This window comes from Alligator mississippiensis, chromosome 2 (genome assembly GCF_030867095.1).
Source record: "Alligator mississippiensis isolate rAllMis1 chromosome 2, rAllMis1, whole genome shotgun sequence".
Taxonomy (NCBI): Eukaryota; Metazoa; Chordata; order Crocodylia; family Alligatoridae; genus Alligator; species Alligator mississippiensis.
The window spans coordinates 290151582-290273586 of NC_081825.1; the positions used below are offsets into that span (position 1 = coordinate 290151582).

General features: G+C 43.3%; 1 protein-coding gene across 2 annotated transcripts; it reads right to left on the reverse strand.

The window, feature by feature from the left end:
* Positions 1-18674: 18674 nt before the first annotated feature.
* NUDT14 (nudix hydrolase 14) lies at positions 18675-106021 on the reverse strand. 2 transcript variants are annotated; one of them, XM_019480012.2, is made up of 6 exons: positions 105913-105934; positions 68851-68894; positions 68128-68188; positions 42990-43054; positions 38596-38833; positions 18675-19625 (listed from the first exon to the last, which is right to left on the reverse strand). In XM_019480012.2, the coding sequence occupies exons 2-6, from the start codon at positions 68855-68857 to the stop codon at positions 19385-19387; spliced, it is 612 nt and encodes a 203-aa protein (XP_019335557.1). In that variant the 5' UTR covers positions 68858-68894; positions 105913-105934; the 3' UTR covers positions 18675-19384. The 2 variants fall into 2 exon arrangements, with proteins under 2 accessions (XP_019335557.1, XP_014454246.1); XM_014598760.3 differs by lacking the exon at positions 68128-68188 and having other exon boundaries at positions 105913-106021.
* Between the last annotated feature and the right edge of the window lie 15984 nt (positions 106022-122005).

Sequence of the window (122005 nt, forward strand, 5' to 3'; positions counted from 1 at the left end):
AATATTAATGCAGGCTCCTTGCATAGATAAATTGCTTGATATTTTCATGACCTCTGCATTTCTTCAAATGTGATTTTTAAATGATTATGAACTCAGATCATTTGAGCTCTGACTATGTGAATCTCCTGATAAATTCAAAATAAAGGAGACATGCTGTCTAATTCTGCAAGCAAGATGCAAGTCAGAATGAAACACAAAACCCACTGTGGAATACAATTCCTGGTTCAAAGAAAGGGATCAAAAAGCTTCCTGCCTTCTATCTGTCCTAGAGTTTCCCATGCCCTGGTGCTTCAAGGCCAGTTTTAAATGCTAATTTTATCTATATGTAATAATTAAAAATGACAGGAAACTTACAAGAACTAATCTTTGTAACCTGCACACAGATGGCTGCCTGATTTGATAAATCCTGTATAGTTTATGATATTGAATACCTTTTTGCTGTGCCATATCAGATGCTGCTGCCATGGCTCTTAATACCTCCATGTTGCATAAGAGGGCTGTTATACTTTTGTGACCTAGAATAATACAGTTGGTTCAAAACCAGTGGTAAAGGGGACGAAATATTTTGTGTTTACCCTGCCCAGATGGCTTCCATCCATTCTACTACATAATTCCTGTAATTCAGGGTCACGTTACAGGACAAAAGCCATGCCTCTCTACTAATAAAACGAGAGAAGTTGTGAAGTGCACAGAACGTGTTGAGTTCTGCTGCATTCTTGTAAAGAAACATTTTGCACATGTCTGCAGCGTGCCCTGCTCCAAATGTTGGTGGGTGGAAAACGAAGTAGCCGCTAAACCTATTACAAGAGACATGAGAGAGCATGACACATGAAGCTTAATGGGCTTGGATTTTAGAAGCACTGAGCTCCCCGCACAGCTCGCTCTGACTTAGCTAGTGCTATAAGTGCTGAGTACTTCTGAGCGTGCAATACAACCCTGCTGGTTAGACTCTCCATTTCCAACCTCACAGTTTCTTGCTACAGCTTGCAGCTTCTACACTGGTTTCTTTTTTAAAAATGTATTTTCAAAAATCCTTATTTTGCATAAATGATCTAAATATGCAATTGGAAGCAAAACTGAATGCATGAAGATCTTATAGATCAGTGGAGCTCAAACTTTTTGCCTCATGAGCAGATTGAGTGGGGCTCAGTCCATCTGTGGGCCAGATCCAGCCAGGCATGGCGGGACCTGCTTCTGCCATGGAGCGGGATGGGGAGGAAGCCCAGCCCCAATCCAGCCATGCAGGGGAAAAGTGCATGGCTCAGCCCTGATCCAGTGGTGTGCAGGGAATGGGGTATGGCCTGACCCTCAATCTGGCCACGCAGGAGGAGGGAGTGTGGCTTGGCCCCAACCTGACCATGTGGGGCTTGGGAATTTGGTGGAGGGTTGCAGTGTTAATTATCACTGCTTCCCTGCCACCACATTTCCCAAGGCAAAGTGAGCCCTGCAGACCGGATGCCACGGTTCCACAGGCCGGATTTGGCCCATGGGCTGGGGTTGAGCACCTCTGTTGTAGATCAAGGTGAGGACTGACAAACATGACAAAGCTAAGCACAGCTGTATACCTTTGCAGGGGTGACATCTTCAAGTACAATATATTTTACAACAGATAATGTCAACAAATAAAAGTCAGCCTTGTGTCATACAATGTTAAAACTGACAGATGAGTTTGGCCTTTTTCTCTCCTGTTTATGGACCAGAAAAATGTGGTCCAATCTATGTAACCAGGCATGTAATCAGGCAGTGCATTTAATCTCATTCATACATTACAGCCTCTGTAATAGGATACTGAAAAAAATGGAGGAAAAATGGTTTTTCTCCAGTTTTATTCTTGGCTTAACATAACAGAGAGGGCATGAGTGGGATGCCCAGCCTGCTGGCTTCTCCTGGGGGGCTCCTCAGCCAGTCCTCCCAAATAACCCACAGTCTTTTAAACCAAAACAAGCGGCATAAAATCCTGCTGTCCAGTCCTGGACATGGAGGGGAGCCCCTTTGGCTCAGGACCCAGCACAGCAGCCTGGCCCATCCATGCAGCAAGCAATTCAGCCCACAGCTTGCTTCCTCTCCTGCTCTCTCCCCTGGGGTTTTAAGCACCCAGTGGGATACTCCCTCATTCTCCAAATGACCTGCAGCTGGGCTTCCTCAACAGGGTGGACTGTCTTCTCGTCAAGTGACCGAGTGCCCTGTTACAGAGGAAAGATGATCAACTCCTCACAAATACAGACCTGGGGGATATTAGGGGAGGGGAAGAGCCCTTTAGGATGAAGAGCAGCACTGACACTAGATTAAATGGCTGCAAGCTAGCTACTGATAGATTTAAATTGGAAATTATAGAGGAGAAGATGTTTAACTATTGGAGGGGAAGGGGAGTGGGGACAGGGAAGTAATCTTTCAAGCAAAGTGTTTGGGGAAAGGAATCGGCCTCTCTTTTTGAGCTGGAAAAGTGGAAGGGATGTGTGAGATGTGGAATCATGTCACTGCAATTTCCAGGTTAGGGTGTAAAGGCAGCTCTGTAGTGGAGACATCTGGTAATCCTAGGCCTCAGGACTTTGGTGGTCACCAGTTGGGTTCAGGGTTCAAAGTGGACATGGCAGGGCTTCCTTTGGTTAACGATTGTGAACGTAGGGGACTCCATGGCCCAGAAGGCCCCTTTGGGCTTGTGTTCTTTTTCTCCTAAGAGGTCCCTAGCCAGAAAATAACTTTCAAGGGGAGAAAGCACAAAGGAACCGAACTGTTGGGTACAAAGTATTGTGCCTCCATTTTTAGAGAACAAGGGTGAAACCAAAATCCTTTGAAAAGGAGATCAGTATTTAGTCTCTCAGGCTACGGAAATTATTCTTGAGCAACACGGGTACCTGAAACCAGCCTAGCTGACACAGAGGCGCTGGGCTCACTCGCAACTGTTTGACACGGCTATAGATCAGGTTACCTCAATGGAATTACTCCTGATTTACACCAGAATCAGATCAGGAACAGGGCACTTGTGAATACCCCTAAAATGAGAAAGATGAAAACAGGAAGGGATTATCTATAACATCACGTATGTACGTGCCGTTGCTGCAGCAAGGAGATGGATGGTACAACAACGATGCTGGTTTCATTGTTATGATCATGGGCTTGCAATACGTTGTGTGGCGTCGTGATGAAAACTACTGACTTCTGGGCCTTCATTTTTTTGCCCCAAATTATCACTGTGTTCCAGAACCAGATTGCACAGTTTGCTTCCACCATTCTCCACCTGACATATTGTTTCACATCAAAGCAATGTCTATAGTGATTGGTCTGCACCTTTGCTCTGCAGTCCATAGTGCAGCAGCAACCCATGACCCACAGAGTACTCTTCAAGGACTACTAGAGGGTCCCAAAAGGTAACAAGAAAGAGTTGAGAGGTCTCAGTTTCTTTATCCTCCGTAAGCAGGTTTGCACTAGAAGATGATATCTTACTCCAAAATAGTCTGGCCAAGTAGAAATCAGCACTGGCCAAGTCAGCTGTGATCAACCTAGCAATTTGAATTAAAAAGCAACATTAATCAGACTTGATTGACAGACAAAGGCCTAGGTGCTAGGATCAGTGACACATCACTAGAAGGCAAGACTTTTAGCATAAACTGCTCTCTGTACGCTTATTTAGCTACACACAGGTTTGCATCAGTAACTGCGGCATATTTCTTGCCAGAGGAAAATGACTGTTCCCCACATAGTGTCTGTTCTGTTAAATCATCACTCTGCTCCAATCAATATCTCAACCAATGATTTGTTCAGCAGAAGATGCTGCCTATTATTCTGATGCATTGTTATAATTTTCATCGTACTCACCTGGGAAACAAGGGGTGCCTTGTACAGGAAATGAATTGCCTAATAAAAGGAAATGGAGAGAAAGAGAATTAAGCGAGGAAGGGAAAAGCACAAGATGGATCACTTTGCCAGCTCTGACCAAGGACAACCCAGAGCAAGCCAAAGGATTGGGAAGAAAAGATAAGTATTGTGCTCTTCTGCCACTACGTTCTGGGCCAGCTGTGCATCGTTTTAGTCTCCAAACGTAGGCTACACATCAATGGCTGCTAATAGCCTTGAGGAACGGAAACTACCAGAGATTAAAAGTGTTCAGGGCAGTCAGCTCTGTACCCACCCAGTGCCAGGGTGGTTTTCCTGTGGGTTACGTCAGTCTTGTGTTGAGAGTCTGCTCTCAGAGCAATTTGTTGCATGCTCTGAGCCAAGGCATGTAATAGCACCTAGAGTTGTGAAGTGCCTGATTTGCAATGTGAGCTCAGCAAGGTCCTCATGGAGGCACAGGTTTGCATGCACACATATGTACTGTCACCAGTGGGGGAAACTGGTTCCCTCAGTCATTTCCTAAAACACTGAGGTGGTTGCGGGTAAAAGGCTATAAAAAGGCATGCAAGAAGCATAGGAGAAAGAAGCAGTGACAGATGGATTCCTAGAAGAGAACAGGAAATTAGAAAAGAGCCCTTCTAGGAATCACACCCGCGACTTTTCTCTCTTTCTGTGTCTGTGCAGGCTGTAGACGGGAAGGACGGGGGAAGGGAGACTGGTGGCAGACTTCCTCTGCTTATAACTGGCAGCGTTGGGGAGAGTTGCCGCCCTGGCAGCGGCGGGGAGAGGACGAAGGGGAAGATCTCCTTCAGGTCTTCATGTGCTGGAGGTGGGTTGTGCTGTTGCTGTGGGGGTTGAACTAAGGGGTTTGAAATGTAAATGGTCCCTGGGCTTGGCCTAAATAGCAATGTAGACATACCATGAGAGCCACCAACCCTCAAATGTCATATATTCACAGGGTTGGATGGGACCTCAAGGGTCATCTTGTCCAGCTGCCTGCCTGAGTGCAGGCATGCTCATCTGAAACCAGCCCCGTCAACGCGTCCAGCCTTTTCTTGAAAACCTCCAATGAAGGAAAATCTATTGTTTCCCTGGGCAGTGCAGTCAATCAATAGACCATACCAACAACGGCACTTCCTATGGTAGGTAGTTAATTGGGGAATCCCTTGTATGACAGAAATTGTGGATGGAGTAGACCAAGGCTACCTGGTTCTTGGCTAACGTCAGTGTGCTTGCCTACGTACAACATCCACCCTGAAAAACGCCGATTAATTCAAGCTTTAAAGCACCACTTAAGGGAGAGATTTTTTGTTTGCGTGGATGGGAGTCAGGTTAGATACAAAACACAAGTTACACCTCAAGCTGACACTCTAGCAAAGCCCTTAAGGGCTTCTGAAAAAGTCACTTTTATATTGTACATGGAAGCAATGTCCTGTGCTTCCTGTTATATTGTGCACGTCCTGTTATATTGTACATGGAAGCAATATCCATTTAACCCATTCAATGGCCCTCGTGAATAAAATGGGGAAAGCCAAGAAGAATGTCCTAAATCCCTGGATACTGAACTTCAGTGAAGCAGCCCATGACAAATGTCTGAGGATGTTATTAAAGCAGCAAACCTTCCCGTTATCAGCACGTGAGTGCATTCTTCTGGGGTCAGGTGGGAAGGGGAAGCGAGGGCCCCTTTCAGAAGTCCCACCGAGATGTTTGCGCAGTGACGACTATTCATCAGAAGAACATTTCTTAAATTGTTTCCAGCACGTCCAAGGTCCTGATTGTGACTTGTCTTTTTTTTTTTTTTTAAATTAATGCACATGCAATAGTGTTAATTAAATACCACATCCATCCCCTCCCCCCCAGTTCTAACAAAGGAACCAGAACGATCTCTGTGGTGGGGGTAGGGATCTGTAGTATGTTTTATTCAATGCCACGTCTGCTTGCCAAGTTCATCAGAAATTCTATTAGTAATTTTAGCCCTTGAAACTTTTCCCTCTGCTCACACAAGCAGGTGGAACAGCTGCATATTTGGATGCAGATGGCCAGTTGGAGCTCATCTTTTCCCATGGAGAATCAGCACAGCAGCTACTCTGTGCTCAAAGCAACCAAGGGAGGTAAAAACAACTGGTTTCAAACAGCAGCCAAGCGCAAGGCTTGTGCACCTGCCGGAGGTCCAGGGGGAAGTTTGGAAGATGGCAGATGGTCCATCCCACCTGCAAGTCATCGACAGTGACTCAGGCGCCCTCTGCCAGATGGAGCCAGTTGCTCCTTTTGGAACGGGCTCAGAATTGCCTGAAACGACTGGAAACAACTTGGGTGGATGGAGCAAAGCTATATGAGATTAGTCCCAGGAGGCTGCACTAACAGTAAGCTCCCATTTGTATTTATTTCCTTCATATCGTCCCTTCCAGTCCTTGGATCCCAACGTTAGTCATAAGTACTGAGTTCCACTTCAAAATTATATAAGGGGGGGGGGGGGGGGCAAAAACCAACGGGGGCAACTGTCAATCAAACAAGACTTAACAAGACATTTGCATGTGAGGCGGCTACAAGGAACAGGTGATCAGAAAAACAGCGCTGTGCCAAGCAATCCTAAAGCAACAGAAAACCACACAACTCACCTTGTTCAGTGTTCAATACAAACCTGCCATTGAGACTGTGCTTGTGAAAAGGTCTGCTCAAGTTCTGGTATTTCTTGCTGAGTAGATCTGGACCAAGAGGGGAGGGTGGGGAAATCACATGAAATCTGGCTCTTCTATCCAAGTGTCTCTTACAAGAACAGAAGAACTGCCATTTACTGGGTCAGACCGTAAGTCCATCTTGCCCAGTCTCCTGTGTCACACAGGGACAGAAAGCAGATGGGAGAGTGAACTGGGCCTGACCAGGGTTTTTTCCACTGTTCCTCTCTTACTTGCAGGCTCCAGCATTTAAGGCCTCCTTAAAAAGTAGAGGTGCAAATAATGGGAATTAGTCACCCTTAAAAGGGTTATTTGGTATCATGTTCCCAACCCATTTTCACAAGAACCTTTGCACAACCAAGTGCCTGATTTATGCAATGAAGTGCCTGAAAACGGTTTCTTAGAACACTCTTGGTTACCCATCAAAGCCAGCACAGGAGACTGAGTATTTGTACAACGCCAAAACACCACTTCAGAAAAATGCCCTAGAAACATTTAGGAGGTAGATAAGGGAGCTCAGTACCTGAAAGCACCGAGACACTGGTCCAGCGGGTAAGTTCCTGATTTCTTCTTTGTCCTTTATTCTTCACCTGGAGAGTTTCAAGAGCCATGTGCTTCTGATTAAAGGATGCAACCACAAAAAAGATTCAACAAATCAAGACCTGACCTGCCGGGCAGCGCAGGGATTTTGTGCAAGTATCATTGCAAACTTACGTGTTGTTGCTTACATCAAAACCCCCAACATGGACACACACTGGTGGAAATGAAAACTACTGATTATGGATCTGATCTCAGGCCCATTGAATCTAAACCTTTCATCAGACTCCAGTTGGCTTTGGATCAGGTCTGAAGTAGCTGTCTTCCTTTTTTTAGCTAGTTTTAGAAATACACTGTTCTCCTGAGTTTGCCTTTCTTTCATCAATTGTTTTAAAAACATTATTGGCTAAACTCCCCTGAGACAAGCAAAATAGCTGGATTGAAAATGAAGTAATAATGGAGTTAGGTCATGGATCCACTTTGTCGCTGTTCCTGCAGTCCTGAGCCTACAGAAGACTCTTTGTACCCAGTCCTGCTGGGCACAATAGCCAATGGCCCTTTGTCAAGCTTGATCTACTCCTATTGCCCCACTCCACTGGGGAGGAGATGCACGCCGGGCTGGTGCGTGGGATACCTTTTAATTCCACTGAAGTCTTTAGGAATTTTGCAGTGACATGAATTGAGCTCAGGGTGCATGGTGCCTCCCAAGGTCTGCCCCTCTTAGCATCACGCAGCTGCATCAGTAGTTCCAGTGAAGACCTAGAGGAAAAGGCATGATCAGTGTTACCTATTAAACTCGGCAATATTCACCTGAAACTCATTTGTCAGTCACTGCAGAGAAAGGGCACAGCACAGAGAGCAGTAAAGGCCGAAGTGCGACAGTTATGGCTGCATCGAGTTACACGTGTCAACTTCTGAGACGACTTGCAGCCTGCACTAGGTGTGACATGCACACTGAGTTTACAGCTGGTTGTGCCTTCTGCGTCTGCATACAGCCCCAGCAGTAGGCTCTCCTGTGAAAAGCAACTGTCTTTTTAAAGTAGAAATACTATTTATAGAGGAATTCAAGGTGGACTGCTTTGTCTTAATGGCTCGCATGGTTTAGTAGCAGTCTTGGAATGGGATCCCAATCTTGGCCCACTGGGCAAGAACCCACACAAGGCAAGGGGGTCCATCTGCCTGGGTCAGTTCAGGTATGTTTCTACAGACAATAGTGCACAAGGGACAGATGTGACTAAGCAATAGGTTCAACTGCCTTGAACTCCATGGTTGTGCGCGACTCTGTAGCCCCCAGGGTCACCTCAGACCCCTGAAACTATAGCAAGAAGCATTCTCTTCTATTCCGCTCTGTTCCAGCCCTGCTCGAGACCAGGTTAATTTTGCCATTAGGAGGACAAAAATTATACAAGAGGGTTTTATTACAAGCCTGGGCAGGGCACGGGGCTTAGACTATCAGGGAAATATATTAATTCTATAGAAAGGAGCTGCCTGGACATTGGGGGTCTAGTGGATATGATGTAAATACAGGATTCAGAACACTTTGGTTCAAATCTCACTGCTACTGTTACCACTGCTGGTTACTTCACCTCTCCATCTCACTTTCATCTCCCCTAGTCTATCCTCTGTATTTAAAGAGGAAGACTTTTAGGACAGGGGTATTTCAATGTCTAGTGCCAAGGGCAGTGGAGATCAGGAGGGGCCTCTTGGGGCTAGCTAAATACAAATAATAAATAATGATAATGGTAAAATCGTGAACAATGGCAGCCAGATATATGCAAGGTCCTGATGACGTCTTGCAACAGAACTGCAGGCTAGTCTTGTTGTCCTAATGTTGAGAATTTTGCAATTGTGTATATTTTTAAATAATAGAACTACTGTACTATGTATTTCAAGACCACACCATAAACCACATCATACTTCTATTAAATATATTTAATGCAACTCTGCTGCAAGGATTCCTTTCCTAATCATAATGTAATGGATTTAACTGTTCAAAAGTGATGGCTGATCCCATTCTAAGCAGTGGATTAGATCAGATTTGAATTTGTTGTGTAATCTGGGTTCAATAACTGCTTGGAAATTGCTGAGGACTTTATGTTTTGTTTTTAAGCTTTTACTCTCTAAGGACCAAGGCTGCATGTATGACAACGGACAAAGGGATGTATTTGAAATGCAGATGTGAATCAAGAGGTTGCATTAGCAGCATTTGCTCCCTGCTCTTGGTACTCTGCCCACAAGTTGGCAGATGTAAATCTAATTTGCCCTAATTATGCTTTGCTAAAAGACTGCTGATTAGAGAAGCAGTGCACTTCAGTCTCTCAAGTTGTATTTTTGTAAATATGAATCATCTACCCATTTCAAACCACTAAAACTTTTTTCCCCATGTGTTTTCAAATCTTCCCACTTATTTTATAAAAACACCACGGGAAGTAACAAAGAACAATATTTTAACTTTTCCTCAAATCTTAAATCTTAAATGAGCAAGGGCAAAATACAGACATTGAGCACAATACAAGGGATTACAAAAGATGAATACAAATGTTTATTATATACAGACTACGTTTTTATTGTATCTTATCTACCCTTCACCATTACTGATGGGTTGATTGGATTTGAGTGTCTTGTCCAGGTATAAAATGGGCTCAGAAAGCACAAAACACAGAAATATTCCCCATGGAATGAAACGAACTCTCAGAAACTTTGCAGCTGAATGCATGATGGACAAGAAATGAATGGCCAAATCTTCAATCAGTATAAATTGATCTCATTCTCTGCAAGTCAGCAGAGCTACTCTGATTTCCACCAGCCAAGGATTGGGTTTGAGCAGGGATCAGACCTCCAACTAACAAAATATCTCAAGGAAATTTTAAAAAGCATCATTTTGGCCTCTCTTCCCAAAATAATGATCATATATTTCCTTACAAAATATGTAACCTGCTATTTAGAGGAGAAGACAATGTGCAAGTAAAAAAAACCCTAAGCCTCTTAGGTAGCTTTTTTCCTCTTCTCTTGAGGGTACATTTTTTCACACAATCTTTTCTCCTGGGAGAGGCTGGGAAAGCTGACTGTTCCTAACAAACAATGGAGCAAAATTCAGAGGTCCATCTTGCTCTCACATGAAAAACAAAAGAATTCAAACTGGAAACGAAGGCATCGGTGCTTAACAGAGGAGGTTGTCAACCACTGGAAGTACTTGATGAGGAATACATTAAAAATAGCTGGTCAGAAGCACGAATTTCTATTACAGAGAAAATTCCAAAATTCTCAAAAAAACCCTTAAATTCCATTTCAGAACAAAACCCCATACTTTCAAATTTCCTGCAGAATGAGGGAGAGAAAATTTGTCTGGAGAAAGAATAATTTGTAGAAAATATATAATTTGTTGCCAGAATTGTGCCAGAAATGAGATTTGGGCCAGAAATCAAGCAGAAGGTAGAGGCTGGAGGTATATCAGAGGCCTGATTTAAAGTCCACTGGAAGATTCTGACATGCTTTCATGTGGGTGGTAGGTTCTCGTTGATTTAGAACCGTGGTTTTCAACCTGTGGTCTATGGATCCCAGGGGTCTGCAGACTATATCCAAGGGGTCTGCAAATGATGACTAGGATCAATCAAGAGTATGAGTACCCACACTTATAATTCAAAGGGGTCCACACTTCCATTTTAAATTTATTTTTGGGTCTGCAAAACAAAAAAGGTTAAAAACCATTGATCTAGAATATAACACCTGGCTTTGAGCCACAATAAATGTGGATTTCTCTCTGTTGACTGGGGATTTAGGGTGACAAAGAGCTTTGAAATTTCCTACCTACCAAGGTGATCTGCCTTGAATTAGCTGGTCATTGAGCTTTGGCAGGACCATACCTTGTCTTCTTGTTCCATTAAACAGTACCACCACTGCCAAGGCACTTGATGGATACTTCTGATGCTGTGGAAATACCTACAAGCAAGACCTTCTGCTAGAAGTGAGATGCTCCTATTAGGAGTCTAGGGTACTTCTGATGTGTCAGATGAATGGATAATGTTAAAATGTACATCTCAATTAGACAGCTGTGAACAAGATTTGGAAATTTCATGAGCAGATGTTGAAGCTAAAGTCAGCATCTTGAACCTGAAATGACGGATGAATTTGATGAAGATATCAAAGGTCCAGTGGCTCCTTGTTTTATGAGATATTAAAACTGGAAAGGAAAGCTTCTGTCCCCAAAATTTAAACCTACCTGCTCTACTGCTTTAGACTTGGTACCCCCTATCCACTTTCTCTGATGTGGCCAGAAAGGACCCTGGCATGTACTACTGGCCTCTCTCAGGTTCTAAGACTTCCTGATCTATTTGTGGGGTGTGTCCAACAGGCACAGTAAGGGGCAGTCTAGGTGATTTGGTTTCTTCTACACCACCCCATACAGTGGTGGTGAAAGCCTACAGGTAGAGGTATACAGGCTGTGGAAGCAGGGGTAGCTACCAAGGAGGAGTATACCTACTCGGCTCGTAATTGCAGGGAGTCAGTTAGAAAGGCCAAAGCTGCAGTGGAATTTAGGCTGGCAATGAAAATTAAAGACAACAGAAAGTCCTTCTACAGGTAGACAGGAGCAACAAGAAGGCACAGGGTAACATAGGTCTGCCCTGCAGGGCAGACTAGGGCAATTGGTGACAGATAGGAGGGACAAAGCTGAGGTTTTCCATGAGTTTCTTGCTTCCGTATTCCTGAACACATATCAGGACAAATCTCCCAATTGGATTATAGATGAGCACAGGAGGGAAACCAGCCCGCCAACTGTTAGTGCTGACTTAGTGAAGGGACACTTGGAGGGGCTGGATGTGTTTAACTCAGCAGGCCTGGATGATCTTCTTCCACGAGTGCTGAAGGAATTGGCCAGTATCATAGCAGAGCCACTGGCATGGCTGTTTGAGCACTCATGGTGCTCAGGATGTGTCCCAGAGGATTGAAAAAGGGCCAATGTAGTCCCTATTTTCAAGAAGGGGAGGAAGGAGATGGTAGATGGGTCGGTCTTTCGTGGTAGATGGGTCGGTCTCGACCTGGAAGGGTGTGGGCAGTGGGGTCCCGCAGGGTTCGGTCCTTGGACCGATACTCTTTAATGTCTTCATCAGCGACTTGGACGTGGGAGTGAAATGTACTCTGTCCAAGTTTGCAGATGACACAAAGCTATGGGGAGAAGTGGACACGCCGGAGGGCAGGGAACAGCTGCAGGCAGACCTGGATAGGCTGGACAAGTGGGCAGAAAACAACAGGATGCAGTTCAACAAGGAGAAATGCAAAGTGCTGCACCTAGGGAGGAAAAATGTCCAGCACACCTACAGCCTAGGGAATGACCTGCTGGGTGGCACAGAGGTGGAAAGGGATCTTGGAGTCCTAGTGGACTCCAAGTTGAACATGAGCCGGCAGTGTGACGAAGCCATCAGAAAAGCCAATGGCACTTTATCGTGCATCAGCAGATGCATGACAAATAGGTCCAGGGAGGTGATACTTCCCCTCTATAGGGCGTTGGTCAGACCGCAGTTGGAGTACTGCGTGCAATTCTGGGCGCCGCACTTCAAGAAGGATGCGGATAACCTGGAGAGGGTACAGCGAAGGGCAACTCGCTGGTCAAGGGCCTGCAGACCAAGCCCTACGAGGAGAGACTAGAGAAACTGGACCTTTTCAGCCTCCGCAAGAGAAGGTTGAGAGGTGACCTTGTGGCTGCCTATAAGTTCATCACGGGGGCACAGAAGGGAATTGGTGAGGATTTATTCACCAAGGCGCCCCCGGGGGTTACAAGAAACAATGGCCACAAGCTAGCAGAGAGCAGATTTAGACTGGACATTAGGAAGAACTTCTTCACAGTTCGAGTGGCCAAGGTCTGGAACGGGCTCCCAAGGGAGGTGGTGCTCTCCCCTACCCTGGGGGTCTTCAAGAGGAGGTTGGACGGGTATCTGGCTGGGGTCATTTAGACCCAGCACTCTTTCCTGCTTATGCGGGGGGTCGGACTTGATGATCTATTGAGGTCCCTTCCGACCCTAACATCTATGAATCTATGAATCTATAAGGAAGGTCTGGGTAACCATAGGCCAGTTAGCTTCACCTCTATCCTTGGGAAAACCTTTCAAAAAATTATTAAGGATCACTTTTGTGGGAGTCCAGCAAGAAAAAATAATGCTGAAGGGCAACAAGCTCAGGTTCATAGCAAGTAGATCCTGCCTGACTAACCATGTTTCTTTTTTATGACCAGGTCACAAAATGCTTATATACAGGTGACGAGGTAGATGTCATCTACCTGGATTTTAAGAAGGCCTTTGAAACGGTATTTCATCCTATACTCGTAAATAAACTGAGCGGCTGTGACGTGGATGATTGGATGGTCAGGTGGGTGACAAATTGGCTTAGGAGTCACACCCAGAGAGTGGTGGTGGATGGGTCGGCATCAGCCTGGAAAGATGTAGGCAGTGGAGTTCCCCAAGGTTTGGTCCTTGGACCTGTGCTGTTCAATGTCTTCATTAGTGACTTGGATGAGGGCATGGAGAGCACTCTGTCCAAATTCACAGATGACACCGAATTATAGGGTAAAGTAAACACACTAGTGGGCAGGGAATGAATCCAGGTGGATCTGGACAGGTTGGGGAAGTAGGCAGAACAGAATAGGATGCAATTCAACAAGGACAAATGCAAAGTGCTGCACCTAGGGAGAAGGAATCACCAGCACACTCAGAGGTGGGGGGAAGACCCTCTCAGCAGCACTGTAGCAGAAAGGGATCTCAGTTGACTCTAAGATCAACATGGGTCATCAATGTGATGAAGTGATCAGTAAAGCTAACTGCACTTTATCATGCATTAGCAGGTGCATCACAAACAGGTCCCAGAGGCGATACTTCCCCTCTATGTGGCACTGGTGAGCCTGCAGCTGGAGCCCTGCATCCAGTTTTGTGCGCCGTACTTCAAGATGGATATGAATAACTTTGAGAGGGTCCAGAGGAGGGCCACTGGTATTGCTGGGGGCCTGCAGGTAAGATCCTATAAGGAGAGATCGAGGGACCTGAATCTCTTCAGCCTCTGCAAGAGAAGGCTGAGGGGTGATCTTGTGGCTGCCTACAAACTCATCAGGGGGACAGCAAGGGATAGGAGATGCTCCGTTCACCAGGGCACCCCTTGGAGTAACTAGAAATACTGGCCACAAACTGACAGAGAGCAGATTCAGGTTAGACATCAGGAAGAACTTCTTTACAGTAAGGGTTGACAAAATCTGGAATGGGCTTCCAAGGGAGGTGGTCCCCTACCTTGGGGGTCTTTAAGAGGAGACTGGACAAGCACCTGGCTGGGGTCATCTGACTCCAGTGCTCTTTCCTGCCCAGGGCAGGGGGTCAGACTCTATGATCTGCTGAGGTCACTTCTGACCCTATTATCTATGAATAAAAAACCCCAAAAGATACATCAGCAGTTTTTGCCATGCTTTTGATGAAGTCTTGAATCACCTTGAAGTCAGTGACTGAGGGAAGCATTGGAGGATTTACTCCTTCGTGGGGAAGTGATGAGATGTCAGTAGAGGCAAGTCATTCTTTAAAGATATTGTTTATCACTTATCTTTGTGCTACCCTGATGGTAGCCTCGACCCTATAGACACCACGAAGTGGCTCATCTTCACTCACAACTGGAGCAGCACTGCTCCCTATCCTCATCACAGGTCACTGAAGGTGCAATGGAGGCAGGTGACTGGGGCTTCTTGGTTGATGTGCATGGGAATTTAGGGCAGAATCCCAGCTTACTAGGTCATGGACCTCTAAACCTAACTGGAGGACTGAGGTTTAGTTGTTTGAGCCTGATTAGACAAAAAGCAATGCACCATGCATCAATCAGGAACATCTCTCTCTTCTAAAATAAAAAAGGCATCTAATCCACCTATCAGCTGGCTCTGAGGCTACACATGAGCAATATTAAACACCCAAGACTTTGTTCCTGCCATTTTGTTGGGATGGAATTCCCAAACTAGACCCTGACTCAAATACAAATGTGTGTGTTCCCAATAAGCAACACAGACAACTAATGCTAAACTATAGCACAGTGGGCAGAGAAGCAGGTATTATTATTATTATTATTATTTAGTGTATCCTTTCCTACTCAGAAAGGCTCAGGGAGGTTTACATTAAATGACAAACAACTTACAGATAAGATTCAACAGTAACTCTCCAACTGATACTCCAAAACTTTAAGACTCCACCCCACCCATTTCTTCTTCCCTGCATATTATCCAGGACAGCCAACACTGGCCTTCCCAACCATGCTTGCTAACCTTCTCCACCCCCATTCACATGCAGATATAGGAAAATCCCTCCCACCTTGCCCACTCACACCTATTCCCTTGCCTCCCACTCTGGGGACATCCAACCTATCTCCCTCATCGTCCCTCCCAATCCCACACTCCCATATCCTAAACAGGGTCTGTAGCTCTCACCCAAAATACATACATCCTACCCGTCCCTTTTAACAAATGTAACAGTAAATTCAAAAGAACCATAATGGGAAAGTAATGGGAAGACATCTCTGCTGAAGGGCACTCAAGGCATCCTGGAGTGCTGCTCTTTGGCAGCACCTCAAAGCTGTGGCTGCCCGGTTGCCTGCCAAGGGAGGCCTGCTGGCTCTGCAGGGTTTGCAGGCTGGCTGGGTCCCTCTCCCTCAGTTTGGGCAGCCTAGCTGGTAGTCACCAAAGAGGAATTGAGGAAGGGTTGGGTCTACTCACCCCAAGTGGTAGATAATGGGGCATCTATGATGAAGGTACCAAAGGGCCAACGTCCAAAAGAATATGATTTCACTTGTTTGGGGCACACGTGTTCCAAAAGAGAAAACTATGTGAACAACCACGTCAAGAGGAGGGAGGGTATGGTGGGGACCAGGGCACACAGTTGACAGCCCAGGGGTTGCAAGTTCAAAGCCATAACAGAAGCGCACATGGCACATCTGCTAATTTTGCTAAATATCTTGTCACGCCAAGGACATGTGAAGGAAGGACCACTCAGGAATAATTAAGACCTTTGTATCTATACTTACACTGGGGACATGCACATTTGATGGAAAAATATTTAGAATTTATATTAAAATCAGAGGTGAAACTTTTAGCTACAAACAGCAACATTCTCAACAATTTAATACTGACGTATATCTTGTGACAAATGAATTACAAATGTACGTCTGAGATCTAATACCTGCCCTGCAACCATTGCCACGGCGACTGAGTTATCTGATCAAACTTACTTGTTGCTAACAGCTGAACTAAAAGGCTCATTTCACTTATATTAGAGCTGGGGGAAAAAAACCCCACAGTAATTATGTTCTTCATAGGGCTGTTTGCTAAGATTCTTGTTTACATTAGCCGTACATCTTTGCAGAACCTATTAACTTGCACAGAACTGTGGATTCTTTTAGTCTTTGCTTTTTTTACTTTTCTTTTTCCATTTCACATTACCAGCTCCTTACAGAAGCACAATTTATGCAAATTTAGTTCCCTTAGCCATCTCAGAAACCAATACTGAATTTGAGGGTACAATTCAAGAAGCTCAATTTACCTTGCACAGCCTGAGCTCACAGGGTAAAGTGAATAATGATTCAAATATTGCACATTCTCACTTTTTATTGTTGTTTTGGTAGCTGTCCCAGAATTCATAAATCTCTTTGATCCAGCAGAGTGAGCGAATAATGGAATAAAGAAAGGGAGTCAATCTCAGTAGAAAAAACCCCACTTGCTCGTCCATGGGATCAAAGTAAGCTCAGCATAAAACTGAAGCCCAGCCATGCAGACTGACATTTGACTGGGAGGTCAAAGCCCAAGCACTGATTATCAACTGGGTGAGGAGCAGAAGTTATATTATAGTGGTGACACTGAGCAGAATTAGAACTAAGGGTGTTGTAGTGTTGGATTTGGTCATAAAATATGTTTTTCAAGGGGTTATAATTTGGTCACAGATTTACTCTTCATTGCTGCTTGACAAACAGGCTCTCAACCAGAACTAAAAAAGGGGTGGGGGTGGGGGAATTTTGATAAAAGATTATATGGAAAATATTTGTCAATTTGTAAATTCTAGCGTGCACGAAGTTAAGAAAGAAAAGTCAAGTTGGAAATATTTAAGCTCTTATATTCCTGTGTATAGGAACACAGGAACCTGAAGAAGACTTCAGGGCCTACAAGTCCTATTCTTGATACCTTGTATTTTAAATTTTTCCTGACCATTGTATATGTGCTGAAGCCCATAGCCCTTTCTGGGATTTTGTATATGCATTTTACAATATCTTTCTAGATGTATGTGTATTTATTAGCATTACAGTAGCTCCAAGCTGCCCAGATCAGGCTATTTTATAACTTTCAGAGTCATGTATACACTCTGATGACATATCAGTCAGTGACAGAAGACACCAGGCTTTATATTGGGTACAATAATTATTGGTATTACAGTATGACCTAAAGATGTCACTTGAAACCAGGGTCTTATTGTGCTACAACAGCAATTATCAACCAGGATGCCATGGGTTGTCCCCCAATATAGACATTGTTGTGTGCTGTAAACTCCTACTCGTGATTCCCAAGACAAACCCAGAGATTTCAAATAGAAATCTGTCGTGTCAAAAACACTCTGACCTGTTGTGGGCTTTTTGAATTCTTTGCAACAGAAGAATTGCCCTATAATTTTTCTGTAATCAATAAAGGAGTGAAAGGTAAGAGATGGCATTTTCCAAAGGGTGCCTTCAGTCTAAAAAGGTTGAGAATTACTGTGCTAGACACTACTGAAAAACAGTAACAAAATCTCAACCCTAAGTATCTGACCTTAGAGAAAATGCACCTGCTGCTCATGACAGCTCTTGAAACATAAGTCCTCTGTTTATCTGCAGGAGATATACAAGAAAGACAAATGTGCTTTGCTCCGAAAAGGAGCAACCTTTTTAGGGAGCTTGTTTCATAAATTTTATAGATGTTAGGGCTGGAAGGGACCTCATGAGATCATCAGGTCCAGTCCCCTGCCCACTTACTCCATCCTTGTTTGTATTGCCTTTGAGTCTGTTGTCTCCATGTGAAGTATTGCATGTGACTTCCTACTATCACTTTCCTGGGAATCCAATTCTCTAGTAATCCTCATAGTACAAATAATATAGCCATAGTGATAAACGTTAACAGATTCATTAACGTGGCCAGATTCGATCAATTCTCTTTCTTTCAGGCATTTAGCTATTTCATATGTCAAATGGTCTGTTTCAGAAGATGACAGAATAGAGGCTCTATAATCATACTCATGTATTGTACTCAGGGATACACGAAGGTAGCTCCCATTGGCTTTAATGTGAATTGCATATGTAACAACAAAGGTACTTATAACTTATATACTCGTATCTAGTGCTTTTCATCAGTAGCTCTCCTTTACCAACGTGGGTCAGTATTAATAACTCCATTCCACAGGTATAGACCTGAGACATGTTTAAGTGAAGTTACTCACACAAAGTCACCCTGGAGACCAATGAAAGAATAAGAACCGTCTCCTGGGTCCCCATCCAGTGTAACATCCACTAGGTCACGTTACCAAAGAGGACAACATTTGACCCGAAGGAATCAATTATCATTCAAGCAAACAAGGAGGCATTTGTTCCAGTGTCAGCGCACATGTTTTAAGACCTTTAATTCATACCTGTTATCATCACTGGTGCACAGCATTACAGAATATATTACAATGAATCTTTTAGTTGGTACATTCTCAGAAAGCACATCATGAGGGTTGTCTGCAAATGTCTTGGCACAAGCCCACGGGATGAAATTGCTGCATGCTAAGAAATATGTGCCTTATTGGACCTATGTACCATGCAGCAGCTCTCTGTGAGGATGAGTACAGAAGGTTAGGAATGAGGCAAGTATGTCTCTGACTTCACAAGTCTACTGGCCAGAAACCCTTTAGAGGGACAGCAGCAAATATTACAGTAAAGCAGCTCTCAGTACTCCAGGCTCCCCTGGTGAGTGAGGGCTGCAGCTACACTAATGCACTCTGGGAGATCAGGATTGGTACAGGATTGTCACTAAACTAGATGTCCTTTGTTCAAACATTTACTCAAGATTTATACAGGGAACCAAAACCTGTCACCTAAAGTGAAATCCTGACCCTGCTGAAGTCAATGGGAGTTTTGCCATTGATTTCAGTGGAGCAGGATTTCACTCTGCTTGTTTCATTTACAATTCCAGACAGATTCTCTCTGCGAGCGCTCGTGTTTGTCAACAGTTCCTGCTCCAACAACAACATTTCTACTACGCATAGCTCATATTAATCCACAGAACATCTGGGAAGGCATTTGTCAAGGTAATAAATCATAGGACTTGCTTTTCATTTTTCTAGCTGCTCTTGGGCTCTGTGGTTTTGGAACCACATGAAGCTGAAGATCACACCCATTGTCTTAGGGAAATTTTCATCGAAAGCAAATTTCATGGAGTCCTGTAATGGTATTTCTATCACTTCAATCAGCTCTCCTTCTTCAGCCTGGCCACCCCCTTCTCCAGTTTTCATCTGATCCGTTACCTCGGCATAGAACATGGTCTGCTTAGAACCTGTCACACCGACTCCAGACCTGGAAAAAAAAAAACAAGCCTAATTTTTTTTGGGAAAAAGTCATTAAATGAGTAAAAATGGAATCCTGATCCTCCTTAGATGTCTCTAAGCAAACCTGTAAGACAAATACTTATTTTTATCAATGAATTTTAAGGGTCCCCAGGTGCAAGGTGATAGGATAGAGGGGAGCAAAGGATGTAATACACTGAAGCTTTAGTTAAGCTTCTGACATGGTCTCCCACAACGATTTCCTGAGTATGAAAGTATGTGAATAATGGGTTGCACAATTAAGAGAAGTCATGCTGGCTCAGTCTCAAGTGGGGAGAAATTATCAAGTGGGGTTTTCTAGGGACTAGTCCTGGGTCTGGTGCTGCTCAGTATCTTCATTAATGTCCCATAGGTTGAAATTAAGTCTACACTTTTTAAATTAGTGGGTGCTGCCAATCTGGGTGAGGTAGCAGACATTTTAGAGGACAGGATTAAGATTCAAAAGGACCTTGATAAAATGGAAAAATTATCTGAAATATAAAGAGGTTAACATTTATACAGGATGAGTACAAAGTACTACACTTAGCACCTGGACAGACACCTTTACATCTGTAAAATTTACACTGATTGTGTATACAGCTTCTGCAGTTTGGAAGCAGACAAAGGACACCTTCACCAGTATAGCTTTAATTCTGAGTTTTTGCTCCCCAGGATAATACACTGGATTCAGGTATATTACACTGGTACAAGGGCTTATGTCATCTTTCTACTTGTGTTGTCCACTGAAGCCCTTTGGCTAGAATAAGCAATTGCACAAATACAAAATGGATAACAACTGGTTTGTTTGCAGTATTGCAGAAGGGATCGGGGGGTTATGGTGGATCACAAGCTGAATATGAATCAATAGTGTAAGTCTTACAGAAAAGACTAAGAGGGGAGAACAGGGATGCTGTATTGCAAGTTATGGGAATGGACCCTCAGTACTGTGGGCACCACACTTTACAAAAAAAGGACAAACTGGAGAGTCTCCAAAGGAAAGGAAAGAACGTGATTAGAAGTCGTGAAAATATGGCAAAGTTTGTAAAAGTCTAAATTGTTTATCCTAGAGAAGACAGAGGGGATTTGATATCAGTCATCAAATACCAAAAGGGGCATGGTTTCTTTTTTGTGTGCATGTGTCCACAGAGGACAGAAGCCTAGTCATGGTTGAAACAGTGGCAAGGGAGATTTAGGTTTGATTTAAGGATTAAGTTACTATGAGAGTGGTTAAGTACTGGAACAGATTTACCTAGACGCCACTGAATCTCCAGCATTAGACAAACATGTATGTGGGATGATTCAAACAGCGAAGATCCTGCCTGAGACAGAGGGTCAGACTTGATATCTTTGAAGTTCTGTCAGCCGTAATCATATATATTATTCTATGATAATGTGAAACCCATTTTATTATCTATATGTGGAAATACTAGCCCCTTTTAAAGTGGGTTCCTCTTTAGAACTGGGGCCCAGTCCTAGTCCCACTAACATGAATGAATGATTTTTCAGTTGCCAGCAAGCCTTGAATCAGGCTCCATTCCAGAGAAATCCACAAACAAAGCTCCCTGGGTATTTGTATGCCACGCTTTAGTACTTTAAGAAGATTAGGTCCATGCGCTATCGGCATCCTTTATTTATGCACTGGATTGGTATGAGAATGGAATGGTTGGATGGGACACTACTCTGTTCAGCCTGACCCTTTAGCCTTGAACCCTAGGCCTGTATATATCTGAAGTAATTGAACCTCCCAGCTACATTTATTATAGTGGATCTAGCTGAGGATATTTTAGATTATATAGTCTTCAGATAGACTACTTGCCGTGTCATAGACTTCTTATTTGTTAATCCTCTACTACTTCAGTTACTTCATTTAGACATTTTTAAAATAAAAGATAAGTCCATAATCCACTCACAGGGCTCTTCCAAGAAAATATTCATATTGCAACTGCAACTTGCATTTCATGTAATTACAAGCGACTTCTCAAACGCATTAGAGCCTGACCCAAGGCTCACTGAAGCTCTGGATCAAGCCCTGAATACTGAAGAATTATTAGCCTCAATATAATCTTAGTGAGTATAACCCTGCTTATCCAATCTCTAGTTAAATAAATCTTCCAGTTAATCCAAGGTAAATCATGTCCCATAGCAGGAATAAAGCCATGCATAATTATTTCTTCAATCTCCTAAAACACTTCTAATTCTTTTGGTTGGAAAATGAATATTAATTGTTCCGTTTAGCTAGTTGTTAAAGTCAAGAGAACAATCTTCTTTCTTTATGAAAGCAGAACTGGGAGTTGGCAAGCTGGGTTCTTTTTCTTGCTCTGCCACTGTCTTGTTGTACGACAGTAGTACTCAACCAACTCTTCCCTGTAGCGTGGGGCCAGTCCATGGGCTGGAACCAGTGCATGAGATCAGTCTGTGGCTGGATCTGGTAGTGGGGCTGGTCCATAGGTCCCATCCTGTGTGCAGGGCTGGCCCTGTGCACTGGATCAAGTTGTGGACCGACCCTAAGGACGGAACTTGTGCACTGGATCCAGATCCGGATCGATCCCATGTATCTACCTGAACTGGCATACCATGTAATATGGCCCAAAGAGCTTCCAGCTGGTCTGAAAATCCAGTAGCGGGGGAACAGTAGCAGGATTAACTGCCTGTCTCCCATAACCACAGGAATTAGCTGCCACCACATCCGCACAGCCAAAGTTCTGGACTGGAGGGGAGCTCCACAGACCGGATAACACAGGCTGGATCCAGCCCGTGGGCCCGCAGGGTGAGCACCACTGCTGTATGAAGATGGGCAAGTCACCTCTCTGTACCTCAGTTTCTGCATCTGTAAAAGACAGGTAATGACACCTATTTACCTTCGTCAAGTACCTTTTCCAGGAGCCTGGGATGAAGGCTGCTACATAAGGACTCTATCACTTTCATACTCATCACTGTACTTTCTCTGTGCCTTTATAATTCTTTTTATATACTCCTCGGCCAAAGGAAAAGTGACCAACAGGGAAGTAGCAAGAAAATGGACTAATGGGCTTCTCCTCTTTCACTCCCTCGGCTGCTGAAGAACTTGACCTCCTTTCTCAGTTGCACTGAGTTAGAATCTACTGTCTCTAATGACCTTGTTTGTGCGGACATTACCCTTAGCATTTGTATCTTATCATGGTGGCCATTAGTGCCAGGTTTATAGATTCATAGGTGGTAGGGGCTGGAAGGGACCTTACAAAATCATCGGGTCCAGCCTGCCTGCACTTTGTCAATAAAGGAGCCATCCAGTCCTGATAATGATCCACAAACTTGACACGCCACTGCCACAAGATTAAATGCCATCTTCAGAGTCCTCCCACTCCTTGTTCTCTTCTTCCTCCTCTATTGGGAAGCTGCTCAGAGGAATACGCTCCCTCGTCAGGCACACTGCCACTCATCTCAATTGCAATGAAAGATCCAACCGGCAGACGATACAATGGAAATATGGCTTTTGAAAGCAGCGGGATTTACACACTGGGCCCACCAGGCTGGCTTAATCGTTCTAATCTCATTATAAAAGTAAAGGAGACCCAGTTTTCATCAAGCTACTCCCAGCAACCAGTTCTCAAAAGTCGGAATGGTATTTTTTATGCTAATGTGATATCAATGTTCTTTCTGCTGTGATGATGACACACTTTACTATATTTTTTGGCATTAAAAAGCAATATATTTTCTTAGTACTAACACGCAATAACACATGGTGCTAAAAGCAACTCTGCAGATGAATCACTGATCAAAAACAAAGAGGGTTCTTTCAGATGCCATCACGGGTAGCCATTTAAGTCCTAAGAGAAGTGCAAGTTATTTTGCAAACATGCTGACCACAGTTACTCAGCTTGTTTTCTATCACTGGCCTCTACCCAAAGTGCTGTTAACCTTTCTCAATCCTTCCCCAGCAAGTTGAACAAAATTGTAACTTAAGGGATTTATTCACTATGGAATAACACCTTGGTTTTAATTCACCCTTACTTTAATCCTTGCATTTCATTTTTCCAACTCTATTTTCTGTATATCCTATGTTTAACAGGGTGAAGGGGCATTTGGTTTTTGTAATCAAAGAAGTGGAGATATTCTATCTTCTTACCTTTTTCTTAAAATAGAGTGAGACTTTTTCTTCACTTATTTATTTTTGGAGGAATTCTTTTTTTTAATAACTATAAAGATGCGCACAATCTGGGATTTCTTGATTATTGTTAACAGAAACTTAAAGAAATTTAAATAAATGGAGACATGGTAATTTAGCCTCTAAAATCTTCAGGGCAGAAAATATGAGTTGTTAATATCCAGACACCATAAAAAAGTTAGAATATTATAGAAATGTATAACAATATTATTATTGCTGGTAGCTCTGTTCTCTGTCTCATCATCTGTTCCCCATTTCCTAACCTGTTTTACACAACTTGATTTTAGTACCAATTCTAACAGATGTGTTTCATCCAAAACACAAGTGGGAAAAACAGAGAACCAGCTGAGTATTAGAGTACACTGCCTACTCTTTTAATCTGTTTCTGAAGTATATTATTTCTTTTGAGTAACACAACTGGTGTAGATCTGTATTTAGACGGTGACAGCATTAGTCATTATCTAGTCAATTTGACCCTTATTAACATTTTCTGACTTATTTACAGAGTAGTCTCTTCCTCTTTAACACTTGACATAGCTGCAGCTGTGGAAATCACTGGAGTTCTCCTACCATGCATCTTTTCTTTAAAGTAGAAAATTTCTGAGGTACAACGACGGGAAAAATGAGAGATTCAGTTTCTTGCCACTGTAATTGAAATGGCTTATTGAAATCAATCTGTGCTTGCATTGCAAATTATTATTTACTTGCATTCCACTTCTACTTAATCAATATGCATTTTCTTCAGAGCTCAATAAACCAAGCCAGTCCATTATTCTCAAACTTAAAAATACTTCTAAATGTCATTTGCACTGGATCTGCTAATCTTGTTCCTTTTTTTGTGAGGGGACCAACGTTTTTGGCAGATGTACCACAAATTAAGTACCACTCTGACCCCCTTCCCCTGTCTGATCCACCACTCTGCTCTCTACTTCCAGCCCTTTGCTCCCTGTCTAATCTGCTGCTCTGCTTTCTATTCCATGTGCTGCCTGTCCCCTCCCTGATCTGAAATGTGCCACACACAGAGGCTGCCCATGCTATTGGTGGCATGTATGCTGCAGGTTTACTGCCCCTGCTTTATACCCAAGAGTTGCATTGACTTGGGGTCATCACCTGCTATTCGTATGTTTGCAAAACTTGCCACTGAAGTCAATGGGGCAATGCAAATTTTGGCAGGACACAGCTGCACGTTCATTTTGTTTATTATTTCTTTGCTATCTCCATTTTAATGTGTGTCTTGAAATAAACCCTGTTTAAGAACAGAAGACTCGAAATGATTTTCACAGCAGTTTATTTTACTCTTTTCTCCCACTGGCACATTTAAAACCTATTAATTTTCTAACTCAGCTGTCTTCCCCCCACCCAAAATTGAACTAGCTGATTTTGGAGGCTTTGCATTACATTACATTATCTTCTATATAATATTAAATTGACTAGATAATGTCATACGCTTTCAGTTGTCCAACTATGCATTTGTCTCACTGGTGTCTGAAAAAGGTCATTTGGTTCATTGAGCGAGAGAGAGAAGGATATTTTGCTTCACAATATAATCTATTCCCTATTTTTTCCTGCTTCCTATTTTTGATCTAATCATTTATCTCTAACCCACAGTTAGTGGGCTATATGTTGCCCACAAAACCCTCCAATGCTGCTCACAGATACAGGAAATTACAAAGTTAAAACTGAGGTTAACAGGGAACAAAGTAATGTGTTGGTGTGGGTGTATATGGGGTGGGACGGGTGTAGGTTGTAGCCGTGTTGGTCTAAGGACATAGGCAGACAAGGTTCCTTGGGTGAATTTGATATCTTTTATTAGACCAACCCAAATAGTTGGAGAATAGTTATTAAGCAAGCTTTTGAGTTCAAAAACCCTTCGTCAGGCTAAGGAAGTTTCAGCAGTTGGTGTGTGCTCTTCCTGGATGGAATGAAAAGTCATTTGGGGTGGGAAAGCATGTGGGTATGTGTGTGGATGTATAGAGTCTGGGGGGTATGGGTGTGTGGAGGGAAAGGGTGGCTGGGGTGTGTGGAGGGGAAGGGTGGCTGGGGTGTGTGTGGGTGTGGGGTGTACGTGGGGTTGTGGGTGTGCTTGTGGGGTGTGCATGTGTATGGTGGTGAGGGGGGTGGGGTATGTGATGGGCCCCCACCCTACAAACACCCTCCCCCCATTGCACACAGCTCCTGCCACCAGCACCAACAGCAGGCAGCGAGCCGTTGGGGCCCCCCAGTGGTGCATGGTCCTGGTGAGCACCAGGACTGCATGTGGCTGGGCTGCCGGCTCCATTTCATGGGGGTCACATGCCTGGGCCACTGGAGGGAGCCCCGCACAATGAAGCTGGCGGTGCAGGTCATGGGGCTTGGCTGGGCTGGAAGGAAGAGGGGTGGAGCCAACCCAGCTCCATAGTGCAGAGCTCCCCACCATTCCCCATGACCTGTAAGTGGCAGTGAATGGGGCTGGGCTGCCTGCTCCAGCATGCAGGGCTCCCTCCGGAGGCATGCAGCTCAGGTGGAGCACTCAGGAACTACATACGAGCCCTGTGGAACCCAGCGCAATGGAGCCAGGCAGTCCCTGCAGCCCCGCTACCCCAGGATATGCACTCTTGCTGCCCTGCCCTGGTTCCCCACTGGCCCTGGCTCCTGGGCATTGGTGCAGGCCCTGCACTCCTGCCCAGCTGCTGCTTCATGCACTCCCACCTGCCCACTGCCACTACTACCCCCACCTGCCTGCTGCCGCCCCACCTTCTGTCTGCCTGTCGCCTCTGCCACCACTTACCCTGCCCCTACCTGCTGCCGCCATTTCCCTACCTTCCTGCCTGCTGCCGTGCACTACCGCTTCCCGCCCACTGGCTGCCGTTGCTCCCTTGCCCACCACTGCTGCTTCCCTACCTGCAGGGTCAAGGCCATCCCGCAGGTGAGGGTGATAGCTCAGCATGCGCTGCTCCCGTGGAAATCAGCAGGGCTCAACCTCATTGAGCGCAGCAGGGGCAGGGACCAGGCTGGATACAGTGAATTGGTAGGCACCCACCCATGGGCCAGATGAAATCACCTGGCAGGCTGTATTTTGCCCACCCATGCCTTACTCCCCGTGACAGGGCTGTCCAACTTCTATGTGGCTGAGGGCCACATACCCCAGAGGTAACAACAGTGGGAGCTCTATCCTGCACAGGTGGCACCACTGCATGCTGTGTAGGCACCCCTCTGCAGCACCATACATGTGGGCATCTACCTCTACTTCGCTGCACTGGGTGAGTGGGAGCCCCAGCCTCACCCTCAGTGCTGCCCTGGCACCACATGCTGCACTGTGCTTCCTGCTCCACCTCCTAGGAGGGGCAGGGAGTGGAAACTGGGAGGGGGGGGGGAGCCAGGAGACCTTGACTGCTGCAGCTGGAGCAATGCGGTGAGCAGTGGCCATGTGGGAGCCTGGAGGCTGCAAATGAATCCCTTGGGGACCACATATGGCTCACGTGCTACCAGCTGGACAGACCTGCCCTATGAACTTTTTCTTTCTTTCCTATTTTATTTGCTGTTCATATAAGTCTGTGGTATTGTGTATATTTTCATCTCTGTTTTTTTCCTTTCTATATTGTTCCAGATTTCAAATGAAATTGCTTTCTCTGTGATGGCGAAACAAGCCTCCCAAGAACAGAGATAAGGCCTATATTTATTACTAACTACTGCATGGCATATCTCTGAACCTCCCAGCCCCCAATGTGCTTTGCCACATGAGGCAGAGCTAAAATAAAAAGAGAAAAATTTATCCTGTGGGAATCTAAAATGCTTGGAAATTTATTCTTTTGGTGCAAACTAATTTCTGATCTTCATCTCATAACTACTTCAATGCAAACACACACACACGATGAGAGGACACCAAATCTGAGTGGAACACAGGTATCTTGGGGATGAAAATAAAGGTAGTTCCTTGAAATGAATGACAAGTGCACAGATAAAGTACTTCTTCCTAGGAATCGGGATGAAAACCTACATATACTGTATATAACGAGACTAGGTGCACAGGTTGTGTACATCAGTAAATCAGAGTGAAGCCTGAGAAAGCCACATTGCCATTTGTGGGCTCTTCCTTCACAGCCTAAAGAAGTGAATAGCTCTAGAGACAAAAAATGATAAAAACAAGGAAGCAGATTTTCAACTATTTTCATTTACTTATTTCTGTTTAAAAGTTGATTACAGGTAAGTCACTTTCTACTTGTCTTATTTCTAGCTTGTAGAGAGAGACACTTTCTGGGTTACTGGTTATTAACCCTTTCACTGCTCTTAGAAACAGCTTGGAGATCTTACCCATAATGTTTTTAGAATTTATAGCTCAAGAGAAGAACCAGCAATCAGCAGATACTGGAGACAAGTCATCCCAGCATGTCTTCAAAATAACTTCTGACCACCTTTCATCCACACCATTTAATCTTGTCAATGCCTCTTATTAAAGTTCTATCATTTAGGTCAAGAGTCCAGATAGGTCAACTGGGTACCTATTTGGGACATAGGCAGAAATGACTCTGACACGCCATCCATAAAGCTGCTCAGGCACCTGAGTTAGGACTGCAAAGTTCTCTAAGTGGCCAAGTGCAGGCTTGTGCTCATGTGCAGATAGGTGCCTCACTCCTCAAGCTCTGCTGTGATCCAGAATGAAGGTGGAGTGGTGCCTATGCTTCGCCTAAATCCTTGGATTGACCTAGGCAAGAAAGAGCAAGCAAGAGGAAGCCTGATGCTAGCTTGGTGGTCCTGCGGGGCAGGGAAATCCTGGATGCCTGTTCTTACTCTCAGTATTATCTCTATCAAATGCTCAAACAATCCAGAAGCAGGAAGTGGAATGCATGACTCCGCCCTCCCACCTGAGTGCCCTAACTACTAAGCCACTGGGTTGTACTACCTTTTGTTTGCTCTCCTGTTACCCATGACTTGCGTTGTTGCCTGCAAAATAGCCCACCTTCAACAGAGAGGCTGGAGGATGTCCCAACCCAGACTAGTCCATGGTCTGGTGATTAGAACACTATCTTATAACCAGGAGATATGGGTTTGAATCTCTTCAGACTGGGAAAAGACTCAGGCCTCTCACTTGCTAGCTAAGAGTGCTAACCAGTAAGTTATGATGTAAAAGATGGTTGCCATCTCTCTGCTCTATTAGAAGCCTGCCCTCAGAAGAGGACTCACCACTGAATCTTGAGTGGATGAAGATGTGCAGCCCAGGATTAGGCACCTGGTCTCCAGCAAGGAGATGATGTTCAGACATGTCCTTGTTGAGCATTTCTAATCTGCTAGCACAGCTGGCTCCTCTCTCAGCCACTGGAATCTGTCTTGCCCTTTGCAAGGGCCTGATTTCTCTCCACTGACTGCAGAGTATGCCTAGGTGTCTAACTCAATTTTCTTTGAACCACCCCTGGCTAGGTGCCTATTTTCATAAATTACAATATCTAAATTGGAGGGTCTTAAGAGATCAATCTAGATTTTGCCCTTAGTAGCTCAGACTGTGATTTTCAAAGGTGTTGAAGGGAATTAGGCACAGTCACCACTTCAGTGGGATTTGAGTGCCTGATTCCTTTAGGGTATATAAGAAATCCTCCTCTTCACTATAGAACAAAGTCAGCCAAGGAGTGAGATACTGCACCTGCTGACTTCAATGGAAACTGCATTCTCCTACCAGGGGATCAATATCTTCCTGTGGAGTTCACAACTGCTTCAATTTAAAATGATAGCACTTACAAAATCAGCTGGTCCAGGCACAGTACTTGAATAGCTCACAAGCCAACTACTTTCCAGACAAAGAACCTGTTGGATCTTTCGTACTACTAGCACTGACTTTTTTCTTGTTTTGTTTCAGAGAAAATCAGAAAGAGAAATCTCTGTCACTTTTAGTAACATAAAACAAACTTAAAAGCATTAAAATCAGGGTATGAAAAAATAATGGTTTCCATATTAGAGTTAATTCAACCGCATCACATGAATGCTGTAGTTTCCATTGCTGTGTTTCACTAGAAATAAAGATGATAGCTTACTAGGGCCAAGTCATGGCCCAGCTTTTGCAGTCAAGAGAGTACGCAGGCACTCCCCTATACCAGATCAGCATAGACCAGGTCCTAGCATAGTTGGTGATGTGGCCTGTGCACAGCCATTATGTTCCTCTTGCTCTCCCCCACACAACAGAATTGGACATGAGCTCACAGGGTGGGACATATAATTCCATCTCAGAACAGGGGGGAAAACACGATTGTTTAGACGGGTACTCCAGTCTGTTCTTGGAACAGTGCAATTAATGTGCTGCTTCTTGCTTGTGGGTAAGCCACAATTTAAGCCTTAATACCTGTTAAATGTACCATGAAATATACAGGACGTGCAACAGTGCTGCAGAACATTCCTCTGAGAACTGGCACTCTTCATTACAAGACTTGCTGAGCTTAAGTTCATAACCATAACTTGCTTCACAAGTGTTATATTTATCATACTTCAGAATGTATGCAACAGTATGTGATCATTTAAAACATATATACATACGTATACACACACATATATATTTTCTGATTCTTTGGCCATATATGTACACCCCCCATTTATATATGGGTGGGGGGGGTGTGTGCATAAGGCCAAAGAATCAGAATCCAGAATCTGTGTTCCAGGTTAGCTTTCCTGTTTCCTAACCTTTGTCTATTTAGTTATGCAAACTTAGTACGGCAATCCCATACATTTTTTTAAAATTAAAATCATACAAGTATCTAACAATTATAACATGATCATAATATAACAAATTGTTCCCTGCTGAGCCATTTAAGTAATGCACCATAAACATGAATTGACCATTTTCCAAGATGAGGTTTTCCATAGAAATCTATATACCAATATTTAAAAGCTGAACTTCTGACTTTTTTTCCTTAAACATTAAATCTTTTTAATGTTATAAGTATTCAAAGTTTTACTTGCCTGCTTTTGTACTTTAATTATATGTAGTTAAAGATGAAGTTCTTTAAATGGAACATACTCGTGTATAAAATATAACATATTTAGATGCAAAATCTGGTACATGAGAATGTATAATGCCTTGTTTACAAGTAAAAACAGTGTCTCTATGGTTTCTTTACTGCATTCCAAATCTATTCAGACATGCGACGGGTAAGCTGATGAACAATTACATGCAGTTCCCACTGTAATTTCTTAAGACCTTTATACAGTTCTAATGTTAAGCAGCAGGTGCAGAAAAAACCCCAGAATAGAAGCAATTAACACAAAATTATATTACATTATACTGTCCACAAACAGGTGTACTAGCAGGTGATCTTTCTAATTATAATACACTTGATTGTACTACAGCTATTAAACACAGTGCAGCGAGGTAAAAATGGATTGTATTCAAAGGTTAATGTGTAGAAGGAATAATGGTTTTGAAAATATTACAGTGCACAATCTTGGCTCTATAGGATAAGGACTGTGTTCTTTCTTTTATAGCTTCTGCTTGTTGTAAAGCACCCAGGCCAAAATATTCAAACTTGTAAAAAATTAAAACAAGGCCCCTAAATAACCTGCCTTAATTTTTAATTTTGCATACCTTCTACTGTAGCCACTATATACAATTTATTACATTCTCTGACAGAATACAAAAGGGAGGAAAGGGAAAAGGGGCTGAACTGGCAACTCAGAGTATTTTTTATCTTGGTCTTTGGCTGCATTATTTGAAGCTAAAGCATTCTATAAATATTTTTGATGAATACTGAAAATGTTAGAATGCGTGGAAGTGCTATGAGCTTAGAGAAACCTTGCAATCAGCAAGAAATAAAAAATCTATTATTTTTCTTCTGTGGTGTAATAAAACATGTCAGCAACAAAGCACCAGGAGTATTTCTACCCCAAAAGCTAGCTAGCTTACAGCTATCTTGACTTCAAATGAGAACTGTCTTCTCCTTGTGACAGGGAGGGAATCTGTCAACAGCTGTTAAAGGGGAAACCCAAGACACCTGATCACTAACAGAACAATGAACAACCTGTGACCGTTGCTGTGTTAGTGGTTCTCTCTCAGGTATGCCATTTCCATTCAATAAAAATGATATTTTTGCTTGCTTAACTTTTGAGTCTAATAGCTCCTACTGCTTGTAAAAGTTCTTGGAGCTTCTGATCGTGCTCTTGTACTGCTTTCCACCAGATTAAAATGTAGAATCATACAAAAATAGGACTGGAGGGAATCACAAGGGGCACAGACATAAGTCATATTTGTTGTGTGATCGGCCCCCTGAAAGCACTCTACAGCTGTGCCGTGACTCATGTGCATGGCTGCACAGTGCTTTTACAGTGGCAGATTGTGCGACAAATTAACCCTTGTCAAATGAGGGATCAGAGGAAGATCGCTTCACTTTAGAGCGTCTTAGGGAATTTGGGGTCCCTAGGATTCATTTTTTGGTGTGATCAGCCCAGCCCCACCCCAGGGCTGTCTCCAGGAAGGGAGTGGGGAGGGAAGAAGGGGAGCAGGTTGCGGGCTGGGGTTTGTCTGGATTGAGCTGGGGGGGGGGGGGGGGCAGGTGGATTGGAGCACCCCACCCCCCTCCGTGCTGCAACCCTCCACCAGCCCACCCTCCAGCTCATGCCGGGCAAACCCCAGCCTGCAGCTCACTCCCCCTGCCCTCTCCCTTCCTGCAGACAGACCCAGATCTGGGGGGCAGTGGGGCAGGCAAGGCTGGAAAAGAGGCTGCAGGCAGGCTCTTCAGGCTCCTGAAGATAGGCTCGATCCCCCACCCCTGACCTAACAGGCAAATGTCTGTTGGGTTGGGGAGGAAGGTTGCTCTAACTCATGGCGCTTTATGTAAAACACTGTGAGTTACACTGGGGGCCTGTGTATCTGTCAGTGCCCAAGACATCTTCTAGTTCAACCCCCTGCTCAAGGAAGGAACATCATGTTATATGTGTCCAAGGGCATCCTGAAATAAAATGACTCCAGCCAGCAGTGTGGAAAAGTGCTGCCAGGCAGATAAGGAAGGAGTACATAGAGAACATATAGTAAAGCCATGCATTCATTGTCATTAACAGATTCCACAAAAACTATCTTTAGATTATGTGTACATTCATGTGTCTCACATATCCCGTCTAAACCACACCATACAAATGTTTGTCTTACCTTAAAAACTTGCAGTAATGGAGATTCTACAGTCTCTCTAAGTAATCTGGTCCTTGTCCAATTTGCTTTTTCCCCATATGTCTAGTTCATGATAAGGTTACCACTCTGGCCATGTCTAGCCTGCAAATATAACATGCCCACCACAGCTGTCCTCAGACGTGCTATACAGGTCCATGAATGCCAGCTCCTGAGCTGGAAGCAGAGCAGCTGCATGGCATGAAGGACATGTTAGAATTACTGAGGAGCATGGCTGATTAGCACAGCCTTGGTGCCATGCAGATGCAGCTACACTGCTTCTGGTCTGAGAGGCAGCAGGCATGGAGCTGTGGGCAATGCTTTTTGTTTAAGGAACTGCTTCTAAGGACAGGGAATAGGGACCAGTGTCCAGGGGACCCTCCATTCCAAGGGTAGTGTTCATCTGGCTGAGCCACAGCCAGGCTATCTCTGGCTTGCTCTTTTTCCAGGCCAGCTTCACAAGAAAGGGTGAAGGCTACTCTCAGACCTGCTTATCTGATCACCTGGTGGTTAATGCTCTTTACTGGAAACTGGGAAGTCCATTCAGTCCATCTCGTAGTGAGAGTGGCCTAGAACCCAGCTCTCCCAGTTCCTGGACAAGTGCTCTACCCCCAAGGTTAATGGGCTGAAGGGTGGGAGTGCCCTTATCTTCTGGCTACTCAAGGTATTTCTATTCTTACGGGACTGACATGGAGTTACCTGCCTCTGCAGGGAGAACAACATCACAAGAGAGCCTAAGTGGCCACAGCAGATTCCTTCTGAGCATGGTCAGAAGGCCAAGACACGTTGCATAATGGGGAGAACTATCTAAAACACACATCAGTGATCTTAAATGTCACTTATGTATCTACATTTAAATGCCTAAAATGCAGAAGTAACACTTAGTGACCTAAAGAGGAATGGGGCATTTGGTCAAGGTGTCTGATAGAGGTCTGCTTCATTTAGAGGTCACAGTTGTGATAGATCTGTGTTAGATTACATGAACTTCTGCACAGTATAGTAACTGGTTCCAATTGGCTCATGCTGGATACCCTGTATCCATCATGCTACTCATTTGTGTCCATTGGCTTCCACTCTTCTTCCCTGGACTCTTCATTTGATTTCTTCTAGACTCTTTTTCCAGACTTCCCAAATTCTCTCCATGTAACTCATATCCTTGTCAGATAAATCACTCCTCCTTGCCCACCCCGTGGTTCCCAACCTCTACTCCCAATCTCTTTGTCTAGTGAGTCTCAGTTTCCTCCTCTAGCTCCTCATCTGATCACAGTCTATATGCAATCCTAGGAGCACCCAGTGTCCCCATGATACCTCTGCTGGTCTTCCTGGCTCCAAGTGACAGCCAGTCCCCAGCTCTATTAGGGTGAGTCTACTTCTCCCTGTCCAAGCCAACTTCTCATTAGATCCATCTCCCATCCCCTCTCAGATGCACTTGTTGGTCCCTTTGCATTCAAAATCAGGTAGCATCCTCCCTACTGCCTTGGTGCTAGCAGCCATTGAGAACACAAGAAAGACTGTTTTAGTATCCAGGCCCAGTAGGGCATGCTACAACCCACACTTGCAGTTGTTGTGAAAGATGTATTCAGCTTCAGGTGGGGAGAACTGGGGAGAATTGCATTTGGGGAGAATTGTCCGAGTTCTCAGCTGTAAAGCTTTACCCAGTCTGCATGGGATAAAGGAGCTATGGTTTTTACAGGTTTTCAATCTGTCTGAATCTGTTCAGAGCACCATGGTACATCCCTGACACAAAGGTTACTTCAAATGCATACCAAATTTGTGACCTGGCTCCAGAACTTGGGGTCAATGGAGCTTCTCAAAGAGAGAAAAATGGCACCAGAATGTTTTCACCATGGGCAAAACAGGATTTTTTCACTAGCTTCTCAGTCTTAGAAACAACTGAATTGTTTTTTGCCTGAAATGTCCATTCTTCTTCTTCCTTTCCCCACCATCCAAAAATTAAAACTAAACAATCTCTCCCCCACACAGCATAGAACATTTCTGGCCCAATAATTTGTGTGTGGAAAAGCTATGGGCAACTGAAAACAGGCCTTTATGATGAAAATAACAATAATGCCCCTCCTATAATAGTATTAAGGTACAGGTATCGACTAGTGGTCAGCTGGAATGACCTAGCTCAAGTCTGAAGTGAGCAAATGCTAGGACTTGGCTGTTGCCACTGCTTCTCCTTGCCACCTGGCCATGGCTAGGGGGAAGCTCTGCATAGGCTAGGCATGGCACTGCATGGGCAAAGCCCCCACTACCCTGCTGTGGCATGGTGTAGGTAAAGCTCCTTTCCACCCCTGCCACTGACACCCCCTGGGTTTGTGGGCCAGATCCAGCCTGCTGCCCCAAGCATAGGTTGATTTATTACTAACTGCCCAGAGTACCCTTGCTCCTAGACTGCTGGAACAGCTATTTACTTTCTCTTCTGTGCCACATAAACTGCACTGGTCAGCTTGTGAGAAGGGAAAGGGCAAAGTTACAGCTCTGCCCACTCTCCAACCCTTCCCTCTCATTCCCTTTCTTCCTGCAGGGAGGTACAGGGAACCTCAGCAGGGGAGTAAGAAGAACCCCGCACCATGCTGCTGCCCTACCAGCACTATCAGGTGAGCCACAGCCACAACCACAATAGTTGTCATATTATCTATCAGGAGGTGTCACTGTTACACAGTCACTCTCTGGTCATTAATAAACTATGAGGTCCCAATGTTGATACCATAAGAATTTCTTGGCTTTGCTCACAAAACCAAATGCAAACAATATTCGCTGTTTTCATTATGTACTTGATTCAAACCACCCAAGAGAAGAAAATTTAGATTGATCTTGTTTCCTCTATGTCCAGGTCCTTCTCCCTTGGTTCAAACTAATTCTACAGGCGCATGCCGTGCTTATGTACCATGATACATCCAAAGAACACTGAAGAAAGGACTGGCCGTACAACGTGTAGAATAGGAAACACCTACCTCACCTATTGGATTGTTAATGGAGCCACTATGATGTGACTCGTGGAGTTGATGGATCGTAATAACAAATCTGGATAACATAGTTTATGTTAATCCAAAAATTACTGATGTGACTCACAGGAGCCATTGTAATGTCTTACGTCAGTGCTTTGTATTAGTGTTAACATGGACACACTTCAGACAGTGTTTATAGATTCATGGATGTTAGGGGCTGGAAGGGACCTTATAAGATCATCGGGTCCAGCCCCACTGCACGTGGGCAGGAAAGAATTCTGGGGTCAGATGATCCCAGCAAGGTGGGAGTCAAGATGTTTTTTGAAGACCACCAGGGTAGGTGACTGTGCCACCTCAGGGGGGGGAAGTTTGTTCCAATTCCTCAGCACTCGAACTGTGAAAAAGTTTTTCCTTATGTCCTATCTGAAGCAATCTTCAATCAGTTTGTGTCCATTGTTTCTTGTCTTCCTCTGGGGTGCCATGGTGAACAGATGCTCCCCCAGGCCCTGATATACGTCCCTAGTATATTTATAGGCTGTGACCAAGTCCCCTCTAAGTCTTCACAAGCATCTGAACAAACTTTCTGTTCTTTAGGCACTCCTAGCTTGGTAATGTCCTTTCGCTCTTGAGCAGACTTTGATAACCCCAACAGAAGCTAGAGCCCTCCTCTATTTTCTGCCTTGATAGCACGTGCAGCTGCATGGCCCTGCTGGGTCCTCATCCTTTGGCATGAAGGAGAACAAACAGGACAGTCACGAGTGATGCAACTACCCTTCTCCCAAAGAGGAGCTGAAGATGCTCCTAGCAAGGGAGCAAGATCACAGGATTTGGAATCAAATCCTTCTTTTCCACACAGATGCCACAGTATAAAGAATCCAGGGACAGGCCACATAAATAAGCTGGTATTTCCTTTAAAACAACAAACTAGCAATGGCCAATCCAAAATAAAAGAAATTTACAGCAAAATCTCACTGTTAAGGCCTTGAATCTACACTTGATCTATGGAGAGGAGTCACTTCACTTGTCTGGATACTGACTGACCTCAAGGAAGTTCTGCACAGGCAGAAAACTGTGCCTGCATGCATTAAACTGCAGGATCAGGACTTAAAGATCAATCACATTCTGTAAAGTCACATCACAAAAGCTGAATTTGACATCTTTTATTTAGAAGTCAGGAGCGCAGTGACCAAATGACTTCAGAGGAGTGAGTTCAAGCCCTGCTTTGAATTCATGCCAAAGGCTCCTCCCAGGTGACCCAAATTTATATAAATCCATGATCACTCGGGCTGGGGAGTCAAAGGTAACCAGACGTGATACTAGCCATGTCACTCCCTTGTGTGCCATTGGCTACAGAAGCTGGGGTGCCTTAATTGATGGGCTTAGTTCAATGTGGCCATTAGGCATGGGTTAACCCTTGATCTTGATTTGGGAGTCACGCTGCAAGGAAAAACTAGGCAACTCAATGAATAAATAGTCTCTACTATTAAAATAAGTCTGCCATCAGAGAACGTATGTTTCAAACAGGTATGAATCATGAATGTCAAGCCAGTTGGGAGTTTATACCAGAAATAACATAACCATTTTTATATCTGTGGGGCTGCAGCCTCTCAGCATCACACAAACACTAAATGCTCTGAACAACTTTTGTTCAGAAGTCTAGAAAGGGCTTTTTCTTTTTCTTCTGAAGAGAAAACCCCTAATCCATCTTCAAGGAACTGCAAGAGACAACTCCTGTGATTTACCACCCCCCACCTCAACAGAAGCACTGCTTGTTAATCCAGCAGGAAATAGCATTTGCCAGGATTGACAGCTGTGGATTTGTATTCAATTCCCAAATTAAAAACCAATGACAGGGCTGAGTTCAATAGAGTTGTCAAACAAAAATGAAGAAAAAAAAAAAAAACCAACAACCCCCACCTAAACTCTGCAGCCTTCTTGGTAAATGTGTACATATATTTTGGATAATGGTAACAGATGCCTTTAATGGTGCTACAGCCTGTGTGGGAGATATAATGGCATTAAATCCAGAAGCACATTTCCATATGAAATTATTTAATTTGTGAGGTTTTTCATTCCAATAAGCATAAGTGTATTCTCCTCTTATTGCTATATTGTTTTTTTAAGTGGTGCTAAAGATTGAATGTAAAACTCTTTGTTACTGAGATAGCAAGAATTCCCAACATGGATTTAATAAAAACTTCAATGAAGGCCCTGATCCTGCAAAAACAGTGGTACAAACCTTCTTGCTACAAAATTAGAACCCAGACTGTTCAACTCCTATTATGAATTAGAATAATAGAAATTAAATATGGAAAAGGCCAAATCCAGGAGTTCAGTCTGTTTTTCCTCCTTAACATCAATCAACACAATTATTTCTTATGATTCCCACCACTTTATCATCTCTCATGTTAAACACCCCCAACAATGTTGTTTCCACCAATTCCATTGGGGCTATTAGATTAGCGAATAGATCTCACTAGTCTGATAGCTCCAAGTCCAAATTCTACCCCATTAATACCAGTTTACAATATCTGGTCTAATTAATGATTTGGAAAATAATCTACTTAAGGGATTTCAAAAGTTGTCCTATAAAAATGAAAAAAACAAAAGATATTCACAAGGGTCTGAAGGGTATAAATGCCAATGAAAGAGATTGTCATTAATTAGACCAGGAAAGAGATTGTAAACTGTATTAATCAAATGAATTAAAAATGACAAACTACAAAACATCATCTTGGCTGCTATTTACCTGTATGAAGTGATTCTCTTCAGGTGTGAAATGGGAACATCATAGCCACACTCCTCCAGGACTTCTTTACAAGCTATTTCTTCCAAAGACAGTTCTGGGTGGTCTACTATGCCAGCACAAAGCTCATAGGTTACCCCTGAAGCAGCAGGTATGGGATTTGCTACAGGGTACCAGCACTCCTGGTCTTTATGTTGAAAGTCTTGAGGTTGGTGTCTTTCCATTTCACACATGTAAACAGCTAAAGAATGTAGAAGAAAAAGAAGTATAAATGGATTTGGAAAAGCCTTCTTTTTTCTCTTCAAATGGCAAAAAAACATTAGTGGTACCTTTCAAAAATAATTTGGCCATGCAAAATGGAACAAGGGCAGCAAATAGCATCATAACTCAGAGATGAACACATTTAAAAAGGTGCTTCCACTGATGTTCACACACAAATCACATTGACAGAATTTTTGCATACTATAACTTGCACTCACAAATGATGCTTTTGAATGCATTCATTTTCTTACTGGAACAAAAAAGTGATAGGCCATAGTAACTAACCCCACAAGCAACTGCTGCATGTGACTTTTAACACTTTTTGGAAAACGTGTGCTCATGAAGGTACACACATACTAGATAATGTTTAGATCTGAAACTGCATTTAGGTAGTAGCAATGGAGAGGCAGTAATGGGAAAAACAATTATACTATTTGGCAAAACTGAAATAGCCTTGAATTTTTAATTTAATAACTTCAAAATGGCTTTCTGAACATTGTTTCTACATACATTGATTTGCAAACCATATACATATTGCTAAAAGTAAGCATAGCTGGGTCAACCCAGAGATCTACTGCTCAAAACAACTCCATTTGTTGTCCAATATCCGGATTTATTTTCCACTACGCATTTATCTTTGCTGGGAAGTTGGGTTGTACATTATGTACCAAGTGTACAATGATGAGTCTTTCAGCCTGTCAACTCAGCTGTTATTTGGAGAGGGTTATGAAAAGCATGTATGTTTGTTTGAAAAATCCTCTTTTGAACATATAGTTCCTTGCACAGATCCTTGAGTGGAATTTGCAAAGGACCTTTTGCATTAATCTAGAAACAGCTGTCAGTGTAATACACTCCTAAAGGAAATGCTAAGGGCCAGATTCTACAGTCTTTATGTCAAAAGTCCCATTGATGTCAATGATAGTTTTGCCTTGTTAAAGCTCACAGGACTGGGAGCTAAGACACAGAGTAGCACTATTAAAAATTTTAAACCATTCTAATTTCGACAGATGTCATTTCCATTTGTCTTTTATTTGTAGTTTCTCATCTTCACACCCTTATTTTTAATATATTTTGATATTAGGGAAAAACACTATTACAAATTTACAAAATACCAAACAAAAAGTTTGCCACTGTATTTAATAATATTTTTGCACACTCTGCTTCTAGCACACCTTCAGAAGGAGGGCTAGAGATTGCTAAACTAGCCTACAGATTACAGCACTCTCCTGGCAGTTAGAAGATGTGGGTTTGAACCCCATCAGGGTATTGATGGTACTGAATATGGCTCTCCCACTTCCTGGGTGAGGGCTCTAACTAGTAGGGTATATTATAATAAGTGGGCAACCAACAGGACCAGAATCTCCTTCTCATCTTCTTAAAAAAACAAAAAGCAGCTAAAAGGCATGTTGTGAGGGGTCCAACCTAGTTGGCATGTGTAAGGTGTGCCAGAAACATGTATAATAAGAGATATTCTTCTGAGGTCCTAATGCTTTTCACAGGTTAAGCCAAAATTTTCCAGTCTGACCTGCCATTTGGACACTAGGCACTGATTACTGCTTTTGCAACATTTAGGAATGGCATGAAACTAGTCGCAAGGATTTATTGGGCTGCTGTTTAATGCCATTGTGGTGTGAAAATCAGTCTTTTGGGTATTGGTGGGCAATACATTTAGGACAGAAGTAGACACTTCATTTATTAAATTAGAGCAATTATTGAAGATAATGCTGAGATGCACACAGGCCCGGAGCAGCAGCCCTGATACAGCCATAGTGCTCCAAGAATATGGAGAGTTCACGATTAATCTTGATTAACAATCCAGGATTTAATCATGTTTTCTGAACTTTCAGCGTGGAAACTCCTGAATAACTTCCTTCCTGTGCAGCTGGGCCAAAGGCAAGACAGCTGAACAGGTGATACTATTACCCAAAACAAGCTCTCCGAGGTGACTGAAATGAAGAGGCTTGTTTAGTCTCCAAAGCAGAAGAATGGGAGACAGCAGTACAGATTTGGAGAGACTCCTGGAATTTAGCAGACTGGGAAAGAAACTAGTTTTGCTGTTTAAGCTTTCCATTTCTCATGTTTGCACCAATTCTCTGGGCACCTTGTGAAGCAGAACATGGCTTGTATGTCAAGTCTTTGGTGCTATTTATTTTGAGTCACTGGAACAACAAACAACCCACTAAAAGGCTGTTATACTTCACTGGAAAATCCTATGGCATATGTCTAGTGGTACTAATGCGAGTCTTTCCTATTTCATTCTATTTGGAAAGGCGTGGTCGGCCGCCTGCCGAAACAAACAACGCTTTGACTTTACTCCACGGAGGCGTCTTCAGAGAGCCATCGTGGAAATGACTGCAGGAGTCTTTCTTATCTTTGTTTTACCAGAAGGGTCAACTGGCCGGACTTGCTGGTCCATCTGAGAAGGGGCTAGTTCATCTGTCAAGCCACACGCACAATGGACACTCTTAGTAATTAAATGTGATGTGCCGTATCCCCTTTCTGTCGGCAGTCTGACAAGGGAATGCAGAGATTCTCAGCCCTTAATTTATGCATTGCTGTGTGCCACCAGGCAAGGGGCAATGGATCTGAACGGAATAAATGCTCTGGATGGCGTGGCAGTGGACAGTAGCTGTCATTGAATGTTTGACTGACCATTCACTCAACTTCCTGACCACATTCAAGACCCTCTCCAGTCTCTGAGATTATAGCACCAAAACAAACAGGCTTTTTGGGATCCCTACACTAAGCAGAAACTGACCCTCCCGGGGGGCCGCATAGCTGTGGTCTCTGCTTGGCTAGATAATGTATAGAATTCAACTTATTTAGTTTTCTCTGCTTTATTTGACTAGGGACAGCCTATTTTTATATCGACTTGGCTTATTGTTCTTCTCTTGATATAATAAACGTATTCTGAAAAAAAACAACCCCACATCTCTGACATTCATAATGGCAAAACTAATTTTATCGTACATTGCTCCTGATTCAAAGATAAAATGTGTCCATCTCTGCCTTGCATATTAAAAGGCTCATATGGAGAACTGAACTTTATGCCCTCAGCTCATGAGTACATTTCATACTCTGTCATTTGAAAAAAAAGGTGACATACAAGGATGTTTGCAGTTAAAGCTGCCTATGAACGTCTCAACGAGAGCAACAGCCGTACAAGCAGTTTGTATTTGGTTGGCAAATAAAAGACATAGGATTTTAAATACGCATATAAATAAACTCTGTTTCTTAGAATTGGCAAGAGTGTGCTGAATGAGTTCGAAATTGTAATAGGGCTGCCTTACACTGAACAGCTTGTCAATCTCTATCAGCAAGGGAGGATGGTAAGACGCTGCACCAGAAAGTTTCTAGCGAAATGGTCTTGAAACAGTCTCTTAGCAACAAGAGTAAAAAATCTTTTAGACATCTTAAAAATAAATAAATAAATGAATAAATGGATAAATAAAACAATATGCTCAGAATTATACATTTTATTTTTACCCTCCAAAAAAGTAAATATTGCCAGTAGTTATAACAACTGATACAAAAAGGTTGACATTAATTTAAATAGATTGCCTCTCAGACTAGAAATATACATTCTGTAATGAAGAAAGCCAATAATCCGCTATTACTTTGTGTCACAGAATAAAACAAACCTTCCCACATATTTATGCAACTTGTATCAATATTCCCCCTAAGTGTGACTCTTGCTTTCAATTTCCAAGTATATACAGCCTTGCTCTATATAAGATTTTTAAAAATCAGGATTGTAAAACCTCATGTTGCAAGGCATAAGTGGTCTGATAATCACAAGAGGTTAGGAAGAAACTTCCCATATAGGCAACTTATTCTGTAATTGCTTGGTATAGGGATATTTGCTAGTCCCCCATCCCCTGAGATGCTTGGCCATGGCTAAAGCCAAGGGCAGAATACTGGGCTAGCTGAATCACTGGTTTCATCTGGCAGCACAGTTCTTGTGCTTAAGAAGTCTGATCTACTGAATAGTGGGGCCAAAATAAAATGGAGTAGATATGAAACAATGATTTTATCACACGTATCAATAGAACCAACAACTTTTAATGGCTAAATCCTCGATAGTTTGTTTCATTTGAGAGCAAAAGTAAAGATTTAAAAAAAAAGAAAAAGATTACCTGGGCGGAACTGCTTCACCACAACAAAACACTGCCGGGAAGTGTTAAAGATCAAGATTGACACGCTAAGAGAGAGGGGAAAAGCACAGATTAATGCACTAGGTAGGATAAGTACACCATTATTACTTTTACACCTCATGAATTTTCACTATATAAATGTATATGAGGCGTATTATTAAAGCCGCTATTCCAAAAAGAGGACCCAAGCCAAACTCAATTGATTCCACTGGCTTTTGGCTCAGGTGTTTTGGATCACACCCCAGAAGTGAACTTATTCAAACATAAGTAATTTTTTCAGCAAATAAAAGACTTAGAATTTGGTTATTAAACATAACAAGAAGAAAAGCTTCTTCTAAAAGCACTAATGATTTCTGATATCAGGGGAGACGCGTTAGAATCACATCCCAGCACTTGGAAGAAAGACCATGATGTTAAGGGGCTTTGCATAGGCAGAGACCCTCCTGTTTGTGATCCTCTGATGAGTGAGGGCCTTAAAATAGGCACCACATCCTAAAATCAGCTTATGTACAAACTCAAATTAAAAGCAATTTTAGATGTTAAGATACCGTGTCTAAGATGGTGCCCATGTTTATTACCCTAACATCCTACCTGTTTTGTTTTGCCTAGTTTCATTATGCCATTGGTGAGTTCATTTATTATTATATATATCTGTTGTACAGGTTTTCAAAACAGTAAGATATATTGACAATGCCATATTTACAAGCTGCAGTCAAACTTTCAGCATTATTTGAATGAGAGATATGGTAGATATTCGTGCTTATGACTTGACTTAATCACAGTTTTTCACAGGGTGCTGACAAGGGTCTGGTGTCATTTTATGTTTATGAAAAACACCCACCATTCTTATTACAGCAGTGCATAAGGACTGATCAAGAGTAGGAAGTCCAGATGTTAACATTTTGCATTTATGGCAGCTACGCCCAAAGGTCTCTACTGGATATTTATGGCTCATGTCCCAGGAGATGTCATCTGCAGGAGATTTTACAGTGAGGCCTTTTTGAGTTATTATGTATTGAATGAATATTATTTTTAATTACAGATACAGAGATTCTGTAGTCCAATATTAGGGTATTTGCTAATAACGAGGGCATCTACATGAGATGCTTTACTGAACTGTCGACTAAATTGCATAGTAAGTTGTTACCATGTAACCGTGTGTAAGAGCTACTGCTCAGTAAATTAGTCTACTATGCAGTTAGCTAGTACCTGTAAATATAGGTACTAGATTACCCGTGTAGTAGTTACTGCACAGTAGTGCTCATGTAGACACTGACCAGGAGCAAATTTGTTTCTGATCAGCCAAAGCAGCAGGGGCCACAGGGGACAAGGAGCTCTCTGTCTCTGGTCCTGGTGCTGCTCAGCTTCCGGCTTCCCCCATGAACCAGGAGCCAATAAGCGCTGGGACTGGGAAGCTCTTTGGGCCCTGTTCTGGTGTGTAGCTGGCAGCTCTGGGGGGTGAGCAGGGGCTGAGACCCCTCCATGCCATGCAGAGCTGCTCCAGGGGGCAGGTGAGGACTGGGAACTCAAGCAGGGCAGCTGGCAGCAAGCCCTGTGCTCCCCAACCTGGTAGGAGTCTCATCAGCATCTGCCCCACATCCCACACCTGATGGGCATGGGGCCAGGAATGCTCTGCCCACTTCAGGGGAAGCTGTCTTTTGGCCTTGTGCACATCAGGTCCCCTCCCAATGTACATGGGGCCAGGAGTCAGATGCTGCTAAAGCCAGCAGAGCTCTCCTGGCCCTGTGGGCATTGGGACAGGTCCCATGCCCCTTACCAGGATCCAGGTGAGCACCAGGGGGAGCTGGGAGCTCCCCCTGGCTGCTGCAAGGGGACAGAGCAGGACAGGAGAAGCCCTGTACTGGGCTGCTCCCAACAGGGAGCAAGTGTAGACGGTGCTCCTGGGCATAGGTGTCACGTAAGGCGGCATGCGGGGGCATGTGCCCCCCCTGAAATTGGACCTCATCTGCTGGGGAGTGCCTCCTGGTGCCACCCCCCCCCCCCCCGAGAAGTGCCGGCAGCACTTCTGGTTTTGCCAGCAGCACTCCTGGTTTGCCACCAGCACTTCCAGGGTCGGTGATCGGCTGCTGGGGGACCCACCCCTCCCACAGAGCCAGGAGGCATCAGTCGCCCATGCTCCCAGGGGAAAGCTTACTGCACAGTATTTTATTAATGCGAATTAATAGCAGGCATAGAAGTGCCCAATGTGTACTAATGGAGGAACAGACCTTACGTCTGAAGCTGTAAAGGATTTTAGGTGTCTCAAGTTTTGTGCACTGTTCTTATAGGTTCCGTGGCCATCCTGTTTTACTGCTTGAAGTTTCTCTGATTTATGACGATTTTATCCCTATGAGAATAACATTATTTGACTGCTGTTCTAATGAGCTTCCTTTCTTTTGAGTCATGGCTACAAGACTGTGAAAAATCACCTGAAAAGCTGAGGCAGCCATCTAAAGTTCAAGGGGACTGCAGGGACTCCTTGAAGGATACACTTGCCTCCAAGATTGCCTTATGCCTCTAGTGAAGCCCAAGCTCTCTTTTACTTGGATTTTTTTAGTGCATCACATTTTAATAACTTGCATCAACTCATTAAAATGAATCAGCTATTAGACATTATTTTTCCTAGGAGTCAATCACTTGAGACTTTAATGGAACAGATGGGAAAACTAAAAAACAATCTGTCAAAATTAAGGAACAAGATCAAATTAAACTAGAACAGAGTAGTAGCAAGTTATTACAATTGTCTGCCTCTCACACCATCTTGAGACAGGAGGGTACAGAGACACTATAGAGCTGCAGAACTTTCTTTTAATTACTTTTCGTTTTCTCAGATGACAGACAAGTTTGAATATTAATTTACATTTTTTTTAAATGACAAAAGACAAGTGCTAATATTCCCTGATGGATTTTGAGAGCCACAAGCCAACAGGTTCAAACTGAGCTCTCAGAAATGAGTCTGTTATAAGAAAAGTGTGATCTGGTATTTTTTCTAACTCACCAAAATACCTTATCCATGACACTAGGAAATAGATTTTCATAGTTTTTCATAGTCTGTATCTTTTTACTTGTAAAATGCCTTATTTTGTTAAAGGACTAGGTAGTTGAAGAATCTATTAAATGGGGACAGATTTTCGAAGTGGATCTGCATAGATTAGTGGTTCTCAAACAGGGTACTGTGACAACCTGTCAGTGGTGCCCAACCACTGGTGATGCCACCATGGCTACAGCCGGATGAAACTTTCCTGTGCACCTTGGTTTCTAGCAGGTATATTACAGCCAAACCGGAGAAGTTGTGATGGAAGCTGGCACTCCTGCCTCCACTGGGTTTATCTAATAACCCTAATGCAGGCAAGAGCACAAACATCTGCCACAGCCCCTCCTGGTCCGGTCCAAGACACCTCCCAGAAACAGAAGGCATGGGGGACAATTCCATGTAGTTGTGACACCAGCAATAGAGGGATCTATCTCCAAGCTGTCACATCACCTCTGTCACTAGGTGGAACTGTCCTGCACACCTACTTCCAGGAGGAGTGCATGTAGCTGGACTGGGAAAGGCAGAGGCATGAAGGGTATACTTACCTGCTTATCAGATAAACCTGAAGTAGGCAGGCATGCATGTGTGTGCTGCAGCCCCTTCTGGTCTGGTTTTGCATGTGGCACAGCAGGCACTTTTAACTGGTGGTAGTGGCAGCATCCAGGTTGAGAAGCACTGAGGCAACACAACAGTGATTCTCAACCAGGGTGTCGCCAAATTCAAAAGTTATGGAGGATGCTCTGACTCAAAGAGTTGAGAACCACTGAACCAGATCATTCTCAGAGCCCAAAAACAGCCCCACTGCTTTCTGGTCTCCATGTGGGTGCAGTAGTGCAAATGCAAGATTCAGTTGCAAGATCTGGCCTGCTGAGTGCATAAAAATCCCTATTCTTTTTTAACTTCAAATCAGTCATTCATATACAATTTTTTAAAAAAAAAAACACCTTTGTTTTTTGTACAGGATATATGCAGCAGAACAGAAGTAATCTATTGCAAAGACAGCGCTGTACTTGTGTTTTAATGAGTGAGATATTCTAATGCATTCATGTGTGTGTTTGATATTTCAAGGAAATTTCTTAAAAGAGCATTAACAGCTAAAACTTAAAGCTATCTATACAAATCTAAATTTCCAAATGATAAATAAAAAGTAAAATAAATAAGAAAATGGAACATTCACAGCAAACCTTGGGAAAAATCTTTGGCATCATAATACACAAAAGATTAATCCAGCCCAAGGTTTATGTTATCAGAGCAACGACACAGAACCACAAGAACAGGAAAACAGTAGACTTTCCTTGGAATGTATGAGGCCTACACAGGAATTTAATCTGCCATTGACATCAAAGGCCTTAGCTTAACAATAGGCTTCATGTGCATGCATGCCAAAAAGATGCATAGGATTTATTTTTGTTGCAGCTCCTTTCCTGGAGAATTTAACAGTCATTCATGAGGAAAAGTTGTACCAGATGTACTAGGATGATGGTAGACCCAAGGCACTTTTAAAACACCAGTAGCTACAGAATGAGCGTATGGATAAAAAAAACAATGTTCTAGCTCACACTGCAGGTAAAGGCCCCAGGAGCAGAAAATTTCTCAGTGTTCCCCATGGTTCATTCCAGGAGTGGGCTATAGCTTGCTTCTACTCAGAATACTTGATCCACCAAGTATTATGGATCACTTTGGTTCTGAAAGGAGGCACAGTCCTTCCCCACGTTGTCCTCCCAATGAGTTTGATAATCCTGTTTTACACTGTTTTAACACCTTTTGTTATAATTATTTCAATAGCTTTTGTTCTAACTAATATTTAAACAAAGACATTAAATGTTTTAATTGTTTGAGATGGCTTAAACAGAAATGATTCTTTAATGGCAGAAGGAGGGACCAACTGACATCAAGGTTCTTTCCAGATGTATTTGTCTATGTGTCTAGTGAGAGGGTGGAGGTCCTTCAAAGAAGGCTCCCTGTACTTACTGGTTTCCTGAAAATGATCTGAGATCCTGTTTCATTTTTCCATAAATACATGTAAAACTGGTGGAAGATTTATCATACGTTAAGAATGAAAGGGTGTGTCTACATGCGCACTTTAATGAGCAGTAGCCTATTTTACTTTGCATTAGCGTGTCATGGCAAAAACCGTGCTAATACGCTAATGTGCAATAAAATTAGGCTATTGCATATTAAGCCTCACTAAAAAAAATGCGTGCTTTTGCTACTGCACTTTAGAGGTGCTAAATTCAATGTGCAGTTGCAAAAGCACATTAATGAATGTGCAGATGCACCCAAACATGCTTAATACTGTACCTTAGGTGTATCTTTGAAGGCAAGGCAATCTAAAATTTAATAACTGCAAACTCCAGCTGATGTGTACGTAATGTATAATACTAAAACAAAAGTATAACATGTGCCTAATATTAGGGCTTTATTATGGCATTTGTTCATAGAAAATTAAAATAAAATAACCAATACTTTCAGACCAGGAAGTAATACTTTTATAAAACTATTAACCAAATTTGCTTTGCAAAAGCCATGAGCATGTGTACTTCCAGATCTTCAGCAGGTATTTTTGGTATGGCCCCTTCTTTGGCAATCTTTTATGTTGATGATCTATCAGTTGTTGACCTGGGTTGCAGTTAATCCATAAGCAATTGCTAACCACTGCTAATTGTTTTCCATTAGATGAAAACAACATTTTAAAAGCCCTTGATGGATTAAGATTGTCCTATAATGCTCCCTAGCAATGGAAACCTTGCAAATGTTTTTATATATATATATATATATATATATATATATATAAAAACACACTAATAGTAGAGGAAAGAGCAAGATTCTCCTGACTTCCTGAAACGCAACAGGATTCCTCAGTCTGGAGACAAGGTTTTAAAAAAATAATCTTAGTTTAGTTCTATGCTATGCTAAGTAATTGATGAGGTAATTAAGACAAACATACTGATCTTCCTTTAACTCCAATTATTACCAGGGCAACTCAATATCACATACTGCAGAAATCTAGGATTATGTACAATTCTGATCAATACAGGACAGTGCACAGTAAATTACTCAAAAAAGCTGACCCAACATAAAAAGCAATAACTTCCTAGATGTTAACCTCAGGCACTAACATGCACATTACTAACCGGTTAAGAATCCGGTAGACTTTTGAACCGATTAAGAATGTGGTTCTTACATGTTGCTTACAAGTGACAAATATGACTATGGTAGTGGGGACTTTAGAGAGAATATATTACTCTGAACTTTATTTACAATCAGATTTTGAAGGCACTCACCTATTTTTGGTGAAAAAAGAGAAACAAATTATAAGAACTCAAAATGACAAGGAAAGAAATACAAAGATGGTGTGCAATGATAAGAGGGGAAGAAATGTTATCAGTCAGTATCAATGATTCTCACAAGATATCCAGTACTAAGAATTGTCTTGGTACAGTTAGAAGAAATAACCTAATACATCATGCAACCACAAAAATCCCTGTAGAAACAATCTTTTGTAGATTCAACCCTGTTGGAGAGCATGTGGATATAAAACAGACATGTGACATACATTTGCCAGGATGAGTTTGAAAGGAAACCTAAATAAGAGCAAAAAGATCAGATCAGAAAGGATCAGAAGGGGAAACTAGAATGTTTTAGTTTAGTTTAGTTTCAAATATTGAAATGCTAGAGCATAATCTGTTTTTTTTTTTTCAAATTTATAAGACTTTGGCTTTTTTTTTGCTCAGACTGGGCACATCTATACCAGCGCTTTATTGCACAGTAGACTAATTTACTGCTCAGGAAAGCGTCACCATCTATACATGAGCCACAATTACAGCACAGTAGATTAATTTACTCTGGCGTACAATAGTCCCCTCAGACACAAGTACTATCCAACAATGGAGTAAATTACTGCACTTAAACATACATGTAGACAGTGATGGTAGGATGTTTACTCTGGCTCAAATTGCAACAGTTTATTTATTCAGTCACATTAATCACATGTGTAGATGTGTCCACTGTGTTGAAAACTGGAACCAAAATTCTTCATGTTGTTCTCTTTATTGAGACCATTACTAAATCTGGCAATAAATAAATAAATAAAGGCTTTAAGAAGTAAGTTACAATGGTTGCATCTACATGGTCAATTAACCCAACGCAATAAACTCTGGTGCAGTTTGCGCTGGAGTTGGTTGCTCCTGGGTGCAGAATCTGCATACATGCCAAAGACAGCAGCAGTCTGAGTCAAGGTGGAGCAGCTCCTGCACTTTAGCACCCTCATGCCCCAGCCAGCTAAGACATCTGTGTTTCTGCTCAGTAAATGACTCTGCTGTAAGATAGTACTTTCGAGGCAGTACTATCTTATGACAGAGTTAATTAATTTACTGCACCCTAATACTGGAGCATGTGTAGACAGTAATGCTTTACTGCAGATCTAAGTAGTCAACTCCACAGGAAAGTGCATGTGTAGATGCACCCAGTGAGATAAAAGCAGATGAAGCAAAACTGTAATTTTACTGCTCGTGTAAGAAATGTCTCTATGTGCAATTACAAAGAAATTTCATTTCTTTTGAACTCTAATGCAATCCAAACAGAATTGTCACATCACATATTTTTCAAGGTGTGGACTTCAGAGAGGCTTATTCTACCTTGAACAAGAGATCCAAAAACTTTTTTGTGAACATGAAAGATTAGGCAATTGCATTCAGAGCTATTAACAATTTTTATGAAAAATATCTGTACCTGCTATTGAAATTTATACTGTAACATCTGAAGTGTTTTAATCAGCCAAGTACCTAGTATCTTAAGCCACGGAAAACATGGTCCCTTAATTTTCAGAACAGACAGTGTAATAAAGCTGCAGCCTTTGATTATCCTCCAGTGCAACTCCTTCAGTTTCCCAGAGCTTTAACTATAATACAGATAGTCCCAAGATTAAATGTTTGTTCTTGCACATTCTTTATTGGTTAATTTAAGTCTTCCTTCAAAGCATTTTACATTTTACAAAGGCCAACACAATCCACATGGCTGCTTAAAATGCAGCCTACCACAAAAGCAAAGCTATAAGCTCCTGACAAAAACATTCAGCCTTTCATACTAATCACAGTTAAGGTGGATTTGGCAAAAGATAATTAGAGGGGTCTAAGAGGCTTCTGTATTATGATGAAATTTCCAAGTTATTTTTCAATACAATTTAAACACATTTAGTATTAAGTAAACTCTGCATAAAGTGATAAGACAAGTACATTTAAGAAAACAAACATTACTTTTGGAAAAAAATCAAAAGGAAGATTTGTCTCTTTGTAAATCTAACTGCCACAGGAAGTTGCTCATGACACCATAAAACAGGAAGCATATGTTTGGTTAATCACCAGGTTAGTGGGAGAATGAATTGTAGCCATTATTTAAGATGTGTTAACAACTTCATGTACATATCCTTTTGAAATATACTCTAATATAGTACCTACTGGTAAAGCTCCAAGTTGGTCACCATTTCTTTAATCAGTCTAGCAAAGAATAAGGCACAGCAAAACTTTCTGAAAGAAATAACGGCTTTCCACCACCCAATTCCCATGTAATAAAGGAAAAAAATATGCTGTAAATTCAACAACAGAAATGAGACATCAAGTTTGCTTACTTATAATCGTGTAGTACAGGGCTGTTCAACTTCAGGGCAGTTCAGGGCCACTGTCTAGGACCAGTTACCATATGTCCAGGTTTTCCTGGACATGTCCTCTTTTTGAATTCTCTGATTTCCATCCAGGCAGTTTTTTGAAATCTGAACCAATGTCCGGGATTTTGCTCTGTTCTGCTGATGGGAGCAGGGAGAGGGCTATTGGAGGCAGGGGATACTGCGTACATGTGAGTGCGCACGTGCATGTGACCAGCATGCAGCCAGGGAAAGTGGTAGGAGCAGTTTCAGCAGATGGATGCAGGTAAGTCTATGGGGAGTGGGTTTGGAGGGCCAGGGCTTGAGGACTGTCGGGGCGGGGGGTGTGGAAGGGATGTATGCAAGGGGGGGCGGGGGGCAATGCCTGGTGGCAATGGGGGAAGCTGTCCGGGTGCTGGGGCTGTGGCAGGGTGCGGGGGCAGTGCCTGCCTCTCCAGTGGGGGAAGAGGACAGGTGGGACCCTTTGGGGGCAGCAGGGAGCTCCATGCCTGGATTGGCGGTACCGGTACCTATACTTGTAGGGGTGGGGCAGCCAGGAGATGCTGTGGGGTAGGGACGTGGGGCATGGCCAGGCCGGCTGGCACCGCACAGGAGCCCCAGCCCAGGGCAGGGGGTACCACAGGCCTCCTCTCTTCTTCCCTCCTGCCCACACTGGGGTCAGACTAGCTTTGTTGCCATCTGCACAAATCAGAGTCGCCGCTCTCTGGCCCGGTTGGGATGGGTGCAGCTGGGGTTCCCTGCCAGCAGGGCTGGGTGAAGCAGGGGGCTGCAGGTCAGGAGTGAAGAGCACCAGCAGGGATGGGGGACTGTAAGTCAGGAGTGAGGGGCACTAGAATGGCCTGGGGAGGGGTAGGGGACTGTGGGTCAGGAGTGAGGAGCAGCAGCAGGGATGGGGCGGGGCTGTGGGTTGGGAGTGAGGTGTTTCCCTGACAGGTGTCTTCTTTTTTGGAACTGGAAATATAGTAACCCTAGTCTAGGGGCTGAATGCTGCCCTATTCTGGGCTCTCCCCCACTGTGCCCCAAATTGCATGTACAGTATGGACAGTCCAGCTCCCTCTCCCCAACTCCCTGCGGCGCACAGGTAGCCTAACTCCCTCCCTCTTGGGTATGCATGCTGTTTGGCTCCTCCCCCTCCTGGCCACATGTGCTGTGTGGGCAGCCCAGCCCCCACCCTCTCACAGAGCAAGCAGCCTGGCTCCCCCCTGCCAACTCGCAGCATCCCCCACCCTATCCTGGCCAGATATCCATCTGCAGTGTGTGTAGCATGGCTCCTGCCTCTTGTGTAAGCTTGAGTGGTCCAGCCTCCTTCCCCACCATGCACCAGCACCTCAGTACCCTCCCACTGCACCATGTGGTTGGGAGATAGGGGAGACCCAGGAGCAGGGGCAGGAAGTACCAGCCAAAGGAGGGTGAGGGAGTCTGAAGAACAGGGCTGCTGTGGTAGAAGGAGAGGCAGTGGCAGCTATGTCAGGAGCCTGAGGCCACATGCTAAACTTTTGAGAGCCAAGAATTGGACAACCCTGGCATACTGTGTGTGTCATACCTTAGCTCATATACCAGGGTACCCTTGGAAATGAGACACTGCATATTACTGAGTCCAGCAGGAGGCAACAAAAATGTTTAGGAGGCTGGGGCACGTGACTTCTAAGGAAAGGCAGATAGATATGGGCTTATTTAGTCTACAGAAGAGAAGACCAAAGGGGGATTTAACAGCAGCCTTCAACTACCTGAAGGGGGGTTTGAAAGAAGATGGGGCTGGACTGTTCTCAGTGGTGGCAGAAGAAGGAGCAATGGGTTCAAGTTGCAGTAAGGGAAGTTTAGGTTAGATATTAGGAAAAAATTTCTCATAAGGAAAGTAGTAAAGCACTGGAACGGGTTACCCGGAGAGGTGGTGGAAGCTTCATCCTTGGAGGATTTTAAGACCCAGCTAGACAAAGCCTTGGTTGGGATGACAGCTGGGGATAGCCCTTCTTTCAGCACAGGGTTGGACCTGAGGTCCCTTCCAACCCTCATTTTCTATGGCTTTCCTGGGATTCTATTGATAAAATATTTGAGTACATAAATGCAAGTTTTAGTCTAACTGTTTTCATCTGGATTCAGTAAAACTTGTTGGGGGTTGTCTGTAAATGATACTGGTCTTTCACCCCCCCTTCTTAATTATTTGTGAAATCACTCTATTTTACAAACTGTCTAACATAAGAAGTCTGGTTTTTGAAACTTATTCATCAAAATGGCAAAGATAAAGTTTCAAAGCAATACTAGATTCTAAGATGGGGAAAGGAAACTAAACAATTCAAGACAACATATACCAGTTAGAGAACATGATTTAACCATCTTTCACATGCATAAACAATCAACTACTATTTTTTAGAAAAATAGTCAAACTTCCTTCAGCTATAATTATTTAACCTCATTACCCAAACTGAGGAACAAATGAGAATAAGGAGTGAAGATCAAAATTTCTTAAACTGTAACTATGATTATCTATCCATGATACATATATGACTACAACAGTCTCATTTTTTCTCCTTTTTGGATGCTGTTCCCAGATAAAAGTCAGATTTTTGCACATCTGAGCTTAAGAACATCTTCAGACCTTTCTAGCCTAAGCCTTACAAATGCCAAATGCAATCCAGGGTCCACACTCTCACCAGATCATGCCTAAACTTTAGGGCATATCCTCAAGATGAATCTAGGACCTGACCCAAAGCTACACAGAGTCAACACAAAGATTCTTGTAGACCTCAGTGAACCTCAGAGGATACATTTGTATGCACTGAACAGAGTTTGTCCCAAATTTTCAAAATAGGTATCTGAAGTCTGGCCTCCTAAAACTGTACTGAGACATATATGTCTGATTCATCAAAGCACTTAGCACTTTCTGTATGTGCTTAAGTGTGTGGAATTAATCAAATGCTTCAAGCTAAATGATATTTAACTGTTTTACTGAATCAAAGATCTAAATATGCAAATTAACAAGTGCCCTGTGTATGTGCCACTCTGAATGACTTCAGTGATATAACATCTCTAGTGATCGCGTAGCTATTTGATACTAAAAAGGACAGTTTTAGAAAACTTAGGTTAGATTTTGAAAATCTGGTCCCTGGCTTTGTACTTTTTGCACCTACTATTTCAAAACTGCAAAAAACAGTGAGTTCACTTTTAGCCACTGCTGTTAGTTAGGCATCACTGATCCTGACCTGAGGATGTAACAAGGTGTTCATATATCTAAATGAGGGATGTCAAATGGATTCAGCCCATGAAGCTGCCCTCTTTGGCCTGCCAGACTACTGGTATGGCCAGGAGGAATGGCCTGATGCAGAACGGCAATCAGTGGCAGGAGGATGAACAAGGACTGACACCACCCTGGTCACCCTTGGGCCACTGTGCTGGTTGCCACTGCTGCAGCCCTACCTCCCTAGCTGCTGGCACTATGTGCCACATGCTGGAGCTGGAGTTCTAAGGGGTACACAGCAGTGGCAGTTCCAACATGGGGCATGTGGTGGGGGCTGGAGCTGCTGCCACGTGCTTCGGTCCAGATCTGGAGCTGCCTCTGTGTGCTCTGGGTCTGAGCTGGAGCTGCTGTTGCAGCACGCTCCTGTCTGGAGCCAGAACTGCAACTGTGTGCCCTGGTCTGGAGCCAGAGCTGCTGCCACAGCCCAGTGCTCCAGTCTGGAGCTGGAAATGCCGCCATATCCTTCACTCCAGAGTCAGAGCTGCTACTGCCAATACAGCTTCCTTGTGCCCTAGTTCAGGGCTGGCCCCCGAAGTGTCTCCAGTCTGGATCCAGCCCAGGGCACAAGGTGAGTTTGGCATCCCTGAACTAAATGATAGCAACAGTGCCTGCAGAACTGCTGACAAACAAACAGGCTCTGTCAAGCCTGAGCTGAAAATTAGGTCCTAAGTACATTCTACTTGCTAATACCATAAGAAACAAATCATATAATTATCCAGGTTGAAAGGAAACTAGCAGGTTACTTAGTTTGTTTCTTCTCATAACAGCAGGAAAAATTTAATTATCCCTATATGATCCTTGATAAACAAGTGCCAAGTCTTGGCTTGAAAAGCACCAATGACAGTGATTACACAACATCCCTTGTAGACTGTTTTATGGCTTACCTCTTCCTGTTGTTTAAGAGGAGTCCATACTATCTTACCTGAAATATTCCTCCTGCAGCTTAAGACCACATCCCCTTGTTCAGTCTTTCTTGACCAATAACTATGATTGTTTCCTGTCTGCTGTATGACATTTCTTTACATATTTGTAAAAAATCCCAAAAACCCAGCCCTTTCCTCAGTCTTATCCTTTGTTCGAACACGCCCAGTTCTCGTAACCTTTCCTCTTAGACATTACATCCATCACCATTTTAGCATTTTTATTCCTCTTCTCTGAACTCTTTCCAGCTTGTATTTTTTAGTATGCTTTACTTGCTGCATTATCATTTGAAACGTGATCATAAAAATGCCTGTTGTCATCAATTCACAAAATGAAGGCATTCATTACAAAGAAAAACAAGGTTTGTGGTGCAGCACCATGTTATGGCACATAGCTGTATACCTTCACTATAAAGGGATGTTAAAAAAATGAAGTGTATTAGTTTTCAAGTATATAAGATAATTCATATATAACATGACTGACCTGAGTAAAATTTCACAGTGTATAATGATCAGGGATCTTGGTTTTCTCTGTTTAAAACCCACAAATTCTCTGATTTAATGGCCCCCACCCGCCCCCTGCCAATTCTCCAATTAAAATAAAACCCCCAAAATCCACATTTTTCTGTGATTAAAATGAAATGCTACTATATGCATAAAGGTCAGTTGGACATAATGTTTAATTGATACATTTACAATTATAATGCAATTTGGAAGCCTACCAGTGCCACAATCACTATAATAAAATAAATTTATAAATACCTATACATTTTGGCATTTGATTTTGGGCTTTTTATCATGGAAAATCAGAGCTCCTCCTGCTCCCTTTGCTAACCAGGACATGGGTCTAGCTGTGGCTGTGCCACCCACTGCTTTGTGGCACTGAGCAGCCCTGATGTGCAAGTGCCCTGCCCATGCCACTGCTTCTCAATCCTGACCCAAAGCCCCGCAGCCCTGCTGGTGCCTCTCACTCCCCCCACCCACAAGCCCTGGCCCCCCATGGACAGCATGGCTGGAGCAGAGCAGGGTTGGGGGGGCAGGCTTGGGAGGGAGGGGCAGCTGCCTACTGCTGCACGCACTCCTGGGGTGGGGCATGAGGGGCACATCTCCCCCCCCCTCCACACACAAATTTGTGTACAGGGTGGGTGCAGGATGAGGGCTTGGAGCCCCCCACCCTGTTGCCCTCCCCCCAGGGCCTCCATGGCTCAGTGGGCTCGACCTGGCATGTCAGGACAAAGCAGGGCCAGGCACAGCCCTGAGTCACCATGGTGAGGTGCCCTCCGTGCTGCCACCTCTGCTGCTGCCGGATGGGAAGGGGGTTGTCACGGCGGGGTCCTTGCGGAGGGCCATGATCTCCTTGAGGTCCTCTCACCGCGCTACTCTGGCCCGAGGGCACCCTCCATTCTCGCCCGCCACGTCTTGATGTAATATGTAATAGGGAGGCTGCCTTGTGTTTCCTCGGGCCTGTCAGCTCCTGGACCCCTCGTGGGTCTCCCCATACAATGGCGCTACCTAAGCGCCCCAGCCTTATTGGCTATACGTGGCTCCTACCTCCCCTGATACCACGCCCCAAGCCTTGCAGATGTAATGGACGTTGTTTGGTCTATACGCCCGCTTCCCGGGCCTCCTCTCTCATGTGGCCCACTCTGGGCTCTCTCTCTCGTGCCCCGCCTCTTGCTGGGACTCCCGTCTAGCCCACTCTGGGCCTCCCCTGCCAGTGTGGTTCCGCTTCAGGACTTTCTAGCGGGCCTCCGGTCCTATGGGCCAACCACACGGACACCCTCCCTGACTCTGGCTCCCTGCGCTGCTACTCCCTGTCCTCTCAGGGGCAACCGCAGCGCCCTGCCTTGGTCTGAGGGGGATTGCCGCACTAGCCTGCGGCCGGGCTCGCTATGCCCGTGTGCCCACACTAGGCTACTCAATAATACACAAGGGCGTTCCCCCTCTCTGGGGCTCGCCGCGCCCACACTGGGCTATTCAATAATGTACAAGGGCGTTCCCCCTCTCTGGGGGCTCGCCGCGCCCACACTGGGCTACTCAATAACGTACAAGGGCGTTCCCCCTCTCTGGGGGCTCGCCGCGCCCACACTGGGCTACTCAATAACGTACAAGGGCGTTCCCCCTCTCTGGGGGCTCGCCGCGCCCACACTGGGCTACTCAATAACGTACAATGGCGTTCCCCCTCTCTGGGGCTCGCCGCGCCCACACTGGGCTCCTCAGTAATACCGCCCCTTTCCTGGGGCCGGGGGCTATGTTCCCCCACACGCAATCCGGGGTCTCGGTCCCCGTCCGCAACCTACGGGTTGCGCCCGCGACCCACTGGCCGCGCTCCTCGCCACCAGCTGCTCGTGCAGTGGCGTGCGAGCTGCGCCTTCCCTGGCACTATACAGGGGCTATGTTCCCCCACACGCAATCCGGGGTCTAGGTCCCCGTCTGCAACCTACAGGTTGCGCCCGCGACCTACTGGCCGCGCTCCTCGCCACCAGTTGCTCATACACTGGCGTGCGAGCTGCGCCTTCCCTGGCGCTATGTAGATAATGCGCCCTCGTGGCGCTAGGGCACCCCACACTCTCTGGGGTCCCTGTGATTGAGGCCTCCTCCAACCCCTACAGCCTCGCCCAAGCCTCCGGGTGTAATAACACAAACACAAAGCAAACCACAAGCCCCTAGGCTGTAACACAAATGCAAGCCGCCTGGCCATAACTCCTCATCATAGCTCAAGCCTCCAGGGCTATCAGGAGCTGTACTTGCTACTTAGGCTCCTTCCCATCTCTCGGCCGAGGGAGCTCCTGCCTCTCCGGCTGCTGGCAGGGAACTGCCAGCCTGGCCTCAGCCCTGGGCTTTATAAGGGCCAGGCCCTGCCCCCTACAGGCAGCTGGCTCCGCTTGGTTGCTCCGGCAACCCGCAGCTGCGCTCATTACCTGAGCAAGCCTCAGCTGGGCTCGTCATGTCAGGCCAGGGTGCGGTCACTCGCTCCCTGGCAGTTTCTCCTCTATAGGAGCAGGGGTACCGAGGTGCCCTGCGACAGGGGTGCTTCACCATGGCAGCACAAGGCTCCTGGCAGTGGCAGCACTGAGCGTCCCCACCCAGCTGTGCTCTGCCGTGTCAGGTCCCACCTGCTGCAATGTGGAGGTCCCGGGGGGAGGGCAGCAGGATAGGGAGCCCCAAGCCTGCAGCAGGCAGCCTGCCCCCGACCTGTGCACAAATCTGGGGGGCACATGCCCCCCATGCCATCCCCGGGACTGTGCACAGCAGCAGGAGCTGCCCACGGCCCCACTCCCTGCCTGGGCCCAGTGGCCACGCATTCTGACCCTGGGCCCCAAGCCTCACACACCGCCCGGGCTGGCAATAACCTCAGCCCCAGCCCTGCCCAACCCCCTCCCTCCCTATGGGGGCCTCAATCCCCCCTCCCCCCCTGCAGCAGTCTCTACAGATGACTGCTGCAGCCAATGAACTGGAACAGCAACCACAATTTTTCCATGTCACTTGTGTAGTTCTAGTGACCCATCATCTGGCCTAGTCTTATGGTATGAAGGGGGCACAGAGGTCTCCTGGCGCAGCTGTTCTTCTGACAATGTTCCCCTCTCACTTCTGCAACAACACTTGGGTGGAATGGGGGCGCTCAGAGCCTTTGCACTGGAGTAAATGCAAAGCATGCAGTGCTGAATTGAGCTCATATTTAGCAATTTTCCTTAGAGTCTATAAGATTTTTAAGAGAATGTTTCAAGGACCACTTTCTGTATATAAAACCAACTAAGAAGAGTGCTACTGTTTTAGGGTCTGCAGCAGACAATATAGTGTAATGAAAATATCCCAGATCCCAGACAACCTAACAATCCCTCCCTGAAGGAAAACTGTGTTTTTCAGCTACCTTTACAATATCCGCAGAAGGAAGATTTTTTTTTTTTATTAAGTAGATCAAATAAGATAGCAGCAATTTTTAGAGTCATAAAGTGAATTCATTCTTACTCAGTTCTAAAAAAGTCAATGCGTATGTTAAGGAAATTACTTCCACTCCTCTCCCCTCTTTTCTTTAAAAGGAAAGGGTTGATTTGGTAAGCTTCTCCATCAATAACAATAACGTTTTTATTTTGAGACTATTGATGAGCTAACGGGACGTGTGCCATTTGACTAGTTTAAGATTCAATCTGCTTGTCCACCAGTGGACACGATGCTTAAATTCCAATTCTACATCTTGTAACAGATTGTTTCTTGGTCCTGTTTTTGTGCCTTTAGTATACTGAAGGGGTGGGCAACTTCTGGCTTGCGGGCTGGATCTGGCCCACAGCAAACTCCATTTCCCAGCAGCCCCTGCAGTGGCAGCTACTTCTGGCTCTGGACCCTGCCCCACTGCCCAGGCACCCCAGCCCATCTGCCCTGTACCCACCGCTGGGGGTGGGACCTGCGTGGGCAGGTCATGGCATGTGGCTGGGATGGGGCTGTGGCTGGGAGTGAGACAGGTGGGTGGGGCTTGGGAGATCCTGGGATCTTGGGGCAGTGAGAGCAGGGCTGGGAAGAGCTGCGGGCATGCAGGGAGCAGTTTGCAGCTCTGCCCCAGCCCCATACTGTCACCGCCTTAAGATCCCAGCCCTGGAGCAGCTCCCTGACCAGCTGCATGGCTCCCAGCCAGTTTCCATGGAGACCCTGGGATCATGGGGCTGTGACGGTGTGGGGCCCGGGCAGAGCCTGGGTTCAGTGGACAGGGGTACGCAGGGAGCACATCGCAGCTCTGTCCCTCACTGCCATGGCCCCGTGATCCCAGGGTCTCCATGGAGACCAACCAAGGGCTGTACAGGCAGGGGCTGCCAGGAAATGGAGTCCGGTCATGGGCCAGCTCTGCCATCTTGCCCACCCCTGGTATATTGTCTTGTATAAGCTCCTAAATTATGTCTTTTAAAAATCTTGGCTCAGTTTCAGGGGAGTCGCTGAAACCTGAAATGAGCTAGAGCTATGGCTCTATAAAGTGACTGAACGCAAAACTGAGGTATTATCTTTCATGCTCTTAGTGTACGAAGTATAGCAGAATTAGGCTAAGGAACAACAGAAATGGGAACATCAATCTTGTTTTGGCAACACAGAATCATTGTAATTGCATTTGCTTAGGTTATTGTGATAGGCATTGACTAGAAGTTGTTACTATTTCTACTGATTATTTTCTCCTAAGAAACCAGTCCCACTTTTGGAGCAATGCTGTTTAGTCAATAAAAAAAAAAAAAAGCAATTATCAGTTCCCCCACTCCAGCTTACCTCTCCTTTCTTGCTCACTGCTCTTCCCTCCGCTTTACCTTCCACCCTGTGGGGGGAGGGAATGCAAGAAGAGGACCTGCAATTGCTGTCGCCCGTTCCCATACTCTGGGGCAGGCACCAGAGGAGGCTGCAGCATTCTGAAGCGTTCCCACCAGGAATAGCATCCTGGCCAAATACATGTCCCCTGGCTGACATTCTTTCTTTATGAAATACTTCCAAGTGCATTTCACTTTGAAACATTTCAGTTGTTACGGCTATCTGGACCCAAAGCACCATTCATTTCATTGCAACTCTACAGCTGTCTACAGTAGTGGATCTCACTGTAGCATCAGAACAATGGTAGATAAAGTATTTTCATAGAGAGAAAGGCTGCTTGCAGGTTGATGGGTTTGCTTTGAAATGAGTAACAGCAATAACCCAGGAGCTGTAATATTGACCACGTGCTAGTTGTAACATTGACTAACTACCTGTACTGAATATAAATATATGTACATATATATATGGGCATATGTACAGGGGTGGATCCAGGGGGGTGGTGCAAGGCTGCAGTTGCACCCCGCTCTGATTCTTGGTCTGCCCAAAGTTTAAAACAAATTGCTTGGAAATGGCAGCAGCATTTCTATTCAGGCAGTAGCGAGGGAGTCACCTGCCTTCATGGCTCACTGTAATCCAACTGTTCCCTTCTTAACTTCTTATCCCCTAGCTCCTTTTTTAATGGTCTTGATGTTCCATTCATCAAGAAATTCTTTCTTCTGAAATTTTGCTATTAGCTGCTCCTCTTAATGTCACTCCTATTTCACGGCCCTGCAGGCTGTTTTTAACTTTACCTGAAAACAACTCAGATGAACTGCACAAAGTAGCTGACTATGGTTTCCACCGCACCAATCGCATAAGTGTGAATTTACCTCGCATATAATCAATTTTTGATATAAAAATGGTCATTGCATCAGAGTGAATTCACACATACAGAACCCGCATAAAGGGAGGGAAACGTATACTTTAAGCACATGTTTAACCAGTATGCTTTAAGCACACTGATGAACAGAGGTGAAATGCAAATCTGGGAGTAAGGTAGGGACTTCATCCACCTGAATGTTTGTATGGGGGGGGGGGGGGGGGGGGCAATTCCTATAGGAATTTTGGGGTTCTCCCACAATACAAACAACTACTAATTTTTCCATTTAACTTCAACTATTTTATTCATTTATTTAGATACATTATGTGTGTATATATAATACATGCATCAGGTATCTGAGTTGTAGCTGTATTGGTCTAGAGGAAAAAGCAATTAGGGCTCATGGTAGAGGTGATATCTTTTATTAGACCAACAAGATTGGGGGGGGGGGAGGGAATGTTGCAATTAAAATAATTTTTTTTTTGCAAAAACTGTGTTGGTCTAATAAAAGATATCACCTCTACCATGAGCCCTGACTGCTATAATACATGCACACACATATTTGTACAGGACTTGATCAGAAATCAGAGACATATTATGCTAATAAATAAGTGGCCTGAATTGTAAAAGTGTTAAGCATCCAACAGCTCCCATTGACTTTGAAGGAGAAAAGCTAATTTTTTATCTCTTACAAAGATCAGGTCCAAATTTAGGCAAACACCTTTCCTGAATGAAGATGATTCCTTAAGCTGGGGGCATTTTAGATGGCTACATATGGGTTATAGGACCCTAATTTTACACACTTTTGTTGAAATTCTGACCCCATTATAGCTCATAAGGTTTTACCACTGACAGTAATAAGGCCAGGATTTCACCTCTGATTTTAAAAATGTTGCCTCTGATTAACAATAAGAAGCCTTGCAAAATGCAGAAACAAAAAACCTTCACATTATCATCTAACTTCAAAGATCTCTACACTCCTGTACAACTGTGCAATGCTATTTTAGCCACACAACACAAGACCCTACTGTAACATTCTGAACCTATTTTAAAACAATCTCCTACAATTTATAGCAAATTTTTGTTTCTTTAGATGGTTATTCCTGCTCTGAGCATCTGCTGAACAACCTGGCAGTTTGAAAAACTAAAATTCAGTTTCCAATGTACAGAACAGTGGTTCGCAACATTTTTAGTCTCAAGGCACCCCTACATAGACTCAAAGCATCCCTCAGAAAATGCCAACTCTTAGTTTTTACTCTTTCTTTAATTACAGAAAAATAAGAGAGCAGATTTTCCTGTTGCAAACAACTCAGAGACCAGAACTATGGATTTCTATTTGAAATCTCAAGGTTTATCTTCTGAATCTTGTTTCCAAACCTAATAATGCTAACATTGTGTGGTACCCCACCTTGAAAGGATCTCAAGGCACCCTACAGTGCCAGGGCACCCTGTGAATCGCTGGTATCGAGACTACTTATGGAGTGCGTGAACACATAACACAGTCACTATAGAATATATTGCCTATATTTCATATTATAAAGGGAGCGGATACACAATACACATCCTTATGCTGAAAATGAAGACTACTTATTAACTGATTAAAAAAATTAGTGACACCCATATACCATTCCATACGTTCTTTCATAGTCAATTTCCTTCCGGGGTTGCTGTTTGCTCTGGGAAAATCAGTTTCCCTACTTCTTAATGGTCAGGTGCTATAATACACCCAATTCAGGCAGCTAGAGCTGGTCATGTGTCTGCTCCTTAACAAGAATTAAATTTACTTTGGAGTATAAACCATGGTAAATTAGTCTATGCTAATTGTGTTCTGTGCCTTCGCCATAAAGCAATCAGTTCAATTACAATGTGTTTTTTTGTTTATTCTATTTTAGAATTTAAAAAACAATATATAAGAACTTTTTATAATATTCCTAGTATCTGACAAAGTAGGTTGTTGCCTATGAAAGCTCATGAACCAGTTAGTCTCCAAGGTGCCACCGCACCCCATCTTCTGCCTCTATAATATTAGTGAAATAATGATTAAAAAATTAATTCTTCCTAATTACACGTCAAGAATGTTGCTATCAGAAACAAAAACCAGAGACCACCAAGCAATTACTCAGTGCAATAATTTCTAGTTATAAAGGAAAGCTTAGCCATATAACCAGTGTAAATTTCCACAAGCTGTTATGCTAAATTATACTGAAATCAAATTTTCCAATCAATTTTAAAGTATTCTGAACCAATTTATGAAAATGATGTATGTGATAATTGCTCTCATATTCATGGACAGGATTTATGCAAAATGCAAATAAAGGAAAGTAATTCTGCAAATAAAGGAAGTTGTTGTTATTTCTCTGAAATGACAGAAGTTGGAATTAATTTATTTGCCAAAAAGAGCATTCTACATTCTACAGTTTAACTCAGTAATCACTAATAAGTTAGGATGGCAGCTGTTGTACATGTTAAGCTAACAAATGTTACGTGACCAGAGATGACTGGCATGACATGTGGCTGTAGTTCCTTTATATAGTCATGTTCTGAACTATTTAAAAAATGTCCACAAAAAGTCCTTTAAAAGGAATATTCTCAAGCAGTTTCAGAGAACTGCTCTTATCTTATGTATCCCCATTCAGTTACATGCATATGCTAATAACATGATCATTTAAGATTTAAATTTAAAATGTGCAAATAGTAAATAAATTGCATTCTGAATATCAAGTGCTTCTCAACACTGATGTGAAGCTGGATTAATTTCACTGGAACCAGAGGGCATGTATTCTGTTTCCATAATCAAATATCTGTTCAACCTTTCGTATTTATGAACATAAATCTGAACATATACCCATAGGTACAAAATGGTTTATTCTGTAGCCAAATTATTAGGCTGAATCTGAACTGCAGTAATAAAATGAATGTCTTTTATCCTTATACTCAAGTACTGCTAGCACATTTTTGATTGATTCAAAATTTTCAATAATCTTTTTCTAACTCTTACCTACATATTTGTTATACTGATAAAAACTTGTCCATTTGTTGCTACCATCACATACCTCTAAAGTAGTTACAAATGAAGCCACTCACTATTCTAAGGATTCAGTAGGTCTTAATGTTGCATGATTTACAAAACAAAACTGTTCCTACTTCATAACATCACATTAATGAAAAACAGTTCCTAATTTGATTTCTGTTAGGTCATTTCGGTAACAGGTTTATTACCCTAAAAGCAGCTAGAAAAGCTATTTATAGATAACAATGTGCTAGTCTCTTATTTTTCATACAAAAAGACCCGCATTTGATAAATTTTTCATTTAAAGTTATTCAGTGCTGTATGATCTAATTTCTTCATTAGGTAACACTGAGTCTCTTTTCTGATTAGATGAGTATCCAAGTGAAAGGAAATCATCAGACTTTCAGTTTTCACTGGGAGGGAGTAAGCAGGGTGGGTCTCATTTAAATCAAACTGATTTAAATCATTAATTAAATCACTGGTCAGGAAGCCTCGGTTTAATCACTTTTTTCTACAAAAGGTACATTCTTGTTGTTTGATATAACCTTCATTAAAATAGTCCCAAACAGGGTCTCTTTTACGGCCTGGCAAGCCTGCTCCCATAATAGGTTTCCCTTCTACCATACCATTTCCGCACTAGATCTGAACTCAACGGAGTGGCTATACTCAGAAACTTACCCCTCAAGACTTCTGGAATATTCTGCTCAAAATGTTTCTCTTTTGTTTCTACTGCCCCTCCCTCCTTGCATTTATTGCCAGACTCCTCCTCCTTCCCCAGATCTACTCCACCCCCAACAATCCTCTATTCATTTAACTTATTGAAACTTTGCACTATTAGAGAGATGTAAGGGCTTAACTCTGTGTACATAAACTTGCAGAGAGACAAGAGGACTGATGGATAGGTAATCAGAAGGGCTGTGCAAAGCTTCAGTCCCTGATTTGATTCGGTGGAGATTTGGCCCGATTTAGTGGCCAAATCTCTGAATCCGAACTGAATCAGGAGACCCTTTAATCTCTCCAAATCGAATCGGAACCCACCAAATCAATTTGGAGAGATTCAGAAAGATTCGGACATAGACACAGCTTTAAATGTTTTTTCTGCATACCTCAAGGTACCAGGTGGCTTGTGAATGCTACAATGCTGGGGCAGATGGAGCATCCCACAGGAGTGTGGGGGCTCCCCAGTGTGCTTGGCAGCAGACCTGGAAGTAGATCAGAAGCACTTCCAGTCTACTTCCAGGTCTGCTAGGGAGTGTGTGGGGTGCCTCTCCAGCTTGACAACTGGTGCCCCCTGGGTCTAGGGGGGCACCTGGGGTCCCCCCCATGGCCGATCACCGAGCTGGGGGGGAGGGGGGGGAGGGAGAGGCACTTCCAGAAGTACTTCCGGTCCATTTCCAGGTTCGCTGCCGAACATGTGGAGGGCTCCCCCCGCACTCCTGTGGGATGCTCCATTCACCCCAGGATCGCAGTGATCAGAAGCCACGCCTAGTACCTTGAGGTATATAGAAAAAACTTTTAAAGCTGTGTCTATGTCCAAATCACCGATTCTCTGAATCAGCATTGAATCTTCAGATTTGGATTTGGCCAAATCAAATCGGGGACAGTGATCTGAATCAATGAATTGAATCACTGTCCCTGATTTGTGCCGAATCCGAATCTAACAGGGCTTGCTTCGCGCACCCCTAGTAATCAGGTCTGTTATATCTCATCTTCATATACTGCTGTTAACAAGGATGTACCTCTGAAGACACAAATCTACAGTTGAGACCTGAAACTAAGTATCACAGAGATGTTTAATGGGATCTTCTAGACTGAGCACTGAGTCCTGTTGGGTAGAGTGGGTTTTTAAAATTTTTACTAATCTATAGAGAAGCCTCTGAGAACCCCATAAGATTGGGCCCTTGATATAGTCTACGGCCTCTTGTGACCTTTTTAGAAAAGTTTTATGACTAGGTTACATGAATATATTGTCTCTTATAGTATATAATTAGAAGTTATAATCCCTAGTCCATAACAATATCTTTGAGCTGTAGCATATCATAAATTAAAATTATCTTTATATAGGTTGTTTTTTTAAAGCATCTTAAGAAAAAAATACAACCACATAAAAAAATCTGATTTAAATTTAAAATCCATTTTTTTATTTTAAAAAAATCATTGATTTTTATCCTCCCATGGTTGAGAGAAATGTGTGATGTTGGGATGAGATTTGGGCACTGGTCCGAAACTGAAATTTTCCTTTCAAGGTCAATTCAGTAAGGCCTTGCCTGAGAGATCACTGCTACAGAAATTAGGCTATTGTAATGTTAGGCCCTGATTAAAGAATTTCTCATGGTACATTCATACTAAAGTTGCATGTGGAAAATTTAAAAAGATGTGGCCATATCTTCCTAGTGATGTTTTAACTGTCTTTATACTAAGGGTCTAGGTAGGGGCTATATAACTGTAACTGAAGAACAGGGTTATACACTGGTTCATCACATTTAACTGTAGTCTTATCAGCATTAAGAGCAAGGTTTGGGGAAAGTCATCCTTCCTTTGAACGCTGTGTTGTATTCATAGTTGTACAGCAAAATGTCATGCACTCCTCTTCTTCAGGTGCACATTCTAGATCAGAGGTGGGCAAAATGCGGTCCAGGGGCTGGATGCGGCCCGCCAGGCCATTCTATCTGACCCACCGGGCCCCTAAAAAATTTAGAAAATTAATACTTATCTGCTCCTGGCTGCCTATCATGCGGCCCTTGATGGCTTGCCAAAACTCAGTAAGCAGCCCCTCGCCCAAAATAATTGCCCACCACTGTTCTAGATCATCTCTAATATATGCATTAAGTTCTAATATATGCATTGAGTGTAGCAGGTCTTGCATCAAAAAATTTACACTCCAAAGTCAGACGAGACAAAAGATGTGTAGAAGCCTAAAGAAGAGCTCTTCTAATTGCCTTTTACTCCTTCTCCTAAACTGCGCAAAGGAGAAGACAAGTGACTGAATAGTAGCTCCTATCTGGAAGCATCACCAAAATGCGTCTTTAGAAGGAGAAAGGGAGGACCCGACACATGGGGATTGGGATTGGTGAATACAACGTTGAATGAAATAAAGCTCATAGATCAGTGGTTTTCTACCTTTTTAGATTCAAGGTACTGCTCAGAAAATGCCAGCTCTTAGTTTTCACTTGCTTTTTGCCTAAAGAAAAATAATAGAAACAAAACTTCTGTTGAAAAGGACTTGGAGGCTGTGTCCAGATGAGCGCGGCTGTGCAGTATGTGGCACTGCAACACATCTGTAGCACCACACGCTGCACATTCAGTTGTTCCCTGTGCTGCAAGGCAGCAGCACAGGGTTTGTTTGTTTGTTTTGATCCTGAGAGATCCCAGGGTCAAAAAAACACCGCGCAAAAAAAGATGCGGAGGGGTGCATGCGGCGGCTGGATCACTGCTGCTGCAGCACCAGGGGGCCCCCAGGACCTCAGGTAAAGCTGCTGGGGCCACTGCTGGCCCCAGCCTCCCCTATCCCACCCAGGGTAACCTGTCACACGCCAGAGGGCACGTGGCACAGGTGTTTCCTGGGGACAACTAGCAGTGGCGCAGGGAAACAAATGCCCACGCTCATGTGGACACAACCAGAAAGACCACAATAGGTCAGAACGTTTGTAACACCAGGGACTCCTGTTTGAAATCTCTGGGTTTATCTTGTGAATCACGTTTTCACATTTAAGAGTGCTAACAGTGCATGGGACACTGTGGCACACTTGAAAGGATCTCAAGGCATCCCAGGATACTGTAGTACCCTGGTTGAGAATCGCTGATATAAATAAGAGAGACACGAGTTCACGCGTCTGTGCTTACCTGTCATGAGTCCTCATAAAGTCCCAGAACTTCTTAGTGCCATTCTGAAAAACAAACCAAACCACATGAAGGAAATGGGTTCCAAATAAAAACTGACCACAGTTAAAATCAAACACCAGTTTAGTAACAGTAACTTCCTGTATAGCTTGCCAAGACAAGCTGAGACATACTGCTTCAGTTTTTACCTTAACCGATCTGAAAACTACTTCGTCATTTTCAACGAAGCTTGAGAAGGAATTAAAGTCCCTATCAGCAGCAGATTCATGCAACTCAATTTAAGGTGCTTAAGCTCCATGCTGCAATGTTTAAAACCCACCCCTAGCCTCTCACTGTAGAGTCCATTAGTGCACTGCCAGGCATGCCCAGAAGTGCAGCTGTCTTTGCAGGGCTGAGCAGCTTGGCATCTATATCTCATCTAAATCCTTTTGCAATACAACGATGAAGTATTCCTCTGCCTAAGACATCTGACAGCATTCTGCTCACCAAAAATCAGAGTGGTCACAGCCACTTTCATTCAAAAACACTGGCGGCAGGGTGGTACCACCACCTACCTTATTATAATAATTTGGTAGTCTATACCTCCAGAAACAGGACTCCAATGATTCAAGCCTGTCCCCATCCTCTACCTTCCAAAACACTGCCCTACCCATTAGAACACCTTAACTACTAGATGTGTTTTAAAAGAGGATAATGAGAAAGTCTTCTGTTTTCATAAGCATAGATATTTATATAAAACTTAGGGCTGTGGACTTCACCCCAGAAACTAGAAGACTACAAGTTGGGAGTTGAGGTGCTCAGTGTGGATCCAACCCTCTATGGTTATCTACTGCTCTGTAAAAACAAAGGGGGAGGGGAGGGAAGAGGAACACGTGCAAATCACAGTGGCAACTAGCAGGCTCCCTTTCTCAGCTATTCTTGTGCCCTCCTTACTTCAGTTTCTTCTGCCACTTCCCTCGCTGCCAATTGTGTGCTGATGCCACCAGTGAGGGGGAATCAGCAATGACTGGAATAGGTGGGAGGCATAATGGTACCCAACTTTACGATGGTTGGGCATGAACCCACAAGATTTCGGAAATGCTAGCCTAAAGTACATGTGTTAGTACACTTCAGCTACACTCAACACAAGATTTATCATTTCTATCAACTTAAATACACAAGCCAGGTTCCTTGCGCAAAGTGGAGAAGATCAACTGTAGTCATTAGAGCTTTGTCAATTTGCATCAGCTGAAATATTGCCAAGAGATTTATCTCCTTAAATCACAGTTTAGGTTTATGTAAAAAATTGAGAGTTCTCGGAAGGAAACTCTTGGTAACCGCCTCTCTTCTATCAGAAAGGCAAGAGAGAGGCCTGTTGAAAATGTGATTATCTAAACAATGCCTGAAATAAAAAGTAGCACATAAGCAAGAAAAGAAAAATTATCAGGACCCACTTGTAAATGTGGAGGAAGAAGAAACAGAACATCTGAGTGCTTTCCGGCAGGTGAATAAGAATTTAAGACTCGCAAGCAGGAGTGGTGAAGGAAAAAGTGAGCTCAGTTGGTGAAGGTGTCACCCAGTATAGACAGGGTCTTTCAGCTCCATTACAGATGTCAGGGTCACTGAATACAGAACAGCTGGTGGGGATTAGATAACAAGCACGTTGGTTCAGAGATTAAGCTCCTGAGCTTTATGAGTTTACCAAGCTTTTTGAAAGAATGACCGTTTGCCTGCTAGCTGGGCTTTCCTTCATTCCCACAGCTCTAATTATAAAACAGTTGTTCACCTCAGGAGAAACTCTAGTCTACCATCCTTCAATGTGTGCACATAACTCCTATTAGCTTCAACAAGAGTCACATGCACAGATCAAAGGGAGACGACTTTAGTTTTGAAATACAGTATAATGTTGAAAAAAGCAATATAGATGTGTGAATAGAAAGATTAAAAACCTTCATTCATCATACAGCCAACCTTGTCTCACCCAGGGATAAGTGCAGAAAAAGACTGTTGAAAACACTATGTACCAGAGCAGTTTCCACTAAAACTTAATGGGATGGCTCACTGCTTTATAGCAAGAAAATATTTAACGTATTAACTCTATGGGGTCATCTCACTCCATTTGCAGGTTAAGCTCATCCATGGGACTGGAAACTGAGAACTTGTATTCATGCTTGTATTCATGGCGTATCCTTGCTATTATCCAGTGGTATGGTTTGCCTCTTGTTGCATGTGATAAGGAAAATTTGTGTATTTTCGGAAAATAATGGGTACAGGATATAATAAGGAGATATACCAGAGGTCAGAATCATCTGCACCTGCCTTTAATTGACTTCTCAGTGCTAGCTTTCCCATGCCTCAAAGGCAACACTCAGTCAATGGAGCCATGTCCACATTCATTCTCCCAATGCTGCTTCTCACCTCAGGAATCTCCTTTAGGAAACATGGCTATTCAGACTATGGATGGGCAGAAGAAAGCTTGAATTCTTGCTTACATGACCTGAATTTAGACAGTTAATTCCTGCAAAACTGCAGAGATGAGGCCAACGGGAGCAGCAATCCTTTTGGCTCTACATTCTTTTACCTGGATGATATGGGGCAGAAGGTTTCTCACACAGTTCAGGATAATTATACCTTGGAAATGGCACCACACTGTCCCATGCCCAAACCCAACTGAGATCTAACAGATTAGAATCTCTGCTCCCCAGGGGTATACCTCATTAACAGTAAAGAGATCTGGCTCAGAAATGATGTGTAATATCTTTAATATAACATAAAAGAAGGAATTTTAGCAAAAAAGGAGTTGAATGGAACAGGAAATGCGTATTGTGTATGCAAATGACTAATTTGCGAACAGGTAGCTCATTTGCTAGACTGTGAATAGACAGAAAGATTTACTTATTATTAATGATTCCCTTAATGTAAAGAACCAACACCATAAAAGGGTTAATTTGCATTGAGTCCTTCATGATACTGTTTATCATCATGCCCTGATCAGATAGTTTTGACTATCTTCTGGCTACATGTGAATAATAATCTATTTTATATGATCAACCTGCACCTGTCCAAATAAATAAATCAATATACAAATGAAACATTCTAACATCCCATTGTTTACAGTGGCAGAAGCCCAAAAGAGCACCGTTCATGCCTATTGTCCAAGTCTACGGTAATTTGAACCCAACTGTATGGAGTTGAGTTTCTATTGTGCCTAATGCCTGGTTCTTTGCTAACAGACTAGTACGAAGGTTGCTAATTATTAATAGCATGTAAACAGTTACCAATGGTTCCTATGCTGCTTTATGTACGTTACAGAACATTAATTCTGCCCAGCTTACTATAACTTTGTTAAGCAGCATGTAGTATCACTGTCTTGATTTATCTGTCTTCTGTTTAACCTGAAATATATACTCACTACAGAAAATGGTGTATCGTTTCATACAGTTAAAAGTCATCTCATACTATTTATCAAATAGTTTCAGTCTATTTAAGTTCCACTGATGAAGTAGTAATATTTATTCTTGCTTCTCAATATGTATGCAAATAATACCCTTCTTGTTCTGCTACCCCGATGCTGTCGACAATTTTAGCGTTTACACTGAAAGCACTGATAAGCATGTGTGATCATCCCAACAGAACTGCAGTCTCTCCAGTCTCACCATGAACTGCAAAAATACCCCAAATGCTTTCATTTTATTAAAATACTTAACATTGATTAAAAAAATACTTATTTCTAAAGTTTCTCAAAGGATGGTGTTCCAAATATCACTACGTGAAAAGAGTACCTGTAAAAATCAGATTATAAAAATCTACAGGCTGATGTGTAAAAGAAATGGGGTTATTATTTATTCACATTTAAACAATTAGTCTTAAAATAAGAAATGTGTCCTACAATGTCTTACGGAAGTAAAGATATGTGCAGTGTATTATGTTATGTCTTTACCTGTTCAGAGAAGCAGCTCTGTCATTCCAACAATATCCTATGATACCATACAGTATTGGACCCAGTAAACCTTTCAACACAAAGTCATCATGCTCCCACTTTATACTTAGTGATCGGGCTCCATCACGGTGCAATACGCATACTGTATGCACAAGTGCAGCAAGTCAACAGAGTCGTATTCCAAGAGAAGCTGTATGTGAGAGAACTCCAGTCTCATATTACAGGGAAGAGATTATTTACATAGGCAAAAAATAAATATAGTCTGTTTCTTCCTGGAAAAGCAAGTATGAATGAGACCTCCAATACTGTGAAAAACAATTGTCAAATATAAATATACTGTTATAAAAAACAAACAAAAACAGACCCAAAAATTATGGTAATGCATAAATTGGGGGCAGCCCTTTTTTTAAAATAAAAAACAAACAAACCAAAACCCTCCCCAAAAAAGCTTTCACTGGGAAAAATCCAAATATTAATCAATTTAGCATTTACACAAAGAAACTGAAATGAAGTAGTTCTTTAACCCTTTTAAATATGAAATGAAATTTATGGCTCTAGGCATCACAATACCAAAGGCATAGGTCCGGATCAATCGTGGAAACTGAGCAGCAGTTCAGATGCTCAACTCTGAAATTCCAAGGGCGTGATGCCTAATTTCTTTAGGCTCATCTGAAAAATCACAGACAGAAATAACTGTTGCTTGCCTGACTAGAACAGTTTGCCCGTGGAAGAAATGTTATTTAAATCAAAGTTTCTATGGTTTCCAGGAGGAGGAAGGGCTAGGTGGGAACAGGAGAGGAGAATGACGGTAAAAATATACTCCAAGACGAAACCACACCTGTTCCTGGCAAACTTCCATTTACCCATGCCATTTTGGCCTCTCGGCTTGTGCATTTGAAAGGGACAATACTCAAAGGCCCTAATCCCCAAACAATAGAAACTTTTCCATTGATTCTAGCAGGCTTTGATTCAGGCCCTTGGCTTTATGGAAATGTTCCTTATTTTCCCTCATGATTACCTGTTTTTCCTTGTGTTAGACTTACACAGGCCCTGAAAACATACACAAATCCCAAAGAAATATATATAACAACTGGAATTAAGCCACTTTTGAGCCCATGTACACACGCATTCTTGTTTAACTTCCTAGATAATCTGTATTCTATGTGGTTGTGTGTGCATGTATGTATAAAATGATGACAAAATACACTATGTATAATGTAATTTGTCATCATTTTATACATACATGCACACACAATTATTTTTAATGATAAAATAATGTTTCCAGGCAATATAGTTTTATGAATGCACAGATTTAAGTCAGCAGACAAGGTTCTTTGGGTAAATGTGATATCTTTTATTAGACCAACTAAATAGTTAGAAAAATTGTTCTTTTCAAGCTGTTGGGCTCAAACACCTTTCTTCAGGCAGAGGGAGAGTCTGCTGGTGTTTTGTGTGCTCTCCTGGGTAGAATAGAAGCCAAAATGCAGGTCTGTGAAAATGCAAATCCTGGCAGTGAGGATCAGAGGGAATGGGAGACAATAGGTATGAGACAGGTAGGTGGGGGGAATGTAGAAGGGGCGGGGGGATGCAGAACAGGTTTAAGTCTTTTCTCTCTTTCCTTTCCTACCCAGATTTCATATTGTGAGAAAGTGTGAGGGGGAGGCGATATTACACTGCCCCTCCCTTGCAATCCCACTGAAACAGAGGGGATTGACCATAGGTGTAAAAGAGAAAAATCTGAACCCTTACCTACCCCAAAGTTGGGACGCACTGTATTTTTGGATCTTTTATAACATGAAATGTTTAGCCGCATATAACCAACACGGATCACGTTACAGCAGTGTTTTCTTCCAGCACTTACAAGGTCATTCGAAAACCAAACTTCTAAGAGACTGCACCAGTTGTCATTAACTGAAAGCCTTTGACCCTTCGTATTGAACACTCGGTCAGCTTTGTTTCGGGGGGGGGGGGGGGGGGGGGGGGGGAATGGAAGGCTTGTGCAGGAAGGCAATGGGACCCTGGGAGCCTTGTTAACCCCACTGCTTGCCTGGTCTGCTATGCTGCTGTAAAATAAGTTTTGAAAATGTTATATTAAAAAGAAATAAAACAAAATTCTGTACAGCGTAAAGTCAAGTTAGGATGGTTAATTTATTGATTTCTTGACTCCTTGATAAAAATATTTTCACAATGTAACATTTCGCCACAGGAGCTGGCGGAGAACTGAATGAAAATTAAATTACAACAGAATCCACCTACCCTAGTCTGCCTACGCTAAACAAAAAAAAATCCATGTTAAAATAACTTAAACTAGCAGAAACTGTATTATCAGTGACTCTGTGCCCAAGACTTTTCCTCAAATCTGAACACATGTAAACTATGGTATGGAAAAAACACATTCCACTCTACACCAAGTATGTAAAACCCATCTCAGGGTCTTCGTATCCCAAAGACCTCTGGTGGTCTATGAATAATTACACTGATGGTTTTAATCCACAGTTTCCACTGGACACACTTCCACATCGCAAAATAATTCTCAGAACTGCCTATATGGGTCGCAGTCTGAGTAGAGATGGCAAGAACTGACTGGGCCATAAAGACTGAACTATTTTCTCTTTTCAGAAGACCAGTGCTGTGGCATGCTGGCCTGGCACTGCAGGAAAGCTTGTCCTGCCTGGCCTCTGTATGATGCCTTTAACATGTTAAATGTTATGGAATTGCTAAATTCTATTATACTGTACATCTAAAATCTGTCCTAAACATTCACAGATATAGGACTGAGTTCTTCTCTCAGTTACTCTGGTGGAGATTTACTACTGCCTAAAGCAATCAACCAATCAATCCAGATTTCCTCTGATTTAAATGAGGGAAAAAACTTGGCAAATTATAATCCCTGGCAGACAACAGAACAATGGTGCAACTGAGATCAGAGGAATTTTATGCCCTGCTCCAAGTAAGATGCCTCCTGCCACGCATGTCTGGCATAGCAGGAAACACAATGTTTGGGATTGGGCATAAAATTCCTCTGATCCCAATCATACCACTTCTGAGCTGCCCCGGCTTGATCCTGTACATCCTGCTTCTGATGCCGAACTCAGTTCCTGTCTCACTCCTGCTGATCATCATCATCAACATGGGGGTGCTATACATTCAATTCATGGCATCACACAAACGAAACACAAAGATGTTCCACATATTGTTGAATATCTTTGTGGCTAGTTTGCAACAATGTTACCATTTGTAGTGTGATTAACCCCCTAATCTCACCATAACTGGAATGTGTGCCAGGGCCTCGTTTTTAACAGTATAAAATTCACTTTTTTCAAATCACATTTAGCCACAGTTTGTTCAATAATTTGGGGGGGGGGAGGGGGTTGCTTTGATACATCTATCTTATTTAACAATCATGAAAGCTACTGATTGATCTCTGTTTATTCATAGGCACTGACTTTGTTTTTTTGCTGGTGGGAGCTTGCAGATGTAAAGCACCTCCCCCCACCAAAAACCCAGCACTTTACTTTAAAAAAGATGCGTTCCATCACCGCGAATGCTCAGAAAAGGCAGCGTGTTACTTTGACCTGGCTCTGCAGTGTCTACAAAGATTGAGCGCTTTAGTAGGGGGCTTTTAGAGCTTTTATCTAATAGCTGGCTGAATCAACTTTAGCTAAAAGCACCAAAAAGCCCCAATGAAGTGCCCAATCTTTACAGGTGCTGCAGAGTTGGGATGAAATAACACACCGCTTCTTCCAGTACAGCGTTTTTTTTTTTAAATGTGTGCAAGCGTGGCTCTGTGGGTGCTGAGCACCTGATTTTTATTTATTTATTTTTTTTGCTGGGTGCTTGAGCCCTAGAGCACTCCCAGAGTTGGCACCTATGTGTTTATTCACAGAAAGCTGGTGCTTGCACAGAGGATTACAAAGCTTCCATGCAACATATAGTACTGTTGATCTGTCATACTCAACATCAACACAAAGAGTTTGCACTTTGTTGAATCAAACTTTGGCCTCTTTGAGGCAACCAACAAGAAAGGTAACCAAGTATTTCACTTAGGATGCTGGGGCTTTTTGGTATGTGCACATATACTCAGGACAGACCAATGAACTTGAATTAAGAAGTCTTCCAATAAATATTTTCTGTGTTACAGTAAGACCTAAAGATAACAAGAGCCTTGGAGATCCATTGTGGGAGATAATAACCACAAAAAAAAAATGGGAAGAATGCCTGCCCCAACACTCTTTCCACTGAGTTAGAAAACAGACAAAAAGTAGATGTAATCTACTGTGTGCAGTGGAAGACGGAAAGGTAAATGTTTTATGGGTCCAGATAAGCTATCTGTATAAATTGCGAGCTTTTCATTACTTTCTGGTATTTACCAATCTGGACTGGAATCAAACCTGTAAACTAGTGATGAAATGATCCCTATTGCTGTAAACCATTTAGTCTCTATGAAGTTATCTTACATTAAATTCTGACTGTACTCTCACTACTCTACTTACTCTTTTCCTAGAGCTATGAAGACATAATGGAAGGTAATTTCTTTGACAAGAGGGGATTATGACCATACATTTTGCAATGAAATCATAAAACCATAATCCAAGAAAAAAGAAAACAGATAAGAGAATGAATTGCCAAACAGTGATCTTGAGACAAAAATCTAGGGCACCAAACCACCTCAAAGTTCCTGCTAGAAAGTTTCATTGTTTTATTGCATGTAAACAATCCATCACGTTTTACTTCTTTTCTTGTTATCAATATTTCTTTAAATTAATTTGGGACTTCTATTTCTTGAACTGTATATTCTTGAGCTCTTTTGTTGCATTGTATTACCCAGTCCAACCAATTTGTTCTAAAGAATTTATCTTTTTCCAAAGACTTAGATATATTGTAAAGTGAAGGGTTTTTTGTAATGCTACTGAGCATTATGTGATATTCTTATATCACAGAATTTCCTTACTGTTTTCTTGTTAAAGTGATCCATTTCACACACACAACTGCTGGGAAGGAAAACACCAGCCCTATCACTTTCCTGCGTTGTGTTCCTTGTGATATAAACCAGTCATAGAAGAATCGACAGCGGACCAAGTCATTTATTCCCAAAGGAAACCAAAATCTAAAAAGACAGGGCCTGCAGCTCCAGGTCACCCATATTTTACTATGTACCCAGTCTTGCTCTTGTCACTTGGCATGCTGCATTGGCTGGATCCCCTTCAGCCATGTCCAGCCTTCTGTGATGTGTAAAACTGCAGAGGTGAATTACTGATGCCATGAGCTCAGTAGTTTTTTGCCTTGTGACATGTGTGCTGTCTGAAAGGGGAAAATATTGAATCAAGTAGTTGTGTGCTAGCTTCTCTCCTCCCCCAGTTATGCTATGTTGGCCATGCGGAGCAAGGCTCCTATATAATAGCCACAGAGAGGTTGGAGACGAGGATGCTACAGTTTAGCTCCCATTCCTCTCTGAATGAACCCTTTGTCTCTTTCCTTCTCATCCTATACAGTCAGTGCCCCTATCACTTAAAGCTACAATTTATTTGTTAAATTTCCATTTAAGTTCAATAGAAATTGATGTTGCATCTACTGCAGATTTCAGTGAGAACGAATCAGGATTTATAATCTATTAAGGAACAGTTTTAGCCCACTGCATTATTAATATCACAGTGGTTGTTACGTAAAATCAATGTGGGACATTTCCGGTGGCCACAGCAATTCCCCTGCATGACCTCTATACTTTTAGATCACTCTGAGCCCTGCATACTTTCATCTAATGCATTTTTGCTTCTATATCACAACATTATTGTTTGAATTACAATGTGCTGTATGAATAGCTATGCATTTTATTTTCAGAGTGAAGAACTATTGAAAAGTAGCAGGATGCTGTCTTGGAAGCTAAATAAACATACTTAAACTATGGTTTTGGATGCTTTTGAAAAGAAATACAGAATTAGTATTTACTATCCTGTTATGAAATCTGTATAATCAACAAAAATATATATAAGTACGAAAAAGGAAGTCAGTCTGGACTAGTTATATCTTCTGTATAACAAGAAATAATGTCATCTTCCATTTTTTAAATACTTTTGATATTTTTGGGGTTTCCCAAAGGTGTAACTTTTTCCTCTCAAGATTTATATTTTGGCATTACATGTTTATAGATGATGAAGAACTGTTTACATTTCTACATGACACAGGCATCTAAAACACAGCATCAACCAGTGACCATTCAACAGCCTATATGAAATAAACCTAGTTCGTATCCCAATCACAAAAGCCATGGCTTCAATTGGCTCTAACTGATAATGATGAGAGTCTCAACATAGAAGTTAAGGACAGCAGGATTCATGGAAGCTCAAGTATCCCAGTTCTAGAAAAGGTTCATTTCTACCAGTTCAGCTTGGCATTCTTTGGTAGTGCAGCTATGGACAAGCTAACCTTGCTGTGTGCTTTGCTGTACCCATCCTATATTCAAGTAACCTGAAAGGGAGTTTGGGGTGCTCAGTTCCTTGAGGTCAGGCCCAACAGGATGTGTAGATGCAAGTCTGTATTTTGTATCTTAAATTAGCTGGAAGCCTTTAGTCAGGAAAGGCACTTTTTAAATCATTTATAAAATACATTAGTAGAGACCACACTAGAGGTACCAAAACAGCACATAACTGAAGGTCAGAGGCTATAATTTTTACAACCCATATCAATTTTCTCTTCAAAGCAAGGGTTCATTTGGCAGGAGATGGTAATGAAACTGCAACCAGATGGTTACGGCAATAGACTTTAGCATTGAAAGGTGCAATTTTTTCACACTTTAGGAGGTAAAACAAATAGCTGAGAACGCACACTCATTTATTCAACTGTTAATACAATACCTGAGCCAAGCCACTTTGTTCATTTTACACAAATCAACTGTCAGAACAATTACTACTAAGATACTTGATGTCTAAGTAAACCTTCTCTTATAATCCTATGGAAGTTTGCTTTACAGGTCACAACTGGTCTTTTGTGCATATCTTGCAACAAATGTAGTGGCTGTAGTTTCATTTTGCATATACCTACTATTAATATCCTCTAACACTAAATGAAATAAAATCCAGGAGAATTTCCAGGCTCCTCTTCCTCATATAAGATGAAAAATTTAGTCACATTTGTAGTATGCCCCTATGTAACTGCTTTAATAAGCACTGTGATTAAAAGCAACTTCACATCACACACAAGTCATGCTTCATTTCCAAGCAGATATACAGTAGCATGTTGAAATCCATACCAGAAGGAACAGAGATGATGTGGTACTTGCATTAAGAAATGCGATATGTTCACAGGTCAAACTTAGGACTTTTCTTGCTAACAGCAGTTTACCAAGAGGTCAGCATACAATTTAAGGTTATAACACAGGATACAGATGTGTTTCTTCTGGCACCACGTGAATACCAATACGTTGCAGAAAAATTAACCGTTGCTAGAAGCCACATATTCAGTTTTTAAAAATGAGGGGTGTACCAATACAGATTCTGCAGGCCAATATCGATAGCCGATTTTTAAGGAGGCATATTGGCCAATACTGATCCAATTTCTGATACAGCTGCATGCAGCTGGTACGTCTGCTGTGGTGGAGGGCGGGGAGGGAAGGGTTGTGCGGGGTGGGGCAGATCAACGCCCCTGCGGTGAGGAAGAGTGGGGCAGGGCCACGGCTTGTCCAGGGGATGTGGGAGGGGGGGAAGAGGGGGCGGCTTCTGCCACTGCACAAACCCCTGGTGGGTACAGGGGGGGTGTCTGCATTTTTCTTGTTGACAAAATTTCAAACTACACAATAACAATAAAGTGATGTCAAAGTATCTGAAGTTTGAAACTTGGTGTAGGCATACAATTCACAAGGAACAAATGTCTTTGCAGGGCCTCACAGAGATAGTGCCATTGGAAAACTGGCACTGAGCAGACAAAGTAAAAAAGTTTTCTGTGAGTTACCAGTACATACTTTAACACAGATCTACTGAATGTTTGTGGCATAATTAAATCTGCACTCAATGAAAAACTCATAGGTTTGGGATTTTTATTCACTTTCTTTAAATAACAAACAAGAAATAAACCCATAACCTAGGATTAGTTTGCAGAATTACACACACAAAAAAGAGAAAAATAATGACATTTAAAAATTAAGATTTTGCAGTTCACATCAAGTTGGCCACTTCACATTTCTGTAATATTTTTTATTCCTTTTCCCAAGTTAAATAAGTGTCAACCCTAGCATTAATCTCAACTTTTGTATTTTAAGAGGCTGATCTGGTAAACAATTAAGTGCAAGTTTGACTTACTTGGATCAATGGGACAATGTACAATGTGCAAATATAAGAACGTTGTCAGTATTCAGAGGATTAGGGGCTCTGAGGGGCTGAGACAACTGCCCTGGGAAAAATCGGCAATAGAAATGGAACAGTCTTTACTCTTAATTTCCATTATGACTATTGGTAACCTGTAGCAAAGTGAGTTATGCCTACGCTGCAAGCTTACTCTGCTGCTCTGTGTGAAAAGCAAAGGTCCTCTTGGAAAGCAAAGTATGCTCACACAGCATTGTGCCCAAGATAATCAACACTGCTGAGAGGCAGTGCTACATAGCCGTCTTGGAAAGCTGCACAAATGCTACTGCGCTATTTCCAATTCAGGTGGCTGGAACGCGTTGAGCATGCCGCTGCCTGGCACAGTATGTTTGCAATGCAGACGTGACCCAGAAGTGATAACCACTTTAAAGGAAACCCCATAGCGCCTGCTTATGCTACAGAAGGCAAGCAAAGTGCTGAATCTGTTCCAGTTTTAAGGCTGCTGGACACAGCGTGCATTCAAAGTGTATTACTGTAAAAATAAAGACATGGGATAACACTTTCAAAACTGCCTAAAAATGTAGGAGTTCCTAGACTAAACTTTGGGCATTCAGGAACTCATTGGAAATTTTTCAACTACAATTTTCTATCAAAAATGCAACATCTTTTTGATGCAACATTCATCATGAAGGTTTCCTGAAATTTCAGTCACAAACTGAACACAGATCAATCACACTCCATTATTGTAAACGGTCTCCTGATTAGGACAATCCCCCCAGAGATGAAGGAAAGGATGCCTGCCTGGACCTGCGCAGAGATTTTAAGCCAGGTGTCCTGCATCTCAGAGGCATTAGTTAGTGAGCATTTTGTGGTGGGCATTTTTAAATTTCTTCCATTAGAGTTGTTCCACTTTGTATAAATAATGAAATATTCTTGAGACAGAGAGACTGACACTAAAGCCCAGTCATTAAAGTACTTATAAAGGAGACTGAAGACATGGATTCATCTCCATGCTCCAATTAATATTTCCTTAATTATACAAAATGGAAGAGGTCCAACAGGAAAGTCTGAGAAAGACCTACCTTCTAATACGCAAGAGGCTGGTGGTTATGACAGCTGATTGGGGTGTAGATCTGGGTTCAAGTCCCTGCTCTGAATTCTTTCAGGTAAGTGCTATAGTGTCTGGGCTATTGGGTAAAATGTCTTGACTGCATCCCCCCTAAGGAACAGGAAAACTTTCAAAATCATGAAATTTCTTGCAGGAACATGTTTTAGTGTCAAAGCACAGAACCCACACCTGGCTGAATTTCAATAAGGTAAAATTGTCAAAACTGTTTAGGTCCCATGGCTTTCAAAGGGGCATCAGCAATTAAGTGAAAATAGAACTCAGATCCTTTTGAAATTTTTAACCAAAAAGAACAATAGGCAATGGGGCTGGACAGCTCATTACTTTATGTTTCTTGTAACAGGAACTTCTGCATCAGTCTTGTCTTGTCTAGTAGTATATTCCTTTTGAATCCAGTTACAGAGCCAAAGGGTGTCCTTGGAGCATCTCAAATAGTGATACCCAATGACAGAGAGGAAATCATTGTGCACCTGACATAACACATTAAGAGCAGTAAGAGATAAAACATAAAGTGAGTGAACACCAGCTAGGCACACAAATTCACAAATAAACAACAGTAAAAATGAAATAAGACTGCATATGTGATCTTAACTTTCCCCTGCTAATATCTATTTTATCATCAGTTTGAGGTGATAAAACCTTCCTTCCAAACTTTTGAGATGGGGTATCTCTTTGGAGCAATACAAAAGGGACTGAACTCTGTGCTGCCCAAGTTATTCCTTGACATGCCAGTGATTTTCCTGATGCTGTAAGAGAATAATACGCAAAAGAAACTGGAGATGCAGAAAAAGACCCTGAGTCCCTTACATCTATAAGTGTACGTCTACATCTTTTAGTGTATAGTCATGCCGTTAATGAGGTGCTAAGACCAAGATAATTAACTCAACCAAGAGGCCGAGTCAATTAGCCAGCTCACAGTGCCTCATTAAAGCGGCTATACAACTTCTGGATCAGGAAATATTACATGCAGAGCACCGTGTTGTGTTTCAGTATGGCACTGTGGGGCATAGTCGGTGAGAGTTAGACATGCCCTAAGAATCTTCCCTGAGTTTTGACCGAGGCTCTCTGGATTTGAGTTGGCAAAGCTGAGAACAGCAGGACAAGAAGCAGACATGAGGGCTGTCCACAGAGTGAGAAGGATCTTTAAAAGTATGGGTCCCAAGGCTGCTATCAGTATAATTTCTCCCTTCCTTCCTTTTACTCTGCCATGCAACAGCTAAATTATGTGAGAATGGAAGACAAAAATAACCGAGAACACAGTAGAAACACAATTCATGTCGACATTTGGATAAAATACTAGCAGCAACAACCAATGCCAATTTGCTAACAGTTCTCATTATTTTTAAAGTCATTATCCTAACGAATCCCACTACACCTTAACTACAGCCTGATTAAAATCCTTCTTCAACTGACAAGAAATCAGCAGGGAAAAAAGTTACTCTGGCCACTCTAATATACTACTGTATTACTACTGTAATACTACTGTATTATCTAACTAATTAGAGGTTCCTTCAAAAGCCACAGGACAGGTGAGTGATGGGTCCAGTTTCAAACAGCTTTGCTGTAGCCAATACGCTCTGTATACCATTAATCACTAAATCATGTACAACAGAATGTGGACTGGGAAAAGCTTATGTCTATTATTGTATGTTGAGCAAGTATTAGAAAAGCTTAATTAAGAAAGCGTTTGCAATATGTAGTCTTCTTTTACATTTTGAAAATCATCTTGTAAAACAATCAAGATGAACCATGCAAATCTGGCTGATACCCAAATTATTTTTATTATTCTTATCTGAATTCTAATGAAGACAAAATGGTTTTGGATGAACGAGTTAGTCACTGCAGGAACAATATAACTCAATGAACTGTACTTTGTATCACAGACTTGTTAACACTGGTTCTTTTGTTGGTCTATACCAAGATTAGCAAAGGCCTCCGAGCAACCTGCTGGAAACCTTTAGTTCCTTAGTGAGTTCCAACAAAATTGGGAACAAAGCCAGCCATAGCACCTTGGTGTCTCCATGGTGCAAGGGAGGTAAAGAAGGCTTCTTCCTTTGCTGTACAGTCCCAAGGGAAGCTCAGCCAAACCATTCTACCCCATGTCCTTTACTAGAGAAGGCCTAAAAAACTTCAGTACATCTCTTTAGCAACAATGATTACTGGGAAAACATCAAGCCTGACCTCTACTGATTTTCCCACAGACTATCAAGTCTAGTTAAGATTTCAGTCCTTATCTTCAAAACACTCAATGGGCTGAACCCAGCATATCTAAAAGAGGCTAAAAGCCCAGAGATGAAAAATGTGGTTAACAACTGTGCTTCATGGGCACAACAAAAAGTCTACCATAAGAACCAACCTCATCCATGCAGAAAACAAAAGGTTATTTTCCCTGGCCCGTCTGAGGCTGTGGAATGAACTTCCACGAGAACCAGCAATTGTCACAAGCCTCCTTGCTCCAAGCTCTGCTCTGGTTTTCCCTAACAAGCACATAGCAGCATGCACATTTTATAACGCACAAACCCAAACAAAGGCCTACGGTTGTGCCTCTGGGGGAAAGAATGAAAGAGAAAATGAACCAAACATGGCAGATGTTCATTACACCATTTAGTGCACCAAAGGAAGGTATCCAGCAACTACAGTGCTATAGTGTTGAGAGCTGTATAAAAAACTATATAAAAACCGAAATAAAAGGTGAGGTGAGGCAATAGTTACTAGACTTTAAACTCTTCCTTTTCACTTTATCATTGTTTATCAAACAGTTTCTTTTTTTAACTGCTCTAGTTTGTTTTTCTTATGGTGAATTTTTTTCACTGATTAGTCTGTTGTCAGCTCTAGGCTGCTGGGTCTGATTAGATCTTTAAATTCTCTTTCAGAAAACAATGCCTGCTTTGGAAGTTTACTGCCATAATATAACCCTTACATTATTACTCCTTCCCTGGGGACTGCCCCTTGGTTTGGTAAGAAGGCTCACGAGTTCCAGTGACCCTGATGGCACGGCCCACAGGAGTGGTAATGGCTGATGAGACTCTCCCATGCCTGGCAGGTAAAAGGGTAAGGGCCAGGTGAAAAGCAACAGGTTTTCCTCCAGGTTTGTAGTTAAGAGGGAACAAACCTAACCTCAAAAATGATGTTACAGATGCATAACAAGGTAGCTATTTCAGCAAACAGTATAATCGGCAGGGATGATGGAACTTCATTCAAGCTCTGAGCAATATCTGATAGCGCAGAAAGGATTCAGATTCAAGGCTGATCATTCTGTTATGATGGGACAGAGAACTAAGATCAGGATATATCCAGAAGGGTGTTATCCCACTCACTCTCTCCTATAATACGCAGGGCCATTTCTCCACCCAGTGAAGATAATGGTCTTCTCTCATAGTCCTTCAGTTGACTTACAATCTAAGCACTCCAAATCAGAGCGAACTACTGACCAAGGTGCAATTCGGAAAAAGCTAGAGCCACAAATTCATTTTTAAAAGCAATGTGTATGTTGCAGATCAGACAACTCAGCAACCACTCCTTTAATTTTTTTAAGTCTGAGTCAACCAAGTAAACACTTTTAAGTAGTGGCAATATTAAGAATTTCTTCATGCAGTGCTGGAGGTTGCTTTCCCATGAAAGTTGTCTAGTGACCTGCTTATTAATTGAATCTTAATATTTTACAAACACTGAAAACTTCAAAATGCCAAAAGCAAAAAGTCTTAAGTACAGCAGCATTTGTACAGAATAATAAGACACACCTAGCAGAAAAGAAGACTGCTGAATACTACCATCCTATGTTGCTGCTTCAACTTCAATATGCTTTCAAAAAGCCGCCATCATAACACAGATCTAGACTAAAAACTAAATGAAACCTGAATCACAGCCAACAGCTATCAACTAGAAGTGCCTTTAAAAACTGAAGTGCTTTCATGCCTTGAAGATTCTTAAATATAGTAGTATTTTGAGCATAATGTATTTAAAACATTATTTAAGAAATATAAGTTTCTTGTACTTTCTCCATTTATTGACTGCATGCTCATATTGCATGTTATTGGCTGCATGCTCATATCGCATGTGGTCATGTCAGGAGGGCACTGATGATCCTAACAGCAGTATAAATTCTGGTCATTTTTATTATAAGCCACCCTGAGCCTTAAATTTAATAAATAATTCAGTGTTTGCTGTTTGACAAAGATATTTGTTAGCTAAAATGCTTGGGAATTTGTGTAAATAAAAGTTAAGGGGAAACTACAGTGGGTGAAACCCTTACTCCACTGTGAAAATACCATTAATTTTGATAAGGCTGTGATTTCAAAAAGTGTATTTATATGGCAAGAATCACAAAATTTGGCCCTTTATGCAAGTTATGTTAAGTTCAGCAAAACATTCTGTTTACTTCCATTTCAAGTTCACAAAAAATCACTATAATTGTTCCCCAATGATAAAATGCCTGGCAGGGAGGAACAAGTTTTAGAGGTTCAAGTTACAACCAGAGGAGGTTGGTGGGATTATAATTAGTTTCACACAGATTTCCAGAAAACATTTACACATCAAGATGGGAGAAGGGTGGGAGAGGAATGATGATTAATCATTATGTTTAACTACAATGTTGGATAAGGTGACATAATTTTCAAGGTAGATCATTATTAAGCTCTCGATGCAAAATGTTACCAAAGTCTGTAATCTAGTTTTGATTAATCCACCTTCCTATTTTTCATTCTAAATGTGAGATTGTGTGTCATCGGTCTTTAAAGACTTCATGTAGTAAGAATTTAGCGCTCTCAATGTACATATTTCTTCTAACCAGAGAATATAAAAAAAAAAAAAAAGATCAGTGGAATAGCCATACCTCATGCTACGATCAGGAGCCGTTTTCTTCATTAAAAATATGTCAATGGCACGTGCTGATATTCTAACAAATCAGCAATGAATTAAGATTGAAAGCACTTTACTGGAGTCTTTTCCAATTGCAGGATGGAGCAGGAGTGCGAATAAAATAATGCAACATGTTTTATCTGCTTCCCAATGAAGTCTTTTACAAATCATTTTGTGTTTATACTGTAAAAAAGTTCTTCAATGTTAAGTTATGTTTGTTTACTGAATTACAGGTTGATCTGAAACAGTCTTATCTGCCAGAGCATACATCTTACTTCAAAGAGAAAATTCAGACAGTTAAACTCTGCATGGGAATGTTAATTTCTATATGCACGATTTCTTTTTTTTTTCTCATTAATAATATATCAACTGCATAGCTGTAAAAGCATTATCTGTAAGCCACAGACCTACTGACATACAAAATACAAAGTAAAACTTTTTTTTGGAGAGGAGATGGGAAAGGATGCTGGAAGAGCAGGATCCAGATGTAATTCTTACATGATTATTGTGTTTGATATATAAAATATATGCCTTATGGTATGCACATGCTACATACTTTATACTGTATTTCGTAGAGACAACGATAGTTAGCTATAGAAAATAGATACAAGTTCTTTCTTCAAACACATCCCTGAATATATGCAAAACACAGCTATCCAAGCTTTTATTCTGCATGTTTTAAACAATGTTAATACATTTATTTCATTCATGCATATTTGAAGAACTCTAAAAATAATACCAAAGAATACAAAAAAAAAAAAATGAAAATGGTACTTAACACTGGCTCCTCAGAAGATGACAAGCCATTAAGCTTTCACCTTTAGGTAGTTATGATGACTCTGATGTCTCTTTTATGATATCTCCATTTTTAATTAGAATCTTTAATGTGTTTAACAAGCAATTCTTCCATCAATCTTTGATGTATTTTACTTGTAAAGCAATGACAGTTTGCAGTTCAGTCTCCTTAAAGTTCCAGAGAAACCATTTTCCACTCACTTGCTTTGAAAGCCATTAAAATAACTTGATGAAGAACAGCAGCAGGGGGCTAATGGAAGCCAAGGCTTAGTAACAATCTTTAGATTTTCTCCTAAGACTTTCTCACAGGCCCTCCTCACAAAGGTCCTGAGGACCTTTCATCCTTCCCCCCCTTCCCCCCACCAACAAAATCTGAACACAGCTGACAGATGCAACTAGCTCCAGGATTTGGTGTTTTCTTAATTTTACCTTTACCTTTCAATTTTAAAAGGCTAAAACGTAATCCGTTTCCATAACAGACCAACTCTGCATTGTATTATCATTTGAGAAGGCTGGAAACATGGAAAGACTCAAGCAGCTTTGAAACTTCTCCTAACTTACCTCCTATTTTGAAAAGATAAAGGTACAAAGCAACACATCTGCTACCTAACCCACACAATAGGAATGACAGCTTGAACTTCTGAGTCATTCATTTATCTGCATGGCTGGTTGTTAGTAAAGTCTTTAAGGAACCTTCAGGATGAGAGCCTCTCTATACAATAATGATAATATTTTAAATACATAGATATATCCCAAAGAGGCAAAACTGTCAAATGATCTCTGAGCAGCCTGTACAAGTGGTGAATCCAAAAGCAAACTGGAGCTCCTCCAACTGTGATATGGCTCAAATTTAGTGATTTGGAGTATGCTGAGAAGTCTAAAGCATACTTCTAGTCTGATCGCCCATCTAAGTACGCTGTGTTTGTGTTCACCATTAAACTGGAGCACTTATTTTATCTACCAGTATGATCTACTTAGTACAATCCTTCTTTCCAGCTACTTTTCTAGGGAATTTCTGGAACAGAGGAACTCATGCTGCTGCTCCATTCAAGTTACGGTTCATAACGTTTGGTTACAGGACAGGCTAATCTATCTGTAACAGGGCCCTGGGCCATGGGCATGCATCTCAGCCCTTGGTTCCTTCAAAACTGCAAGATGTATTTGCAGTTTACATGAGCAAGAACAAGAATGTAACTGGGTATATGACTTCATGTCTCTAGCATAGTAGATACCTGGGGCCCGGGAAGTCCCAGGGAGTTCAGATCTGTCCTCCAGCTTCACAGCAATGGCAACGGGAGGAAAGGATGTGTCCTGTCCACTCCCATCTAGAAGCTAGGGGAATCTCAGATGCTTGGTATACTGTATTTTGAGTTTATTTCCTATTATACTGGAACTCTTGTTTAAAAAGAAAGCTAGCCCAGAGCAACGGTCCTGGACTGAACAGTTCCTTTATTACCCATTTCTTAGTGAGTGCATTGGCTCACAGCTTAAAACTGTTATACAGTATTTGATTTGTTTCTGCCTTAGTGAATCTCCAATGGAAGTGTCAGGAATGGTAAAGCCACAATTCAGCATCCAGTTTTACTAGAAGCTACACAGAAATTACATCTGACAGTGCATGGGCTCCAACTGACTGCTTGCGTGATGACCACAAAAAACAGATCCCGCAAGAAGTGGAAACGTACCAACCAACCAAAAAAACCCTACACTTTTGTGGCACCCCCCCCTCGCCCAAACTGAGAAATAAGAAATTGTGTATTATCTTTACCATGTTCCAACACCAGGTCATAGAATATAAAAAATGAAGGGCTGGAAGGGACCCTCAAGAGATGAGCGATCTAGAGTACTACACGACATATATCAAGTGTATCGCGCTATCACTTGAGCTGCTCTACCTTCAGAAAAAGGACCTACAATATTGCTATTGCTTTACAAACAAGTGTACTGTGTCATTTGTTATAAGGACCATGAAAGTACAAACATTTAATAAAGTCGAAATTATAATGTGTACACAATCCTGAATCAGGCATCCAGGTTGTAGTCGTATTGGTCTAGAGGAAAAAGCAACCAGGGCTTGTGGACAGAGGCGATATCTTTTATTAGACCAACAAGATTTTTGCCAAAAAAAATTCTTTAATTGCAAGCCTTTGGGCACAAACACCCTTCATCAGGCACCAGAGAAAAGATTGCAAAAGTTCTCCTGGGTAGAAATGAAAGTTCATTTCTGGGTAGAAAGTTCATTTCTACTCAGGAGAACTTTCACAATCTTTTCTCTGATGCAAAAATCTTGTTGGTCTAATAAAAGATACCACCTCTGTCCACAAGCCCATGACTGCTCAATCATAAATCATAACTTTTCATGAAGAAATGTTTATTTTCTGGAAGGGGGAAATCCTTCCCATATTTATATTCAACATTTTTATGCAAAGAATATCCCTCACCTTTAGGAGTTTTGCCTTCATTTCCCTATAATGTATTCATCACCACTCAGCACATCTGTCCTAGCAAATCCCATTTCCTGTTCTATTCATGAGGCTCAGCAACCTGGAGCTTTAGTGATTGCCGCCACACTTTTCCCATGGCCTTCTCACCTCTCAACCCCCCCACAAGTACCCAGCTCCCATTGTTTATCATCTGTTCTCCCCTGCTGCAAACTGCTGTCAGATGTTCACTTATCCCTAATCTTACTCGCTGCCTTTGATATTCTTTCTAATCCAACAACCTGTCAACTGGGGCATCAGCCCATGTCCAGACCAGCTGCTCTGTCACAGGCCCTAAGATTCCCTCTCAGCTTCACAAGGCATTTAAAGGATTTTGACACAGCAAGCACAATGTGAAACAATAATTAATGTTGTTTTGATCAGCGATCATGGCTTTAGTGTCACATTAGTTGACCACTTTTTAAAAAAATCTGAATTGTATTTTGTTTAAACTTCACTCTTAACAAGACCTTGGGCAATGTTTAAAGGACAATACTTTCGAAAGCTAAGTTCTTGGGTGTAGGGCAGTTTTGTTTTACTTGGTCAAAAACCATGAAGGAAAGTAAATTCACACACATACAGAATCTAGTCAGATGGTTATTTTGCATATCCTGTTGACTAACAGAAATATGCTTATGCAAAAGCATCATTTTACAAACAGACTTTTCAAACAAAGAATTCAATGATTTAAGAGTTATAGCTGCTAAACATGAATCATGCATTTTAAATACGGCCAGCAGTTTAAGTGCAATTTCTTATTAAAACTGTATTTTCCATATATTATATGAAGGCAAAAATATGCAATGCTGTCCTCTCAAAGATCTGTTTGCCCACATTTAAAATTCTAAAGGAAATTCCCATTTTGAGAAGATTTTCTACCTTCCACAGTATTCAGATTTACTGCAAAGGCTTTTAGACAGCTACCAGCCATCTGTATTAAAATGTGCACCATGTGTACAATGCTACATGTCACTGTTAAGATAATTGATTCAAATGACAGAATTTTTAGCACAAGAAAAGGTGGTCATTTTACTTATCTCAAATTCTCTTTCTGACATCTATTTTTATTCTTGATTGAGAAATTATGCAAACAAGTATTTAGCAGTTAAAGTACACAAGCATGGGTCTGCTTCTCAAACCACACTGTAATTATAAAAACAATCGTGTCATAATTTAAACAAAAGCAAATGAAGCAAGGATTGTACAAACATGTGTCAGGGGGATGCTACATGCATGCAAAATGCCAGTTATATCTGACACTACAACTTAAATAAAAAGTTACAGCAATAAATGCCTTAAATTACTTTATTCATTCTGCATGTGGCTATTTTCACTCTTAGGACTTCTCTACACCCAGAAAACTTAATCCAAAGAAAGTAAAGCTGTAGTTGGAAGTGGCTTAGTTAAACTGTATAACACTCTGTGTGGACAACATGCACTTGCAACATTAAAGTGGTCTTAAATCAGTTTAACTTACTGCTCCCTTAGGGCTTCTCTAGACTTGAAGGCTAACATGGATTAAGGTAGGGTATGAATTTAAAGTCCAACAGCACTTTGAAAATGGATTACCTAGGTAATAACAAGACGCTCCCATTCTAGGTCTGATTGTTACATGGAGTTCATTAAGAACAACATAATGTATAGGCAAGCCCTAGAGGCAATTATCTTGAAAGGGAAGAGACTGAGCTAGCCAAAGCAGAAGTGTGATATACATTTACTTGCACTCAGCTATAAGGTTATTTCTCAGTTATTCTAATCTTTGGCACCTAATTTGCATAATAACTGCAATATGCAAATCCATGTGCCCTAGCTACTAATGGCCTGTGGCCCTTAAATGAGAAGATAGTCTTTTCTTAATCAGTTCACTTCTAAAAGGCAGCACATTTAAAAAAAAATCTATATACAGCTTGTACAGGCTCTGTACAGCATTGCTCTTTTCAACTCACACCTTCTCTAAATAGCCGAGTTCCTGAAAAAATATGCTCATTTTTAATACAGTTATCACCTTTCTAATTTGAGGTTGCATCCTGTTTGTAGCTAAGCAACATGGCAAATTAATGCATTTCCAATCTATACACCTTGCAATCTCTCTCAGGTAGAAATGGTATCTTCTTACTTTTCTATAAAGTGCCAATCATTCTTTGGAACTATACAAACATGCAATAATAACAGATGGAGTTCAATCATTTCTGTTTCATTTGATTGCATATATGAAACCATTTGGAGCAAGGTGCTCAGTTTAGGATGATACCAGCTGCTAAGAATTTGTTAACATTAAAATAAAGGCTATGAGTAACCTAAAACTTGAGATTTCAGTCATTACCAATTAAATCTCCCTATTCTCAACCATCAGCTTCTAAACTGCACCAGGTTGGACTGTACGTTGCATGAAAAAAAATATCAGTATGGTATCACACTTATGAAAAAATACCTTGTTTTCCTTCTGATACTAGTCTGATTTCCTAAATTTTCCTTGCGTTTCCCCCCTGCAACAATTCCCAACCACTCTTCATGAACTGGAAATTTGTAATTTTTTGCATGTAATATTATGATCAGTGATAGAAGGCATGGAGAAAATCAGATAAAACATACAGGAAAAATATTCTTCCTTAAGATTACTGCTTTGAGAAATTAACTGCATAATAAATGCATTATTTGGGAAGTTACATCTCACTAGTAGACTCTTTGAAGATTCAACAGGAAAGTACTGCTTGTTTGAACACGTTACTTTAAAATCTGTTTATAACTTTAGCAGCAGCATTTTAAGTGTCAAACTAAAAAGAATGTTCTTTGTTTATAACAAAGCAGACGGAAGCTTCTGAGAATGCTTCAGACAGCTGGCCACACTCACGTTACTATTTCTATATAACATTTTTTTGAATGTGAAATTAGCTTGTATGGTGCAACAACATCTAAGTACCCCCCCCCCCCAACGTTTTGGGACATAGGCCCCTATATTGTTCTGCCCACATGGAACTCGTTGCTGAATCAGGATCTTAATCCTTACAGCATCCTTGAGACAGGTAAATCTCACACCCCGCTTTAAAGTTGTGAAAACACAGAGATTAAGTGGTTTGTTCAGGTCACAGGAAAGTCAACATCAGGTCTAGGATAAGAAACCAGAAATTCCTGGTTCCCAGTCCACTGATAGATTATACCTCCCTTCCTTTCTATATGGGGTATTTTCTGCTCATTATACAGTAAACTGTAGGTCCACGCCTACAGTATTCTTTAAGAAAACTATTTTGGAATGATCTTAAATTTCATGTGTAATGCTTCTATTCTCTTAAAACTAAAGACAAACGTAATACTTTAAAATGAAATGGCAGGGGGAGATCATTTTTGCCTATGTTCAAACCAGACGCAGAGTGTGAACTTTAATCAGTAAAGAAAAATGATGCACTGAACTATCTTGAAGATCTACAAATAGGGTGAAGCCAACTTAAGTATACACTAAGTTTCTTGTTACAATTATTGGCCTTGTATCTAATTAAATTGAGCTAGATCTTAACCCTATACCAAGTTCTCAGGTTTATCTTACCATTATTCAATAGATGCTTGTTCACTATTCCACTCTAGCACAGGCTTGAACATATATACTGGGAAATTTAATGGTAGTGAAAATTAGTCTAACCAGTGTATTTCCGAAAGTTCTTTGACAGATCACACACTTACAATTAAATGGGAGGAAACTGAGATGAGAGCGCTCTTGTCAGAACAAGCTTCTAAAACAAAGCCACAGAAGGAATCAGAACTACATCCACAAAGGGACTAACAGCCAATTTAGGTGCCAAATCCAACATATGGCACAACTGAGAATTCTCCAAATGCCTGCTCAGCTGCTGCTTAAAGTTCCATAAGCACCCACAAAGCAGCCTCAAAATCCTGACATTAAGGTGCTCACAGCACCCAGGTCCCAGCAGGATTCTCAAAGTGGGTGTTCCCTTGCCTGTATTACCTGTAAGGCCCAGTCCAGTAAGGATTCCAGCTGCACACGTAGATGTGCATCTTATTATATAGGTATTAGGATGCTCTCCTAAGTTGGGATAGACCCAGGTGTAAATCCATACTCAGCTTGCACTTCAGTATTAGCCAATATTAGCTGGAACAGGGACTTGCAACATGAGTTTCCCAAGTGAGTTACACTCTGTCTTTCTCTGTCCGGAGCTCTCTGGCCCAATTAATAATTGATGATGTGTGCAAAATGGAACAGTTTCAGCCAAAGGGTTTGAAAGTGATTCACCCCACAATACCAACACTTCGAGGTTAGGACACTTTCCTGAGATACAAGAAACCTGAGCTGAAGTCTGCTCCAAATCAGATAAAGATCTGAAAATTGGTCTCCTACTTCCCACATAAATGGTCCAAGTGCCAGACTACTGGGTGTAACAAAGCTGAGTCTTTATCCTTCTTTTCTCATTGGTTTTCCATGATAAAGGGCTGACTTCACATAGAACCTCACAGAACGGGGTCTGCAGCTAAGATGGGTATTTCTTTGTGTCGTGGTGTTAAATGGCTAACTATCTTTGAGAAGCAAGGTTTTGTGGTGATAGCTTTTATAGGACCAACTATACAGTATAGTTGGGAGAGATGTTAAACAAACTTTCAGTCACAAAGTGTCCTGCTTCAGGGCCCTGAAACAACAAAAATTGGTGTATATGGACAGTTAGGGCAATTAATTCAATTTAGACACTGGGAACTGAAGAACAGCACATTGTGCTTGAAAGTAGGGCTGCGCGAAGCTTCGGGTGCTGATTCAATTCAGAGATTTCCCCGATTCAGTGGCCAAATCTCCAAATCTGAATCGGATCAGGGGACCAATAAAAAGGTCCAAATCAGTTCAAAGCTCTCCGAATCTCTGGAAAAGAATCAGAGACTTTTGGCGATTGGGGCAGTCCCTGCCCGCTGCAGCAGGGAGCGGGAGCCAGACTCCATGCCGGTAAGTAGGGGGCAGGGGAGAGGGGGGTTGAAGGAGGGGAACCCCTGCTAGGCCCCATCTCCTGCCTGCTCCTCCAGCCCCCCTGACCCCCACTCACTCCCCCAGATCCCCTATGGCTGCACCGCCCGCCCCAGCTCCTGGTGCTTTAAGAAAAAGCTCCCACTCAGTGGGTGCTGCTGGGCAGGGGACCATCCCCACTGCCCCACGCTGCATGGGGGGGCTCTGCCACAAGCCCCCCAATCCTCCGCCACTGTCCAAGCCCCCCCCCCCCCCCCCGGGCTCACCAGCTCCTGCAGCAGCCTCGGGGCTCATGGAAGATCCCCCCCCACATGATGTGGGGCAGTGGGGATCGCCCCATGCTGGGCAGGAACTGGTGAGAGTGGGGGGGGTTCTTAAAGGGCCGGAGCTGTGGTTGGGCGGGGCAGCCATGGTGGGAAGGGGGGCTAGGGGGGCTCGTGCAGAGCCCCACATGCAGCGTGGTACAGTGGAGGGCAGCGGGGATCACCCCCCACCTGGCAGTACCCGGTAAGCTGGGGCTTTTTTTTCTTCAAAGAGCCAGGAGCTGGGGCAGGCAGGGTAGCCATTGCCAGGTTTGGAGAGTGGGCGGGAGATGGGCCTAGGTGATTCAGCCAAATCGATTCGGGACAGTAATTCAAATCACTGAATCGAATCACTGTCCCCTGAATCAGCCGCACAGGCGTACCTGAAAGCTGTCTAACATCTCTCTCAGTTAGTCCAATAAAGGCTATCACCAAACCCGCCTTGCTTCTTGCATATTTCCTGGACCATCACAGCTACAACACTTAGCAAAGAAAGGCTTAGGCTTTGCCCTCCTCCCCAGCATTTCCTACTAACTACTAGAATAGACAGCTCCTGGCTTCTCCAAGGCTTTTTCTTAGGCTCCTGCACTCCTTCATAGCCCTTACCTATGACTACCACTTGGCAGATCAGCTAAATCTCTTTGTTGGTTTGGACCTCAGACTATGTCTACACACAGAAATACTGGTGGCAGACTGCAGCCACCACTCTCATCAGACTCCATGCCGTCACAGTGCTCCGTTCAGTGGCACTCAGCAGCTGTCCTGCCAGAATGTGAAGTGTGCCCTGGAAACAGAACTGCTGCTGAATAGGCTGAGCAGTGACATGACAGTGCAGGAGTGTCTACTCACAAGTTCAGCCAGCTGCTGGGTCACCTTAATGAAGCCTTAGTCTACTCCGCTGCTTGGTACAACTGCTTAAGCCAGGGGTGTCAAATATCTCTCCTGCGGACTGATTCTGCCCTTCATGCTCTATTTGGCCTGCAAAACTGTTTTGTCCAGTAGGCTACCGGAAGTCAGGGGACACAGCCTGGTGAAGAATTCGGAGTCCACGAACCCCAATAAACATGGTCATCGACAGCAAGCCCCCCAGACCTATGCTGATGCCCAAACAAAGCCCTGCATTTGTGCTGCCACTTGAATGCAGTCCTGTGCCACCACAAATCCCCATGCTGCTACCTCAACATGGTTCCACGCTGCCACCCAGCTCTGGACCCATGCTTCTTCCCAAATGTGGATGCACCATGACTGTAGTCGCTGCTGGCCCCACATATCTGGCCTAGGAGGAAGCCCTGAGGTCCAGATCTAACCCAGGGTCTCAGGTAAGTTTGATGCCTCTGGCTTAAACAATATTATTCAGTGCATTCTTCTAGTTAGCAAAAAGAAACACCCAGTATAGTGCAATAGTTACACTTGCTGGCAAATCAGTACATTTTAGTGAGGGTTATTCTATCTGGTGGCAATTAACCGTATTTTAGTAAAATAACTGAAGTACAAAGAAAGATTAAAATCAGTTATTTAAAATTGGTGATTTAAATCAACCCACCCTGCTCTGACTCCCCCCCATTGAATCTCCTGCTTTTCCTTTTCAACATCTTAAATTTTAAAAGTACCTCCTCCACACGGTCATATTGCTTAGTTAACCAATGTCTCTGAAGGAACAAAAGAAGGGATAAAGGGGTGAATTAGAGTGAAGAGAAGAAGTCTAGCAGCACCTGTTTTAGGACAGATTTGGATTCTGCGTTTCATTACAGCCATGGAACTGTAATGACCTAATGGCCCTTGCAAGGCTAGTAGCTGACACTATACTGACTGCTATGGTATTCTCAATTAGAGAAACTGTTTTTGTACCAATATAAACCTATTTGCTGCACACATGCTGCAGAGAAAACATGTCAAGTTAGTGTACTAGGGAGACTAATCTGAGTCTATCGCTTGCATTCTTTAAATTGCTGAAGGTTCTGATTCTCCTGGATCATCTAAAAGATGATTAAAAGCAACATTATATGGAAACGGACTTCCTATTACTACTTCCATTGCTTCCCTTATACAGGTGGTGTCTTCTTATGTGACAGCTTCATTACATTTGACGATCACCTGACTTCACTCTGTTTACTACAGCCATACAACTGTGAGCTGTAATTTCATGTGCTGTTTGCAGTAAAGTCCAGACTGATTAGTACTTGAGTGTGACCCTCCCATGAAAACCAAGTTACAGCAGAATGTGAGGTTAGTCATTTAGCACAAGCCAACAGTGAGTTAATGCTTCAACCCCAGCGGTAGGAAACAGCCTAATGCTATCTTTCAGGTAAGATGGTGAGTCTCAGCCATTTTAGATGGAGGACCCTTCTTAAAAACTGTTTTATCACTGTGCATCTCCATGACTCTGTGTTATGTATCATAAAATAATAATTGCCATAACTACAGCCACTCTGTAACCTCTCCAACAGCCTAAGAAATATTGTAGTCATTCCTCATTTTTATTTTTCTTCCCTTCCTCTTTGTGTATTTCCCTTTCTTTTGCTTCCCCATTCCTTCTTGCAGACCCCCTAAAAGTTTACCACATACCTCAGTTGGAGAAATACTGGGACATAAAACCATGACTGTAGTCACCTGTGCTCATTTACAAAAAGCCTGTGGTAACTGCTGACAAAGATGGATATGTTTTAGACAATTTCCAGTTCAACCATAACATTTCACCTTCAATTTTAACCCAGCATTCACCTTTACTTGAAGCCCTACGCTGTTATGTATAGTTGTGCACCATTAAACATGGGTTATGGTTTACACCAGAATGGACTGTATATTAGCAATGGGTGGACCAAATGATTCTTGTTTTCACAAACACTTTTAATTGCTTGATGAAAGGTGTTGTGTTGATTGACTGGTATCAAGGAGAGAGGTGGTTAGCCCTGCTAGTCTGAAGTTAAGCAGAAGGCAGGGCAGGGGGGCATTTCAGGGGTGAACTGAGTAGCATGAGCTTTCATAAGCGACAGCCTGCTTCATCAGTTGCTAGGAATGGAAAGCTCATGCCTCTCTGCACCAGTTAGTCTCACATACTGTAGTGAACAACATCTAATAACAGAACAAGCCAGGTTTAGACCAGGCAAGTCCTGCACTGGCTAAATACTAAACGTTACCCAACACATAAAAGATGGATCTGAGAAAGGGATGGTAATAGGTGTTGCGTCTGTAGACCTATCAGTGGCATAAGACACAGCCATCGAAACCTGCTTGCCAAAGTCTACAATATGATGCCTGACTACCACTTAGTGCAGCTCATCCGATCTCTTCTGGAGAAAATATGTTTTTATGTAGAACTGTGCAAGAAACAGAGGTACTAGAGATGACAATGAAATGGCTCCGCATAGGGTAGCATGCTAGTACTAATCTTTTGTAACATATATAATAATGACCAACCCATACAGAGTAATACAGAGTATGGTGATGATCTATGCATCATGTCACAAGAGAAGGACTTTGCCACTGTTGAAAACAGACTGATGTGCACTGAGCAACCTCTCCAATTATTAAAATAAGAACTAACTTTGCGCCAAGCCAGCCAAGACACAGGACACAGCTTTTCACCTATGCTGGGGTGGGCAAAATATGGCCCACAAGACAAATCTGGCCTACCAACTTATTGGATCCAGCACACAGGTGGGTGCCTGCCAATTGACTGCATGCAGCCTGTGGCTGCCCCCGTGGAGCTCTACGTAGGTCCAAGCCCCACCTGCTCCCACCTGGGGCAGCCCATGCCACACTTCAGCTCTGGCCTGGGCCTACCAATGGCCTGGGTCTGCACGCACAGCTTCCCAGCGGGGCTCCTCCAGATGCGGCTGTTGCCACAGGAGGTACTGCTCGGCTCCCCCTGCCTCCAGTGGTTCATCCTCCTGCCCCGATACACCGCTTCAGGAAGCAGGCAGTACAGGGAAGCAATGATGGCCATAGGGACACATGCCAGGCACCACACACCCAGCCAGGTGGCTCCTGCCATAGCACGCAGACCTCCAGCTCCAGCCTGCTTTCCATTCACTCCACCTGCCTGATGCGATGGGCAGGCACCACCTGTAGGTGGCTGAGTGGATGGAAGGCAGCTAGGAGCTGGAGCCCAGCATGCTGAGGTAGGAGCTCCTTGACTGCAGCTTCCCCTTCCCTGCCTGGCTTGGCATGTGGTGCCCGACGTGTCCCCACAGCTGCCGCCCTTCCCCATGCTACCTGCTACCTAGTGGTGCAGCAGGGGCAGGAAGAGAAGGAGGAGCTCAGCAGTACCTGGGCGTCTGCAGCCACATTGGAAGCAGTCCTGCTAGGAACTTTGCATGCTGGCTGGGGCCGGTGTGGGTGGGAGTGCAGCATGGGCTCTCCCAGGCGAGCTCTGCTGCACCCGCCCCTTACCTCCACCCCTGACTGGCCATCTCCCAGAACCCAGAGCACAGGCAGCCCCCGACACATGCGCGCACACCCACCCCCCGCAATATATAAAAGTAAGACTTTATTTTGAAATATTATGCAGTCACCGCTATATACACTACTCAAAAACACACCAATCATGAGAAATTTTTTTTAAATAAAATTAAAATATGCTACAGTAGATGTTTGATTTTTAGTATACGATTTATTTTTTATCTATAATTTGTTAAAATGATATCTTCTAAAACATTTTGTGTGTGCAGCCCTCGACAGCTCACCAAAACTCAGTAAGTGGTCCTCCACTCAAAATAACTGCCCACTCCTAGCCTATGACAGAGAAGCCAAGCAGAAATTAAATATCACCTGGGATGGAAAGCCACTAACTGATCACCCAAACCCTGTGCACTTAGGGGTTATACTGGACCAAATACTTATCTTCAAAGCACATGTAGAGAAGATGAAAGGGAAAGTCAGTACCTGCAACAACATACTTTGAAAGTTGGTCACCGCAAAGTGGGGAGCAAACCCAGCTACATTACGAACCACTGCTATTGCCGTATGTTACTTCACTGCAGAGCATGCATGACAAATATGGGAACGATCAGTTCATGCCAAGAAACTTGACCCAGCTCTAAATGACAGTCATCGTGAAATAACAAGATGCCTAAAGCCAACGGTAAAGGATAGCCTGTATTTACTGGATGGCATTGCACCACCTGATATCAAAAGAAAGGTAATGAGCCAAAAAGAAAGATCACAGCAGATGAAAGACCTCAGGCGTCCACTGTATGGTTTCACAGAAGTAACTAAACAGATTGAAGTGCGAAAGAGTTTTGTGAGCAGTGTTGTGCCATGGGATATGACAGCTGACAGGGTGGGACTGAGATTATGGAAGGAAACATTACATGCAATCAGGTGCTCTGAAATGGACCTGGAACCCCAGAAGTACTTCCCAAAGGGACTGATCTAGACTGGCCCACATAGCGATGCCTGAATTGCCTGCACATGCAAACTGGAAATTCAAAAAAAACATGATCAAAAGGACCTACTCTAATGACACAAGTATATGTGAGTGTGGTGACACAAGTATATGCACCTGCTCATTTGCTGTCTCCTTGATGGGACCTGAATGAAGGAGGACCTTGCTGCAGCAATGGAAAGAGCCATCGCGTGTGCATGATTCTGGAAAAACATTTGGTTTATGACAAGGACACAAGAAGACATCTCTCATGCTAAAAACAGATGACCGGTAACCAGAGATATTGATTTTTAATCTGTGTTCCTATGTACAAACTTATTGTCCCATATCAAGTACCTATGAATACTCTTCCACGTTTTCTGTTTTTACTTTCAGAAAAAAAATCCGGGAATTTTTCAAGGTTTATTTTCCAAACATAAAAACCAGGTTGAAATTGGGATAAAAGGAAGAAAAGCAAAAAAAATAGGTTTAAATTGGGGAAAATAATAATACGTCCTGTGGCAGTGAGTGACGGAGGGAGGGAGTAAGGCTGGGACTTGGGAAGGGGCAGGGGGAGGGGTGTGGCACAGTCCATTGGCTGCTCCCGGGGCTGCAGCAGGGAGCAAAGTGGAGGGAACTGTCAGTGGGTGTGGGGTGGGGGGCGCAGCTCTTGCTGCTACGTGCACCCCGGGAGGGCTGGGGGGCTGCTCCGGGCTATTCCTGGGAGGTGCATGCCCCTGGATCTGCACGCAGGCCAAGAACAGGCTGCTTGCTGCAGGCTAGGGCCAGTGGCGGCACCCAGCTCTTCCTGGTGCTTGGGGTGGGCAGAAGCCTGCTCTCGGCTGGCGCACGGATCCAGGGACAGGCGCCCCCCAGGAAGAGCCCGGCCCAGCCCCTCAGTCCACAGCCCTCTCGGGGTGCAACAAGAGCCATGACATACAGTTCCCTCAGCAACTGGTGTCGGCCGCTCCCGGGGCTGCTGCAGCAGGGGCTGGGGTGAGTGGGAACAAGTGGAGCCCTGGGGGGCATGGCGCATGGCACAGCTTGTCTCCACTCACCCCAGCACCTGCTGCAGTGGCTCCAGGAGCAGCCGATTCTAGTTGCCTGCAGTTGCTGGGCTGTGTCGTGCCCCAACCCTCCCAAGGCTCAGCTTGTCCCTACTCACCCCAGCCCCTGGGCTCCGCCATGCCATGGTGCAGGCAGCTGGCATCAGCTGCTCCCGGGACCGTTGCAGCAGGGGCTCGGGTGAGTGGAAACAAGCAGAGCCCCAGGGGGCACAGGACATGGCACAGCTTGTCCCTGGTCACCTCAGCCCCTGTTGCAGTGGCCCCGGGAGAGGCCAATGCTAGCTGCCTGCAGTTGCTGGGCAATACTACACCCCGAAACCCCCAGGGATCTGTTTGTCCCCACTCACCCCAACCCCTGCTGTAGCAGCCCCATGAGCAGCTGACACTACCTGCCTGCACCACGGCACAGCGCAGCCCAGGGGCTGGGGGAAGTGGGCGGCAGCTGGAGCCGCTGGGGTACAGCTGGGACACGCCCACCCTGGGAGCAATTCCTGCGGCCCTTCCCACCCCATCCAGGGTCAGAGCTGGGAGCCCCACACCCCCAGGCAGCAGCTTGAGCCACCCTCCACCGCCCCTGCTCCTGCCCCCCGTGTCCGGCTGGAAACCTGTGCCTCAGGTAACGAGCACTTTTAGCTTACTGGTACCCACAGCCATTCCCCAATTGTGCCAGTTAAAAGGGTGTAAATCAGTAAAAACTGAAAAACTTCAATAAAAAAAAAACACAGGGAATTTATTTAAAATTTTAAAACTGAAAACACAGACTACTACCTATGAAGCATCTAAACTAACTCTTTGCCCCAGGATAATCAAGGCTAATTTGAATAGATTACCGCTGGAGCTACCTGGCCTGTTTTGATGCAAGTCAAAACCTGGAACAACCAGCCCTGGGTTAAACCATCCTCTCTTTTCAGCCTCAGGTACCACTCTGTGCATCAAAGATGAAACAAAAATCAACAGGCACTGCAGGAACACGCCCATGCTCAGGGAGCATGCATGTGGCCGTATAAATACAAACTATCATATGTTGCATCCCACACAGGGAAGACTTGAGCTCTCTGAAACGGTGCAAAAAACATGAGAATCATGGCTCCCAGCTTGGCTAAGGTCATCATTCAGGCTCTTCCAGGGGATCTTACTGGGTGACCCCAGGTGACTATGGGACCATTTTCCAGCCCTTCCTCTGCACATGTCCCCAGAGTAGTTTCATGGGGTGGTATCCACTGGTTCCTTGGACATAGCTGAAGAGCAGCGGGCACCGGCCTGCTGTGCTGTGCTGTGCTTGGAGTCCCCACTCCAATCCCTCGTGATCAACCTGTGACCCCCGCGCCTACCCCAGTGTTTTTCTTTTGGTGCCCCCATAACTAGTTGTATAGTATCTAGCACCTGAACTGAGAAAAGGCAGGCTTATCATTGTGAGGACCACTGTTTTCCAGGATCTAACAAACAAGCCTTAGGATCTTACCACCCTTGGGGGAGGATTTCTCTCAATTTCACCCCACCCTGGAGGGCTGGGCCCAGTGCCCGCTTAACATAAATCTACAGACAGACGTGCATAAGCATACATATACACGTGCTTAACATACATACATACAACCATTTCTGGACAGGACACCGCTCTCCAGTGGACAAGCTTATTTATATTCCACCTTCATTCCACGAGCCACTCAGGACCTCAGCTGGTGGTTCCTCCATGGAGCTGTTGCCACAGGCGTGTATCTGGCACAATTCATGGACACCCCCTACACCTGCCCCTTCTGTGAGCAGAGGGAGACCCTGGCACACACCTACCTGGAGTGCACCAGGCTACAGCCCCTGCTCCAGCTCCTCCAGAACCTCCTGTTCCTCTGCACCATTTCCTCCAGCACCACTCCCTGCAACTTTTTATTTGTGCACTCCACATCTGTGGCCCAACTAAGTCCTAAGACCTCCTGGTCAACCTCCTCCTAGTCCTAGCCAAACTGGCCATCTATCTCACCAGAAAGGAAGCTCTGGCCAAGAGGACCGGGAGGACCCCCAAGGACTGTGGGGCCTGTCCCTCACTTGCTCAAGTCTCTGGGTAGAGTTTCTCCTGGAAGTGCCTACTAGCCCCTTGGACTCGTTCGAGGGCCAGTGAGCACTGTCTGGTGAGCTCTGCTCAGTGTCCCCCCTTGGTGCACTCCTTCTGAACCTCTGACCTCTATTCCCGGCCCTGCTTTGTTATCATTTGTCCCCAGAAATCAGTTGCCACTTTCCCTGTAGCCTTCCTTTTTGAGGGAGGTCTTTAGTTTTATTTAGTGGGCACTGTCTCACAATCCCTTAATGTGGCAAATAGGCCTGGCCCTCACCAAGCTAGCAATATACCTAGGCAGGAAGGAGGATCTGGCCGGGGGTCTTGCAGCAATGGCAGGACTGTTTTTCTGTTCCTTGTCTGATCACATCTCCGGGCAGAGTTTCACAGAGCAGTGTCCACTGGCTCCTTGGAGGGCAGTGGGCACTGTCTGGTGTGCTCTCCTCAAGGTCCCCCCTCAGCGTACTCATTTTGAACCTTTCACCTTCACTCTCATCCCTGTTTTGTCCCTTAACTGTCCCAGGCGATCAGTGATATGTCCTTAGCGGCCTCCTTCATCGAAGGAGGGTTACAGCTCTACTTGGTGGGCTTTGGCCCACGTTCTCGAATGGGAATGGCAAATCAAAAGGCCTGTCCCTCATCCATTCACATCTCCGGGCAGCGTGTCACTGGGCAGTGCCCACTGGCTCCTCGGACTCCTTTGAGGGCCGGTGAGCACTGTTTGGTTATTGTGCTCGGTGTCTCCCCTCAGTGCACTCATTTTGAACCTCTGTTTCGTTCCCCTTCATTTTCTTCTTTAGTTTTCCCCAGTAATCACTTGATGCTCACTTAGATGGCCCGCAAATTAAGGGGGTGTTTAGCTTTACTTGGTGGGCAGTGGCCCGCATTCCCAATGTACATCAGATAGATTTGACAGGACGCCATTCCCTGGGCTCCACTCTCATCCCACGAGTCACCGGGGCCTCAGATGGGAGCTCCTCCACGGAGCTGTCACTACAGGTGTGCGCCCGGCACAGCTCACGGACCTGCCTGATGCCTGCCCCATCTGTGCGCAAAGGGAGATCCCGGCATGCACCTGCCTGGAGCGCGCCAGGCTGCAGCCCCGTCACCGAGGTCCTGAGCGCACAGCTCCCTGCACTGTTTTGTTCACGTGCTCCCCATCCACGGCCCCGCCAAGTCCCAGGAGGTCCTGGTCAACCTCCTCCTGGATGTCACCAAACTGACACCAGATCGACCCAGGAAGGAGGCTCCAGGCGGGAGGACCCCTGAGGACTGTGGCGCTGTTTTCCTGTCCTTTGTGTGTTCACACCTCCAGGCAGCGTCCGCGGGCTCCTCGGACTGGTTTGAGGGCCAGCAGGCGCTGTCTGGCGGGCTCTGCTCGGTGTCCTCTCTCCAGGCACTCGTTCTGAAGCTACGACCTTCGTTCCCATCCCCGTTTTGTCTTTTGTTGTCCCAAGTGATGAGTGATGTGCCTTTCGTGGCCCCCATCACCGGAGGGGGGGGGGAGGTCACAGCTGTAGCTGGTGGGTTTGGCCCACGGTCAGGGTGCCACATGAGGCGGCCCGGCCCGGCAGCGGCCTGGTCGTGTCTCCAGGCCAAGCAGCACTGGGCAGGGCCCACTGGCTCCTCCGGCGCATCCAGGCAGCAGTGAGCACCGCTGCCCCTCGCTCGCTCCTCTCCCTTCACCTGTCTCAGGGAGCCACCCGAGAGCCCCTCCGGCAACGGGCGATGAGGGGGCGCGTGCCTGTGAGTGTGTGCGCTGCGCTGCACACCACACGTACACGTACACGTACACACACGTACACACACACACCGCGCAGGGCGTGTGAGCGCGGGCCCGGGGCGGCCGCACTCACCTGGCGGTAGCGCAGGCGGAAGGGCCGCAGGAACGCGGAGGCGGCGCAGGGCCGCAGCGACAGCTCGTCCACCGCCTCCATGCGCGCGCCGCTGCCCGGGGGCGGGGCCCGGGAGCCCGCACACTCACCGCCACGCCCCCCGCCCCGCCCCGCCCCCGGCACGGGCATCGGCGCAGCATGGACCGGCGCCGGCTCCGGCTCCTGCGGGGGGGTGTACATATATCTATATAGATATATATATTTACATACATACATATGTATGTATGTATGTGTGTGTGTGTGTGTGTGTGTGTGTATATATATATATATATATATATATATGTATGTATGTGTGTGTATGTATGTATGTGCATGTCTGTGCATATATATGTGTGCACATGCATATATATGTGTGTGTATATATATGTACGCGTGCGTGTATGTGTGCGCGTGCATATATGTGTGTGTGTGTGCATGTGTGTGCGCGCGTGCATATCTAAATATGTGAGTGTGCACGTGCGTATATGTGTGTGTGCATATATATGTACGCGTGCGTGTATGTGTGCGCGTGCATATATGTGTGTGTGTGTGCATGTGTGTGCGCGCGTGCATATCTAAATATGTGAGTGTGCACGTGCGTATATGTGTGTGTGCATATATATGTATATATGTGTGGGGGGGGTGCAGATATGCACACATATGCATAAATCTCCACATATACATGTGGATATCCCCACACCTAGATAGATAGCTATAGATACACATGTATGTGTGCTTATATGTGTGTATATGTATACATGCACGTGTGTGTGGATATGTGTGTATATAGAGGAATAGATTACGTGTGTGTGTGCATATATGTATATGTGTGTGCATTTATATGTACCTCAATATATAGATATACATACATGTAAATGTATATATATGCATGTACATATATGTGTGTATATACATATATAGGCACATACACAAATGCATATGTATTTATATGCCTATATTTTATACACATGTATGCATGTGTGTCTATATACCTAATGTGCACACATGTACATGCATCTATGTATACATTGCACACACACACACACATCTGTTTATTTATTGAATTACTCCTACCCCTTTAAAAAAACACCCCCCTGGACAAGGTTATGAACATCTGTGTCTTCTGTAGGGTGTGGAGGTAGCAGAAATCTGGCTCACAAAATGCCACCTCCCTCTTTGTGAGCTTGTTCTAAAGCAAATCTTCACAGAGTTGACTAAAGATTAGTAAATTCAAAACCTAGGGCTTTTGGATTTCTGATATTTTCTGAAACGTGTGTAGGAAGCTGGGAACATAAACCTCAGCACTGCTGCAATGGTTTGCATTTTTGACTTCACGTAGACTGCACGTATATCTCAAGCACATGTATAAATCTCTGTAGGATCAGGCCCATATTGATAAGTAATGGCTTGGTATTTTTTATTCATGCTGCATTTTCTATAACAAAAATCAATTGTGCATAATATTTTGGGAAATCCAATCAGTCAGCCGAGATTAACAAAACCTGCGGCATGCGTTACAGAAAATAGAAGTGTATAATCCATGTCTGCGTGCTAGACTGCTTACACTAAGTATAAATCTAGATAAGAAGATTAAAAACTATTTTTTTTAAATCCGAACTAGAATGGCAGAAAGAACTATAGCCCCGACTGTAGCTGGACCTGCGCGAGCAGATATTTGCATCCATTCAGAATGCCATTGGCTCCATTTCAGCTATGTGCAGTCAGTCACAACAGGCCAGGCCAGGCCTATCTGGTACCATGTCAACCAGTACAGCCTGCTCCATGGTCCCTGCAAGCCAATGGCCATCCATACCTGGAGAGATGGGCACCACCAAATCACTCTGCCTGAAGAATCACTAATGATGCAAAGCAACTCAACTAATCTCAAGGGCTGTTACAGCATCTAAAGTGCCCCAATAGTTGCAGAAGCCTTGGGACTGACTTGGCTTGACTTGCAGTCAGTCACAGGACGTTCCACCCATATGTATGCACTTGGAGAAGTGGAGCCTAAATTACCAATCCTCTGAATGCTGAATACATCTACTACTATAAGTATAATAAATCTCACCAACAGCCAATATTGCCAATTTTAGCAGTTTTATTGAGAGTTTTGCAATATGTGGTATTTTTCTTAAAGCACTAGATTCTAGAGTCAAACGATTTTGTGAGATCCTCAGTGCTTATTAAAAGCGTAACAAGTAAATTTCTTTACCTAAACTTCTACAAATCCTAACACTGCATCCGTGCAGGCAAACCAACCTATAATTTGCACTCAGACCTCATGCTGATACAGGGATCAGTTCCTACAGGTGAGCATATATACCATGTAGATGCAATTACAGGATTGGAGCCATAATACCTGCTACAATGAATAATCAATCCTACTGAACTCAATGGGGGTTATCTCCAGTAGTTGGCAGGATGCTTGGTAGATAGTGTTTACAGGATCAGGTCCTTATTTAATGTCTTGTTAAAACATTCAAAAGTCACCCCGCATCATTAGAGTGGCTTAACATAAGGAGTGGGGGGGGGGGGGGGGGTTTGGTTGTTTATGGGTTTTTTTCCTTTGTTCTCTAGTATTTAAGGTATACTCAATGTACAACCACAACATATTGTCCACCCTTTGTCCTCAGTCAGGAGAAGAAGAAATTTGTTATTGTTTTAATAAGTGCTGAGGACCTCACAAAATCATTTGACTCTAGAATCTAGTGCTTTAAGAAAAATACCACATATTGCAAGACTCTCAATAAAGCTTCAAAAATTGGCAATATTGGCTACTGGTAACATTTATTATACTTATAGCAGTAGATCTATTCAGCAAAAAAATCCTACCACAAAGCTGCATCTGATAACTAAGTTACAATGATACATTTTACATCTTTGGCATGTTTTGCTGATCCTTGGAAGAGGCTCTCTGTGAGTACAGGTGTCCTGCATTGCAAGACTTGGGCCCACATCATGAAAATGCCCCACCATATGCCCTAAAACCAACTATTATGTTTTAGCATTACATAAATGCATCATTTCAATCAACCCTATAATTTGCTAGTTTACCTCCACATGACAGTCCCCAAAACAACTGCCTATTCAACTTATCCTGTTTATTAGACTTTCTCAAATATAGTACAGACAAAAAAACGGAGATTATCTTGGATACTTCAGTGCAATGTTGAGCTACATAATTAACTGATAATAAACTCAGAACTTAATCTCCAGTTTCTCACCCTTTGTGATAGTGATTGTGGGGTAGTGACAACATATCAGTAATGCTGCTTGGTACCTGCACTATACAGGGCATATCTACATGTGCAATTAATGTGCCTGAATTTTCTTCATAGGCAGCCCATTGGGATCAAATTGTGCCTGACAGGAACAGCCCAGTTCAGAGCTGTTCCTGCCCTGCTCTGCCTCCCTGCAGCAGCCAGGCAGAGCTCCCGGCTCCCCTGGGTGCCAGCCCTGCAGCTGACAGGAAGCACGGGAGCCACCAGTCCTGATCCTCACGTGGCTGGGAAAGCTGTCCTTGCTCAGTAGAGATGCTGCCTGCCAGCTATGTGGGGATCGGATCCCCATGTGGCTCGCAGGTGGCATCCCCACTCAGCAGGGACGGTTCTCCCAGCCACATTGGGATTAGGTCATGACCTGATCTCCACGTGGCTGTGATGCAGCAGTTCCGGCTGCCAGGACGGGTCTCCCAACCACATGGGGATTGGGTCAGAACCCGATTTCCACGTACCTGGGATGCAGCAGTCCCAGTTGCCAGGACAGCTCTCTTGGCCATGTGGGGATCAGCATAGCTCCTGATCCACACGTGGCAGGGAGACAGCTGCCCTTGTACCTGGCACAGCTTCCCCCGCTCCCATATTGGGACCTAGCTAGACAGCAGCAGGCTCTCTGCTGCCTGGGCTGACTCAGAGCAAAGATGTGCTGTTACTCTAGTACCTGAATTTCCTGGTACTTGTAAGCAGCACATTACCCTAATTTACTGTACATTAAGTTCCACACATGTGTAGACAGTGACGCTTTACTGCACATTAGATTAGCATAATGTGCAGTAAAGCATCTCATGTGGATGCACCAACAGTGACATTATCTTCAAAGCACTGACAGACAGGAAGTATTGATGAACAGGAATAAATCTCTCTTCTTAATTTACACCTACTGTGTCAGATTTTTCTTTCTGTTTCAAAACCGAGTCGTATTGATCTTGCAGCCTAAAGTTTCTATTCATTCACATTTTGCTGCTACACATTTGCTTACAAGCTGTTTTACGAACGTCATTTCCCTCATTACTGAATTTAAGCAACAGCCACATCATGTCTAAATACCATGTTTTAAAATGTGTAAAAAACTTGCTGTCCCCACTAACTTGCACATGTTGTGAATCAACAGCTACTCATTAAGAGAAAAGGGACTTAAATCAATGCTTTTGAGGCCAATAGGAGTTTTTGTTTGGGGGGGGGGGGGTTATTTTGTTTTTGTGGAAGTATAGACCCATGCACAGAACTGGAAATCAGCAGAGATGGATTATTATTATACAGCTGTGCCATAGGCTTCCCATAGCATAGCAGATTCTCAGATGGTATAAATGGATATAGTGCTACTGATTTCAATGGTGCCACAACAAAACAGAGAAAACTGAAAATCTATATAAAAGCAATGTAAAAAGTGTTAGTATTCTGTGGGTTCCCACACTAGAAGGTGATGTCTAAGACTGTGCATAGTAAGTTAGAAACAGTCCAGAGGAGGACAGTGCCTGAGGTGAACAGTGGGAATAGTTTGGCTTGAAAAAGTAACAAGTGAAGAGCTATGCAAGAAAGCTGGTGTATGACATATGGCTGAATAAGCAAAGGAGAGAAGGTGGAGATGGCCATATATACAGAATGAAGAATGGTGCCCCACCAGACATAGTTCTAAAGTGGAAAGCAAAAGCATCGTCCAAATTGCTGATGAAGATATTAAATAACACCGGTCCAAGGACCGAACCCTGCGGGACCCCACTGCCCACCTCCTTCCAGGCTGAGAACAACCCGTCCATCACCACTCTCTGGGTGCGGTCCCTAAGCCAGTTGGCCACCCACCTGACTGTGTAGGCATCGACTCCCCAGCCCATTAGCTTCCCTAAGAGAACAGGATGCAAAACTGCGTCGAAGGCCTTCTTAAAGTCCAGGTAGATGACATCAGCCTCAGCTCCTGTGTCAAGGCAGTGTGTGACCTGGTCGTAAAAGGCTACAAGGTTTGTCAGGCAGGATCTACCTGTGACGAACCCGTGCTGGTTTCCTTTCAGCATTATTTCCCCTGCTGGGCCTTCACAAATGCGCTCTTTGATGATTTTTCCCAGTATTTTCCCAAGATAGAGGGAAGACTGACTGGCCTAAAGTTACCCAGCTCATCCCTTCTCCCCTTCTTAAAAATGGGCACCACATTGGCCCTTTTCCAATCCTCAGGGACCTGGCCGGAGCACCATGAGTGCTTGAACAGCCATGCCAGCGGCTCAGCTATGACACTGGCCAATTCCTTCAGCAATTCCTTCCTTCCTACTTGCTGGGTGCTGCTCCACACGCAGCACGGCTGGGCTGAGTTCCCGGCTGCTTGCAGACTCTAGCTGCTTATCTCTGTCTACGTGCGCCCCTCCTCACCCCCGCTGCAGCCACCCAGAGCCTGCGCCCTGGCTGCCTGCGTTTGGGGGGGCTAAGCCCTGTTAGCCCCTGCCTTCTGCTGCCTATGCACACAGAGCTCTCCCAATCAATGTTGTATTCCCTGCATTTGTTGTACCAGTGCCCAAGAAACTTCTAGGCATTTATAGCTTAGCTTCTGCCCAGTCTTATCAGTCAGGTTTCTGTTTTGAGCAACAGTCTCTATTGTTTCAGCTATTAGTTAGAAATGATTATTTAAAATGCTCCTTCCATTAGTCTGAATGGTAAGGTGGCAGTTATACCAAGCAGTTTTAAGGAGCTTCAATCAAGTTTATAGTATTATCTTCCGTTTATAGTATTATCTTTATATACTCTGAACCCTAAAAAACAAGGTAATAAAATGTAATAAGTATTACATGTAAAATATCCTTGTGTTGTGTCAATATTTAATTCACCTGGAAGAGAAACACCAAACTTCTCTGACAGAAGAACAAATAGAAGTTTTATTAGGTTCCTGCCAATGTTTCTATCTATAAAGTTAATCATCCCCTTCCTGTTGTTTTTCACCAGATCATTAGTAGATTTGATGATTACTGGTTTTACCAAGAGTTTGGCTATTAATATTCAACGTAAGTGGAGGATTGCTTTGATGTTTTTAATACTCTGACTGCTGATTTAACAGCATCAGGATTTTGACCAACAGAAGCTCACAATTTGTCATGGTCATTATCTGCCTCATTTGTGTTCATTTTCTATGCGACCTTAGAGCAGATGTCTGTGCACAACTATTTGACAATTGCCACATAAATCAAACTATTTGTCAATATATTGATTGCACTATGAGAATATGCTGAAATTTCAGCCATCTGTTTCTTTTTGCCTTCTAAACTAATACATTTGTTACATCATTCACAAAGCTTATTGGCATTACGTAGACTCTTAATAACATTACTATGGACTATAATAAAGAAAATCTGACCTGTCATAAAACTAGAAGTAAATCAGTTGTCACTCATATTACAGAACATTTGCCTTCAGAGCAAATAAGAACTTCTCAAATTTTGTCATTCCACAATATATGAGTGAAAAGTATTCGATTTTTAAATCTATATGGACAACACTGTTACAGTGAATAAGCAGCTGCCTGTATTTTGTTAATTGATTTGCTTGTACTTCATAATTTCGGAAATGCTGGGTTAAATTTATCCCTGGTATAACTTCACTTGCATCCACAGACTTAATCAAAGTATGATTTTTTTTCCTACATATCCATTTGATTGGACTAATCTTCAATTACTTGGTTACTTGATCACAATATTTCTTAGGAGTCATAGCTAGTATTTTTATTTAAAAATATTTAGTTTTCCCACTTTATCTGGAATAGCGATACAATTTTAATGTGTAGCAGGTATACAGTATAACCATTTACTTATATTAAAAGTTATAGGATACCTAGGCAGACAAGATACCTAAGTATTCAGGCAATCAGATTGCTCTGTTATATTAATATTCCAACCCCCCCACCTTACTTTTTTCCCCTTTTAAATAGATGTAATATGTAATGCATTGTTCCAAACATTCTTGTTGCTTTTGTGGAAACCTTTTGGACTTTTAAATTTTAAAAGACGTGTAAGAATGGTGATATTTTGTAGACCTAAGCCTCTAAACATACATGTTCCTGTCTTTATGCACACAAGCATTACCATTAAATGATGTTTTGCTAAGAAGTCAAAATCTGATGGGAACGATTGCTGACATGAAAGCCCATACATTTTGGGGAGCTGAAGTATTGCTGTTGCAGTCCAAAGAAAAGGAAGAAGGTTTACAACAATCCTTGTGAAGATAGCTGGGCTTAAAAGCTAATGAATCAAGGCTAAGGCCTCTTCATAACAGGGTCCAAGTTAGCATTGTGGAATCCAAGTTAGAAAATGAATAGGAAAGATGTGGTGTGAGTTGTAGAACTGGTATGGAACAACTGGCACTGGATTTCATTAATTCTCTTCATTAAGGGTTAGAACGAACCTTATGGTCCCATCTGAGTAAAGGTTGCTTGTAACTTCTCTGTCCTGAGAACAGCTCCTGCTCCTCAGATATCCCTCCATGTGATGTAGAAGTCTCCAGGAGCTCAAGACTACTCCATTTGGCTCAGATCATTTTTCAGAGACTGTACAAGAAAGTGAATATGTCCAGACCAATCTTGTCTGAAAGCACAGACTATTCTAAAACAGGTCCTGCCAAAAATAAAGGAGAAAATAGGGGGAGCCTTGAGTATTCCTCCTGTAATCAAAAAAAAATCCAGTGATTTCATGGGGACTGAGTTATTTTTAAAAGTTCTATAAAAATAAAATTGCCATTTTTTAGGCTCTGATTTTGCCAATGCTTACAAATAGAGAAAGGTCCAGTGGCTAGAGCCCCAACCTGTGGTTGGGGAGACTCAGGTTCAACTCTATTCTGTGACAGCTTTCTTTCCTTTGTGACCCTGGGAAAGTCACTATCTAGTAATTTAGTGACCAAATCTAGCTTGGTCATGTAGCTTCTTGCACTGAGGCATTTGAGTGTTTGAAAATTAGGCCTCTTACCCTAGGAGGGCAAATTAATCTGGCCAAGTTTAGGTACTAAGATTCCTATACAGAGTACTGGAAGATGAAAGTGCTTCCAAAGGGGAATCCAGAAATCAACCAAGGCATCTAGAGGCAGCCAAAAAGGGACACTAAGCAGGAGGGCCTACTGATTATGGCACTCCCCTGGGTGCAGGGAGATGTGGGTGCCAGCCCCTGCTGTCAGGGTTCTTTCTTGTTTTTAACCAATGGCAGTCTAAGGCAGCAGTTCTCAACTTTTTTAGACTTGAGATACCCCTGCATAGACTCAAGGCTCCCCTTGGCTCTTAGTTTTCACTTCTTTTTTGACTACAGAAATATACTAGTGCAATTCTTCTGTTGCAAAGAACTCAGACCATGAAAGGGAAGAACAATATGGATTCCTTTTTGGAAATCTCTAGGTTTATCATACGAATCACATTCGCACACTTAACAGTGCTAACATTACACAGTACCTCACGTCACCCTTAAAAGCATCTCTGGGCATCCCAGGTTGAGAATCACTGATTTAATGTAAAATTCACTGGGTCTGATTGGTTCCCTCTGTGGATGTTGGCTCCTTTCCACTAGCAATCTGGATTGCAATGAAGTTTAAGCAGGTGTGAGGTGTCTAAACCAGTGGCGCTCAACCTCCAGCCCGTGGGTCAGATCTGGCCTGCCAACCCATATTAGCTGCACCACAGGCTTGCTACAGGTTTGGAAATTTGGCAACAAGGGAATGGTGGCAATTAATGCTGCCACCACTCCCACCACCTCAAATTTCCAAGCCTCATAGGCCATATGGCATAGCCCTGTGTGCTGGATTTGGTGAGCATGGGGGGCTGGATTGGCAGGCCCAGTCTGGCCTGTGTGGGGACAGGCCTGGGACAGTGGCCCAATTTCAGTGTGTGTGGGGCTGGGGCTTGAACCACCACACATGGGGTGAAGGCCATGGTGGAAGACTTAATTAACTGCACACGGGGTTGGGGCCGGGGCAGCATGTCCAATCTGGCATGTACAGAACTCATATCCAGGGGCCCCAGGGAGACCCCATGTGATGTGAAGCCATGCAGAGCAGTGGCATGGTGCAGGGTGGATGGGCTGCATGCCACACAACACAGCAAGGAGGTCCATGTGGCACAGTGGGGCATGGGCCGTGGAACAGGGTGGGCCACCCAGGCCATGGCCCGACCAACTTTTAGCACATTAATTTATATGACACAAATGCGCAATTCTCATTCCAGTTAAAACTGTATAGCTTTTTCTTAACTTCATAGCTAGCTAAATAGCAAGCTATACTTCTGCTTTGTTTGTGCCCGATGTGACATTTCTGACCAATACGTGTCATTACGCAAATTGCTTGTGCGTACGTCTCAGCTAACGTCGCAAACACACGTTAGTGTAAATATAAAGTAAGAAATCAGTGGTGGGCGCTCGGGGAGGGCGGGGGGTTGGTTTGTTTGGCCCCCTGCAACCAAAAAGGCATTCTGTGGCCCCTGCAGTGGGAGATGCAGTCCGAGGGCATGCAGCCTATGACCTCCAGCCTTTGAGCCAGGTCTGAAGCCATGTCGTCTGGCCCAGGGTACACCCCAAGGGGTTAGAAATTTGTCAGCAGGGGTTAGGCCTGGACTCTGGGAGGTGGGGGGAGCTGTCCTGGCTCCAAGGCAGCTCCCTCCCAGCTGCTTGGAGACTGGGGCTTAGCCAGATCGGGGCTTAGCTGCTCAGAAATCGGGGTTGTGGCCCCCTGCTGCCTGGGCTGCCTGGGAGCAAATTTTTCCTGGTTAGGGTTTACACATGTGCTATGGTGCATTAGTTAATCTGCCATTTTTCTAGTGCCTGTATGTATTGGTACTAGCAAACAGCAAATTACACTAATTTAATGCACTGTAATTGATGTGCATGTGTAGACAGTGATGCTTTGCTGTGCATTAGATTAGCCTAATGCACAGGAAAGCATCTCATGTAGCTGCACCCAGACTGACTCCACACAGGACCTGGCTCACGGACTGACCCTGCTCCAGTCATCCAGCCACAGGTCTGGAAGGTTGAGTTCATAACACTTGACATGGTGCCTTTTGACTGTTGCTGTAAGTGTGTTTCCTGTGAACTAATTTGCTGGCCCTACAACTTAAAGAAGAAACGGGACAAAGGACAGCACTCATACAGGGTCTTCATAAAGTCCTTGTGTACTTTTAAACTTTAATAACTTAGGTTGTAGGTATGATAGAAACAATCTATAAATGGCATTAAAAGTAAATTTATTATAGTTTTAACACAAATAGAGCCTACAATGCTAGACTTCATAAGTAATAACTAATTTATTTTTATTTCAGATCCTTTGACAAATGAAAAATGGCTACTGTAGACGAGAAGGTAAACTGTGTCCTATGGCTAGCAGAATTGAAGTCCATATCAGCTGTGAGAAAAAAATGGTGGTTATGTTGAAGTCTACCATTGTGTACTCTAGTTGCCCTAAAACTTTAATACATTTTCTTTTAAATGCTGTTTACAGATTGTTTCTATCATACCTACAGCCTAAGTTATTAAAGTTCAAAAGTGTACAAGGACTTTATGAAGACCCTGAATGTATATCCTGTCCAACTAGGTGTACGTTGCCCTTCTCTTACATGCTGCTGGCATATAGAAACAGCAAAACTCTTTGATTCTCAACCAGGGTGCCACAACACCCTGGAGTGTCTTTCAAGGGTGCTGCAGGATGCCACACAATGTTCGCACTATTAAGTTTACAAACACGATTCGCAAGATAAACCCAGAGATTTCCACAAGGAATCCATAGTTGTTGTGGTCTTTCTGAGTTCTTTGCAACAGAAAAACTGCTCTATTAAAAAAAATAGAGAAAACGAAGAAATGCCATTTCCAAGGGGGCGCCTTGAGTCTAAAAAAAGGTGAGAACCACTGAATTAAACAGTCAAAAAAATGATCAAGCCAATGAAAGCAGAGGGCAGGGGAGAGAATGCATCTGTCTGGCAATGGCAAGACAAGGGCTGCAGAGAGAGAGGAAGGGGCTTCCTGTTTCAGGGGCTGGCATTCTGCAAAAGAAAAAAGAAGCTTTTTTAAGGCCTTCACAGGGATTTTCCCTGATAAAGTGTTGAACTTCATGAGTAATTCCTTCTCTGGGTTAGAGACTATGTTCTTTGTGAAAGCTCTCCCTCTTGCCAAGCACTCTGCACAGGCTGTGGGGCCATGAATGTAGCATTTATTGCCAGAAGAAAAGTCTAACCAACATGCTCTCAAGTCTGCAGCTTCAGCAGAGGCTTCCAGCTCCTCCTCCATCACAGACTCTCCCCCTGCAGAGGGTCAGGTTGCATCATTATGAGTAGCGTTTTGTTTTATTGCACTTTGCTTTGGGACACAATGAGTCCTGCTGCTGGGGAATGTTTCCCGCGAAAGCCTGGCGCTAGGCATTCCCTGCCCTTCTCCCGCCTCTGGCAGCTGCTGGGGTTGAGTGCGCCCGCCCCTCAGCACCTGTGCGCTCTGCCAGGGCAGTGAGTCAGAGCAGCCCTCTGCCGCCTGCCCAGGCCCATCTGTTCAGGCAGCAGCCTCGTGTTTACCTTGGACACAGAGAAATGCCTGCTCCAGCTCTTCCCACTGCAGCTTAGCAAAGTGCCTGAGCTGTCCGGGCCATTCATGCATGGTCACAATATGAAACAGTGCCTTTTTCTTTGCATTTAACTCCCTCTGTGAAAGAGTCTCCTTTCTTCCTGCTTGTGTCATGGTTGTGCTCTCAGGCAAGTCATTACCTAGTATCAAGTGTATGGCGTGATCTGAGCTAGTGGTTCTCAATCCTTTTATGCTCGAGGCATCCCTCAATAGGCTCAAGGCACCCCTCAGAAAGTGCCAGCTCTTAGCTTTCCCTTGTTCTTTGACCAAAGAAAAATAATAGTAGAGTGAGTCTTTTGCTGCAAACAATTCAGAAAGAGCACACAGGTCAGGATGTTTCTAATACTATGGACTCCTGTTTGAAATCGCTGGGTTTATCATGAGAATTGTGTTTGTGCACTAAACAGTGCTAACACTACGTGGCACCCCTGAAAAGATCACAAGGCACACCAGCGTGCTATGGCATCCTGGTGGAGAATCACGGATTAGAACCTTTGCATCCCTCCAACATAGGCGACTGGTAGACACGAGGGGGGGAAAGGGGGGCATGTGCCCCCCCGGAGATTGGCTGCCGCCACCAGCTTCTGTGGGTAGTCACTACTTGCCCCCCACCGCTGCTGCCGGCCATGCTGCTGCACACAAACTGTGCGCCCTAGTCTCAGTAAGCACCAGTCACCCATGCCCTCCAGAGAGATGTCCCACTGTTGCTGACCCTCATGATTCTAGTGCAAGTCTTGTGATATTTGGTGTGCTCTTTCTTAAAGCTCGAACACGTTATGTCATGCATTTACGAGACTCCCAGCTTTCATTTTGCAAGAAAAGTACCTAGCTAACCTATATGGTTACAGAGAAAATCTGGAAAATATGAACCCAAGGGGCTCAAACATCAGAAAGATAAAAATGTTCAGTCTTTATAGTCTCCTGATTTTGGGAGCCCCGAGACATGATTTTGAATCTTTGATGATGGCAGGACAAACATGTGTCAGTGATTTGGGCCTGTCTTGAGCAACAGAGATTGTGGCTGCTTAGAGTAGCTTTTAGCGGATCAGACACAGGTTTTTTTCCCTAATTTATTTCAGCAGCATTGTTGCTCTGAAGCACTAAAGTTTACCCTGCAGGCTCCTGATGAAAAGCAAGCCTGAAGCTGCCAGCACCTAGATCTTAATTATTATTCAGTTCTGGGGCGTACCCACCCTTGTTACATTCATAAAAGACAAGAGTCATGCTTACACAATTCCTCTGGCATTGTAAATAGAAACCTGGAGCATCTTGCATTTGTTTTATAGTGATAGAGGTTTCTTTTTAAGCTCTTAATAACTCTTTCCTTTTCCATTACTAAATATACAGTCAGAAGTCAGTATTGCCACAAATAACATTATAGGGCAGCAAGCTCATTGAGTATGTCAGACCAGTGCTGGAAAGCTATTAGTGCTCAGTCTCCCTGTGGTCACCTGAGTAGCCTCAGGCAGGAACACTACAGAGAATTTTTCAAGTAAGTGCTTGTAGAGTTGGGTTCATAGGACTGGCAGTGTGAGGGTGTGTGGCCTTGGCTGTATATGGCATTTTGAGCTATAGAAGAATACTATAGCCTGATTTCAGGCTTTTTGTAGTATATATTTGTAGGATTTATTAAAACCATTTTGTGCTTGACTCATCAAAGATTTATACAGTGTGGTTAGTCACGACATAGGAGTAGTGTCTCACTGATTTCAGTGGAATTACGTCTGTGCATAAACTTAAGCAAATGTCTCTGCAAGATGGAGTCCTTATTTTTTCTATCAGCCCACTGGAAATGAGGGAGTGGTACAAAACTCAGTGCTATGGTGCATAGTCATCATTAAAATTTGGATATTAAACAATTTAAGAAAAGAGAAACTGAAATCCATTCGCTGTATATACAGACATGGATTTGATTACACATACAAATCAGTCCCACTTAAACTAGTGAGAACACAAAAGCTCTGCAACACATTTACTCAATCAATTAAAAATGTTCATAATTTAATATGACAAATTATGGCATGAGTGATAGGTAGGAAGGGGAAATCTGAGGCATAAATTTGATTACAATATTTATTATGGCTAAAATGTCTTGCCTTTTCAGTCAAGGAAAGAACAAAAAGCACAGGGGAAAAAAGAAGCAATATTCATGCAAAATTCAGATGCTTCTTAATTATTGTAATTACTATCCAACAAATGTAGCCTGCAGCTATCAGAAGAAAATTATTGCAGGGAAGACTTTGATTTTCCAAAAAACTATTCTCTAGTGAGAATGAAAAAGTTATGAATAACTCTTTAACATTTGTATTACAGTAGTGTTGGGAGGCTGCAGTCATGCCCAGGTTCTCATTGTATAGGGCATAGTTTAAACACAGAGTAAAACTGGTCTCTGCTCTGAAGACTCGGCAATCGAATTAGGAAAAAGGCACTATTGAATGTAAGTTTCCATGAAAAAATGATTTATTGGAACTTTTTCCATCAGCTGGCTGATTTTGAGTCTGATGCATTTTGAAAAAAAAAAAGGTTATGAATATATGGTTCATATACTGTACTAGATATTGGCCATCTTCTTAGCTCTTAGTTATCATTTATATGCATTGTGGTAGTACCTAGGATGCTGCTGAGCTAGGTGCTGGACATGCTTGAAAAAAGCCCCGATGCTCAGATTCAGATGGTTTCTATTGGTTCCTGAATGGGACTTATGCAGAATGCAGGCACTTTCATTTCAAAGAGCAATGCAAATTGAACTTATTCCGCCAGCAAGTTCAGGCTGTGCCTCTATTTGAGACTGCAAGGTTCTGTAGGTGATCACACAGCCAACACACCTTGCACAGGTTCATCAGTGATCCAGTTTAATCACCTAGGTGACTGAATTCTGCTGCAATTCAGGTTGGTGCTGGGAAGGGACCTAAGTCTGCAGACCAATCCAATCCACTTGGCATGCTCCAGTCTTGTCTGATTTACATCAAAGGCATTGATACCATCTAAAAAATGGAGGTAATAATGCCTGCTTTCGCCCAACAACTTAGGGATTAAATCACTCAGCCAGACAGTGAAAGAAATGAGTTGTAGGCCCTTCTTAGCCTGAGGGACTCCTGCTTGCTAGTGTGGTGCCTTAATTATCAGGTTTGGTGAGGGCACCCTGTCCTTTCCTATTGAATTTGGCCTCTGGACAGTCAAGAATTCAAAAAGACAGCAAGCAGGAGGGACAATGATGCAGTAGGACAGGGGTTTCAGCACATCCAAGGACTCTATGCATTAAACATTAAACAGAAGAAACCCTGGCAGCAAGAACCAGCACCCACATTTCCCCTACACCCAGGGGAGTTCCAGATCCAGTGGCCTACAGCAACATGTTCCCTTTTGTGTGCTCTCTGTCTGCCCCTTTATATTTGCATCCTTGCCTCCCCAGTGACAAAGTTTCAACAAGAAAAGTGATGCATGCCTCATCTAAAGACTGCTTGTCAGAGCACTGGAACAAGGTGGTATGTCTCCTTAAGAAGAGGCAGCCAGTCCTATTAAGGACATTTGGCTGTGAAGCCTTCTGATAATGAAGGAGTGACCCACTGGGAGGTTAAAACCTCAGAAGAGAGAGCTGGGAGGAGACAAACTGTGATGAGGGAACAGTTGGCAAGGAGAAAGGAAGCATACTGTGAGCTGGACCACTTGTTGCACAGAGAGGCCAAGCAGCTGTGCTGGGCCAGAGACAAAGGGCTTCTCTCCCAGTGTCCAGGACAAGGCAGAAGGGTTTGGTTTAGTTTAGTTGCTTGCTTGTTTGGGCCTTAAGGGCTGTTTTGTATCTGGGAGGACTGGATTTGCTTTTAAAGTATAACCCACCTGCAGAACCCACCAAGCTAGGCAACGCACATACAGGCATTCTCCTGAGAGTGAATCCCCTTATGGTGAGGCAGATCTATAACCGACTTCTTGGGCAAGTGATCTAGCCATCAGGCTATCGGGCAAAAAAGTTGGTTAGAGGTACCCACCCTTGGAAACGGCCATATTAATTTGAGAGAGCAAGTGCTTGAGGTGGGTGAAGTGTAGTGTGAATCAGGCTTTTAGGCTTCTTTGGGGGGTAGGCGGTCTGACTCACCCATGTGTATAGTGTTGCCTATTCACTATTTCTAGGTGCCTCCAGGCAGTCTTCTTTGCATTCCCCACATAGATTCATTATGCCCCCAAATCTGCTCTAAATCTGCTCTAATTGGCATGCTCTAGCCCAGGGGTGGGCAAAAAGCGGCCCAG

What these genes read in the sequence shown, in the direction of transcription:
- NUDT14 (XM_014598760.3), bottom strand. Translation starts at nt 105,993, where the DNA reads ATGGAGGCGGTGGACGAGCTGTCGCTGCGGCCCTGCGCCGCCTCCGCG. An exon ending in TCCGCCTGCGCTACCGCCAG is followed by an intron (nt 68,895 to 105,912) that starts GTGAGTGCGGCC and finishes TTTGTTTTTCAG; the next exon opens with AATGGCACTAAGAAGTTCTG. An exon ending in TTTATGAGGACTCATGACAG is followed by an intron (nt 43,055 to 68,850) that starts GTAAGCACAGAC and finishes CCTCTCTCTTAG; the next exon opens with CGTGTCAATCTTGATCTTTA.